The sequence below is a fragment of the Mastigoproctus giganteus genome, chromosome 3 (genome assembly GCF_048544385.1).
Source record: "Mastigoproctus giganteus isolate SK-2022 chromosome 3, ASM4854438v1, whole genome shotgun sequence".
Taxonomy (NCBI): Eukaryota; Metazoa; Arthropoda; class Arachnida; order Uropygi; family Thelyphonidae; genus Mastigoproctus; species Mastigoproctus giganteus.
This window is the reverse complement of record NC_143577.1, coordinates 35,070,915-35,215,093: the sequence shown is the minus strand read 5'-3', so window position 1 is coordinate 35,215,093 and position 144,179 is coordinate 35,070,915. Positions and strand designations below refer to the sequence as shown.

Sequence of the window (144,179 nt, the reverse complement as noted above, 5' to 3'; positions counted from 1 at the left end):
CTTCTATATGATATGTGGAATTATATGGCAATCAAAGCTCTAGGGAGATTCTGCGCGTACCCCTTTTATGCTTTTTTGCCTGGGTGAGCAAAATATTTTGAGATTATCTTAGGATTTTATACACTAGTAGAAGAAAATAAAGGGCAGTTCTTGGCAAGTAAAATAGAAGTAAGAAACAACATTTCTTGGAAAGCCATCTTAGTAAACAAATTACATTTTTAAAACCCGTATAAATTGATATAAATCCCAAACTATGCGAAATTCAAAGATACCAAAGAATTCAAATTCATTTTCACGAGAACTGATATGAAAACCAAACCATCAATTAACATTTTATTGTTTAAATATTATTAATTTGTAATCTAAAGTTCGCGGAATAAAATTTTATAACAAATGCCTTAATTTAATCAGGCCTCTGTCACTAGATGATAACCAGCTCTCAGTGGGATGCTGGTGGTTGTTATTCACGTCAAAAGTAGATGGCAGATGACAAAAATGGTGGAGCCAGCTGAGAGGTGTCATACGCAGAACCTTTATTATGAACGCTCTTAACAACTTCACCCAAAATTTAACCACACCACAGCATATTTCTCATATCAGAGAAAGTAATTACTGCGAGACACGTCTGTCACTCACTGCAAGGTAGTTTCGAATAACCTTTGAGTTAGAAGAACGAATATGATGTTTAATGTCATCCTTTCTTGCTTAGCTAATAATAAAAAATCAATCTTTTGTTCTGCAGTTACTGAGAAAATATAATTCTTCTTATTAACATTAACTAAGTACACGAAATATCAAAAAAAAATTATATGAAGAATTCGAAGAATTTTGCATATAAACAAACAAACGAAGAAATTCATAAACAAGCAAGTAGAATTCCAATTATTTTTAATAATAAAGTTATCCTGAGAAGGAAGAATTCGATAACATTATATTACATCAAGTATCATAAAGATTTATCGCAGGATCCTCTTTGGATGAGATGATACCCAAGAGAAGCAAAGAATGTCATTTGTTAAAGGCGGAGTCAGGTATGAGTGATACTGCTTCGGTATCACCTTGTTTGGGCAAGCAATAAGTCCTTATTTAAGCTTTCTCAAGATGCTTGTTGGGAGGCGAAGACGGTAGACAGCATCTCTTTAAGTGTTCCTCCTACTAACTTGATGCACTTCGAAGTTGGCAACCAAAACTGACGCCATAATACTTAGGAAGTTCTGAAGTGGTCTTTGAAGAGATACTACGCGGTCCTTAAATCCTGACATTATTCGTCTCCACTGGAAAGAAGTCTTCCTCATATCCCTGTCGCAAATTTTGAAAGCCGATTCGCAGAGACATCTATCGTAAACATCGGTGACGTTGCTATGGTGACAGCGCCTTCGTTTACAGTACACCTTCCTTTTAAATGTATCATTAGTGGGTATCTTTATAACAATCTTCAAACTATGGACAAAACTCTCTCCTTTTTTAAATATTTTTTTCTGCTTTTTTTTTTTTAAACTTTCATCTGCTATTTCTTGGGCAGATTATCTTAACTTTATTTATACAAAAAGCGATATTAAAAAAGGTATTATATTTAAAATTATTAAAGAAATATCTTTTCATTCTTTATGATGCTCAAAGAGTCTTCACCGTGGTGAAAATGTCTTCTTTGTCAGTCCGTCTTCAACACGACTTCCAGATTTTCACGCAATTTTATATTATTCTTTTAAAATAACTTGTCCAGTCAAATTCGGAATTTTTTTTCCATATAATTTCGAGTTATCTCTATTGACACTACATTGACAAAAGTATTCGGACACCTCTGCGATTTCTGAAAAATGATCGTATCAGCAATCCACTAGAAGTAAGCAGATCTACGAAATACAGTACATAGGTTAAAGTACTTCCAAGGGAGATTCATCATAGGATGCCATATTAACAATCAATCTCCTCGTGCTATTGCAGAAAAACTACATATCCAAGATCGAATTGGCTGTCATTTTAGTCTCCGCCTGTGTGGATCTCGTTCTACCAGCATCCTGATGCCTCTCCTTGATAGTTTCTTGGAACTAATCGTCTTTAACAATAAAGATATTACTGCTGCAGACTGTTTGACTAACGACAAAAGAAAAACTTTCCCAAAAGACTTTAATTTTAGGACCATGGCTATGATTGTTGTTAGTTCATCAATCTTCTTTTCCTTCCTACAATCCCTAATCAAACAATGGATACAAACAATTAATGTAATCAAATTTTTCTTACCAATTGAAAAATACTGGATTTATCGATCATCTTATTTATCGTTCCCCATTAATCTTTTGTCATCTTAGTCTCTAGCAATCTTTACGCAGTTCTACCAACCTCCTGGTACCTTTCCTACTGTTTTTATGGCTTCATATACTCTTCCAATAAAAATAGATAACAGAAGACTTATCTTCGCTAAAGACAATTTCTCCCATTCTGAAAACGCGCCTCCTAGTGCCATGGACAGGTACTGGGAAGCAGCCTTCACAGTGATCGCTGCTTCCTAGTAGCAAAGTGGCTCGAAACAGCTAAACAACGAAACACACACTGCATAAACTTAACACTACACTCACACCTGACCTTTTATGTTCTGTTTCATCACAAAATACCATGGTGGAGTTGAACTAACATTCAGAAGCTGCCCTATGTAAGCTACAATCGATGTCCATACACTCAAGATCAAGTGGATAATATAATCGACAAATTCCTGGAATAACATGTGAGAATATCGATGGTGTGGACAATTCCATTCTTCTTACACCCTGGAAAAAAGTGTGAGGAGGACCTTTTCTATTTGAGCATAACAATTCACCATGGTCGGCAGCCACGGCCAGTAGTCAAGAGTGAAGGTTCAGTAGTACATGCGTTTGATCTGATCGAGCTTCAAGTCTACGTGACTGATAAATACAGCGATGTCCTTTCTTTATATCTTGTGCCCCATCTGACCTAATGTAGTAGTTCCGAAGTGTATAAACAGAAAGTTTATTTATTATGTCACACTGTACCTGCAGTGACTCTATACAGCATGTGAAGACATGTAGTGACTTCATTTGAAGACATAAAAGCTTGATTGGCCTGCCCAGAACTCCGACTTTAACTTCAATCTGACCCTTTGGGACAACTGAAACTTTGGCTACTCATTATGACCAACAGGTACACAATGAGTAGCTGAATTGGGAGCTCTGTTGAGGAATGAACCAAAATACCGCCTTCCTCTTATCAAAAATTAGCTCGCAGTCCACCAACGAGAAACCAGTTATGTAATTAAGAAACGAAGATGGACCGGCATGTTGTTAAATTTTATATCAGGAAAAGATTCTTTGAAATAGGCAGATGTCCGGTTAATTTGGCAATATAGTGTATACTGTAAATGAAGTACCTTTCAGATTTTTGTTCTATAAGGAAAAGTCAAATAGCCAAACTTTCAGCAAATGTTCTGTCAATCTGTGGAATGATTTTAGGATAAATTTCGATTCGATATCTCCCCAATTCTCCCCTCCTTTCCCCCCTATAGAAATTTATATTAGTTTCCGATGTTCGAGCATTATTTGAGAAGGAAAAGTAGAATAAACACCAAATTTCCAGCGTGAATCTGATAGTTGCCAACTACCGGTGTATTAAATAAATAATTAGGTTAATTGCATATGGAATTTCATAGGCAAAACGAAACCCAATGTCCCCTAAAACTTGATTCAATCCCATGAAACTGTTTTAATTTTAAAAACTTCCAGTTAATATTTTTTATTGACTGGAAGGTTTATCTTATGTTAAGTTTCATTAACTGTTCTAAATACTGATGTAATTCAACCTCTAAATATAATGTCATTTAGAAAAGTAATCGATTGTTTACTTGTTAGCTGTCGGAAATCCGAATAAGAGGGTTCCGAACCTTCAGCGAATGAAATACGATGGTAATGCATCGCTAAACTAGATGAATGAGTAGATGGAGTTCGAAGTCAATTATTTCCCATTTTTTAAAGAATTCTCCAAGTACTATCGAAAAGTCTAAACAAAAAAAAATCCTTCTTCCACTTTAGCTGCTTTTATTTGAAATATATTATAAATTACTTCTTCTCAAAAAGAAAAAAAAAGTCCATTTATTGCTTTATTTTTTTTTAACCATTCTTTTTTCGCCATCTCATGAATACATTTACTCATCTGGTGCACACCTTCCAGTGACATTAACAATTCTTTACAATGATAAAAGGTAGGCGCTTTCCTTCCTTATTTTAAAATGGCCATACTGTCCAGATTTGTAATTAATTGGCTCCAGTAAATCTCTCCTCGGTGCCGAGCAAGCCATTGAAACGAACTCTGCGAAACCTTAATGGAAAATGCGTTCTTTGGTGTTTTAATATTAAATTTATTCCTCTCTGTCTTCATTATAAGTTACCATCTTCAGCCAATGGGGATTAAATATTTTATAATCAGCTTATATGCTGGAAGAGACAGTTGTCCTTGTAATTAGCATGGTAAATGAGAAACCCCATTGGATATGGGAATTAAAAAAGGAAAAAAAAAGATCGTTACCGGGATGGTTCATTCCTGAGACTTAAAGGTTGAGATGAGCTACGAAGTCTTTAAAAAAGGATGTATTAAAGTTATAAAAGTTAGAGTGAATTAAAAGTGAGTCTGGACAAGTCGTTTGGAAGATTAAGGTAGGATGATTGTAGAAGCTTTATTTTTTTGTCATTTAATACTTTTAGAATTAAAAGATTGAGAAACAGATTATATATTTGATGTTGTGGGATTAAGGACCGTGAAAAAGTTGATTGAGTGCCAATTTCAGGAAGATTTAACAAAAGCACTTCATTAATGTGATAAACTTTTAGGCAGAGTAAGTTGAACCATGTGACAAACAAAATGATTTAAAAAAAATGTATATAAGCGTTGGTAATTACTTTCGTAAGCTTTTCATGTATACTGAGTTCATAATTATCGGATTTCTGCTTAAAGAATTGTCAAACTGAAGAGAGAAGGAAAATATGGTAAATGGTTAATATACACCATATTATATTTTACACAGGTATTTTATTTATAGAAAAGGCCAAGTAATTCTGTTGTTTTGAACATGTAAAGTATCTTATATTTAAAAGATGATATGTGAATTTATTTTCCACCAGAAACCCAATTTTCGACTCTTCAATTTTTATATCCGGACACCCCCTCGATGGATGGGGAAACAGGTCCTATGCATTCAACATGTCACAGAATCTGCTATAAATATGCACACTGGGCTTCGAACAGACAATTGCAAAAGTGGGCATGCAAGATGACATGTTCAGCAGAATTACCTCAAAAGTTCAACAGAATTGATCACCTCAACAAATACTAGACGTCGATTAACTTTGTGTAAGGAGCGTGAATCCTGGACTGTAGAGCAGTGGAAAACAGTCCTATGGACAGACGAGTCAAGGTTCGCACTCTACTAGTCTTGTGGCCGTTCCTGGGTGTGGCGAATGGCAGTGGAATAGTTCCTTCCTGATTGTATCCTCCCAACAATGAAGTTTGGTGGAGGCAGTGTCATGGTATGGGGCTCCTTTCATGGTTTGGCTTCGGCCCATTAGTCGTTATCAACAAAACCATGAATGCTGTGCAATACCAGGACAGCCTGGACAGTTAGGCAATATTTCAGGGAAGGCCCATACCTGTATCAGCAAGACAACGCGCCATGCCATACTGCTCGGGTCGTAACAGAGTGGTTTGAGGACTTCGGTGTGGAAGAATTCTGATCTGAACCCTGTCGAGCATCTTTGGATCGTTGGGTACGTACACGTCGAGATGGCCCAAAGAACAAGGCCGAACTGGTGGTTGCGTTAAAGACCGAGTGGAGGAATATATCACCTGACATTTATAAAAAGCTGGTTGAGAGTATGCCGCGAAGATTGAAGCCATCATAAAAGCACACCATATTAAATGACACAATAAAAGCTTTTTTTTGTGTCTAAAGGCAGGTGTTCGGATATTAATGGTAGGGCAGTGTAGGGCAGAGATACAATCAGGAAGGAACTGTTCCCCATTCGTGTGCATACATTTACTAATAAAGGGAGCCACGGAAAGAATCTCCAGCTGCACAAAGTAAGCTAGTCGATTTCTGTCAAGGGTGAGGGAAGGAACAAGTGAAAAGTGTCCTGTTTCGGCTGGACAGTAAACAGCATTGTTGTCACGTTTGGTTCTGTCAGAAATCACGGAATACACGAGTGCCATGATTTCATATATTGCAAATTATCCATCCAAATCATTCTGTCCATGAAGCCTTTCTGAGGTTATGATTGGCTTCGAGGTAGCTATGGCCATGAGGTTTTAATGTAAAAGTTTTTTTATTGGTAAATCATAATTTTATTTATAAATAATATTCCAGGTCATGGTTTTAACAAATGAAAACCAATAAGAAATGAAATATTATTATTATTATTATTATTATTATTGTTGTTGTAAATTGTATATTTTATGCTTCGATATGATCTTTCAGATTAATAATATTAATCTAAATTAATTTTAGTTTAATGATAATTTTAATAAGAAGAACTGAAATAGAATGAACTGTCTGTGGTAAGCCTCAGCTACCAGATGGATCGCAGGTGGCGGATATTGAATGGCCATAACAGGTGGGTTAGCTACGAATAACCAATAAGCAGTCCCGGACCGAGGCGGCAGAGATAACAAAGTGTGGAGGGATGAACTATGGCAGGTTCATTTTTTTTTAAATGCCACAATAACTCAATGACATCTCTGTGACAAGGCGAGGAAACGCAGCCCTATAAGCGTTGCCAACTTGCTGCCTTGCAAGAAGAGCTATTGGATCAGCAAAGGCTAGGGGAAGGTAATCTTGACTCATATCCCTGGTCCCTCAGGATGAGGGTTGAGGCATCGCGCCAGCACCCCGGCACTTGACAAAACACTTCATTGCTAAAAATACCATTGTTACAAAGAAGTCGGATGGACTTAAAGGAAAACAACCTATGCGTGGAAAACGGAAGATTCGTATTGGTACATGGAATGTTAGTGGAAGCTGACATAAGACACAAGAGATAGTTGCAGAAGCTAAAGAGATGCATCTTGATATATTTGTCATGACCGAGACAAAGAAAAAAGGAAAGGTAAATGAACAGATTGGAGATTATGCTCATTACTGGAGTGGGGTTGAAAAATCAGAAAAAGCCAAAACAGGTGTTGGTGTTTTTGTGGGTAAGAGACCAGAAAGATTTGTTAAGAGCTATGATCAAATTAATGAAAGATGCATCAAAATCATTATCAACATACATGGCCAGGAAATGGTTTTGTTTGGCGTATATGCACCCGTAGATGATGTGCCCGATGCTGAAAAGAACAAGTTCTACCATATGCTTTATGAACAAGTGAATTTGGTTAGGAAGAATTAACAAATAGTTCTGACCGGAGATCTAAATGGACATGTAGGATCAAAAAGGAATGACGATGTAGTGGGACGCTTTGGTGAGGAGACTGTGAATGAAAATGGTGAGAGGCTTATCGATCTCTACAAACAGAAAATTCTTAACCACCTGAAAATTCTTAATACCTTTTTTCAAAACAAAAATATCCATAGATATACATGGGAGCGACCATCCATCCAGCAGAAATCGATCATAGACCACATCATTTTTCGCCAGAAATCAGAATGGACAACAAAAGATAGCAGGATAATGAGAGGTGCCAGCTGTGTTCGGATCATTACCTGGCGATTGAGGATATATTTTTCAAATACCAGAAGCGTCAAATGAGACCTAATACTACCATTCAAGACAATAGGGTAATGTAGGAAAATATTACTTATAAACTGGAACTGCTATCTCAACAGTATTAAAGATCTTTACCAGAGAAGACTTCGGAACCATCTGTCTTACATTAAAGAAATAGAAGAGGTGAAAATCTTATATGACAGCGTTTAAACCGCCATACACAAGGCAGCTAACGAAGCACTAGGCCAAATGGCTGACAAATATAAAGAACAGTATTGGTGGAACAAGGAGGTAGGTGGGTTGGTGAAAAAAAAAAAAAAGAAAAGAGCCTATTACAAATGGTTAATGAATATAAATCAAGAAAATAGAGAAGAATACAAAAGGTGTAATAGAGCAGTTAAACGGAAAATTGTTGAATCCAAGAATGCGGCATGGGAGAAAAGATGCCAGGAAATTGACAGCTCGTTAGGAGTAACATCTTCCGGAGCTTGATGGAGCTTGAGAAAACTGAAAATAAATGAATCTCGATCAAATAAAAACTTTATTGATATGCCAACATAGGAAAGTCATTATAATAACTTCCTTAACGAAAGACGACCTCAATATCAGAACATAATTACTCCTCCACCAGTGGAGAAAGGGAAGATATAAATTACAAAACATCAAGTACTAGACTGCACAAAGTTAATGAAGAACAAAAAATCTCCTGGGAACTTAGCGATTGAACTTATTACATATAGACCACCAAGTTTAATCGATCTGATTGCGCAGCTGTTCAACATATATGTACAGTTAAGAAAAATACCGAAGGAATGGAAAATTAGTTATATATCATCCATTTATACAAAAGGAAATAGGCAGTATCCTGGAAACTAGAGGCCTAAGCGTGAATTACACTATGTCCAGATTGTACTCTAAGGTGCTTCAGTTAAAAGATAAGATTAGCGAAGAACAAAGTGGATTTTTTTTTTTTTTTTTAAAGAAGTATGTTTACGTGTTAAAATTAAAACAGACCAGTGGGTTTGTGTAATATCACTTAACCTTCCACGTAAAAAAATTTCTCTTGAGACTTACAGTGCCATCTAGTACAGATATTTTGAACTACTTTCTTAAAAAATTGTATGTCGATGATCACAAATCGAATAATTATTACAATTGCAGTCAATAATTATTCACTGCAAGTCAATAATTATTATTGTTATAATTAGCATTGACTTAAAGTCAATAAGCAAATGAAATAATTATTATTTCATCTGCTTATTGACTTGCCGTTCATTTAGAGCGAAAATGAGAACTATTTTAATTACTTATCTCGGAAATGTTTCATAAATGCGCATGCGCATTATTATGAATTTCAAGCAATAGTTGGAAGTTTATAAATGCACTTCCACGATTGATATTCTTATTTGTTATTATTATATTATTTGCTGTATCGAGAAAATTATAAAAAATCGAAAGACAATAAAAAAAAAAAAAAACGAGGGAAGAAAAACGAGATTTCCACGTGTGTATGATTACAATTCTGCTCCTTGACACAAGCTTCTGTCCTTTGATATAACTTACTGCCATCTTCAGAACTTCTTCGATGGAAGTTTATTCGTATAACCATGATTCACTTCATTTCATATACAACGACAAAGTCATCTGTGTCAACACAAAATTCTGACGATCCCAAGAGAGTGGAATAGAATCATACCTCATGACATTTTCCCTTCCTGTAACACCAAAACAAAAAGTTTTGTCTTTCCACTATAAGAACAGACGGTTTGGAAGGAAAATATCAATAACAAAAGAAGAGAGTATATCGATGCAATTCAAATATCCCGTTCGGTATTTGAATTTCACACTTTTTTTTTTGTGATATTTTTCTTTGAACAAGGAAATGCAAAAGTGATTTTGTTGTCAAGTCCAAAATATATGATCATAACCAACAAGAATAATGTACATATTTTGGTGAGCAAAGTGCATTATTAAAATACTGTTATTACCGTTTATTGTCAGAAACAGAGTACAATTCCTAAAAGGGCAATATATTATAAAAATATACAATATCACAAAACAGTATATATGGCAGCACATTGTAATAATGGTACATTAAAGAGAAACCTTAATCTATTTTTAAAAAAATGTTTATCTGATAACAAAACAGTTATTTTGTCGTTTTATTGTCTTTTATAACTGTCCATTGGTGTCTCCCGTACAAGATTCCAACAGTATGCCAACATATTTGGTCTCCATTTTCCCTAGTGTCTTTTATCTATTTGAGAAATATTCTTGGTGGAACATTTTACCGTGTTCATTGGAGACCGCTCACAAGTTTTCAGAAAAAAAAGTCTAAATGGGAATGTACGAAATGAAGCTTTAACGACAGGTCTTGGTTTTCGGTAGTTAACCTATAATATTTGAAAACTGAGGGTGATGAGAACTTTTTAAACACGCATCTGAGTTTTTTTACCATATTTCCTTTAAAAAACTGTCGAAATTATTTCAGGGAGGAATTTGATGCCGACCAGTGTAATTTTATTCCAAAGGCTGAAGTCCAGTCCATCGATGTTTGGAAGGCAGTAAATTAAAATGGGCGACCAATCATGTTATGATTTAGTAAAATAGTTTAATCGAGACTTATAGCAGATAAATCTGAACAAATTGGATTGCAGACTTTCCAAAAACCTGTTCATCAGTCCTAAACTTAATCCGTTCATCAGTCCCAATGAAAATTTCTTAGGACCAGTATTTTATCCAGAGGGTTGACCGGGGATAAGCTTCACCCCCGGTGGAATAAACTGTCTCTCAATTAGAAAAAAATGTATATAATTTTTATTTTAATGTTAATATAAATTTCCAGCCGTTATTTTTACATGTAAGTTCTCTAAACGTTTGATTATAATTTGAATGATTGTTTTTTGCGAATTTTAACCTGTGAGTTTGATATTATTAAAATGTGATTATAATTATTGATTTGCGACTTTCTCAAAAATTTCCGGTTCATGGTGTTTTCTTACTTTAGGCGGTCACGCTAATAAACCCTTATTCTCATGGAGTTAAGCGAATTCCATTTTTTTCCCCTATATCTTATTTACTAGAATTACAGTAAATTTATAGAATAATCATCCTACAAACACGTTTCATTTATTATTATTATTATTATTTTAATAATGATTTTTAATTCACTTTCAGTCCAATTTCTGTTTTGTGACTTTGGCTGCCATTTCCGGTTTATTAAATCCTTGTCAGGCGTAATTAATCTTGAAAATAAGTCTTGCTGTGATAATTGTCTCAGTGGGGAAACAGGAAAGCCATTTGACTTTACACCTGAGACAGCTTCATTCCTTGCAAAAGCCTCATCGTCGTGTGAATCAGTCACTACCCATTGCTCACTGAAAGAATAGACACTTGTATACTGCTAAAGAGTGTTAGTAAATCCCTAATACTTGATCTCCTAAAATAAGTTTCCCTCAGTGTGCTATTCAGGAAAATCGCCTTCCTAAGAAGTCTATAAAAGATTGCACTCCCAGCATTCGGAGAACGTCCTTGTCAGAATAATAAATCAGAAGCAAACACAATTTCTGAATTTCTCTCGCAACTTAATGTCTTATCATCAGTTCCATATTCCATGGGGAAACATTTGTGTTCCTGAAACATTGGTGACAACCTTACAGTGTTGAGTGTTCAGGAAATGAACTTAAAAATAAATTTATTCAAAATGATTGCCTCACAAAAACATCACATAACATATGAATGTAATTTCCCAAATAAACAACAGAGGGAGCTACGAAAACAAATTTCTGCCATTTCGGTGTGATAAAAAGAGAAAATAGAAAGGCGGAAATTTGATTTCTCTCTCTCTCTTTCTTGCTCTTGCACGCACAATAATAGAGGTAAAAAGATAGAGAGAATCAAAACTAATATTTAATTCTTATCATCATTACTTAGAATTTATATTATCTTTTTATGGATAATTGTTCACGCAATTATGGATTACAGTAAATTCGCAACTGTAAAATTAAACATATTGAAGTTATTTTCTGCAAACAAAATATGCCATAAAATGTTTTAAAACTCCCAAGGCAAAAGGGAAGAATGTAAAACGCGAAAACACTGTTGCCATGGTATTACTAACAAAGAATTGATTAGATAAGACTCCATAGTCAGATCACGTTTGTTTTTAAATTACTACGTCATAAGATTGGCACGTGAATTAGGCACAGGGTAGCATTACGATATGAACAGTGCATTAATAAATATATCCTAACTATATATATTTATTAAAAAGATAGCATTATTACCTGCACTTATGTTTTTATACTTGCTCGTATGTTACTGTCAAAAAATGGTCAATTACCTTTATTTCGTTGTTGTTTTGTTTTAAAAGACTGGGGACGCTGGTAGATCCTCCTTATCAAGATGCCCCATGAAAATTGTGTCAAAGGTCGCCACTTATGAATATATTTTTCTTAAGTCCTAGATCCGGGTTTGGCAACATTCCAAAATTCAATAGTACATAAGTTAAAATGAACTGAAGAGTACAAAATACAGAGTCAGGTCAGAGTACACCTTTATTTTAAATTCTGTGGAAAAATATAGAAACCTTATAACAGAAAACTAAAATTTTATTATTTAACAACCACACAAAATTATGGCCACATGGAAGAAAACGAAACATCAAAATGGTGTCCTTTTTGCAAACAACTCCGATCATAAACACACACACACACACACACACACACACAAGATCAAGATCAATAAAAATTACCATTTTTCATTTCGGAATATCCTTCCCGCCTTATTCCCCCGGAAGTTGTAATGGGAATAACGTGCGAATGCACTACGATGCATAGAAAAAAGCCCTCGCGGTAGCACAGTTGGTATAATTGCCTTTCTCTTCCATCGGGTGGAAAAGACCTGAGTTCGAATCCCATCAATGACGTGAGGAATTTTTATGGGCCTTTGTTACAATATGGCTGAGTTTCTTGGTCTCAAGTGATGGTAGCATGGTTTTCTTCTCCCGGAAACTCGGGTTTTTCATCCAGCAAATGGACCAAAGAACATGCAATTTATGAACGGCGTAATATGACCTAAGTTGCTGATGCTCCTAAAATCCTACAACAAAACAAACCAAACCAAAAAGAATGAAAAAAGATATTTTCCTTCAGGTGATGGAAGAAATTTTATATTTGGCTAAAAATCGATTTTTCAAGCCTTCCGAATTTTTTATTAAAAATGGGAAAATAGAAATCCAGCAATTATTATTCCGTTCTTGTTTTCATACATGTTACATAGGCTCTTCGCATATTGTAGCTGAAGCACTCGATATTATGTTTGTTGCTGCACGCTGATTGGAGGAATAAATAGGCAACAGGGGATATGCGCAGAAACGAAATGCTCTCGGTTTACGCATAATGGTCTTTGCTTTCATGAATTATTGCAATTTGCTAATGCGCCTGAAATGTAACGCTATGTGCATATTAACTAACTTGCATTATTTTAAATACGACATAGTGTAAAATATTATGCAACTGCAAGCATCCTGACAGTAAAATAATTAATCAAATATTTTAGAAAAATAGGCACCATCTGTGTTCGTAAACTATTTTAAATATAAAATTCTGTGAATTCAAAAAAATTATATAGGGAAATTACATTTTAATAATTCTTTTTCATGTAAACAATTCCCTATAATAGTTTAATGTTTATACTTTTATTGTTTTTGTTATAGCGATAAGCTGTTTTAATTTTATCTCTAAATATGTTTTAATTTTTTAAGAATAACTGAACTAAAACCGATTATATGTGTGATTCTTCGCAAATTATCGATAATAAAGGGAAAGTTTTTGATTTTAATGATGACAGAAGAAGATTATTTTAAAAATTATTTACCTACATCTACTCTGTGTAGAATAAAACTATAGTCACAGTGAACACCAGTAAAAAAAAAAACATTTATTATTTTATTTCGTCTGGTTTGGGGTACGGTTCGATAAACTTTAGCCAAAGGAAACAGGAAATTGTAAACAGGAAGCGATAGCATTGTATTTGTGTGTGCGTGTGTTAATTATGTTTCTAAACACATGAGTAGTTCATGCTATTCTTTTTCTTATATTAGAAAGAATTATTTTCCATTTTAATTCACGATTCTTGCCATGCTGCGTTGAAACTCCAGAGGAAAATTTCTCAGAGGTGAGGGGACGAAAGGTGTAGTTAAAAAACCAGAATAAAAAAGTTCAGTTTGCGAGAATTTGAAGTACTGTATACATATATTAAAACGGAACAACACAACCAAATAAATGAATAAAATTGTCATAAAAACAAAATAAAGATTTACTAACTCAGATGTACTTTATAAAATTATATTTGTCAGGACTTTGTGTGTCTTCCACTAACCGTTTTTCTAGATAAAACTAATTTTTTCACTCTCACATTGTAATCATAAAAATAAAAACAGTGCAGTTTTCGGGATAAGGTACCTGAAAGGTGTCTAGGTGTCTACCCTGAAAGGTAGACACCTAGTTGGTACCACTACTCTTCACTCTGCAAAATCAATTATTTTAATTTTGGAGCTCCAAATATACATACCGTATATGCTTGTAAAGCTATTATACTGTAGATGACTATGGAAAGAAATACTAATGATAAGAGGGCTTGCAGTAAAATAATATTTTAACGATGGTGAAGCGATACTGCACAGTGATTGCTTATCTCTTTCGTGCAGTCAAGCAACCATTGCATATGGTCACTATGGGAACGAACAGAACCTTTATATAGGCAAACGGAACAGTTTTTCAGCTAGATTCTCTATTTTTCAGAGAGAATTACTAAATTAGCTAATGAAAATTTAAAAAACCGTACATTTTCAATAAATAAAAAAAAAAATAAAATACTCTATTTATCAAAATATTTACCATTCCAAATTCATTCTTTCTGGTTCCCCATAGGTGTCGCACTTCACACTTTGAAAAGGTTCACTACGAAACTTTTATTTTAATTTACACATTTATTTCATTATATTAATTATTATATGTTATGATATTAACAGAGAATAGAAAGTAAAAGACTTAATCTCTTTAGATATTAGCTACATTTAAAAAATTAATTAATTCTTTTTTTCCTTGTGTAGTTTATACAACAAACTATGCTGAGTTAATAATGACTCAGTTAATATCCTTTGCATCTTTTAATCAGCTGAGAATACTTTATTTGGAATATCAATATTACCAGATATTTTGACGGATAAACCAGAACAGAAAAATTTTTATTTCAATATCAATTGATGCGTAATAAGTCTACATATATATCCATATAAAATCCGTACGTAATCATTTGTATCAAAACAAAATGGACATCATCAGCACAAAAAAAATTAACGTTTTCTTTCAAACAAACAAAATAAAGAACAATTTTTAAACAATAATTAAAAAGAAACAAGAGCAAGGAATAGCCTCTACTTTTCTTGGGAAAACAGGACATCAAATTCTCTAATTTCACGAAATTATTATCATTATGGCCATAAATTATTACTTATTATTATCACCATTAATTATTACTTTATTATTATCATAATAATTTTTATTAATCAGATTATTTCTGTTCTACAATATAATTCCAATTTCCTTGAAGTCACAACTTACAAGAAATCCAAGATAAGTACAATATAAAGAATTTTCTTCTGGGGGTCTCAAATGTCATCACCCAGACTGTTTTAGGTTTCGACGACCTTTGGTGTTGTAAAACAACACAAGACAAGTAAAAGAAAGAAAAGAAATGTTTTTTCATTTCAAATTTAGAAAGCAATTTTAATTAATCAGTGCCATATTAGCCTTTTCTAAGCCATCAATCATTGTCATAATGTACCTGTTTGCAGACTCTAACTCAAAAGGAAAGTTGACTTCATGGAAACAGATTCAGGAACGAACAGCTGTGCATGACATTTCAGAATTTAGTTGATATAATATAATCGTAACGAGAGAAGGTTAGTGTAAAGACAGGGAAACTCTGAATTCTGAATGGGATTTAATCATCAGCAATACCTCATCTCTCATCTATATATTAAACTTATGAAATCACACTGTAAAATAAAGATTACATAAAGATATTAATGTTATAGCGCTGGTAGAATCATGCACCATAGTAAGAAATAAAAGTATAAATCAAACAAACATAATAACATTGTTTTATTTAATATAGTTGGAGAAGGATTCTTCCATAGAATTATACTTTTAGTAATGACCACTCTTACGATCCCTACTGTGCATTATGCACAGTAGTGATCTAGACATTCGGCAAACTGGGGGCGCTACCAACAGCCAATATATGGTCAGATGATGGGTACTGACAAGTTTCCCGAAACGTCACCTTAATGTATAGGAATTTAGTTAATTGAATAAACTATCTTAATATTCATGTGGTATAAGAGTGGTCATTACTAAAAGTATAATAAAATGTTTTATTTGCCCTTCAAATACATTAGCCATTAACGACTGATGTAATTTTTGCATAATCTATTTTCCTATTCACAGATAATCATATTCTTTGCAAAAAAAAAAATATTTTGTTAATTTTTTTCCAGATATATTTGATCAACATAAGGTCTGAAAATAATGCTCTATAAAAACAATACAGACTTGCGTAGATGGTGCAAGACGTACTTGAAATGTGTTTCTTGAACTTTATAGCATTTTTGTAGTAGTGTATTAAATTTTAATTTGAAAAATGCTTTTAGCACCATCTGTAGTATAGTTTGTATAGTTGAAAAAGCAAATTCTGAAAGGTTCTCAAGAAAAATTTAAAATTTTAAAATTTTGTTTTTTCCGTCTTATTGGCATTTAAAGTCCTTATCAATTTTGTTTCACTGGTATCAGTAGTGGATTATGACGCAAGAAAGCTAGCTGATACAGCAACAGCCAAAAAAAAAGCACTTCCCATTTCATCTATCCATTCCATCCTCCAATAGTTTGTCTAGCAGTTTTTTGTTTTTGTTAAAGTGATAAGGTATTTTAATTTTACCTCTAAATGTGTTTTCATTTTAGTTCTAAGTATAACCGAACTAAAACCGATTATATGTGTGATTCTTCTCAAATTGAATATGATTAATGCTATCCTCCCAGGTGTAAGTAGAAGAACCACCCATCTTGAGTGTCGTGTCGAGTACCTCTCCTCGCGGCAGCCTGTTTGTTACGATTCTGAAAACGATGTCCCAGGGGTACTTATTCCCGGAAGTGGATACCAGAGTTTTTTGTTTTTTTTTTTTATTATTAGCCGTATGGTACAAGGAAGCGTCAGGCTTATGCTGTACCAGACAAAAAAAATTTTTCTGAGTTACCCTGAGAGAAAGAGAGAGAGAGAGGAATCACCAAGAAAGAGAAGAATGATGATATCCAGCTCAGGACCCTGGGTGTGTCAAGCCCATACCCAGAGTCCTGAGCTGGATATCATCATTCTTCTCTCTCTCTCTCAGGGTAACTCAGAAATTTTTTTTGTCTTGTACAGCATAAGCCTGACTCTTTTGCCACGTTTGCTTTTTCTTTTACGTATTACTTTTGTGTATTCATTTCTGACAATGCGATATGCCTCCCTGGCGGCATCTACATCATGGGGAGGTAGCCTTGATCGTGCCTGCTGGAACATTGTTCTTGCATGGTGGACTCTTCTTCTGAGATCCTGTAGTTGGGGATTCCACCTTCACTCCGTGGCTGAGTTAGTCGGTCTCAGGCGTAGATAGCAAGGTTTTTCCCCCACAAACTGGAGTTTTTCGTCCCTCAAATAGACAAATCGACCATAGAACACACGCAATTAACAGACATAAGACACAGCACGGTAGATGAATTTAATTATTCGGGTGGCCTAAATATAATAGTTTGGTAGTTGGAGATTCCACCAGGGAACTACAAACCGGTAGGGCCTTCTGCGCGGGATGGAGAGATCACATGCAGATCTTATGACAGTGGTAATAATCCGTACGCAGTTATTTGAAGGGAGTGGAGTGTCTTCAGGGAGTCTTCTTGTTAGCTCAGTCCGAAAGCGTTGCCAGTCCGCCTTTTTTGAATTGTATCGTATCATCTCGTAGGATCGGAGGGGTCGTTCCACAGAGCGAACCAGAGAAAATGATATCGCTCTGTAGCTCGACATGGTGCAGGCTTCTTGAACGATCCATTTGGCTAGTTTGTTGGCAATAATCTGGGATGGCTGCTGTAACATCTATGGTGCTCTCCCAAAGGGGGCCGCTGTAGGTTGGAAGTTGATCTGGGCGGTTTATTACTTGCAGGCCTGTGGCTAGGAATAATTCTAGTTTTGCACCGTTTTTTTTTGGGTAGATCTGTCTTTTCTTTTTTTTCTTTTTTTTTTTTTTTTGTTAGTTGTTAGCGCTTCGGCTTCTGTGGCCATAATGCACCTCCTAAAGTTTTTGCATTTACTCTGATCCTAGCCCGAGGCGGGATTCGAAACCGCGATCTTTGAGTTGCCAGGCAGGCACATTACACACCCGACTAGCCCGGTCGGCCGGCAGATCTGTCAGGAGTGCGACTGTCCCAGAGAAGAGATCTGCAATTTGCATCCATGGCTATTAGCAGTCTCCCCCCCCCCCGGGAGAGTCTGAAGAGCCGTCTGAATGGTTGAAATCGCTGGGGTGATATTCTCACCAGGATGAGTATATATTGTTAACATGAACAAGGACCCAAACTGAGTTATGATTTGTGCACAGGCATTTTTGCAGTGCAGACTGGCGTAATCTTTGTTGTACTGATTTCTGGGTTCCTGATGATTATTCCTGCCCATGGATTGTCCGTTTTACATTTTATAGGATGCAGGATAACCTGTAACCACACCTGAGCGAATATACGGTTCCTGTAATAAGGACACATCAATTTGGTTTTCCTCTATTTTCACGTTTAGTTGGTCAGCTACCAGCCTCGCTCTTTGCGCGTTCAGTTGAATTATTTTTATTTCATGGTGGCAGTTTGTAGAGGGGCCTCTATCTATAGCTGATTCTCATTTGGTATTGGATTTCGACTTTTAGGTATACCGGACAGTTCCCATCCCTGATTGAGTGTTGATGAGGAGCTTTCACCTCTTTGCAGTTTGCACAGACTGCGGCTGGTCTTTTATTGGGAAGTCTCTGTATTTGTGCTCTTTTTGAGGAAGAACATGAGTGTGTTTCGACAGGTCTGTCTTTTACGTAGAAAAGAATTTACTTACTCCGTCATACCTCTACATTTTACGTAGAAAAGCGTGCGCAGGGGTTGGCGAGCAAAGAGAGCAGGAGGCAAAGCCCCTAGTCTTATTTAAAAAAACTTTATGACCTGCTAAAGAAAGTTCTCTGTAAAAAAATATTATTACTGAAACAATTCGCTGCTAAAACTGTTATTATTCAAGGGGATTCTCAAAAGATAAACGGTTGGGAAACACAAATAATCAAACACACCTTATTCAGGTTTATTATAATTTTTTTTAAAATAAAAATCTGTAATGCAGGACAAGGGGACAGATTTAGAATTTTCAAGATTATGGACTAATTAGTACAATCCTCTCCCTCTCCATAAAAAAAAATAAGCGGATTTCACACTTTTTACATGATGCGAGGCATTTAGAAAGCGCAAGGCCACAGACTTGCTTGAATTTTGCTGTCTGATAAAATAATATTATGTGATAAGAGATGGCTTAAATGCAATAGTATGCGTGCGTCAGAAAGCAGCGACCACTCGTATATTAAACATGCAGACTGTAGGTATATTTATATCACTGGCACGACCTCTCCCCTGTAATTCCGTTATCTGGAGAGAAGACGATTATCACTTCTGTTAAAATAAGGCGAATCCCAAAATAAGTCTTATGTCATCTGAGCTCTAAATGAAGGATTTATTCTCTACACCCAACACATTCAATGAACTAATCAATTTTCTTAAATGACGTTTCTGAACCCACTTTGGCCTCATGGGTTGCACAGTTGGTAGGCTCGCCGTCATACCCCCACACCTGGTAGAAAAGACCTGGTAGTTCGAGTCCCGTCGATGACTGGACGAATTTTTATGGGCCTCTTTCATAAAGTGGCTGAGTTAGTAATTCTCATGCGAAGGCAACATGGTTTTTTCTCCCGGAAACTAGGGATTTTCGTCCAGTAAACAGAAAATTCACCTTAGAACATGAAATTTACAGACAATATACACGGAGCAATATGGTCTTAGTCGCTGATGCTCCTAATACCCTACAACAACAACTGAATCCACTTTGGGATTCTACTAATAACATTAATAATAATGTCCCAAAATAGCTTACCTTATTTGTAGCTCAGTGAACTTCATCATACGTAAAGTTAAATGATACTGATTTCTCTTTAGGTCTCTGTTCCTATGAAGGTAATCCAACAAAGGGCCAAACAAGTGAATGTCCGATGGCACAGGGTCGAGTTGAAAGGGAGAATGTGGCAGAATTCCACAAATGGTATTTCTTATCAGTATGCTGGTATGGAGTCCGGAATTGTTATATGCTTAATCTGACCATACGTCCCGTTTTCAACGGGACAGTCTCGTTTTTTGCTATGCGCCGGCCGTCCCGTCGTTTTAGTAAAAATATCATGTTTGCCCCGTTTTTTAAAAAAAAAAAAACTTTAAAAAACGCTTAAAAACTGGTCAATCAGTAGTCTGCAGCGCATTTGTTCTGTGTGCATGTCTCTTATCGCATACACACACTTGAAAGTTTTTATTTTATAATTTTATTTTATAGTTTTAAGCCTCAAAATTTAAATTGTCAAAAAAGAGAAATTGCGCATTTAACGAACACCTTGAAAAAAGAATTCAAATTTATTAAACTGGACAATTGGTATAATGGGAAAACAAAAGTGGTTTGTCAACATTGTAATGTTCATTTTTCTCTTGCTCATGGAGGTAGGAGTGACATTGCCAGAAACATAAGGATGCTGAGAAAACTTTGAATTCGGTTCAAAGCATCAGCTCGTTCATCGTAAGACGTGATTATGGAAAAAGTGATAAAATCAGCATGCAAAGCTCTTGTTGCCTATCATACCGTGTATCATAATCAGAGTTTTCGTACAAATGACTGCTTTTCAAAATTGATAAAAAAGATTTATTAACCAAAATTTTCTTCCACACGTACAAAATCAGAAGCAATAATTACTAACGTTTTATCGCCATATATACTGGATGAAGTAATAATGGATTTGAATGAAACTAAAAGCATTACAATAAGTTTAGCCACGTCAAACAAAAAAGACATGAAACTGTATTCGATTGCTGTGTGGTACTTTTTGCCAAACTGTGGTGTTAAAGTTAAAATTATAGATTTTACTTCTTCACCTGGTCAAACATCCAAACTACAAAGTGTTCTGTTGAAGAAAATAATAGATAAAATTTTCCTTACAAAACAAAATCGTTGCTCTGTTTGCAGATAATACCAACACAAATTTTGAAGATTTTAAAAGATTTGATAAAAATAACGTATGGAAAAAAATTGAAAATCATTTGGAATGAGATCATTGGTTGTGGTGCACATATTATTCACAATTGTCTCCAGTGTGCTGTCGACTGTCTACTAATAGATTTTGATTATTTTGCAGTTAAAATATACAAATACTTTTTTATATACACAATCAGAGTCGAAGAACTTAAAAACTTTTGGGAATTTGCAGACAACAATTATGCAAAATTATTGGAACATGGAAATATAAGATTTTTGCCCATAGGCCCATCAATTGACAGAATTTTAAGCATGACTGACGGACTTCGTTCATATTATCTTTCTCAAGAGAAATGTCCTGTTATATTGAAATTGAAATTATGATTGTCATTCGCGTGAGAACCAAGTTTCAACATTCCGAACATACATTAGTTTTATTGAAAAAGATAATATTTCAGCTACAGAAGCATTTATGAATATTGAAAATCTTACAGACATATTAGAAGCCAGATGTTAACAACAGATGCTAAAATAAACTAAAAATGTTAATAGACGGAGCTGAAATTAGTGAGGTCAAGTTTTTTGAAGTGTTAAGAACTTTTATGAAACCAACTAAGAATATGTAAACAAGTGGAAATACAGCTTGGGAAATACTGAAAAATTTAAATGGGTATTACTGAGAAAGGTACCTGAATGGAAAGAAATACAGGACAGTTTCAACGAGGAGCTTATTACACGAACAAGAACAGACGAAACTCGCATATTTGATCAGTGGGCAATTATAAAAGCAATAGTTGTCAGGCAATTGGACACATGGAATGAAGAAAACATTTCTGTATCTGATAGATGGGTTCAAATATTTTCTGAAATGGGTGAAAAATATCTAGCTTTCCAGGATTTTAGTAATGTTGTGGAATTTGTTCTTTGCCTACCTGGAAGTACAGCTTTGGTGGAGAGAATATTTTCCATAGTGAATAGCATGTGGTCGAAGGAGAAGTCCAGATGAAGTGTTGAAACCTTGAAAGCAATGTTAATTATAAAGCAAAATTGTAATATGGAGTGTGATAAGTTTATAACAAGATCTTAAAAGACCAAAAATGTGTTAGGCAAAATAGGTTTAACCGAAAAATATTCTTGGTGTGAACTTGTTGATGTGCAGTCCCCTCCAAGTCGACCTAAAAACATTTTGTTGAATATTTTTTTTCTGCTCTTTCCGAACAACATTTCTTCTCCACATCCCGTTTTGGCCTCAAGGAATTATGGTCATCAGTGAGTCATGGAGGTAGGAGTGACATTAACCAACATTTACGTAGCCAGAAATATAAGGATGCTGAAAAAAAAAACAACAAAAAACTTGAAATTCGGTTCAAAGAATCAGCTCGTTCATCGTCCCGTTTTCATCGTTTCCTGTCCCGTTTTGGCCTGAAGGAATTATGGCTGACCATAATTCCTTGAGGCCAAACTGAACTTGAAATTTTCATTTCTTTCATTTCTCTCTTGCAATTTGTGTCTTTAACTTCGGCAGTGCTTTCTTATGAGCAGAATTGTATGATTTTTCCAAGGGTTCGATGAACTTTGAATGCCTTCTTCATCGGCAATTCAAATTCGATGACAAACTGTCGTTAAAAAAATGATTCTTTCAAAAAAATCGTAGCTCATGGTCTCATATCTCTCCAAAAGATCGGCCAAGCTTCCTCTATACGCTCCTTATAATCTGACGTTAGCATCCATGGAAATCAGCTGGCACACGTTCTACAGAATTGTTTTTTTAAAGCATATTCTACTCTCATGGACATTTCGCTGATATTAATACCCAGGACCTCATGAATCAGTTTATCCACTCTCTTTTCATTTATCTGCTATCGCTGCAGTGCAAGGATGGCCTGACCTTAGCACATATGAGTGGTCATCCTTTATTTATAGATTAATGAGCGATTCATTGTAAACTTCTGAAGAAAATATTAGATGCAACTTTGTAAAATAACAAAAAAATCAAAATTTTCATTTGGCAGTCGGAAATTTGTTTGAAAACCTAAAGTTTTTACAATTACAATGAGTTCTATGCTCTAAAGTAAAAATGAGAAAATAAATATCAAACCTTTTGAGATAGATATTGCTTTTGAAATAACACTCATACTAAGTAAGTGGGCTTACCTGTGAATGACTACTATAAATTAATGCTAATAGACGCTAGTATAATTTATGACTAAAAATTTTCACTTACTTATTTCCCGGGTGGTATGACAGCAAGAATCACATCTGGGTGGTCTCCCTCCCCAGCTTCACCACTCTCTGCATATGAAACGAAGTGCATTTTTTAAGATAGAGAACGAAGATAGCCTAATGTTAATGGGGAAGGGGGGACTATTGTTAATTTCGTGATGAAACCTTGATAATGAAAAGAGTTTCTGTATTCTGGTTTTTAAATTTTGGTATAATAACTGCAAATAATGTTTACATACTTGTTTGCTTCTAAAATTACATATTATAACTAATTTATTGTGACCACAATGTGAAAAAAATATCCAGTTTTGCATGCTAAGCTTTGGGTTACAACTTTATCATGTAGCATATTTGTTTAACCTAGATAAATTTTAAAGTTTAGAGAGAGCTTCAATCGTATTTTGTCAGAATGTCATGGAAGGAGTGAATTATATTATTGATGTGTTTGATTGCAGTATTGAATTATATTCTATATTTTATAAACTAAGGCGATTATTTTGCATGAAGCATGAGACTACGCTTAAGATTCACCATTGAACGGGTAAGTGCCTTTGCACCGTGTTTTGAATCTTAGGTGTAGTCCAATGCTTCATGCAAAATAATTGCCTTAATTTATACTACACTGAAAGGACAGAATTCAGGAAATATCTGGTTCCTGAGCAACGCGACACTGTCACCCCCCTCACTAACGGACGAACCCACCACTTAGCAGGTATATAGGTACACTGCGTCACTGCATTCACGTAGATGGTAATTCGATGTCAGTATGGATAAACATCATGAGTTAACCGACTTTGAAAGAGGGATGATAGTGGGTGCCGAAGCATGGGTCACTCTATCGCGGAGGTGTACAGAAATTGCACTGTACCACGCAACGAGGGAGGTGCCAGAAACGCCTCCACCAAGATCAATTCAGTGTTCAGTGTGTTGAGGGTCAAAAGGTACCAGGGGTTTCTCCCATTACCGCGAGTTTGCATTGTCGTGTGATACAGTATATTGTAAATGCCAAAGATTTAAAAGTGTGTGGATATTATACAGTGTAGTGTTGCGTGCCAGTGTTCATCTGGTCCCTTAGCCACTGAACCCCTAATGGGACCCAACGTTGCCCACACTCCACCCTGTGGCGATCATTAGCTGCAATAAGTTATGGGAGTCGCTGACCCACCAGAGTCCTATTGTTAACGCCATGACACAGGACTCTACGCAGCCTCAACTGGGTGAAAGAACATTGGCACTGGACCTTGGATGATTGGAGACCGGTCTCCTGGTCCGATGAGTTCCATTTCCAGTTATTTCAAGCGGATGGGAGGGTGCTATCTGGCGGAAATCGCACGAAGCTATGCACCCGTCATGATAAGGAACTGCTCAGGAAAGTGGGCGATCGGCAATGGTCTGGGGCGTGTTCAACTTTCATCGTGGTGACTAGAACATGGCTCGAAGAGCATTCCACAGATTTTACCACCATGGAATGACCTCCTCGTTCACCAGACATGAACCCTGTGGAGCATCTTTGACTGTGGAAAGGTCCATCGAGCTTTGGATCTTCCACCCAGGAATGCGATGGAATTATGGACAGCAGTGCAGCAAGCATGGATGGAAATACATGTATCATGCTTTCATGAACTAGTGGACTCACTGCTTCGCTATGTGACTGCCCTTATCCGGGCGAAAGGTGGGTCTACCCGTTACTAGGTAGGTATTGCATGATTTCTGTCTGCTCAGTGTATTACATACTATCAGGCATCTTTCATATTGTGGACTTTTACTTCATTACTGGGTTGTCATGATTGACAACATACCAGGGTACCTGTCCATCCACCAATCAGCTTCGAAACGGTGCCGTATGGGTGGTGGTATCCGCTGAGAATAAGTAACATTAGTTTTCTCCACTGGTGAAGCGTTACTTATTCAAAGCAGTGCATTACCTCGGCCTCTCGTTGTGATGGTATTCACAATATGATATACAATTTAAACTATGCTCATTATCGACTATGCTACTTCACTACGAACAAAACATGGTGTGAAGGCACTAACCCGTTCAATAGTAATTTTATATTTTAGAATGAATGCTAAGCAATTAAGGCCATTAGAAGTCAGCGCATGTATCTTATATAAACTGCTCTAGCAACTTTGGAGGTGAATTGGGTATAAGGAGTTTTTTTTTTTTTTTTGCCTGTTGCGTGTATTCTGTGAGTACTTTGTCTCTGTTAAGTGGGATGAAAAATAGTTCTTCCAGTAAAATAAAACTATTCAAGTCGACCGAGGCGTGAAATTTTCCATGCAGTATAAATCGACGGCTGTGAAGACACAGTCCTGTCTATAATTTAGAGTCTCTCCTAATAGAGAGAAGGATGTCATTATCTCTTTCTATAAGGTGATCATTAGACCGCTTTTGGAACATTGCATTTGGATCAGGATGCTGCACCTAAAAAACACAGAACTTATAAAGAGGTTTCAAAGAAGGGTGAACCAAAATGGTGAAGAGTGCAAAGCGATGCACTTGTGAAGAACAACTTAAAAGGTGGGACTGCAAAGTTTGGCGACTAAACATCCAAGGAAGATCTGGTTGCAGTGTATAAGCCACTGAAAAGCTTGAATGAAATGAATGAAGAAGGTTTGTTCTCCTTTGTGGGAGAGAGACGAACAAGGGAATATAAATATAGAATCTCAGAAGATTGGATCTCATGAAGTTCACCTAGGGGCAGTGGGTTATCGAAAATTGTAAAAAGTTGTCTCCCAATAAGATGAAGCTACGGTCTAGCTAAGTTTAAAGCAGAGTTAGATGATCATCCTTTGGGATTGTAAATGGTATGTGGATTCTGTTTTATTTTAACAATTATTATTTTATTTATTTATTTATTTTGGCTGATGCAAAAACGGTTTGTTTCCTTGCATTATTTGGCCTCACTAATACTAATATAATTTATTATTCCATGCAAATTTTCAGATATCCATATATACTTTCTTTTTTAATTCCAATTTTCTCATACATTTTAATCTCTGCAGGATAGACGTAAATTTTCGTTTGTATTCTGCAACTATCCTTTTCCAGTTTAAAACTTTCTCCACTTGTGCGTATCGTCCGAGAAAGTTTAAAGATTGCCATTAGCATTTAAACCCTTAAATATGCAAACGCTGAAGATATATAAAACTTTAAACACTTCAATCCACCTCCCTCACAAATGACTGGTCTCCAGTCGGTGTAATTCACAAAACTGATATTTTTCTTGGTAAAAATCCCCTTTTGTGCCCCTGAGCAATGTTATTGTTCTTCACTGTACCAATTCCAACAAATTCACATCCTTCCTAAAATGAGGAATTCAGACCTGTATGCAGTACTTCAATTTGTATAAGTCACTAGCCTAACTATTGATTTATACAACTTCATAATCATTTTCTTGTTCCTACTGTCAAAATTTCTGTACGTCATTGACAGAACCTTCATGAGCTGTCCTAGTGGCCTGTCTGTACTGCTCAGAGAACCACATGTCGGATTATACAATTACTACAGGTCTTTTTCATTCCCCATTATATTGAGTATAATCCACTGAATTGGTATGTTATTCTGGGATTACTGATACTGATAAAGTCCAATTTTCACTTTTCAGGAGAGCAGTAGCCCTTAATTATCACTCACTATCTCTTGCCACCCATCCAGTTGGTTGGTTGTTGCAGAGTTTTAGTCACATCAACAACTTAGGCTATTTTCGCCGTATATAACTAATATGTCTGTACGCGAGAGACACCAAAATGGATGATAAAAGACTCAACTAAAAGGCTTAATTGAAGAAAATGAACAAAAAAAAAAAAAAAAACATGAAACATACACTGTCTCAAGACAGCATTCTACATTACACCGAATGTGACCATAAGAAAGAAAAGAGTAAATCAAACAGATTTACAGATAATTCAGATAATGTCAGATTAGTTGAATAGGCATGTGGAACAATTTTTTCAATTGAAAATGAATTTTAGCCAAGTCAGCTTGCTGTTAAATCATGACATAACTACCTCCGAGTAGTTATGTCATGGGCGAGTATAGAAAAAGTTATTGAAGCTGAGGGACAGTAATGCCCAGTTATGAAAACAAAAATTCTGTTCCCTACCTCCCTGACAAAATTGCGATCAGGTCCACCATGTTTATAACAACTGTAAAAAAATTACAAACAAAATTCAACGTTGCCTCATGGCCTTACTGCTTTGGCAAAAAGTAAGCAAACAATAGGAACCAAGACTCATGGTTCTGTTACTGCTCAAATTCCCTTGACTATGAAATATATTTTGCACATCTGGAGTTATGTTGGTTCTGTAAAAATCTGGAGCTCTGTTCAAAAGACAGAAATGAAGATAATTATTTGTTCAATATTCCCAATGTTCTATGACCCAGATGCTGATTTCTGTTGTAATTAAAAAAGTCCATCTGTCTCTACACCGCTGCTCCTTTTCCATTTACAATAGGAGCTCACGACTTCACCATAAATACACAGCAATTAATGATGGGTCGTGTGTTTTTTGTGGCAGAATACGGACTCGATCTCGCAATATGCTTAACAGGGACATGTAGATTAACTTTCCACTATCTATGTGCAGTAACAATCAAAGAGAAGCCACTGTTGTGTCAAATTCAGATCAAGAATGTTGGGAGATAATCAAGGTCGTCTCGAAGCTTATAACGCTCTGAATGAGAACAAAAAATACTTCCAATCCTCTACAATATATAGGTGTTGTTTTTCCTTTTATTGTCCCTTTTTGCCAAACACGAAAGGTTTGTGTTCATTTTGTCATTCTTACAGGGGTCACTGGATGAAAATTCACCCAGGCTTCCGTCGTACAGAACACTGACGCACAAAAAAAAATCAAAAAAAAAATCCTGTCATCTGTCCATGTGTAATATGTCCATAAATTGCGTTTGTTTTCTAGTCGATTTCCATGTTTTTCTGGACTAAAAAACCCGAGTTTCCGGGTGAGAACCTTACTATCTATGTCTGAGACTAACTCAGCTAATGAATGAAAACTGCCCCTAAAATTTCCTATCTTCATTAACTAGATTTCATACTTGATTTTTATCACCGAAGTGGGGAGAACAATGATAATATTCACTGTGCTACTCGCATGGACACTGGATGCACTTCTCTCCCTGCATATTTTACACAACATTACGCTGTTGTCTTATTGATTATTTAACTGAACAAAAACACCTTTAAAGGAGGCTGCAAAGGAACAAAGCAAACCCTTAGGCATAATTATGAGAGCATCCTTGGACTCAGGGGAGTTCCCCACGGACTGAAGATGTGCAAAGATGTGTATGCCCAATTCACAAAGGGGATCGAAGGATGACACAAGTAACAAGAGAAAGTTAGTTATTTTACTCGGAACAGAAGTTAGTTTAACTTCTGTTCCGAGTAAAATAGAGTCACTGGTTAAAGATACATTGCAGGATCATCTAGACAAGACTGCAGCAATAATTCAGACACAGTATGGGTTTCTTAAGGGAAATTCTTGTCTGACAAATTTGATTGGATGTGGTTACGAAGGAACTGGATGCAAAACATAATTTTGATATCATATACTTGGATTTCAGGAAAGCTTTTGACACTGTTGCGCATGGAAGACTACTGTAAAAATTGGAGCAGAATGATATTAACGGTAAGTTGCTACAATGGATAAAAGGATGGTTGAGTGGGAGAAGACAGAGGGTGGTAATCAATGGGTGGTGCTCTTCGTGGACTAATGTTATTAGTGGAGTCCTACAGGGTTCGATGTTGAGTCCACTGTTGTTTTGTATATTTATCAATGATATTGATGAATGTACATCAGGCTTAGTGCCGAAATTTGCAAATGATACAAAGTTGGCATTGTTGTTAATGACAGTAATGGCAGTGTGCTACTGCAACAGGGTCTAGAAAATTCGGGCAGATGTGCTGAGAAGTGGCAATTGAAGTATAACATTGACAAATGCAAAGTACTGCATATGGGTAGAAGTAACCACAGAGGAACGTACCAACAGTGGGGTTCTACACTTAGGCTGGTAGAAAATGAAAAAGACCTGGGAACAATTATGCAGCCAGATATGAAGTTTTGTGAGCATTGCAAACAGACATCCAGAGCAGGTCATGGGGTTTTGTTAATGATATACAGGAATTTTGCTAGCAAGGAAAAGAAGGTGATTATCTCTTTGTATAAGGGAATGATCAGGCCACGCCTAGAATACTGCGTACAGGTCTGGAGGCCTCATTTTAGGAAGGATGTGGATTTGCTTGAGCGTTTTCAGAGAAGGGCAACAAGATTGGTGAAGGGAGTGAAGGGATCCTCTTACCAAGAGAGGCTTAAGTTCTGAAAATTGCAGCGGCTGGAGACTAGGCACTGGCGAGGTGATCTGATTGACGTGTATAAGGCCTTGTATGGTTGAGCACAGTGAATTCTGTTGGGATTCTTCCACTTGTTCAGATTACGAACCTAAGAGGTGGCATAAATTCAAATTTAGAAAAGTCAGTTGTCGAATAGATATGTGGAAATTTGCCTTTAGCCACCAGGTGGTTAATTGCTGGAACAAACTTCCATCTGTCTTTGTGGAAGTCGATAAGTTAAATAAATTTAAGGAGGAACTGGATAGGCATTTGGAGGGAATGGTGTGGTTTTTTTTTTTTTTTTTTTGGCTGATGCTGCATAAGCTCATACACTTGCTTTTTTTTTATCACATGCCACTACTACTACTACGGCGATTCTGCAAACTGTACTACCCATTAGGGAAAATGTACTCTGGCAGAAAAATTATTAGTGATATATCTAACGTTTAGAATATGGCAGTGATTCCCCCCTTCCCTCTTCGGAATATTTTTGATCCTTTCGGTACACATTACAATTTATATACAGTATGTTAAAAATGAAGCCAGTTATCGTCAAGTTATTACCTACACACGCATCAAGTAAAGGAAACCAGGCTTCAATGCTTTTTTATACAGTAGTTTGCAATGTGGAACATCGCAGAGCAAGTCCGAAACCCTGCGGCACCTACAGCAGCATACTGGTTGCGTGGCCAACCGCCTCCCCCAGCTGCCGGCTAAGGACCAAGAAGAAGAGAAGTTTGCAATGTTTGAACAGCTCTTGTTGGCATGTTCTAAAAGATATTAGGAATATTATCTGTAATTTGGTATGTTCGTTTACTCTGTGGTATTAGTATTAATAACAGAATGAAATGACGCAAAGGTTATACAAGATGCATGCAGAAGAAAAATTTATATATATTTATTAATTTTAATTAAAAAGTATTAGCAACAGAAAGCTGAATTTCAAAAAAAAATGAAAAAATAAAATAAAATCTTTACGTAGCAATCCTACATAGACTTTTACAGAGGGTGCTGTGATCGTTGTTTGAGATTGCACTGCTAGGGCAGAATTAGTCAAGGGTTTGTTGTGTGTCGCTATGGATTTCAGTGTGAAAACAATTAAAGGATTAGCAGCTGAAGCTGCAACAGTGTTTTCTCGAGCAGTCCAAGTAAGCAACAGAAGTTTAGATTAAATTTAATCATTAGTCGTAAATCTGTAGAGGAAAATGAATCATATCAGTTGATTTGAAATGTAAATAAATAATGATCATGCCAACTGTTGCTACTGCTAGCTGCACTTCTGTAGATGGTGGCATTTTGCCTTAGCTTTAATTATAAATTTTATCGGAGGCGTAACTTGTCTAAATGTGGAGCGTTTGAACCGTCAGGTGATACGCGATCGTACGATCGTAAGATAATCGGATGGAGAGTCGGAAAGTTGCGCTTCCTTTAATGAGATGGTTTCTCTTGTAATTTAATAGTTGCTTTATACAGATCGTGCGTATGAGTTACATGTATTGTTACGCTTACCTGATTGTCAATTGTAGATTAAGAAAATCTGAATAATTAAAAAAAAAAAAAAAAAAGATTTGAAGCCTATGGTATCAGTAATTTTTTTTATGCATGTGTAACTAGTAGTGTCCAGGACATAATTGAAATACTTTATGCTGTGGGAAGAGGATGCTAGTACTGTACTTGCAAATGATTCATTGTAGCATTTTGTAGGTTTATGCAGTTTATGAAAAATAGGAGCTGACTTAGCTGAAAACGGCAGAAAGTAATGTAATAAAATTAAATGATATATATACACCTACTGAAATAAAATATATATAACAGATAAGAAGTAAAATGCATGGAATGTTGATAGAAATGTGCTGTCTCCTTTTACCATATCACTTATTTAGACATTGCCGTAAAATGGACTAACTATGTATATTTTGATGTTCCTTAGGCCTCTCTCACAGTCTTATTGTTTTATCTTTATAATCCACAGTATTTCGGAGTGAAACGTTCTGTTTTTATTTTTAACTCATTTGGTTGTGCAGTTCGTACTGTAAAATAATCATGAACAGTCATATCAGTTTATTGCCCAAAGTTAGAGTACAGAGTAGCAAAGCCAAAGCAAATACAGTAATTCCTAGCGCATGTTCAAATGAGATTGCTTATAAGTGTTGATAGAGACTCATACTAGGGCATTAGCAATGTGATACTGGCAGTAATGTGATTCCAATATGTACCAGGACAAAACTGGTACAGCCACTGAGTGGTAAGATATGCTTACAAAAATAATAATAAAATTGAAAGAACAAGTTAAAATAACTAAAACAAATAATAATCAAATACAATTAGATAATGGCAACTGGTTTGCAGAAGGGGTAATAATATGTGAATGTGTTAAATAATTGTGCTACATTTAAAATTAGTAATGTAGGCATTGCAAATTATCTTGAATTATTAATTAATTAAAATTAAGAAATATGCTAACACAGATTTTGGTAATACAGAAAAATGAAAATAGCATATTGTACAATTGCAAAAAAAAAAAAAAAAAATTCAAAGACGTGTATGCACCTGTAATTGTGGCAGGGGGGTAATAAATATAATGTTAAACTCAAAAAAAAAAAAAAAAAAAAAAAACTGAATTTTTATTTAAAATGTAAAATTTACAGATCATTACACAAAATTTTTCAAAATAGCTTTAGCTGTTTACACATTTTTTCCATCAGTTATGTGATTGCAAGAGAGCTTTGTCAAGATTCCTTTTTTGATAGCACCTTGTTTGTATGTCTTAGTTTCCATAACTTCTTCACTAGAAAACTGGCATTTCTTTATTGAGTTCTTTGATTTTGGAAAAAATTAAAATTGCATGGTGCAGGGTCAGATGAATAAGGAGCATATTATTATTATTATTATAATATACTCCTTATTCATCTGACCTTGCACCATGTGATTTTAATTTTTTTCCGAATATTGTAAGATATTTACAGGATGTGTGCGAAGGTATTCAGAAATCATTGTCATGTAGTAATTTCCAATTTGTCCTTGCCCACAGGTCAAGTCTTGTTCTTTGAGATTTCATCTCTTAAGTACATGTAATGATTTTGAAGTACATGGTCTTATTAATAGTATGACCACCTGGTATAAATCATCTTGAATTATGCCTTTATATTCAAAAAATAATTTTCAATTCCAGTTTTTTTCCCAAGAAGACTTCCATAAAGGGGATTTGACATTTTTTCTACAAATAAAGATAACATATGTTTCTACTTGTGCCACTCTTGTGTTTAGAAACCCTGAATAATGCATGAATTTTGACTTGTTCATTTGCAAGTTTCTATCCGATTTTCTTAGGAACAGAGAAGTTCTATACATTTTTTTCGTGTTTGACATATCAGATAAAGTTGGCTTTACAACTGTTGTATGATATTCCATCTTAAAAACTGCATATCAACAAATGATGAATAAAATATCATCATTTGTTGATATGTAATCTCTCTCTCTCTTGCACCTTACATCATCTGTGATTCTAAATTCATTAATGAAATGGTTCTACCATTCAAATCTCTTGATAAAGCTTTTTCACCGGATTATTCAGCAATCAGTTCTACAATCTTTAAGGCAGATTTATTTAACAAAAACAAAATTTTATATATTTTTTTCAAAAAAGGTGACATTCTAAAAACAAAAGCATGAAATTGCTTACTGTCAATAATAGATAATAGATGAAATGAAATAGATGAAAATAACTCTGCACATGGGCAACTAAAATGGCACCTAATAAAAAAAAAATTCTGGATGATCTGTGCTACTTATTATTTACTCTTTCACACTATTGGGCTATGGGGGGGGACACTTGATCACCTTGACAGTTGATCTCCATCTTACCTTGTCTTGAGCCAGCTGAATCCACTCCTGTCCATCTGCTCTTTCTCATGTGTCTGCTTCTTTCTGTTAGCCAATAGGAACTCCTCTAAGTAGTTGACTCAGATGTCTTTCTCCACTCTTGCAACTTGTACATGCATCTATCCTCCTGATTATCTCTCTAATGTTTTCCTTTCCATATTTTCCTTTTATGTTCTGGATGAAGTGTTCATCCAGAACATTTCCTGAATTTATATTCTCTAAATATGTATGAGACAAGGATGCTTTATCCATATCATGGCTACTAGATAGTGGCATAAAAAACATTATTGTAATGTGACCTGAATCTCTAGGGGAAAGAATTTTTTTGTTCTTTGTGATTAATCCGTTGGTGCCCATGCCATTGTTGTAGTTTGATATTAAAGCTGAAGAGTGCCTTAAAGATTAAACTTTTTTGTTTTTTAAATCAACAGTTTCCCATAACATTTAAATCAACAGTTTCATAACTAAATAAAGAATTAGTTATGAAAGTGAAACTTGCAAAGGATAAAAAAATATTTAAAAAAGAAACTTCCAACTTGTTAAAATGTTTTTGGACATTCCACATTGGTTGTAATATAACCATATTATTTAGCCACACTAATTATTTTTCCTGACAGGAATCAAACCCACACCTCTCCAAGTGAGTGTCAATGTACCGTAACAACTGAATTGTCATGGAGGACAGAGATTCTCACAGTAGAAATTACATGAATTAGTAATAGGAGTAATAGTACAGTAGTAATAGTAATAATAGAGGCATGTGATGCAAGTAAGCAAGTGTATGAGCTTATGTAGCTTCAGCCAAAAAAAAAAAAAAAAAACAATTTCACACAACCATTCCCTCTAAAAGTTGGAGGGCGCTGACTCTCTTTAAAAATTACAGCTGCATTTGATCATCATCAGCTTCTAATTTGAATACCATAAACAGTTTCAGAAGTTACATTGCAAGCAACAAAGCTTTAAGAAATTCACAAGAAAATTGTCAGAAAACTTTCAGTATAACTTCGTTTCCATATAAACTCTTAACTTGTGCAGATCTTGAAACCTGCAGAAACAGAACCTACTGTCAAACCATATGAAACATCTCTGAAGACATCCCAAATACCATTAACACCACTTCGTGACAGTATGACTCATTTCAATTTTAATGTCCAATAAACATTTACAGTAGAATTCCTGTTATCTGAATGCAGTAAGAATTGCATTAAGCACCATATCATTAAACCAGAAAAAATATTGTGCTTAATAGAGGATGCACAGGGCCTATCTTAGGCCAAGGTAAACTAGGGTCCATAAATGGCAGTGGCCACAGCTAAAATTGGTGATATCCAGTAGTGTAATGATGAGCATGAGTGCTTATGTTCCTTATAAAATTTGCAAATAAAATATACTTTCAAATTATAACGTAGGTTCTAGTCAAAATGCATGTGCTGCTGATATGTTCAAATTTGTATATATTTCCTTAGAAATATATGCAGATTAATTTTTCAAGGGCCCTATGCCCTATTTTTTTACTGTAAGTAGGGCTTTTTATAATAAACATTTTTACAGGGGCCCCAAAAAAAACTTTTGTCTAGGGCCTGCATATCCTCAAGTTAGGCCCTGAAGATTCTTGCCACATTTTGATAACATTAACTTTTTTTTGTTGAATTCAGAAAAGGTCTGCTTCATTGTATTATTTAGCCATTTTAATATTGACTCGGGTGTTTTCTTAAACTAAAAAACAAACTGATCTAGTGTAAAATAAAATTTAATTGATAATATTAAAATAATATTTTGCACAAATATTTGATTTTAATTTGGATTTTTTTTTTTTTTTTAATATTTAACAATGATTCTTCAGAATTTGGCAGTTTAAACATTTTGCCATAACCATTAAGAGCAATAAAATTTGTAATTTTTTGATACAATATAAAGCCAATTTAGTGTTGGCAATATGACTGCAAGGAAGCAAAGCTCTTATAGCACCAGCCAGAAAAAGAAAAATGAAATAAATAAATAAACTTCATTTGCCTATTCCTTCCAACAATATGGCAAAAGCTTCCTCAAATTTATTCAAACTGCCCACCACAACAGTAAATATTAGTTTATGCTAACAATTGATTGCTCTTTAACTGAATACAAATTTCTGCATATATTCTACAGCCATCCTTTTTCAATTTAAATATGTCTCCTTGTGTGTTCATCTGAAAAAGATTAACGATACCATCAGTATTTAGATTACTTAACCTTTTTAAATCTTTATACATTTCAAGTGGGTGACTATGCAGATGCCTAGTTTTCAGAAACTGCACTTTATAAAAATACCAGTCATTCTTGGTAAAAATCCTTTTATGCCCTCCCCCAACTAATTTTCTTGTTTGTCTCTGTACCATTTCCAACAGATCTATATTCTTCATAAATTAAAGTTTCTAAACCTGCATGGTTTCCAGATATGTCCTAGCCATTGCCTTATACAAGAGGATAATTACTCTTTATACTACCAGCAAAGTACCTGTATATATCTCTGACAGAATCCCACAAAGTGATCTAGCAGTTTGTTTGCACTCCTAAGAGAATTTCTTGTCAGACTGAACAATTATGCCTGGATCGTTTTCATAATCCAGTATTTTGATTTTGATAACAAATGGTATGTTATTTTGGGATTACTGCAACCGAAATGCAGTACGCTGCATTTATCACTGTTAAACTTCAATTGTCATGTTACAGCCCATCTGCTTAGTTTATGAGTGGGGTTCAAAAAAGATTTGTATTCACCCAGAAGTAGTTGTGACACAAGGTTGAAACAAACTGGAACCGACTTCCATCACTTGTTGTTGAAGTTGATAGCCTAAACAAATTTAAGGCTCAACTGGTCAGGTATTTCGAACGAACGGAGGGGTGAAATGGGAGTGGTGTGTTTTTTTTTTTTTTTTTTGGCTGATGCTGAATAAGCTTGCTTTCTTGCATCATATGCCTCTACTAATGCTAATACCATGTATTACACTTAGTCACCAGACAAAATGATGCATTTTTGCTACCTCTCAGTACACTTTTGCAGGCCAGTTTTGTAGAAGTCCTCTGGCCTGTCCTTCAAACCATAACCCGGCAGCAGAAATCACCTCATCATCATCATCAGCAGCAAAGTGCTTTCCTGAAGGACTTCAGGGCAGGAAAGAGGAAGAAATTCGAGGGCGCAAGGTCAGAGGAATAAGCAGGATGCAGCAATATTTCAAACTCGCTTTTGTGGGGCACACCTCACTGCAACATGCAAGGAATATGCAGAGACACTATCATAGAACAAGTGCACACCTTTTGACAGCTTTCCCCATCTTTTTTTTTTTATAGCAGCAGATTTCTTTATAAGGAGGTTGGAATAATACTTCGCTGTTATGTACAGCCCTTTTGAAACTAATACACCATGGGAACCTATAAAACTGACAGCGTCACCTTGCCAGCACTTAGTTGCACCTTTGCCTTTGGGGGTGGGGGTGATTCTGCTTGCGTCCATTGTAGTAGTAGTAATGGCAAATGACTCAAGAAAGCAAGTTTATATAGTATCAGCCAAAAAAAACCTACACAGTTCACCCATCCGTACTCTCCAAGAATTCGTCTAGTTCTTCCTTGAATTTATTCGACCCATCCACTTCCACAACAACAGATGAAACCTGTTCCGACAAAAATGAAAATCAGCCACACACTGGCTGAAAGCAAACTTCCGCACATCCTGCAACCATCCCTCCTCAACCATCCCTCCCCCTCCTCATGTGTAGTCTCAGCAAGTGGAAGATTGCTATTAACATTCAGCTTACTCAATCCATTCAAGACTTTAAACACCTCAGTCAGATCTCCCCACAGGTGCCTAGTCTCATAAAGAGGAAGAATGCCATTCATATTCAGCTTACTCAATCCATTCGAGGCTTGAAAGATCTCAATCAGATCACCCTGTGGTGCCTAGTCTCCAGGTACTGTAATTTGCAGAATTAATGCCTTTCTAGGTAAGAACACCTTTTGTTGCATTCACCAATAAGTATGATTAATAAATATTAAGGTATTGACATCTCTGGAACCCCACTCATCTCATTAGTCCAATGAGAAGATCAATGTCTATTTATAGGCAATCTTTGTTACCTACCACTTAACCATCCTTTTATCCATAGTAGTAACTTTCTCCAATTATTGGCACATTAATTTATACAACAGTCATACATGTGGTACAGTATGAAAGACTTTACTGAAATCTAAGTATATGATGCCAGAATTATTGTTTGCATTCAATTCCTTTGTGAGGACCTCGTAGTAGCTACTCAGATTTCTGAGGCATGATCTCTCTTTAACAAATCCATGCTGTGATTATCTTATGGCTGCACTCCTGTCAAGATGATTTTGAATTACAACTTTGACTATTGATTCCATTGCTTACCCTGGCAAAGTGGTTACAGGTTTATAGTTAAAAAGGGTGGTTCAAAGGGTGAAGTATAACTTCACCCTTTGAACTACCCTTTTGAATAGGAGATACATTTGCACACCTCCAGTTTGCAGGTATATCTCTTGAAGGATGGTCTCCATTATGTTAGGTAAAGTCTTAATTTTACAGCATCTTCTAATATAATTATGTAGATTGCATTAGATCCAGAGTACTTTGTTCACTTTTAGCTGTAGAAATTTCTGTCACACCTTACTTTCTGTTATTATAAAATCATTTAACTCCCAGTCAATATTAGATAGCCTTCTGCTAACCTCATCTCCAAAAACTTAGTAAAGTAAATTTGGTGAATTTGAAGTATTGATTAAATCATCAAATGCAGACATCACCTGGAAAGCAACCTCCCAGTATCCATCCCAGGGATGTGTACCCATGCCTCTACCATACACAATCAAGTCACAGAGGATATTAGGAAAGCTAAGGAAGATTACAAGAAGTCTTTGGAAGAGAATGTAAAGAAAATTATCAAAGACTTCTTTGTTTATATTAACAGTAGGAATGGATTGAATCATTTTTGCCCACTAGATATGAATGGATTAATTGTCACTGATCCTGCTCAGGTTGCAGTCAAACTGAATGGGTATTTTGTAGCTACATTCACACATGAGGAATTTTTTAGGGATGGGAGTGCCAGAAGTAAGTCAAATTCTGGTGGCAAGCTGAATGACTTTGTGATCACTGAGAGAAATGTGGAGGAGAAATTGTTGAAGCCAAACATAAAAAAAGGCACCTCAGGTGGATGGGATCTATCTATTTATATTAAAGGAGGAAGCAAAAGAAGTAACCAAACTTTTAGTCAGATTATGAGAGCATCATTAGATTTATGGGAGATCCCTGTGGACTGGAGATGTGCAAATTTATCCCCAATTCCCAAAGGTGAGATTGCAGGGAGACATGAGAAATTATATACTTGTTAGTTTCGCTTCTGTTCTAGTGAAAATAATGGAGTCACTGGCTAAAGAATTAATGCTGGATCATCTGGACAGGAATACAGTTATATTAGAGTCACAGTATGGATTTCTTAACAGACAGTATTTTGGATACTATTACATAATAAGAAAGGAAATAGATGCAAAAAATAATTTTGACATCACATACTTAAATTTCAGAAATGCTTTTGATACTGTTGCACACACAAGCCTTATACAGAGTGGAGTTGTGTGGTTCTAAGGGCAAGTTGCTGCTATGGATAAAGAGATAGTTCAGTGGAAGAAGACAGAGAGTGGTTATCAGTGGGCACTGCCCTTCTTCAGTGTTGGACCCGTTGTTGTTTTCTAAATTTATTAATGATATTGATGAAGGTATATCAGGCTTAATGTGTAAGTTTGCCAATTATACAAAAAGTTGTATCATTACTTAATCAGAGTATGCTACAGCAACAAGATCAAGACAAATTAGGTAGATGGACTGAGAATTGGCAATTGAAGTTTATCATTGATAAATGCAAGGTATTGTATATGGGTATGTTTTCAATAATATTGAAAACAACAATGGGCCTGGCACCGAACCCTGGGGTTCTCCACTGATAACATTAGTCCACATAGAGCAGTGCCCATTGATAACCACTCTGTCTTCTTCCACTTAACTATCCCTTTATCCATAACAGTAATTTGCCCTTAATGCGACATTGCTCCAGTTTATACAGCAGTCTTTCATGTGCAACAGTATCAAAAGTCTTCCTGAAATTTGAGTATATGATATCAAAATTATTCTTTGAATCCAGTGTCTTGGTCACTGCATCATAGTAACCTATCAAATTGATTAAACAAGATTGTCCCTTAACATAACAGTATATATAAGTAATGTACCAACTGTGTGGTACACAATGGCAGTGCCGACCGGGCTAGCCGAGTGGGTAAAGTACCTGCCCGGCAACCCAAAGGTCGCGGGTTCGATTCCCGCCTCGGGCTTGGATCAAAGTACTGCAAAAACCTTGGGAGGTGCAATATGGCCACAGAAGCCGATGCGCCAAGAACTACCAAATCAAAAAAAAAAAAAAAAAAAAAAACAATGGCAGTGGAAAATGAAAAAGACTTGGGGTAATTTTGCAGTCAGATACGAAGTTCTTTGAGTAATGCACACAGGTTGCCAGCACAGCTCATGAGGTTTTGTCAATGTTATACAAGAATTTTGTTAGCAAGGATAAGGGAATGATTATCCCATTGCCTTATACAATGGGATAATCACCTCCTTATCCTTATATTCAGTACTCAAGTACATTGTGAGTACTGAATACCATTCTGGTGGTCTCATTTTGGGAAGGATGTAGAGCTGCTGTAACAAGTACAGAGAAGGGGAACAAAGGGGATAATCTCACCAAGAGAGGTTTAAGTTCTGAAAATTGCAGCATCTGGAGAATAGGCATCTGTGTAGTAATCTGATTGAGGTGTATAAGGCCTTGAATGGTTAAAGAAAATTCAGTGCTGATGGGAATTTTCCTCTTGCTCAGACTATACATGAGGGAGCATACATTCAAACTGAGGTAGGACAATTGCAGAATAATGTGCCGAAGTAACTCTAGCCTATGGGTGGTTGATTGGTGGAGCAAACTTCCATTTGTGGTTGTGGAAGTTGGTAGCTTAATTAATTTAAAGGAAGAACTCAACAAACTATTGGAGGGAATGGATAGGTGAAATAGGAATGTTTGTTTTTTTTGTTTATTGGCTGATGCTATATAAGCCTACTTTCTTGCATCATTTGCCACTGCTAATGCTAAAAATAATAATAACATTATCGTGTGAGAATGTAGATGTAAAATATTTATTGTTTATCAAAACCTGGATAGGATCATGAACTATGATACCATTTATATCCAATTAAATTATGTAGATAATTGTTTCTGTGCTATAATGTAGTAGTAGTAGTGGCATATGACACAAGAAAGCAAGTGATGCAAGAAAAAAAAAAAAAAAAATTCACGCAACCATTCCCTCTAAATGTTTGTCCAGTTCCTCCTTAAATTTATTTAACCTATCAACTTCCACAATGACAGATGGAAGTTTGTTCCTGTAATTAACCACCTGCTGGCTAAAGGCAAATTTCCGCACATTTATTCTACATCTGTCTTTCCTTAATTTGAATTTATGATAGCATGTCTGTACCCTTACTCTTGACCACTTAGCTACTGCAGTCATTAATATGAGTAAATAATAAATAATAAAGCACTTTAAGTGTACCACTTTTAACAAGACATTGCAAATGTTTGCGGATGTGTGGTGCCTTATGTAGGGTAGCTTCTGAACAAGAGTTTAACTCTGCCATGGTACACCCTACTTATACAGAATTTTGTGAAATGGCCAGAAATTAGTATAATTTTAAGTTTGTGCAGTTTAGTTGTTTCTGGCCAGTCTGCTACCTTGAAGCAGCTGCCCCATACTCAACTAAGCCACAAGGAGATGGGCAGCAGGGAACAAACTTCCCCAAAATCAGGGGGGGGGGAATCCATACCCATATTTACAGGGATGGGAACATGTTCAGGAACATTATTATTATTACTAGGTACAGAATTTCCTGTTTAACTGAGTCATCATTTACATAGAAAGATCTTGCAGGCAAAATCCATAAATGAGAGAACTCTGTTTTGTTTTAGTTTGGCTTCATGTCCTGGAGCATAAATATTGGTGAGGAATGAGAAAGGCTGTCACAGGTAGCAGGAATCTTTTTTTTTTTTCACATTGTTTGTAGTAGCAAACCTTACCTTGGAAATAAAAGACTTGGTGACTTTTCCTTTGGGATTAGTTGTCCAGCACTCTTGCCAGAATAGTAGTAGTAGTAGTAGTGGCATGTGATGCAAGAAAGCAAATGTATGAGCTTATGCAGCATCAGCCAAAAAAAAAAAAAAAATCACAGCATTCCCTCCAAATGCCTGTCCAGTTCCTCCTTAAATTTATTCAACCTGTCAACTTCCACAACGATAGATGGAAGTTTGTTCCAGCAATTAACCACCCGCTGGCTAAAGGAAAATTTCCGCACATCTATTCTACATCTGTCGTTTCTTAATTTGAATTTATGCCCCCTTAGATTCGTAATCTGAACAAGTGGAAGGATCCCATCAGAATTCAGCATGCTCAACCCATTCAAGGCCTTATATACCTCAATCAGATCACCGCGCAGGTGCCTAGTCTCCAGCCACTGCAATTTGCAGAACTTAAGCCTCTCTTGGTAAGAGGATCCCTTCATTCCCCTCACCAATCTAGTTGCCCTTCTCTGTACACGCTCAAGTAAATCTACATCCTTCCTAAAATGAGGCCTCCAGACCTGTACGCAGTACTCAAGGCGTGGCCTGACCATTGCCTTATACAGAGGGATAATCACCTCCTTTTCCCTGCTAGCAAAATTCCTATATATCATTGACAAAACCCCATGACCTGCCCTGGCAGCCTGTCTGCATTGCTCAGAAAACTTCATATCTGCCTGCACAATTACTCCCAGGTCTTTTTCATTTTCTACCACCTTAAGTGTAGTACCACACAGTTGGTACATTTCTCTGGGGTTACTTCTACCCATATGTAGTACTTTGCATTTGTCAAGGTTAAACTTCAGTTGCCACTTCTTAGCCCATCTGCCCAAATTATCTAGATCCTGTTGCAGTAGCACACTGCCATTACTGTCATTAACAACCCTGCCAACCTTTCTATCATCTGCAAACTTCGACATTAAGCCTGATATACCTTCATCAATATCATTGATAAATATACAAAACAACAGTGGACCTAACACCGAACCCTGTGGGACTCCACTAATAACATTAGTCCAAGAAGAGCAGCACCCATTGATTACCACCCTCTGTCTTCTAGCACTTAACCATCCTTTTATCCATTGTAGCAACTTACCCTTAATACCATTCTGCTCCAATTTGTACAATAGTCTTCCATGCGCAACAGTGTCAAAAGCTTTCCTGAAATCCAAATATATGATATCAAAATTATTTTTTGCATCCAGTTCCTTTGTAACCACATCATAATATCCTATCAAATTTACTTTCCCTTAACAAACCCATGCTGTGTCTGAATTATTGTTGCAGTCTTGTCTAGATGATCCTGCAATGCATCTTTAACCAGCGACTCCATTATTTTACCCGGAACAGAAGTTAAACTAATTGGTCTGTAATTACTCGTGTCACCCTTCGATCCCCCTTTGTGAATTGGGGATACATTTGCACATCTCCAGTCCGTGGGAACCTCCCCTGAGTCCAAGGATGCTCTCATAATTATGGCTAAGGGTTTGCTTAGTTGCTTTGCCGTCTCCTTTAATATAACTGGATAGATCCCATCCACCCCAGGTGCTTTTCTTACGTTTAACTTCAACAATTTCTCTTCCACTTTGCTCTCGGTTATTACAAAATCGTTAAGTATCTTGCTACAATTTGATAACCTTCTGCCATTTTCAAACCTTAATACTTCCTCACGTGTGAATGTAGATGCAAAAAACTCATTCAGTTTGTTTGCTATCTGAGCAGGATCATCCACAGTCGAACCATCGATGTCAAGTGGACCGATCAGATTCATCCCCTTCCTTTTAGAGTTTATATAAGTAAAGAAATCCTTGCTGTTTTTCTTAGCATCTTTTGCCAAGGATTTCTCGTAATCTGCCTTCGCCTGCCAAACCTCCTTTGTGACCTGATTACAGATTAACTTATATCTGCCATATGCTTCTGAATCTCTGTCAGCTCATTCCAGCATCTATTCTAGTTTTTCTACCTGGGTGTAATATTTAGAATTTTTAATAATGGCCTATTCCTGATGCAGTAGCAAAGGCTTCTGTGAATAAGGTGTAGCCCTAAGGGCATACTTCCAGAGATGGCTTGCATGTTGGGAGTGGATTGTCTGGCATGCACTGTTGGAGAACTGTATGATTATACTTAGCACAATCATGTAGTACAATCTATGCTATGACTTCTCACTGATTGTTGTCATTTAGTTGAATTTATCTGGTGTCATAGCATTCAATTGTGTGTGCAAGTGGGGGAGAAGGTTGAAGTTATAAAAGACAAAAGTACTGTGTTTGATAATAATTGATTGATAATGCAACACCTTGGTCATCCCATATAATGCTACAATTTCAGCAAAATGTCACATGCAGATATTTAGTTGAAAATGTTTATTTTTTTTAAATACCTTATTCTTATTCCACTTTACTATTGGCAGGTTAGTCAGCTTGACCCTTACTAATTAAACAAAAAGCTGAAAAGTACATAAAGCTTATAGCAATGAGTGATTTCAGTCAGTCAGACACTGCTAACAGTACAGGACAATCTGCAGTCCTCAACGTTTTCTGTAATGACAAATTGTAATTCATTATTGATTTATTTAACCAACCACATTTATTCACAACTAGATGCTTATAAGTTTAAAACCCATAATTTTTTTTTTTTCACAGTATACAGAAGAAAAACTTGGTACTTCAGAAAAAACAGAGCTCGATGCACACTTTGAAGGTTTATCGCAACGATCAGATAAAACGAAAAACTGGACAGAAAAACTTGTTTATAGGACAGATGCTGTCCTTCAACCAAATCCAAGTAAGCATCTTATTAAGAACTGTAATTTATTATTAATGTTGTTATCAGAAGTAAAACTATATATTTGAAACAGATTTAACTGTACTTGTGAATTTTATCTTTTGTGCTTGTCTTCCCCCATCATGCAAGAAAGAAAATATTATTATTATTATTAGATATATGGTGCAAGTAAGCCTGAGGCTTATGCTGCACCAGCCAAAAAAAAAATTCCCCGAGTTATTCTGAGAGTCAAAAGTAGTTATATGTGAACAACATATATATATGTACTATTTTAATAGCTATAGGTGCTTTAAAATAAAAAAAATAAAAAAAAACCCTAAACACTACCCTACTTGGCTTAAGCCATTATCCGATTCTGCACTGAATGGAGCAGCTACCAAAGTCAGTACAAAAACTACGAATACGTTAAAGACAAAAAATGACCGAGACAAATTCGTGATGAGAATTACAGGAATTAGTATTCTTCCAATGTAAATCATCATCCTGCAATTTTGTACTACTTATATTCACCAACTAAAAGACAGTGCTTAGTGATTTAATTTCAAATCCATTTTCTTACTTCTGTGCCGCCCTAAATCCTTGATCCTGAATTTATACTGGCAGGATGATAACAGTAAAAAAGGTTTCATACATCGATTAAAATGCACATTAATAAACGGGACCATTCATTAATTAAACCTTGGTAAGGTTTAATTAATGAATGGTCCTGTTTCAGATAATCTTTTGTGTTCCATTAGACAGTTAAAGTAAAATAAATACAGAATGCTGTTAAAATGTAATTCATAATCCGCCATTTCGTACTACTCATCGTTAATAGCATAATTACACTAAAATATCATTACTGTCAAGGAACAAATACTTAAAGCTACTTCAAGTAATTTGCAATCATCTATTACACAGACAGTGTTAGCGCCACATCCCATAGCAGCGTGTATTCACCATTTTCTCCATTTCTTGATGACAGTGCAACGAAAACTGAAATTTTCTATATAATAACGCTTTTTTTTTTTTTTTTTTTGTTATTTTAGCCATCCCAGCAATTAAGGCCCGTTTTAGGCACATCAGTGACCAAGGCCATATTCTGCCGTGTATACTGTCTGTAAATTGCATGTTTTAATGTCATATTTTCTGTTTGCTGGACGAAAAACCCATGGTTCCAAGAGAAAAAAAACCATTCTACCTCTGCCTGAGACCGACTAACTCACCATGTCATGAAAAAAAGCCTATAAAAATTTCTCGCCTCATCAACAGGATTAGAACTAAGGATTAAGGAACTAAGGTGGTGGAGGTTGATAGCCTAAATAAGTTTAAGGCTCAGCTGGACAGGTATTTTGAACGAACAGAGGGGTGAAGTGGAAGTGGGCTTTTTTTTTTTTTTTTTTTTTGGCTGATGCTGCATAAGCTTGCTTTCTTGCATCAAATGCCTCTACTAATGCTAATGCTAATGCTTTTCTACCTGGTGTAGGTTGGAGGGCGAGTCCATCAACAGGCACATCACATGCTACCCACAAGCATATATAATAATAACATAAAAAATAATATTATTTTAAATGTGTAATTATTTTAAATTTAATACCTTACGTACATGGAAAGGACAGAATTCATGAGATATCTGGTTCCCGGACAACGCGATGCTGTCATCCCTCTCGCTAATGGATGAACCCACCGCTTGGCAGGTATATAGATACACTGCATCACTGCATTCATTTGGATGGTAATTTGATATCAGCATGGATAACTGTCGTGAGTTAACCGACTTTGAAAGAAGGATGATAATTGTTGCCTGATGCATTGGTCACTCTATCGCGGAGGTGGTACAGAAATTGCAGTATCCCCGTTCAACAGCATCAAGAGTGTATCGGGATTGCACCTTTCTGGAATAACATATCTCATATCTCATCTTATCTCATCTCTTCTCTTCTCTTCTCTTCTCTTCTCTTCTCTTCTCTTCTCTTCTCTTCTCTTCTCTTCTCATCTCATCTCATCTCATCTCATCTCATCTCATCTCATCTCATCTCATCTCATCTCTTCTCTTCTCTTCTCTTCTCTTCTCTTCTCTTCTCATCTCATCTCATCTCATCTCATCTCATCTCATCTCATCTCATCTCATCTCATCTCATCTCATCTCATCTCATCTCATCTCATCTCATCTCATCTCATCTCATCTCATCTCATCTCATCTCATCTCATCTCATCTCATCTCATCTCATCTCATCTCATCTCATCTCATCTCATCTCATCTCATCTCATCTCATCTCATCTCATCTCATCTCATCTCATCTCATCTCATCTCATCTCATCTCATCTCATCTCATCTCATCTCATCTCATCTCATCTCATCTCATCTCATCTCATCTCATCTCATCTCATCTCATCTCATCTCATCTCATCTCATCTCATCTCATCTCATCTCTGCTGTTGCAGCAGAAACCTCAGGCTTCCTTGCGCCATAGAAATAATAAACCAGACAAAATATAGGCTAATCACCCCTGCCTCCCAACAATGTACAAGATCCTGACTAGCTGCATAACCAGGAAGATATCATACCACTTGGACAGCCAGAACATAATGGCCAAACAGCAGAAAGGATGCAAGGAGCAATTAACCATATATGGAGCAAGCCTACAAGAAACGGCGCAACATGTACCCAGCCTACATCGATTACCGCAAGGCCTTCGACTCTGTGCCTCATAGCTGGATAATAGAGGCGCTGAAGATCTACAAAGTCAATCTGATAGTGACAAACTTCCTAGGAGCAACAATGGCAAAATGGAGTAACTTGATGTCATTAGGTGGGTGACCATTAAGGTCACCCACCTAATGACATCAAGCTCCACCCGGGAACTGAGAAACACCTCCAGCAACTACTCCAGATCACCGAAGAATTCAGCAATGATATTAGGATGGAATTTGGTCTAGACAAATGCAAGACCCATGGATGGTGTCAGGGAAAATTAGTCAACCAAAACTACCAGCTGCAGACTGGTAAAGAGATCGAAGCCATGGTAGAAGGAGGGGCCTACAAATACTTGGGATGATGCAGGCTCAGCAGTTACAGCACAAGGAAATTAAGGCCTGCCTGACCAAAAATTACCATCGGAGTCTCAGAAACCTGCTGAATGGAGGGAACACAGTTAAAGCTATAAACACCTATGCAGTCCCAGTGTGAACATACTCCTTGAGGGTCATAGATTGGACTAACACCGAGTTGGAGGATATCATGAGAAAGACAAGGACAGTGATGACCAAGAGCCGCAGCCACCACCACCCGAGATCTGCTGTGGAGAAACTGACAATTGCCCTGGAAGAAAGGAGGAAGGGGCCTGATAGACCTCATTGAGCAACAGAAGACAGCGATACTGAACCTGAAGGATAACTTCCAGAAACACACAGCAGCACTCCACCAGGCCATAAGGAAGATAGACAAGCGGTATACCCCACTCAACCTAAGCGAGGAGTCTCCCCCAACCAGGAGGTACAAACAAAGCTAGAAAGATGGGTCCAGAAGCCCTCCATGGCAGACACTACAATGATCTCCATCAAGATCACATACATAGATAAAATTGCTTCGAATGCATGGCTCACGAGAGGGACGGTCTTCCCCGAGACTGAAGGATTCATGCTCGCCATCCAAGACCAGGTAATCATCACCAGAAATTATAAAAAATACATCGCCAAAGAGCCCGGAGTGTCCAATGATACGTGTCCACGATGCCACCTGGCCTCAGAAACGATCAAACACATCACCGCGGGGTGCAAGATGATCACTCAGACTGAGTACACTCGTAGTCACGACCAGTTAGCCAGGATAATACATCAGAAGCTAGCAAGGAAATACCAGTTGACCAAAGAAAGTGTGCCTTACTACAAGTATGAAACCCAGGCAGTACTAGATACCCCAACACACAAGCTGTACTGGGACCGCGCCATAATAACAGATAGGACAATCCCACACAACAGACCGCATATAACCCTTGTGTACAAGAAGGAAAAGGCTACCTATCAGATTGACATAGCAGTACCCAACACTGGCAATCTGCAAAAAACCCATGGAGAAAAAATCAGGAAGTACACGAACGTAAGACAGGAGATCAAAGAGATGTTGCATATGGAACAAGGAACAACCATTCCTATCATCGTGTCGACTACAGGTATGGTGCCAAAGACCCTACATAGCAGCCTAGTAGCAATAGGTCTCCCAGCGAACACTTACAAGGAACTCCAGAAAGTCGGAATCCTGAACACCTGTAAGATAGTCAGAGAGTTCCTTGACCAACAGTAACACCAGACATAACAACCACCCGGTGTACTTGGTAGCAATACCTGTCACGAGGTGGAACCCTCAATCAGGGAGAAATAATATAAGAGCAATAATAATAATAATAATACCAAAAATAATAGTAAAGCAGTCGATCAGGAACACCCACAACTAGCGAACCCCGGGAATTGATAACATCCACAACTACTGCTACAAGAAGCTCACCTGCACACACAAGCACCTAGCAGAGAAGTTGACTCAAATGATAAGCAACCCAGAGACAATCCCGAAGTTTCGCACCGAAGGAGTCACATATCTGAATCCTAAAGATGAAGATACAAGAAACCTGGCGAAATACTGGCCAATCACATGCCTCCCATCGATGTACAAGATTCTGACCAGCTGCATAACTAAAAAGATATCAGACCACTTAGAGAGTCAGAGCATAATGGCCGAACAGCAGAAAGGATGCAAGTGGAGGAGCAAAGGGTATTGTTTGGTTATTTTGATAACCATTGAATTACGCAGTTTGTTTATTTCAGATCTTGGCTGAAATCTCCCAAAAATTTCACATGCATGTACAGTAGGTCCCACTTTTATGAACTTTGTTTCTAAATAAAAACAAAGTATTGTATTTAAATAAAAAATAAAAACATTCCTGTGATCAGTAATCTCCAATGTAAAATTACTTTCATAGATCTGACAAGACTTCCCTTCAAAACAATACAAAAAGTAACTGGCCACTTTTGGCTTCTGTTCCAACATTTCTTCGAAGTATGCTTGCTTGTTTTAAACTTATTTATCCTTGATTAATTAATGTGATAGAAAGACTATATAATTTCTCTTAGATCCATGTTCTTTAGTATGTCACCTAAGAAGAGTAAAGTAAAGTTCCATGCTAATTTTCTCATACATTAAAAGCTTTAATCAGGTTATATTTAGGCATTTTGTTTGCAGACTTTGCAGCAAATCGTTAAATATGTATCAAATAAATGATTCATTCCAGTAAATTAGAATTTTTGAATTTTTTATTGTCTTGGTAGACTTTTTTGAATTACAGAGAATCCTCGTTATCTGAGGATAATTGGTTCCAGAAAATTCCACTTAAAATGAGTACCAAATTTTCATAATGTTTATTATTTAAATAAATGAAGCAGGCGTAATATTTTAAGAGTTTAAGATTCTCTATCTATACAATATCGGTGTAATTACACCATAGACAATTCTTAAAGAAAAAGTACGGTAGTAGTGTGAAAGGCATCATTTCATCTATATCTCATATTGTGCTCATCCTTCACAATGAGTTGCCTATGTATTGCACTACCTCGAATAAGTAACTTATTCGAGGTAGTGCAATACATAGTAACTTATTGTGAAGGTTGGAGAAGCGTTGCCTATTTGGGGGATTTTGTGAGTGATTTAGTTCAGTCAGTGAGTGGAAGTAACTGTCCCTTCTTTTGACGGCATTTCTTCCTCTTCCTCTCCTACTATCACTTTCCTACACCTTTTTGCTTTCCTAAGTCTAATAGGGATAGTATGTGGATAACAGAGTATGTTATCCCATACCGTTTTGCAAGCGGTGCCCATCGAGAATAAGTGACAATAGTCTTGTCTGTTAGTGAAGTGTTACTTATTCGAGGTAGTGCAATACATGGTAACTTGTTGTGAAGGATATGCATAGTATGAGGCATAGATGAAATGATGCCCTTTACACTACTATCGTAGTTTTTCTTTAAGAGTTGTCTATGGTGTATCTACACTGATATTATATAGCAGGGATGGCCTACAAGTTGATCGCGATCTATCAGTCGATTGTGAATTTAATTTCGGTTGATCAAGACAAATTTTAAATATATAGTCATCCCTCGATTTGTGCACCTTGTGCAATGAAATTTTTGAGATAGTAGATCGCGGCACATTTTGAAGGAAAAAAGTAGATCGCATCACAAATTAAGTTGCCCACTCCTGTTAAATAATAATGTTTATTATATACTTGTACATAGTAAAAAAATGGATGAAGGAACTGAAAAATGAGAAAATTATTTTATTAGACATTTTTTATTGAGTTGCCTATGTATTGCACATATAATATATTATATGTGCAATACATATAATTGCACGAGCATGAAGAAGATCATTCTTACAAAAAATATTCAAGTGCATTATTATAATATGTTGCGCAATGTAAGGTTAAGAAGTTAAGTAAAGTTTATTGAAGTTACACTGTTTCAGTTGTACGAATAAAGAATGAACCCGGAGTTCTCTGTGATTTTTTCAGATAAAATTGTGTCATAGCATTTAGTTATGTCTTTAACTTCATGCTTAACTTTTGTTGCACGAGCATGAAGAAGATCATTCTTACAAAAAATATTCAAGTGCTTGGTCAATTTTCTCAAGGGGAAAAAGTTTTAATTTTCAAATCCTCATAACTGTGGGGACTTGGGTAGTGAATACTCGTATACCGGGGACTCCCTGTATATCAAATATTGTTGTAGGGTTTCAAGCTCCCTTAGTAGGTTGTTTCACTTTGTTGAGTCAGCAGTAACTAGTAAAACAGAAGCCGTATGTTGCGATTAATTGAAAGTTTGCTTGTTTGAAAGCACTGGAAGGGCTTTTATTGGAATGTGGCATTATATGCTGCCTTAAATGGTGATATATAATTAAATTAAAAGTTTATTATTATTATTAGCCATATGGTACAAGGAAGCCTGAGGCTTATGCTGCACCAACCAAAAAAAAAAAATTCCCGAGTTATCCCCTGAGAGAGAGAGAGAGAGAGAGAGAGAAGAAAGGAATCGCCAAGAAAGAGAAGAATTATGATATCCAACTCAGGACCCTGAGTTTGCCAAGCCCATACTCACCAGATGTGAGCCCCCGGAGTTAACTTATCTTATATTTAACTTAAGTTTGGTTTTAATAAACTGAAACTAGAATTGAAGAGTTTGTATAAAAATAAAGGCTGCTATTTAATCGGACCTTTATGTAAGGGAAAGGGGATAGTAATAAATACACCAGCTGCCGTTGCAGATGAACTCAACAGTTATTTTGCATCGATATTTACAAATGAAAAGCCTTTTGTGGCAAAGGGAAATTGTGGGAGCGAAGTTAAAAAATATGTAATTAATGATATTGAAATTTCGCAAGATTATTTAATGAAAAAACTTTCGAGCCTACAGACCAGTAAGGCTCCTGGAGTTGATGGAATATACCCTATAATCTTAAGAGAGGCGGCAAGCGAGTGCATTGAACCATTGAGGCTAATTATGCGAGCATCATTAGACTCTGGGGAGATTCCCTTGGATTGGAAAAGTGCAAATGTATCTCCCATACATAAGGGTGGCTCTAAAAGTGAAGTTGGAAATTATCGACCTGTCAGTCTGACTTCAGTAGTAGGGAAAATCATGGAGGCAATGATCAAGTGTGGAATTCAGGATCATTTGGATCGAATTGAAATTCTCAAGGATACTCAGCATGGTTTCGTAAAGGGAAAATCATGTTTAACAAATCTGGTTCGCTATTTCGAAAGGGTCACTCACGAGCTGGATTTAGGGAATAATTTCGACATTGTTTATTTAGATTTCAGCAAAGCTTTTGACTCAGTCCCACATGAGCGGTTGCTTTATAAGCTGGAACAGGTTGGAATCACTGGGAAAATCCTTAGATGGATAGAAAGATGGCTTCAGGGCAGGAGGCAGAGGGTTGTGATAAATGGCTATTCCTCAGATTGGGTTGATGTAAGAAGTGGGGTTCCCCAAGGATCAGTATTAGGACCACTGTTGTTTTTAATTTTCATAAACGACATTGATGAAGGGATAGAGGGCGTGATGTCTAAATTTGCAGATGATGTTAAAATTGGGAGAGTAGTTAATGATCACCGTCAAGCTGAGCTTCTTCAGAGAGACCTAGATAGACTTCAGGAATGGTCAGAAAAATGGCAGCTGTGCTTTAATCCAACAAAGTGTAAGGTATTACACCTGGGAAACAGTAATCCCAAAAAAACTTATTCACTTGGTGGAGTTCAACTAAAGCCAGTACTGGAGGAAAGGGACTTGGGTGTTACGATACGGTCAGACATGAAATTCTCTGAGCATTGTAAACAGGTTGCAAGGAAAGCCCATGGTGTCCTATCAATGATCTATCGAACTTTTGCAAGTAGAGATAAGGACGTGATAATCCCATTATATAAGGCTTATGTTAGACCACACTTGGAATACTGTGTTCAAGTATGGAGACCGCACCTGAAGAAAGACATCGAGCTTCTTGAAAGGGTGCAAAGAAGGGTAACTCGCCTGGTGAGATCGGCAAAAGGGCGTCCTTATGAAGAAAGACTTCGAATATGTGGGTTGCAGAGTTTGGAAACTAGACACCTTAGAGGAGATTTGATTGAGGTGTTTAAGGCTCTGAGAGGCATCAGTAAAATGAATGAGGACAAAATTTTCAAGATTATAAATGATGCTAGAACTAGGGGACATAAATTCAAGTTACGGGGGGAAATGTTTAGATTGGATTGCAGGAAGTTCTATTTTAGCCAGCGAGTTATAAATTACTGGAATAAGTTGCCTTCATGGGTGGTAGAGGCCGACAGTTTGGGGAAATTCAAAGGTCATCTGGATAGTACTTTCGGGTAAGGGAAGCACAGGATGATAGGTTTAATTTCCTTTTTATTTATTTTTTATTTTATTAATTATTATTATTTAGTTATTTATTTTTATTTTTTTGTTTTTATCATTGTTTTGTTCGGATTTATTTTTTTTAATTTTTTTCTTTTTTTTTTTTTTTTTGGCTGGTGCAGCATAAGCCATAGGCTTTCTTGCACCATGCGGCCGTTACTAATACTAATACTAATACTATTTAGACATTTTGTCTATTAAGTAGGATTCAGGTGAGTTTTATTTTTTTGTAAATATAAAACTAAAGTTGTTTTATCTTAAAGAAATGTCTATGGCAAAGGTATCAATAATAGAAATCAGAAAAATTATGGTTTATCATCAGGAAAGATGAAATGAAAGTAACCACATAGAAAAGTCAAAGAACATTCAAATATGAAATAAAAAAAAAATATTACCAAAGTTTTTGTTAATTTATGGTTTCATGATAGCAACAAAAAAAAAAAAAAAAAGTTACATCTGCTGTATTTGCTTCAGCATGCCTTGTATGACTTTTTCATGTTCCCTGAACTGAAAAAAACTTCTTGAAAGAATGGAATTTTAAATCCATTGTGGATGAATGTTATGGCATTACTGAAATGGACTTCAAGGAAATTATTTTCAGCAATCTTACCAGACTTGATGGAGACACTGGAATGTTTGTATAAAATTAAAAGGCGTGTGCTTTGAAAGTGTCTCCTATAAAAGTTAGTGACAATATATAGTATGGTTACTTTAGTATCAGACCTCATACATCATAAAATATCTTTTTTTTTTTTTTAATCTTCACTGCATAATCAAATGTGTTTCAATTTGTATGCTTTAGATGGAGTATATAAACATACTTAGCATTAATTTTAAAATTTCCTCGATTGGAGATAAAGTTGTTAGATACAAAGTGAATTTGGAAAATTTTCAGTAAACTCACTGTCATATTTCATTAGAACTTTTAAATTATTAAATTTTATACTGAAAATTGTGATAATCAGTGTTGTTACTTTTATGAAATTAACTTTTTGTAAAATTTATAGAATTACATTCTTAAGTTACCCAGATTTTTTTCACTGCATACTTAAACAAGAATTTAAAATTAGCAGTACATTAAAGGTAGCATCAAAGCATAAACAATTTTGAATTGTTTCTTGCTAACTTTTAAGATTATGAAGGGGGTTACTTTTTCTGAGTATGCACGTATGGACTAAAAATGAATTATGCATCCATTAGAGAGTTAAATAATATAATTTAGTTACTGAATTGCTCAGTGTATAGAATGTTTGCTTGATATTTGTTGGTATTGGGTTTATTTCTAATGATTAATGTCTAGAAGGTTTTTTCACCCCTCTTTTTATGCCTGACTGTGGTCTGGGTAAATATACACACATTAGTATGCACATTGTGAGGGTGAGCCCTTAACATTGCTATAATATTTTTTTGGCTGATTCTCTATAAGCTTGTTTTCTGTTTTCTTGCATCATATGCCTCAACTAATGCTAATTCAAAAATGTATACAGTGTGTTGTTAGCTGTTACACTGGTTTCCCTGCTGCAGTGAAGCAGTTGTATATGCTCTTTTGGCTACAATAACCACACAGAATTATAAACAGAAATTTATTTTAAATTTAGCAATAGTGCAAATAACAGATTATAAAATAAAAATGAGTTTGCATATATCATAAATAACTAAGAGGAAAACTTGTTTCAGTTGATAGAAGCTTTAGTTTGCATGGAATAAAAAAAAAAAAAAAAAAAACAAGCTTATTTTTTCATTCTGTCCCTGACCTCCATAGCATTTAACAGTTTTACAAACCTGAAACCAGTTATGAGATGTTTGTAATAGGCTAAAAAGAGTATTATAATTACAGAAAATTGTCTGAAACAATCAATCTTTGTTTCTGATTCTACCAATACTGCTTTGCACAGGTTGACACTTCTTCAAAGTTGTCAATGCATGGAAAATGTCTGATCCCTCTATAGCCTGAGGCTCTTGCTTGCACTAACTAAAAAAAAAAATAAATGAAAATCCTGAGTTACCCAGAGAGAGAGAGAGAGAAAGTGAACAAGAGTAGAAGAGAACAAGAACAGAAGTAGAAGGGAATCACCAAGAAAGAGAAGAATGATAATGATATCCAGCTCAGGACCCTGGGTGTGTGCCAAGCTCATACTCACCAGATGTGAGCCCCTGGATTTGTTGTCATTGGTGTGGCATGAACAACTTTTGGATATCTTTTCAGTCAGTGTGTGAGTTTCTGGTAGGGTTTCACCTTCCTGTTCTCATCAGTATATTTTATTCTATTGTCGTCATACCAAACATAGAATATGCAAAATTTTGATAGTGATATCTTATTGCTTTGGTTGATTTATCTAAATCAACCAAAGCAATAAGATTTATCTAAATCAACCCAACCCTAGCCTTTCAGGAACATATCCTTCTTTAATTATACCATGCACTATAATTCATTTTAATGAGATATAGCGCTGCCAACATTTGGGCTGAAATAAATAATGCTCTGTACTAATGATTATCCATGAATGTGAACAGTTGCCTGTATCAGTGTTTCTCAACCTTGATAAAGGACAGATTGTGGGTGCTTGACAAGCTGGTGCCTCGATTTCCCAAATTGCTGAGCTGGTGGGGTGTTCGAGAGCCACCATAGTTAAAGTGTACCAGAACTGGCGTCAAAATGGTCAAACAACGACCTGACTGCAAAACTGCAAAGGTCAGCGAATGGTTGATGTTAGAGGTGAGTGCCGGGTCTGACGACTTGTACAGACAAACAGGTGCAGGCAAACTGTTGAAGAGTTGACTGCCCAATACAACATGGGCCAACCCTGAACAATATCTGCCATGACCGTGCATCGCACGCTCACATGTATGGGCTATACCAGCAGACGACCCCTATGACATCCTCTCCTAACCAAGGTTCATTGGCTTAAAAGACTCACCTGGTGCAAAGAGCATGCAAGTTGAATGTTAGAAGACTGGAAGAAGGTGTGCTGGTCGGATGAGTCACGTTATTTACTCCACACCATGGATAGTCGTGTATGGATTTGGCATCAACAACATGAGGCTCTTCATCTACCATGCATGGTATCAAAAGTGCAGGCCAGTGGAGGTGGTTGTATGGTGCGGGGCATGTTTCTCTGGTAGGAATTTGGACCCCTGGTGCACGTGGAACAACGTATCAGTGGTCTCCACTATCGACAACTGCTTGCTAACTGTGTACATCCCACTATGTTACGCTCTTCCCAAATGGCGATGGTGTCTTACAAGATGACAATGCATTGAGCCATCGGGCACTTATTGTGCAGGAATAGTTTGAGGAACGCAGTTCTGACTTCCAGCATATCGATTGGCCTCTGAACGCTGCCAATGTCAATCCCATAGAGCACTTGTGGGACACTATGGAAAGGCATATGAGGGGTCTGGATACACCAGTCACTTCCATACCTGCATTGCTGACCAAATTACACTCAACTTGGTTGGCCATACCTCCCGAATGCTTCCGACATCTTGTTGAATCATTGCCATGTCGGATAGCTCCTGTACTGAAGGCAAAAGGAGGACCTATGAAGTATTAAGTAGGTGGTCATAATTCAGTAATCACTCGGTGTATATTTATATAAGTAATACTCTTGATCTGACTATCAGCAGTGATTATTTGTGCATTAAGAATTTGTAGATAAAGGAACCACTTGGTGGCAGTGATCACAGCATACTGATGTGGATTTACTTAAAGATGTAACTACCATCAGGAGTAAAGGGAAGGGTTTTAGCTTTCATAAAGGTGACTACAGTGGTCTCAGACAGTTTTTAAATTCTATGCAGTGGGACCAACTGATGATGTTACCAACAGTAAATTCTAACTGGAAAGCATTCATTCAAGGAAATAATGTTGAAAGCTACTACGCTTTTCATACCAACTAAGAAATACTGTTTGAAGTTTAGGCCTAAATGGATGTCAGGTGAACTAATGAGACTCCTGGCAGAGAATAAAAATGTATGGAATACTTATAAATTATCTGGTGACACAGAAGCCTATGGTAGATATAAACTAGTTTATAATTAAGTTACAAAGGAGGTTAGGCAAGTGAAGGAAGATTACGAGAAATCTTTGGCAAAGGATGCAAAGAAAAACAGCAAAGACTTCTTTTCTTATGTAAACTCTAGAAGCAAGGGGATGAATCAGATTGGTCCACTTGATATCGATGGTTCGACTGTTGATAATCCTTCTCAGGTAGCTGACAAATTGAATGGGTATTTTGCATCTCTATTCACACATGAGCAATTCTTAAAAAGTAGAGGCCAGAAGTTTATCAAATTCTAAATTTTGTAATAATTAAGAGTAAATTTTTGAAGTTCAACATAAGAAAGGCACCTTGGGTGGATGGGATCTATCCAGTTGTATTAACGGAGGCAGCAAAGGAAGTAAGCAAATCCATAGACATAATTATGAGAGCACCCTTGGATTCAGGAAAGGTCCCCACAGGCTGGAGTTGTGCAAATGTATCCCCATTTCACAAAGGGGTCTAAGGATGATACGAGTAATTACAAACCTGTTAGTTTAACTTCTGTTCTGGGGAAAGTGATGGAGTCATTGGCTAAAGAAGCATTTCAGAATCATCTAGACAAGACTGCAGTTATAGTTCAGAGATGGCATGGGTTTGATAAGGGGAAGTCTTGTCTGATAAATTTGATTGGACACTATGATGCAGTCACTAAGCAGCTGGAAACAAAAAATGATTTTGATAGCATATACTCGGATTTTAGAAAAGTTTTTGATACTGTTGCAGATGGAAGACTACTGTACAAATTGAGAAGTATGGCATTAAGGGCAAGTTGCTGCTATGGATAAAGGGATGGTTGAGTGGGAGAAGACACAGAGTGGTAATCAATGGACACTGCTCTTCATGGACTGATGTTATTAGTGGACTCCCTGAGGTTTGGTGTTGCGCCCATTGTTGTTTTCTGTATTTATTAATGATATTGATGAAGGTATATCAAGCTTAATGTCCAAGTTTTCAGACGATATGAAGGTTGAAAGTGTTATTAATTACAGTACGTTACTGCAACAGGATCTAGAAAAGTTGAGCAGATGGGCTGAGAGATGGCAACTGAAGTTTAATATTGAAAAATGCAAAATACTGCATATATGGTTAGTAGTAACCCCAGGGTAATGTATCAACTGTGTGGAACTACACTCAGGGTAGTGGAGAATGAAAAAAGACCTGGAGGTAATTGTGCAGTCAGATATGAAATTTTCTGAGCAGTGCAGACAGGCTTCCAGAGTAGCTCATGGGATCTTGTCAATGATATACAGAAATTTTCTAGCAGGGAAAAGGTGGTGATTATTCCCTTGTATAAGGCAGTGGTCAGGCCACACCTTGAATACTGCATACTGGTCTGGAGGCCTCATTTTAGAAAGGATGCAGAGCTTCTGGAATGAGTACAGAGAAGGGAAACAGACTGGTGAGGAGAACAAAAAGTTGCTCTTACCAAGAAAGGCTTAAGTTCTTCAAATCAAATTGCAGCGTCTTTAGACGGCACCTGTGTGATAATCTGATTGAGGTGTATAAAGCCTTGAATGATTTGAGTAAGCTCAGTGCTGATGGGATTCTTCTTCTCTTCCAGATTATTCACCTGAGGAGGCATAAATTCAAATTGAGGAAAGACAGTTGTAGAATAGATTGCAGAAATTTGCCTTTAGCCTGTGGGTGTTTGATTGCTGGAACAAACTTCTCAGTCATCGTGGAAGCTGTTAGAGTAAATAAATTGAAAGAAGACCTGGACAAAGATTTGAACAAAATGGATGGGTGAAATGGGAAGTGGTTTTTTTTTTTTTTGGTGGTGCTGTATAAGCCTTCTTTCTTGTATCATATGCCTCTACTAATACTAATATATATTTTCAACTCTGGAGATCGTAGGCAAAAAAAAATAGAAGTTATGTCAACAATCTCAACTTGTGGACTTATTGATGGTTGTTCCCTTCCTACATAAAGATAGCTTTCCTGTTGCCTTCACTCTTGCAGACTGAGTATGACACCTGTAGATAATACAACCCATGAAACCATTCTGTTGTGATGCACATTTTTGGCCCTTTCACTGTTAGTTCCCGAAAAATGTATGGATCGGGAAGAAATGAGCATTGAATCCACACAAAGCTTGCATATTGTGAAGGGGTTTTTGATGAGTGGAATGCAATTTTGATTCTACCAAAAGGTGCAATTTCATATGTTCACACCAGCTGACAGAATAAAGTGCTCATCAGCTGTCTGATGAACCATTCCTTAACCTCTTCCAACTTCTAAAGAAATTGTAGTTTATAAGTTCAGGGCATATCCTCTAGTCATCTACTTGAAGAATTTGAACCTGGAAGATCTTATATGGAAACTTGCCAATTGTTTTTTTAGTGTGCCTTCCATACTGTGGATAAAGCCCCCCCCCCAACTGATGAGAAAAAGCATATCTACTAGTAATATCCATTGCATCTCTTTTGGTGCAGCAAATATTTCAGCAACAAGTTTCTGTACATGTTACTAGGCCATCCTCAGCATGGTGTGTTGCACATGTAGTATGTATGGTATTAGATTTCTTTATAAATTGGCTTACAGCCTTACTTTGAACATAAATCATGATGGAGTTTATTTATGCATGGGTTAATGCGCACACATCATTTATGCTACCAAGGTAGTTTTAATGCATCTTTTTAATTATATCTCATATTGTGAATACCTTCTCAATGAGTTTCCATGGTATTGCACTACCTCGAATAAGTAATGCTTCACCTGTGGAGAAGACTGTTGTTACATATTCTCGGCAGATACTACCACCCAGATGGCACTGTTTCAAGGCTTTTTGGCCTCTCTTCTGTGGGTCCTCCATAGGTCCCACCAAATGGTGCCATCTAGGTAGTGGTATCTGCCAAGAATAAGTAACAATAGTCTTCTTCTTAGGTGAAGCATTACTTATTTGAGGTAAGAGGTGCCTCCATAGCCAGGTGGGAAGGAGCAGCAGTGCGTAGCACATGCTTTTTGATTAGACCGGGGTTCGAGCCTGTCACCATCAAATACGGAGGATGCGGAAAGGTCAGGGAATGACCACCGCATATCCCAGAGCAATATGGCCTTAGTTGCTAATGCTCCTAAAAACCAAATAACTAACTAACTAACTATTTGAGGTAATGCAATACCATGGCAACTCGCGGAGGTATTCACAATATGAGATATAATTGAAATGATGCATTAAAACTACCTTGGCAGTATAAATTGTGTGTGTGCATTAACCCATGCATAAGTAAACTCCTTCATACTCTGAGGCTTTAGCCAAGAAATATCTTTTAGAATAGATCATGATGGATTTTGTGTACACATTTATATGTCTACAGTACAGTTTCAGCATTGCATATCTACACATACTAGTGCATCACTAACTCACTACATTGTATCTCTGTTAGTGCCATCTTAGATAAATGATCCTACACCTGGTAGCACAAACTTGAATTATGCAGTTATGCAAATCTAATATCAAATATCTCAAGTCTGCTCCTAATATAGACATATTCCAAAATTCCCTTTCCAAAAGAGTACTTTGGGAGATACAAGGCCTAAAACCCAGAAATTATTTCATAAACAACCTGTACAACTCCTGTATAATAGATATCTTGGGAATTATTGTCACTTCATCAGTGTGCAATTTATTTTCAAGTCATACTTTGAATTAAAACTTACCATATTTGAATTAAAACTTACCCACTATGTATTTCTTCAAACAAAGTGTGGGTCAGCAGCAGTACATTTATGAAGATCCAGACATGTGTCAACTCGCTGCTCTCTGTGATCATCGAGGATGCAAGGCACAAACTTGGCTGAAATGTGTATCATTCCCAAATCTTGCTAAAATTGATTGACATGTCCCACATGAAATACCAATTTCAATAGCTACTTTGTGAATAGTTAAACATTGATTACTCCTGACCAGATCATGAACAAGAGTGATTGAATTGTTGGTTTTCAAAGTCGAAGGACAGCCATACTGAGGATCGTCTTCAGAGAAGCAGCCTTCTTTAAACTTTCCAAACTACTGAAAAAATCTTTGAATGACACAATGCATCTTCTCTGAAAGTTTTTTTTTAACATTTCATGGGTTTCTGTTTCACTTTCCCTAATTCAGAACACAACTTGATGCAAATTCACTCGTTCAAAATATGAGTGAACACCTTCTGTTCAACATGCACTAATTCAGATTTACTGCAGGTAAACAGGTAATTTATGCATTATGTCTTGATGAGTTGCCAAAGATATTGTGACAAGTCACAACTTGCTGCAGTGCTGCCATTTGAAGATACCAATTGAGTTGTCCACCCTTTTGATCAGAGCCCAATTGAAAACATCTGTGGACCTGTAGAGAGTAAAAATTTATACATAACTCATTGTAGTACACATACCTAGCTCCATTATTAGTAATGGTCTTATGTGTATGGAAAATGAAAGGTACCATTGGGATGTTTCTGCACACTGAATGTTCAAAATAAAAACAGGATGAATGAGTGGATTATGATATAGCAATAGTTACTTTCCATCAGAAATCCACTTAAAATATGATACTGAGGTCAAATAATATTCATACTGAAAACCATCAATTTTTGCAAGTAGAAGCTGGGTTCTGTAAGTAGTATTCTAGGTTGCAATATATGTTAATATTTCTAATAAAATTGCTGTTTTAATCTTCAAAAAAATAAAATAAAATAAATAAATATATAAATATTTATATATATATATATATATATATATATATATATATGTATTTATTTTATATATATTTATATTTTATATTATTTATATATTTTTTATATATATAATATATATATATACAAAATAAAAAATATAATGGATTAAAACTTGAAGTAGTAATGGAAAGATAAAAATAAAACAAATTAGATATGACAAATGCACCGGAGCTTTCAAAGCAGCAGCAAAGGATGCAGAAGTTTATGTATGTATGTTTTAATAAATAAGACAGTTAGGTGTGAGGATGGAGGTGTAAGTTACACGTAATGCTAAAAGGAAGAGGATAGCAGAAATATGAGAAAATGTAGGTGTGAAAAGGGAAAAAGAATGTGAATATCCTATAAATTATGATGAATTAGATAAAATTCTGGGCTTAATTGAAAGCCAGTTAGAGAGGCATGACCTGTAAAGTAAAAATGATTAAGTCAAAATGATAAATTAATAAAAGTAATGGTAGCTGGCATCAGATAAGGGTGGATAAATTTAGCTATAATTCAAAAGGGGTAGAGCAGATATGCAATTAAACCTGATGTAAGCAAAAATAAATATTGATACATGATCGGGTATTTCTTCAGGGGACTGCATTTCTATACTTGTCCATAACTGTGGAAGAGAAGAAATTTAATAATAAATTAAGTGGGATCGAAAGGGAAAAGCAGTATAGCTCTCACAAAGTATGGACAAGGTAGTCCCAATGCAGTGTATGTTGCATAAAATAATTAAGGTAAATTAAAATGAAAACTAGGTGTATATAGTAAAAAAAAAAATTTAATTGAGTACAAATCCAGGTAGAAAATACAAATAGTAGTTTGGTGAATATAATTTGGTAGAATTTAGTAGCATTTGTAAAAAGAATATGTAAGTAGATTTTAGAGCATGCAAATGGTATAAGGCTAGGGAGTGAATTGAGGATAGAGAAGGGATAACGTATCTGAATAAGATAGAGGCGAGGATAGTGAGAGATTAAGGATAGTAGGAATGTTCTTATCACCCTTGTATTTGTGGAGGCACTGGTTAAAGAAGCACTGCAGAATCATCTAGACAAGACTTCAGTTATAGCTCGGACACAGCATGGTTTTGTTAAGGGAAAGTCTTGCCTGACCAATTTGATTGGATACTATGATGTGGTCACAAAGGAACTGGATGTTTTCTGTATTTAAAATGATATTGATGATGGTATATTAAGCTTAATGTCCAAGTTTGCAGATGATACGAAGGTCGGCAGGGTTGTTAAGGACACTAATGACAGTATTCTGCTGCAACAGGATCTAGAAAAGTTGAGCAGATGGGCTGAGAGGTGGCAAATGAAGTTTAACATTGACAAATGTAAAGTATGGAAAGCAGTAACTCCAGAGTGACGTATCAACTCTGTGGTACTATACTGACAGTGGCAGAGAACGAAAGGTCCTAGGGGTAATTGTGCAGGCAGATATTAAGTTTTCTGAGCAGTGCAGATGGTCTGCGAGAGTAGCTCATATTGTCTTGTCAATGATATACAGGAATTTTTCTAGCAGGGATCAGGAGGTGATTATCCCCTTGTATAAGGCAATGGTCAGGCCACACCTTCAGTACTGTATACAGGTCTGGAGGCCTCATTTTAAGAAGGATGTAGAGCTGTTGGAACGAGTACAGAAAGGGGAACAAGATTAGTGAATGGAACAAAGGGTTGCTCTTACAAAGAAAGGCTTAAATTTCAAATTACTGTGTCTGGAGACTAGGCATCTGTGAGGTGATCTGATTGAGGTGTATAAAGCTTTGAATGGTTTGAGCATGCTCAATGCTGATGGGATTCTTCCTCTTGCTCAGAATAATCACCTGAGAGGGCATAAATTCAAATTGAGGAAAGACAGATATGCAGAAGTTTGCCTTTAGCCAGTGGGTAGTTGTTTGGGGGAACAGACTTCCATCCTATGTTTTGGAAGTTGATAGCCTAAATAAATTTAAGGCTGAGCTGGACAGGTATTTGGAACGAATGGAGGGGTGAAATGGGAGTGGGTTTTTTTTTTTTTTTTTTTTTTAGCTGATGCTGCATAAGCTTGCTTTCTTGCATCATATGCCTCTACTAATGCTAGTGCTAATTTCACTAATAGCTTTACGAACGGGAAAAAGTAGAAGTAGAAAGTATAAAGATAAAAAGTTAAGAAAAAATATTAGAAGTACATGTCAGCTGGTATCGTAAAGCCCATCCTTTTAGTAAGGACCCTGACTATGTAAGTATTAGTATGAAAAAGAGAATAATACCAAATGTTTGCGTGGTGTGAAGTCGAAAAAGGTTGAGATCTAAAAACGAAGACATAAATAGTTGCTGAAAAGCATATAAAATTGATGCCTGGAATATTTAAGTAATGCGTGGTTTATTTTAAGTGCATCAAGGGTAATGGTATCCCAAGAATTTAGAATAGTTTTAAAGTTGAGTTTGATATTTTTATAAGGACTGTATTTTCGGTTTCCACACGAGTATCTACATTTAAGAGTTTGAAAAATATGACTAGGGTTAAATAATTTATATATACAGTGCATGGTGTTTAAGGAGCTATTACATAACAAAATTTTGTTAAAGAATTGGTTATTGAGACTATGTGGATACAGAGATCAGTGTATACACACAAACATTTTTATAGTATTCACGTGTGGAGTTGTCTTCAATTATAGTCATGACTTTTATGCCAGCATTGCTGAAATCGTCGTGGTGGAAGTGTAGTAATTCAAGATCTGTATCGTTGTTTTTACTTTTGGATCTGTGTCCATTGATTCTGATGTTAAGAGAGTTAGAGGTATATTTTACATTTACATATTCTTTTTACAAATTGAAGGAAGACCTGGAAGGAAGATCTACTAAATCCTACCAAATTATATTCACCAAACTATTTGCATTTTCTACCTGAATTGGTACTTGATTATTTTATACAACTTGATTTTAATTATTTTATACAACATACACACTGTGTTGGAACTACCTTGTTCATACTTTGTGAGAGCTATACTGCTTTCCCCTTTCGATCCCACTTAATTTATTATTAAATTTCTTTTCTTCCATAGTTATGGACAAGTATAAAAATGCAGTCCTTAATGCATGATCAAGTGTAGTCCCCTGAATAAATACCTGACCATGTATCAGTATTTAGTTTTGTTTACATCAGATTTAATTGCATATTTGCTCTACCCCTTTTGAATTATAGCCAAATTTACTCACCCTTATCTGATGCCAGCTACCATTACTTTTATTAAGTTATCATTTTGACTTAATAATTTTTACTTTACAGGTCACTCCTCTCTAATTTCAATTAAGCCTATACTTTTTCAATTAAGCCTATACTTTTACCTAATTCATCATAACTTATAGGATATTCACATTCGTTTTCCCTTTTCACACCTACATTTTCTCATATTTCTGCTATCCTCTTCCTTTTAGCATTATGTGTAACTTACACCTCCATCCTCACACCTAACTGTCTTATTTCTTAAAACATACATATATATATATATATATATATAAATATTTTTTTTTTTTTAAGATAACAGAGTGGAAGATTATTTATTTGAAAAGCTTGATAAAAAGCGGGAAAGGCCAACCAATTCTGAACTACTTGGACAAGATATGATTGATGCAGGAATAGATTTAGGATCTGGAACAGCTTATGGTAAGCATGCATGCATATAAAATATTTGTTAGTTGAGAGTATTAATGACCAAATATACATTTAGTGGTATGCATATTTTCTCTAGCTCACTTTTTATGTTATTGCCCTGTTAATTTTTGAGGGACATCACAGACGCATCAGATACAAGTAAATGGACAGTATACATTTAATAAGGAAATGTTTTAATCCTATACAGCCTATACATCTTGGCACCGACTCCACAAGATGATATACAATGTTCTGTATTAGTGCTACCCATGCATTGCACAGTGTGTCCAGTAATGCTTGCACATTGTCAGATGAGTTGGAGATGGCCATGGGGGGATGGAAAATTCATTGTCATGTTCCTGAAACCAGTTAGCAATCTGCTAGGCCTTGTGGTGTGGTGTGTTGTCTTGTTATTAGATTCTGGAGTTGTCTGGTTACATTCACATCATAAAGGGTTTCTTGGCAGCAATAGAAAGTTCCCATCGAGCCATTGATTAGCAGTGATCAGAGGATCTGGGGCATGCCACAAAAATAGTCCCCAAACCATAACACCAACGGTGCATCTAGGTTCCATGCCATTATGTTGCTTTCTCCAAATGCAGATACACCTATTAGCATGATAAAATTGGAAACTGGGTTCATCAGATCAGGCAACAGTTTTTCATATGTCAGCATTGCCACTAACTTGCCCATGCAAGGCACAGTTTTTTTTGTGTTTCACAAGGAGCATGGCTACCCGTGACAGCTGTCAACTGTCATAGCCTATACAAGCTATTGTCCGGGCATAGTCCATGTGGATATTGGTCTTGCTATTCCTACATTGTACTGGATGGTTAGCTGTGGTACTGTGCTGCATCTCTGCTATGTTGTGAGATGAGAACACAGTGCTCTCTGTGGGCAACAAACATATGTAGCTATCCCACATGTGACCTTTTTCCAAATGCAGATACACCTATTAGCATGACAGATTTGGAAACTGGATTCTCTGGATCTGAACTCAACTGAGACCAGGCAACAGTTTTTCAAATGTGGTCCAGTGTTGGTGCTAACATGTCCATGCTAGGCACAGTTTCTTGTGTCTCATAGGGAGCATGGGCCAACAATTGCCATAGCCTATACAAGCTAATGTCCAGCACAGAGTCCATGTGTATATTGCTATTTTTGCTATTATATCTTTTGTTTTTATATATTTTATTTTGCTATTATATATCTTGCTATTTTTACGTCATACTGGGTGGTTAGCTGTGCTGCATTTCTGCTGTATTATGAGATCAAAATACCATGGGCATTGATCATAGATAGCTGTCCCACGTGTGATGTTTGGCTGATTGTTCAACTGCTGTTGAGTCAGTCATAGTAGAATCGTGACATCACAAAATGAGAGAACTTAATGTGTTGGCTGTTGTCAGGATACTGGCACCTGTACAAGCTTGCCCCCACAGTCCATAAAATCAGAAAGATCTCAACTCCATTCTTCTTCACAGACCCTTAAAAACTTGTACATTCAACAGAATTGAGAAAAAAAAAAAAAAAACCTGTACAGACAGTGTAAGTTGTTTTGGCTGATGCAGCTAAATGGTCAAATGTGAAAGCACAGTAGCACTTGCATTTGAGTTGACATTAGGATGACCAGATACTGATGTCCATTATCAAGACAATATTTGTTTTAAAGTCTAAAATCTGAATGTGTAGTTAGTGTCTAAAATTATAACAGAAATGTTTATTAAAGGAGGCCTTTTTTAATATATTATAAAATAATTACATTAATATATTTGAGGAATAATTTGCACAGTATTGCAATAAAATAAATCAGAACCAAAGACTTTACCCAATCATATTTTATTGAACTTCTATCTGCCCTAATCATATTTTGATCAGCAAAAATCATCACACTTCAGATTTGTAAAATTTACATAATGTAATGATGTTAACAGTTATTGTGTGTTATTACTGTATTCCAGGAAAATGAATTTTATAAGAAAATATAAACAGATTTTAGCGTGATTGATTGTAGATTAAAAATTACAGAATCTTTTAATTAGACCACAGATTTTTCACAAAAATGTATAATTTTGAAAAATTATTCATGAATTTTCAGAGTGCTCTTTTTTATTTTCATTATGTGTCAGAATAGCAAACAAAAGCCAGGGTGTTTTTCAATTTCAATGCTCTTGAAAGACATACTTAGGAAAACAGTGACTACTGACCATAAACAAGAGGTCAATTCCTCTCCTCCAAATTTTCTAAAATTAAGTTTTTAGTCAAAGAAACCCAACTAAATAAGTTTTTGTCAATTTAAACTTCCATATCAGTAATATTTTATACATATTTTGTACTTCCTCCATTTAAAATTGGTGTACTTTTTAAAAGCACCCATTCCATATACTGTATTTGAATTTATGTAAGGATTAATGAAGTTCAGCCCAATTTTCTAGGTATTCACAAGTTGTTTTATATGTATCAAATATCACTTCTTTAAACGATATCATTTCCTCACCAGAATTTGCATACAAATTCAGGATAAGGAAATTTGTTCCCTTGAACAAATTTTTTTCAGTGCGTAATTTAAGAATTTAGATCACCTGATATATGTAATGCATGCATGCTGTTATGCACTTTTAAGAACATTCAGTTTTTAGTAATTGGTTATATTGATTAAGCCAAACACATTATGGAAATATTTCATTTAATAATGAGTCAAAAATTTTACAGTAAATTTTTCTTCTCTTCTTCCTTAAGAATAAAATTGCCTTCAATACATTGAAAATTTTTATTACTCTGTTGATCACTTGATATAAACTTAACCAGCAAGTTTTTGAATACAGTGAACCTCCTGCTATTTGCAGTTTCGCGTATTCGCGGTCACTGATTTAATATAAAATGAAACCTAAAAAAAATGTGAATTTTAAAACGCCATGAACATTTTCTGCTATAAAAAAACATGAGCATGGCTAAAATTATCTTTCCCGGTCAAAACAGCGCTCAGTGGGTGGAGGGAGAGGGGTGACAAAATCGCGAGTGTGGATGTTTCTCGCTAATCCTTGTTCAGTATGTGTTATGCGCTTGCCATGGAAGGTTTCGTCATTTGTTTTTAATTTATATGCTTATAAATTGAATACATTTATCAATTTATAAATTGATATGCTTACAAAAGTGATAAATCTACTGTTTTGCAGTGTAAAACAGACTTTTTCAAGTGTGTTAACAGAAGAAAGTGACTTTATTTGGACAAGTTCTTTCTAACCCGTACAAAAATATGGCTACGAATAACAAGGGAATGTGAAACTATCAAAGAAGGTTAGACAAAATTTCTAATGGTGAAAGTGTCTTCTCAGTGGCAAAACATTATAAAATCAATGAGTCAATGGTACGATCAATCAAAACAGAAGAAAAAATCCGTTGCAGTGTCCATGAAAACACGCTAATTGCTTCAAAAATTTGCTCTGTAACTCGTGATTTAAATTAGGAAAAATGGAAAAGGCTTTAAATCTGTAGATAGACAACCAAACTCAATATAAAATTCCATTAAGTTCACACATCATTCATGAAAAGGCAAAACTCCTTTATCAACACTTTAGCGAAACTGGTGATAGCACTGGCGGGATAAGTTTTTTAGCTAGCAAAGGTGCTAGTTTGAAAGATTTGTTTGAAATTTCTAATAAATATTACATTTAATATTAAATTGTTTCTTATTTTCATTTCGATGCCATATGCTTGCATTTCACTATGTACTGTCTGTGTTTGGTTTGGTTTTGATTTTATTGGCGCATTAGCTGCTAAGGCTATAATGCGCCACTGTCTATGTACATAGTCATATTATGAAGGTACGTATAATACATACATAGACAAAATTTTAGACTAGTTTTTCTTATATATTTCATACTTTGGAGCGGAACCCCTTTATTACTATGGGAGCCGTAACTCAGTATTCGTGGCATTTCTCAGGAACGTAACCCCCGCGAATAGCAGCGGTTTACTGTATATTCATAACTTGTACATCAAATCTAAAAGGCAAATTTTCTGTCTATTGTCCACATGGAATTCTACCTTTCAGGCTGCAGAAGGACTCTGCAGTATGGTGCAGCAGTTTCGCTGAAAATCTGCACCACTAAGACCACTTATAGATAGAAGAGGTGTGCCCATCTGTCATCCTCATTTTTGGCTGGCTGTAGGTAGCAAACCATGATTTACTGAGATGAAGTTTGGAATAAACGGTGTCTAGATCAGTGCTGGTAGTAGTAGTAGTAAGAGAGGCATGTGATGCAAGAAAGCAAGCATATGAACTTATATAGCATCAGCCAAAAAAAAATTGACACAACCATTCCCACTAAACGTTTATCCAGTTCCTCCTTGAATTTATTTAAGCTATCAATTTCCACAACAATAGATGAAAGTTTGTTCCAGAAGTTAACCACCCACTGGCTAAAGGCAAATTTCAGCACATTTGTTCTACAACTGTCTTTCCTCAATTTGAATTTATGCCACCTCTTAGGTTCATAATCTGAGAAAGAGGAAGAATCCCATCAAAATTCAGCACGCTCAACCCATTCAAGACCTTATACACCTCAATCAGATCACCTTGCAGGTGCCTAGTCTCCAGCTGCTGCAATTTGCAGGACTTAAGCTTCTCTTGGTAAGAGGATCCCTTCGTTCCCCTCACAAATCTTGTTGCCCTTCTCTATACACACTCAAGCAAATCTACATCCCTCCTAAAATGAGGCCTCCAGACCCATACACAGTACTCAAGACGTGGCCTGACCATTGCCTTATACAAAGGGATAATCACCTCCTTTTCCCTACTAGCAAAATTCCTGTATATCATTGACAATACCCCGTGACCTGCTCTTGTAGCCTGTCCGCATTGCTCAGAAAGCTTCATATCTGACTGCACAATTACTCCCAGATCTTTTTTCATTTTCTACCACCCTAAGTGTAGTACCACACAGTTGGTACATACCTCTTGACAATACCCCGTGACCTGCTCTTGTAGCCTGTCCGCATTGCTCAGAAAGCTTCATATCTGACTGCACAATTACTCCCAGATCTTTTTTCATTTTCTACCACCCTAAGTGTAGTACCACACAGTTGGTACATACCTCTGGGGTTACTTCTACCCATATGTAGTACTTTTCATTTGTCAATGTTAAACTTCAGTTGCCCCTTCTCAGCCCATCTGCCCAAATTTTCTAGATCCTGTTGCAGTAGCACACTACCATTATTGTCATTAACAACCTACCAATCTTTGTACCATCTGAAAACTTCGACATTAAGCCTGATATACCTTCATCAATATCATTGATAAATATACAAAACAACAGTGGGCCCAACACTGAACCCTGTGGGACTCCACTAATAACATTAGTCCATGAAGAGCAGTGTCCATTGATTACCACCCTCTGTCTTCTCCCACTCAACACCCTTTTATCCATTGTAGCAACTTACTGTTAATACCATTCTGCTCCAATTTGTACAGTAGTCTTCCATGTTCAACAGTGTCAAAATCTTTCCTGAAATCCAAGTATATGACATAAAAATTATTTTTTGCATCCAGTTCCTTTGTGAGCACATCATAGTATACGTTCAAATTTGTCAGACATGACTTTCCTTTAACAAACCGATGCTGTGTCTGAATTATTGCTGCAGTCTTGTCTAGATGATCCTGCAATGCATCTTTAACCAGACTCCATTATTTTACCCAGAACAGAAGTTAAACTAACTGGTCTGTAATTACTCATGTCATCCTTCGTTCCCCCTTTGTGAATTGGGGATACCTTTGCACATTTCCAGTCTGTGGGGACTTCCCCTGAGTCCAAGGATGCTCTCATAATTATAGCTAAGGGTTTGCTTAGTTGCTTTGCTGCCTCCTTTAATATAACTGGATAGATCCTGTCCACCCCAGGTGCCTTTCTTGTGTTTATCTTCAACAATTTCTCCTCCACTTTACTCTCAGTTATTACAAGATTATCTAGCATACTGCCAGAGTTGAATACACCTCTGGCATTCCCCTCGCTGAATAACTCCTCATGTGAGAATGTCGATGTAAAATATTCATTTAGTTTGTAAGCTACCTGAGCAGGATCATCAACAGTTGAACCATTGATATCAAGTGGACCAATCTGATTCATCCCCTTCCTTTTAGAGTTTATATAAGTAAAAAATACTTGTTGTTTTTCTTAGCATCCTTTGCCGAAGATTTCTTGTAATCTGCCTTCGCTTGCCTAATCTTCTTTGTGACTTTGTGACTTAAAATCCCATGCATTTTTCTTCTCTGCCACGAGTCTCATTTGACAACCATTTAGGCCTAAATCTTGAACAATATTTCTTAATTGGTATGAAAAGCCTAGTAGCTTTCACAATTAATTCCTTGAATGCTTCCCACTTAGAATTTGCTGTAGGTAACATCATTAGTTGGTCCCACTATACAGAATTTAAAAATTGTCTGAGACCGCTGCAGTCACCTTTATGGAAGCAAAACCCCTTTCCTTTACCCTTGATGGTAATTATATCTTTAAGTAAATCCCAAATCAGTACACTGTGATCACTACAACCTAGTGGTTCCTTTATCTGCAAATTCTTAATACCTGAATGATCACTGCTGATAACCAGATCAAGAGTATTACTATCTCTGTTTGCCTCTCAAACATGCTGCTGCAGAAAATAATCATCCAATAAATCCACATAAGCCTTGCTAGTGTGCGAGTGACCAACACAAAAGTTCTAGTCAATATTTGGGAAGTTAAAATCCCCCCATTATAAGAAATGATCTACTTTAAAATAAACAGGCACGATTTTTTACAACTGTATCCCTATCTTAAATAAAATTTAATGGTTTTAGAATTAATATATATTTTTTTATTTATAAGAGAACACATTAATTAGATACATGCACTAAGTTTAGTTTGAAAGAAACTCAAACTAAATTTGATAAATAACTAATAAAATTTCTAACATTGGTGTTCTCCAGAGAATAATATATTACATTTTTATTTGTATGCACCATGGTTGACTACAATATGTTTTGCAGTGGTTCACTCGATCGTGATCAATTTTTCACACCGTGATCTAGACCATGTGAAAATAAAAGGTGCAGAAAAAAATCAAACTTACCTTATCCAAATAACACCAAGGAATACTTGGTAAATACTTGACAGTAGCAAGCAAAAGTCAACTCTTTGCCAAAATGGATTATGCAGAATTATGAAGAGAAATTCAAAGAATCATGTGCTTTGTCTGTATTTCCTGGTAGATGGTGTTGCTCAGTTCTGACAGCTGTTGATAAAATAACTGTTGTTGTGGCTGATGGTGCCATACAAAATGCACACTAATCCACTAGTGCCAGAATAGTGTTGTGGCAACTAGATTTTCCTAGGCAGTACTCTACAAAGTGCTTGGATTGCTTCTATAGTGGTTCTCCCCCCCCCCCCTTTTTATCTTTTGTTATTGCATTATTGAAACACTGTCTATTCCAAATTATAACCACTATATTTCGTGCCAAACATATATTTATAATAGAAAAAAAAATTAAAATCTCTTCATGGTTGCCTATATTTTTCTGATAGGTGTCTGTTCAAAGTCACATTCAGATCATAAAATATTTTCTGTTTTCTCAATGGATTTTCCTTTAAAAAAAAAAAACAAAAAAAATATTGTCAGGTGTTTCGTATAAATTTGCATGGAAATTTCTGGCCTATGAAACACTTCTCTAATAAGGATTTTCCTGGAGATTATTTTTGGCTGTTGTGTGTGTGTTCTAATGAGACATTTAATGAGATATACTTCTCTGTGGCCGTTACTCTTTTATATCCATCAGCATTAAATTGAATTTGTGTCAAGCTGATAGATATATGGATAAGCAGTTTAAATCCTGTGTGCATTACTACTAGCCAGTCAACTTTCTTTTATTATTTTAAATGCTTACAGCATTTACCATTTTCAAGCTGGTAAAACATCTGATTATAATTCAGCACAATTGTGTAGGCTTTTTTCTTCTGTCATTGAAGTAAACAAATATAACCCATTTCTGAAAAAAAAAACAAAAAAAAACCTGAATAAAGGAATTAATGCCAAGGAAGATACTGAATCAAGGGAATTCATCAGTCACTAGATGACTGGCTCAGTTCTGGAACTTTTCCATGTATGTCTAGGTGCAGGAAAGGAGCACCTGGAGCAGAAGGCACTGGTCCAATATCAAATTGCAATTCTGGGTGACTAGTTGTCAGAGAAACAGTTAATATATATTGTGCAATAAGGGTGGGTGGAATAGACCCAGGTTATAACTACTATGGACTATGCATAATAATAGTATTGGAAAAATTACCTTTTAAGGGAACAAAATGTAACATTTTTGTATATGTTGGTAATAATAATAGCAAGTGTAGGCAGTCTGAAAGAAGTCTAATGACTGCACTCTTACCACACATTATAGTGCAGTTTCATGACTATAGGTCTGTCCTTTGGAAAGTGTATACCAACCTGTAGATGTTATGGTAAACTCATTCCTCTGACAAATTGAAAAAAATTAAATATGAAGCATAGTTATGGAGCTTGGGTCCTCAAAAATTCAGGCAAAAAGTCATTATCTTTGCCAGAACATACACAGGGTATACACAGCTCATTGGGTCTTACTCACAAAAGAGATGTTCTTTCTCAATATACTATTATACTATTTTAGGGTTGAATGTGAAAGTGTCTGCAATTCTGCCCAGACACGATAGGAGGGAGTATATGATGAGAGCCTTGTCGATCAATTCGGCACTAGAGAGATTGTACAAGGCTCAAGGGGTAGAATTTTTTTCAGCCTGGTCTGTGCTTGTTGACAGGAGAGACTGCTTCTACAGGGATGGAGTACACTTAAATAGAAAGGGTGCAAGAATATTTGCTGTGCTATGTTAGGTGTTGGGTGGGTCGGAAAACTGATAGCTTGAGTGGGGATACACAGAATAAAAGGTTAACAGTGGCCGCAGGAAAAGGCAAAAGTGATTCTTGCACTGCTTCTATTAGAATGAGCAGCAGCCTGGAAAGAAAGGTAATGGAGATTTACAGGACTGCTGGGAGTCATAGTGGAACAAGTAAATACATAGGCTGTGTTAGAGTAAATAAGAGTAGGAACAGTTGCATGTATACTTCCATGTACACTAATGCTAGGAGTATAGTTAATAAATTTGATGAGCTTGAAGTGCTAGTGAAGACATCAAAATCAGATATTGTTGGCATATCAGAGATGTGATGTCACACAGATATAAGCAGTGCAGAATTGGAATTTGGGGAGTACAATGTGTACAGAAAGGATAGACAGAACAGGAAGGGAGGAGGGGTTATGCTGTTAGTTAAGAAACACATAAAATCTAAGAAAGTGCATCCAGTTGATATTGGTGGACAATGCAGTGTTGAGTCTGTTTAGTGTGAAATAAGCAAGGGCAAAGGAAAAATGAGTTTACGTGTGCATTATAGGCCTAATGAATCTGATTAGTATAATGAGCAGTTGTGCAGAGAAATAGAGTGGGCCAGTAAATCAGAATGTCTTATAAAGTGGGATTTTAACTTTCCAGATATTGACTGGAATTTGTGGGTTGATCACTTGGACACTAGCAAGAATTTTGTGGATTTATTGGATGACTGTTTTTTACAGCAACATGTTCGAGAGGCAACCGGAGAAAGTAATACTCTTGATCTGATTATCAGCAGTGATTATTCATGCATTAAGAATTTGCAGATAATGGAGCCACTGGGTGACAGAGATCACAATGTACTGATGTGGGAATTACTTAAAGATGTAACTACTATCTCAGACAGTTTTTAAATTCCGTACAGTGGGGTCAACTGATGATGGTACATTCTAAATGGGAATCCTTCAGGGACTTAATTTTGGAGGCTACTAGGTTTTTCATTCCGGCTAAGAAATACTGTTCAAGGTTTAGGCCTAAATGGATGTCAGATGAATTAATGAGGCTTGTGGCAGAGGAGAAGAAAATGTATGGGATGCATATAAAGTATCAGGTGCACAGAAGCCTATGGCAGGTATAAACTAGTCAGTAATGAAGTCACAAAGGAGGTTAAGCAGGCAAAGCCAGATTACGATAAATCTTTGGCAAAGGATGCAAAGAAAAACAGCAAAGTGTTCTTTACTTATGTAAACTCTAGAAGGAAAGGAATAAATCAGATTGGACCACTTAACATAGATGAGTGGACTATTGATTATCATGCTCATGTAGCTGAAATACTGAATGAGTATTTTGCATCTACATTCACATATGAAGAGTCGTTCAATTAGGAGAGTGCCAGACGCTTATCATATTCTAACAGGGAGCTAAGTGATTTTGTAATAACTGAGAGCAAAGTGGAGGAGAAATTGTTGAAGTTAAACATAAGGAAGGCACCTGGGGTGGACGGGATCTATCCAGTTATATTAAAGGAGGCAGCAAAGGAAGTAAGAAATCCCTTAGCCATAATTATGACAGTTTCGTTGGACTCGGGGGGAGGTCCCCATGGACTGGAGGTGTGCAAATGTATCACCAATTCACAAAGGGGGTTCAAAAGGTGACATAAGTAACGACAGACCTATTAGTTTAACTTGTGTTGCAGGGAAAATAATGGATTCACTGGTTAAAGAAGCATTGCAGGATCATCTAGACAAGACTGCAGTAATAGTTAAGACACAGCATGGGTTTGTTAAAGGGAGGTCTTGTCTGACCAATTTGATTGGATACTATGATGTGGTTACAAAAGAACTGAATGCCAAAAATAATTTTGATATCATATACTTGGATTTCAGGAAAGCTTTTGATACTGTTGCACATGGAAGACTGCTGTACAAATTGGAGAGGTATGGCATTAATGGTAAGATGCTACAATTGATAAAGGGATGGTTGAGTGGGAGATGACAGAGAGTGGTAATCAATAGACACTGCTCTTCGTGGACAAATGTTGTTAGTGGAATTCCCCAGGGTTCGGTGTTGGGCCCATTGTTGTTTTGTATATTTATCAATGATATTGATGAAGGTATATCAGGTTTAATGTTCAAGTTTGCAGATGATACAAAGGTTGGCAGGATTGTTAATGACAATAAAGACAGTATTCTACTCCAGCTGGATCTAGATAACTTGGAAAAATGGGCTGAGAAGTGGAAACTAAAGTTTAACATTCACAAATGCAAAGTACTGCATATGGGTAGCAATAACTGAAGAGAAACGTATCAACTGTGTGGTACTACACTCAGGGAAGTTGAAAGATGAAAAAGACATGGGGGTAATTGTGCAGTCAATTATGAAGTTTGCTGAGCAGTGCAGACGGGCTGCCTGGGCAGGTCATGGAGTCTTGTCAATGATATATAGGAATTTTGCTGACAGGAATGTGATTATCCTGTTATACAAGGCAATGGTCAGACCACACCTAGAGTACTGTGTACAGGTCTGGAGGCCTCATTTTAGGAAGGATGTAGAGTTGCTAGAATGAGTACAAAGAAGGGCAGCAAGATGGTGAGGGGGAACAAATGGTTGCTCTTACTAAGAAAGGCTTAAGTTCTGCAAATTGCAGTGCCTAAAGAGTAGGCACCTGCGAGGTGATCTGATTGGGGTGTATAAGGCCTTGAATGGGTTGAGCAAGCTGAATGCTGATGGGATTCTTCCTCTTTCTTAGACTAAGAACCTGAGGAGGCACAGTTTCAAATTATGGATATATAGTTGTAGAATATATAGTTGCAGAAATTTGCCTTTAGCCAGTGGGTAGTGGATTGGTGGAACAGGCTTCCATCTTTTATTGTGGAAGCTAATAGCCTAAATAAATTTAAGGCTGAGGTGGACAGGCATTTGGAACGAATGGAGGGGTGAAATGGGAGCGTTTTTGTTTTTTTTTTTTTTTGGCTAATTCTGAACAAGCTTGCTTTCTTGCATCATATGCCTCTACTAATGCTAATGCTATACCATTCTCACAGAAAAATGTGTGTTCATGGATTGCCCATATCAGAAAAATAGGCATTTTGCCATTCCACATCATGACCACAAGAACATCTGCCATAAAAGCATATCAGAAGTTCCTGTAGTTACTGTAATAATGATTCGTAACTAGGAATTTTTACAAATAAAATTTTTATCTCATTTAAAGTATCATTTTAAATTTTACTTGCCTTTTAAATGTAATGTGTGCAAGATTGTCTTTTGGCTTTGTTTAATAACATTACAAAAGAACAACATTGGCACACCTGTGCTACATCCCCCTCTAGCTTAAACATAAAGTGTTATTCATTTGTACTTTTAAAAAAGAACAAATGAACAACATATTGCTGCATAACTTTCCCTAAAAGTGAAATTGCCAAATAAATAAAGGCTAAAGAAATTTATACACTTTTTAGAGAGGTCTTCTAAACTAATTATAAAATAATGTTCACATGAACACCTTATCTCCTTTTATATTGTAAAATTTATATAGAAAAATATATCTAGGTCTGCATCTAAGATAAGCAAGTTGTATTTTGTCTAATATTATTTTGTAATAAGCTTATCTTATAAAATAATAAGATATGATTATTATATATTTTTTATTTTATACTTAGGTAGTGCCTTGATAAAAGTAGGCCAGACACAGCAAAGATTAGGGCAATCAGAAAGAGAATATACAATGGCAGCCATTACCAATTTTGTCCAGCCTCTTCGAAGATTCTTAGATGGTGACATGAAAACAATTATGGTAATAAATATTTTTTTTTGCTAAGATAATGAATATTCCTTTGTATTAGAAACAAAGCACAGGCCCAAAAAATATATCTGAAAAATAATGAAAATATATTGGGAGGAAATCATGATGTCAATGTGGCAATGATTTTACATTTGGTGAGGCTATTGCTGTATATTTGCAGATTGACTTGGATTTACAGATTTATTACAAACACCAAGATAGGCTGTTTGTTTGTTTGTTATTTGGTTTTTAGGAGCATTAGCAACTAAGTCCATATTGCTCCGGGATATGCGGTGGTCATTCCCTGACCTTTCCGCATCCTCCATATTTGGTGGTGACGGGCTCGAACCCCGGTCTAATCAAGAAGCATGTGCTACGCACTACTGCTCCTTCCCACCTGGCTACGGAGGCGCCTCCAAGATAGGCTGGCATCACCTTTGCTTTGCTTAGCTCTTACCAGTGTTTTGGTCTTGGAGACTTGATAGCATCAGTTATTGCTTCGATATTTCAGTTGTGCTTCTTAGATATAAACTTGTGCTTTATTTGAAAAACAGGATGTCTTATGTCTGATTGTTATAAAGTTTCTTGTAGATATCAATTAAAACTGCTTTGCAGATGAAATTTATTGATTACCATGGAATGTGTGAAAAGGTTATATAGATGAACAGTGAGTATTTTGAAGGGTTATAATCAATAACTATGTGATATAATTGCAAATTAATACAAGGAAGACTGCTTATTTAGTATCAGATTTAAGAGGAAAAAAGTCTAGTATCTGTTCAACCCCTCCTTAAATTTACATATACTGTATTTTGATTTTATCTTTCTAGTTCTATAGATTTTAGTTTATTCAGATATTTATAAAAATATATTTTATTTTTAAAGGATATTATTAATTAGAAGTTTTAAGATTCCCTAAATTGAAGAGGATCAAAATAACAAGAGAGAGAAAACTATGGGTGTGGAAGTTGAAAGAAGAGGAAAAGGGGGCAATGTTCAGAGAAGAGTTCAGGCAGGTTGTACCTAAGACAGTGGTGAACAGTGTGGAATCAGAATGGAAAGCATTCAAAGACTGTATAGTAGGACTGACAGAGCAGGTTTGTGGAAGGACAAGCAATAGAAGGAGATGGAAAGAAACCCCATGGTGGAATGATAGGATGAGAGAGGCTGTGAAAATCAAGAATAATGCATTCAGGACCTACTTTCAGAACAGAAATGACGAGAATAAAGAGACATATGAAACCATGAAGACAGAGGCCAAGAGGATAGTTAACGAGGAAAGAAGACTGTGGTTGAAAGAATGGAGTGAAAGTCTACGACAAGATATCGACAGTAATAAAAAGACTTTGTATGGTATGATGAGGAAAAGGAGAAGAGATGGTGAACAGAGCAAATACTTGATGGATGTGAATGAGAACCTAATAACCAAGGATGAAGAGATAAGAGGAACATAGAAGAAGTATTTTGAAAATCTGTTGAACGCGCAGGACAGCCAGCAAAAGGGACAAAGGCAGGTTGATCATAAAAGAGGGGATGAAAGCAAAGATACGTAGAGAGAGCAGACAGACTTGACTTGGAATGATGTAGTGCAGGCATGGAAATACATCAAGACTGGTAAGTCTTGATGTATTTCTTACGATTTCTTATTTCTTAATGATTTCTTACGAAGAAAGGCTTAACTTTTACAAATTACAGAGTCTGGAGACTAGGCATCGGCGAGGTGTATAAGGCTTTGAATGGCTTGAGCATGCTCAATGCCGATGGGATTCTTCCTCTTGCTCAGAATAATCACCTGAGAGGGCATAAATTCAAATTGAGGAAGGACGGATGTCGAATAGATGTGCGGAAATTTGCCTTTAGCCAGCGGGCAGTTGGTTTGTGGAATAGACTTCCATCACTTGTTGTTGAAGTTGATAGCCTAAACAAATTTAAGGCTCAGCTGGATAGGTATTTCGAACGAACGGAGGGGTGAAATGGGAGTAGTGGTTGTGTTTGTTTTTTTTTTTTTGTTTTTTTTTGGCTGATGCTGAATAAGCTTGCTTTCTTGCATCATATGCCTCTACTAATGCTAATGCTAAAGTCTGCTGGTATGGATGAGATAAATGGAGAAATGATGAAGGCTACAAGCAAGGCAGGGATAGCGTGGACATACAGGCTGTTTCATAAGATCTGGGATGAGAGACAAGTGCCGAAGTACTGGAAAGAAGGTTTGATCATCCCATTGTTCAAGAAGGGGAATAGGAAAAAGTGTTCCAATTATAGAGGCATCACACTGACATCGCATGTGAGTAAGCTGTATGAGAGAGTGTCAGAGCGGAAGATAAGAGGAACAATTGAAAATAGGATGGCTGAGGAACAGTACGGCTTTAGGCCGATCGACGGTGGATCTAATTTTCTGCATCAGACAACTGATGGAAAAGTGTTATGAACACAATAAAGAATTATGGATGGCATTTTTGGATATAAAGAAAGAAGAAAGCATTTGATGCCGTAAAGAGAGAGAAAGTATGGGAGGTTTTGAGAAACTTGGGGATAAAGGAACATCTTGTGGAGAGAATTGAGAATATGGGCACCAATACAGTGAGCAAAGTAAGAACAGTGGTGGGGTTGATGGAGAGCTTCGAAATAACATCAGCTTTGAGGCAAGGAGGCATCCTGTCACCACTGCTGTTCATAGCTGTCATGAATGATGTGCAGTGTAGAGTGGTGGAACAACTTGGACAGGACCAGATGAAAGTCATGCTCTTCGCAGATGACCTCTGCATATGGGGAGAGAGTAGGGAACAAGTGCAATGGCAAGTTGATATATGGGCTAGTATGGCCAATGAATTTGGACTGGTTTTCAGTCAGGAGAAGAGTAAAGTAATGGTTCTAAAGAGGAGTGACAGATACATTACAATGGAAAGGAAACAGCTAAAAATGGTTAACAACTTCAAGTATCTAGGAAGCACCATTACAAAGACTGGAGTAATAGATGAAAAAATAAGTAGAAGGATACAAGCGGGTGGAAATTTCTGTAGGCAGACAAAAGATCTGATCTGGAACAGGAACATACCACTGAAGTGTAAGAAGGCTATATATCAAGCCTATTACGTACCAATTCTGACATGCATCTGAAACTTGGACTATGAGGAAAATGGATGAAAGCAGAATTCAGTGGGTAGAAATGAGATTTGTGAGGAGCATAGCTGGAAATACAAGACGTGACAAAATCAGGAATGATTTTGTCACGTCTTGTCACAAAATCAGGAATGATTTTGTCAACCTGAATTCTCAGGGAGAGAATTCAGGTTGAAAAACTCCAGAATAGGATTGAAAGGTCCCGTTTGAAATGGTTTGGACATGTCAAGAGGGTGAACGAGAGGCGTTCGCCAAGAAGAATGTTTGATTTACAATTAAGGGACATAAGACCAAGAATGAGATGGCAGGACATGATAAAGACCGATGTCATTAAGAGAGGAGGAAATTGGAGTGAAATCAACAACGGAGAGAAGTACACGGACAGGGCATGTTGGCGAGGCTTCACACGTTGACCCATGGAATAGCGGAACAATGATAGATGATGATGATTATTAATCAGAACTTTGCAAGATTCCCATATTTTCAGTGTGTACTTTTAATCAGTATTACATTTTATTTATTAGGAGGACTACTTGTATTTGTTATTTTATAAAGGGAGGCATTTTGTAGTGATGGACTTAATCAGTTATTTCAGTAATCAAAATAATCAATTATGGCATTGTGATAATTGATTATATGCAAATTAGTTGATTACACAGTGGACTAAAATGCTGTTCCCGGTAAATTATTATGTAATTGGCATTATTTTAAATTTATATCGGTCGTGTTAATTGGATTTAAAGTGCAAAATTATATAAGGGTTTCTTGGCTACTGTTTATGTCTTACCTTTACTCTCCTTTTTTCATTCGTTTGTTTTATTTTGGGTTATTTTTATGTTAATTTTCGCTCTACAGTTTTTGCCATAATACTGGCTTATGTTTTATATTTTTATTTAATTTTAAAATATTGTGTGTATATGTATAACCCCAGGGGCTCACATCTGGTGAGTATAGGCTTGGCACACTCAGGGTCCTGAGCTGGATATCATCATTATTCTTCTCTCTCTCTCTCTGTAATTGAATTTTTTTTTTTTTTTTTTTGGCTGGTGCAGTATAAGCCTGAGGCTTATACTGAGGCAAAAAAAAGAAAAAAAAAAAACACCATATAGCTAATAATAATAATATGAATTAAAATAAATACCAGTAGCATGGCAAACTAGTAGAGCGAAAGATAAACCATACATAATAAAACAAAACAAAGGGTGTTACAGAAGAACATGCCTAAAATAATTTAAAAAAGCCAAATAACAGAAGTAATTTAGAATCTACCAGTTAATTAAAATTTAACGGCACCCACTTGATAGCACCAGTTCCTAATTATGTGAAATATCACTAAGAGTGAAGATGAAACTAACAACAACACTGGACCAACAAAACTATAAATAAAAATAAAATAGACTGATCATTATTCCCCATCTTGGTGAGGACCACAAGGCCAATAATGGTCAGAGAATCACTGCATTTCAAACATTAAACAAATCCATGCATAGACAAACCAGTACACTGAACATAAAGGTATAGCATAGTGCATATAATGTAAACTTGATAGCAGTATATATTATTGATAACTTGATAAGTATGTATTATTGCTGCATAACTGGTGAATAGAATAGTGTTATTATTGCATTTAAGTATATTAGTTTAGTGTGGTAATACATTTTGTTAGGCTGTGATTTCTAATTAAATTCAATTATATTGAATTTAAATGGAAATCATGACCCAGACTGCAGCTAAGCAACACACCCAAATTAGCAGGAGTGCTGTTGCTTAGGGAGAAGGGGGCAATTCTCCTACAAATCATAGCCTAACAAAATGTGCTACTTGTGCAATGTTTGCAGATCTTCTGGAACAGGGAATGATACAGCCAAGAGGGATATATTTGTGTGTGTTTAGTGCAAATATTGTAAGAAATTAATTGCCAACTCAGCATTCTGATGAGCATTTATGAGAGCTTGAAGAGTAGAGTGGATGCCTTTGAAGGAATTAAAATGGGGAGTCCAAGCGCTCAGCTGCCCAACTCAATGCCATAGCTCATGCTTGTACATCAGGAAACACAGCGGCAATCCCCAAGATAGAATGTGCTAGTCCCATATGAGTTAGTTATTGTCAGTGACTCTACTGTCAGGGAAATGGGAAATATATTGTGCAAGATGGATGGGTGGAATAGGACTGGGGTATGTTTGACGGGAAAAAGTAATGACATTATAAAGCAGATATCATCTTTTAAGGGCACAAAAGGTGATATTTTTGTACACATTGGTGCTAATACCATTAAGAGTAGGAGCTCTGCAGACTTACTTAACTAGTACAGGGCAGTGTTCAGAAAAAATTACGAGTTAGGATTAAATTTGAAAGTGTCTACAATTCTGCCCAGACATGATAGGAGGGAGTATATGATGAGAGCAAGGCACGTGGGGTAGAATTTTTCTCAGTGTGATCTGTGCTTGTTAACAGGAGAAGCTACTTCTACAGGAATTGAATACACTTAAATATATTAGAAAGGATGCAAAAATATTTGCTGTTGCTATCAAGGCAGTGTTAGGTGAGTCAGAAAACTGCTAATACTAAATTACTCTTCCACTTTCCTCTCAGTTATCACAAAATCATTGCCAGTTATACAAATTATTAAATCAGCTTTATTAACCATTTTGGTTCACCCCTGAATAGCCTACAGGCTAAAGGGATATACAGTATCAAGAACAACAGATTAAATTACAGAAGTCTCATTGTATGGTTACATAATAACAATATATTACATGCATTAATAGCTATAGTATTGTAAATACAGACAATCATTAATGCAATGATGTATGATTCCAGTTTATAAATGTGAAGTGCAAGAATAATGCTAGAGTTATTACATTAGTGCGGTCAAGAATAATGCTAGAGTTATTACATCAGTGCGGTCAAGAATTATACAGTCTATAAACATCTATATACAATCCTAGTTCTGTGTTCATGGGGAAGACAGTCCAAACAGTTTTGTCTTTTTTTAAATTAGGGGAGCACCAGAGCAGAGGATGGAGCTTATCAGATTTTGTAGGTTGGCTTAACAATATGTTTCCTCAAGTATTTAATTCTTCAATATCTGTAAGTCTTATCATTCATAAATTTATCTGAATTTATTATTATTAGACATATGATGCAAGGAAGCTTGAGGCTTATGCTGCACCACCCAAAAAAAAAAAAAAAATTCTGAATTTCCCTCTGAGAGAGAGAGAGAGAGGGACAGAGAGAGAGAAAGAAGTAGAAGGGAATCACCAAGAAAAAAAAGAATGATGATATTCAGCTTATTCCAAGGCTGTGGGAGAATTGTAGGGTATTGTCTGGGAACATGTTCTTTAGACTTGAGAGGTTTGTCAGTGTCATCCTGAGAGAGGGTGCCATTTTAAGTGTTCAGTTTCTCTGGTTCTTTTGCCCATTATTATTCTTTCAACAGAAGGGGAAGCTATTCATTGAGACAGCAGTTTCACAAGGGTGGACATCACCTCCGTAGCTGTATGGGTAGGAGCAGCAGTGTGTAGCACACGCTTCTTGATTAGATGGGGGTTCGAGCCCGTGACCACCAAATACGGAGGATGCTGTCAGGGAATGACCACACATATCCCCAGAGCAATATGGCCTTAGTTGCTAATGCTCCTAAAAACCAAATAACAACAACAACAACAAGGGTGGACATATTCTTGGTGAAAATAATATACCTCCAGGACACCATATTTAAGTTTGTTTGTAAGGTGGGTTGAAAATGGTGGAACCACAGAGTGGATTATCCACTCTGTGGTTCTTCCAGTGTAAGATCTGGTACTCCATGGTAAGGAATTTGTTCTGGTAGAAAATCTTTGCTGAGGACCAAATCTCATAGGCATACAATGATATGGGTGAAAGGCATTTCTCCATATACTGGCTTGTTAGAGCAGCCAAGTTCTGGCATCCAGTTGGCAGGTGGCCTAGAAGGCAAAATAAGTTTTCTTCTTAGTGTGCAGGAAGTGTTCCTGGAAGATGAGGTTTTCATCCCAGATGAAACCCAGGTCAGTGGGACAAGACCCTTTGTATTCGTTTCCCATTCAGAACAACTTGGATATCATTTCTTGTTCACTGCTTTGTAATCAACATGTGAACAGATTGTACTGATTAAGTTCTAATCTTGTCATCTCTAGGTAGTCAGTTCGATGCTTGATTTGCACTGCACTCATTGGTTAATTGTTGCTGTGTGTTTACGGTCCCTTGAAGTTACAAAGAGCTTTAAAACATCAGCATATGAGCTAAAATTAGGATGTATTGCTAGTAAGGGTTTCAGCAATGCAGCAAAGAGGGTAGATGATAATATTCCACCTTGAGGCATACCTTTTCTGACATTAACAATTGTTTGATAGGATCCATGGGAAATAACCAGCTGTCTTGGGTGAAGTAGTCTTTCAAGGTAAAGATAAGAGCTGCAATTGATATATATTGTCAAATGCTGATTTCATATCAAAGAAAACAACATCTAACTGGGTTTTGTTGTTTGGGACTTGTGTCCTAAGAGAGTATCAAGGAAATTTGAAGTTGTGGTCTGCTGCTGAAGCACTGTATTGGAGGTGTCAAGGCCAGTGGGTTAAATACGTTTGACAAGTGCTGGGTATATTGGTTTTCAAATATATTCATAAGGGAACAGTCATTTGTTGTTGTTGTTTTGGTTTTTAGGAGCATTGGCAACTAAGGCCATATTGCTCCGGGATATGCGGTGGTCATTCCCTGACCTTTCCACATCCTCCGTATTTGGCGGTGACGGGCTCGAACCCCGGTCTAATCAAGAAGTGTGTGCTACGCACTGCTGCTCCTTCCCACCTGGCTACGGAGGCGCGAACAGTCAGTGGAGATGAGACAAAAATCTTTGTGTAATTTGGGGGCATCTAATTATTGGTATGGGCTTCACATAGCTTCACCACATGATGGTACCAGTTTCAAGGATACATCGAAAGATTTGTAACAGAAGATCAACTACATAAACAGAATAAATTTTCACTGCTTAGAAGAGGAAGCCATCAGGTCCTACTGTAGCTTCATTAGGAAGGCTATTTATCAAATCTTAGGAAGGCTGTTTATCAAGACTTTTATAAAATTCTCTTTTGAGATGCCAAAATCATCTATCCTTGATATGTTTCCTAAGGTTTCATTAGGGAGAACTGATGTTATATGTTATATGAGGACTGTCCTGTTGGATAAAGGACATATTGGTCCATTGCTGGAATAATTTCTTATCCATGTCAAAATGCTGGTTTTGGTGGCTGAGTATTCTTCGATTCATCTTCATCTGCAAGATGATGTGCTGGTATTGTACTTCACTGTTAAGCCTGAGAAAAGTGGCTCTTTTTCTCCAGTATGTATCGAGATCTGTAACCATTTCATATCCCAGCCACTTTCTATAAGACTTCTGCTTGAAGGCATCATTGGGTTTAGGGTTGAACCAACACTGGGTTCTGCTGGTAATCCTAACTTATATGGATGCTCCAACTATGGAAATGTGTCTTAGCTAGCCTGCAAGAGACTGCCTTTCCTCCTCAATTGTCCTTGAGAAAAGATGCCCCAAATTTGAAATGCTGGATCACAATTTCTAGCTTAAGGAACTTAATAGAGAATGTGAGCTGAGATGACGAGGGAACTTCCTGATTCTCTATTTGCATAGTACTCTTTGGAGGAAAAGATAATGAACAGGTGATTGGCAAATGGTCAGAGGAGAAAGCAGATGAGTTTGGAATAATTGATACCGCTGGCAGATTGTGGAAAATTCTGATTAATTAGCTTAATTATCTCTCATTAGTGGTGTTTGAAGTCTTTTTGAGGCCAAGTGAATTTAAAATTGAGGTCAGATTCAAAAGTACTATTGCATGTTTTTGGATGAGCATTTAAAATCTCCATCACTACTGTTGGGAAGTTTGATGCAAGACTAGTTACTAACTTCATCTGGAGTTCCAGTCACATAGCATCAGAATGATACGGAGCTAAGTATACTAAACAGAGTTGTATGCACTCATCTTGGTACCTTATAAACACAGAGATGGCTTCAAATCCATCTGACTGACATATCACTTTAGTTGTGTGCCAGCAAACAGCATCAAACAGTTGCACCCCCTCCCTCTTATAAGTAAGTGGGATGGTGGTGTGAAACTTGGATTCCCATATTCTTATAAGGAGCAGTTGGAAACAGCAGGTCAACTTGCCTCATCCACCAGCCAGGTCTCAATGAGGCAGTTGAAATCGAATTCCTTAAGAAACAAGAAAGTTTGGAGTTGGTGCAATTTATTAGATAGGCTGTGCACATTTTGCAAAAAAAAAAAGAGGACCTGGGAAGAGCTCCTATCTGGGCATGGTGTGCAGAATGATTGATTACTATGTAGTGTTGATGGGTGGGCCTCCTGATTTCTTGCTGGTGTCACCTAGCATTGAAGGGTTTTACGAGGGCTCCTGGTGGCCAGCAGTTCAAATCTAAAACGATGTACAGGTATTTCCCGACTTTACAAGTTAATTTGTTCCTAGCATGCACTCATAAAGCGGGAATTTATTACCCATAGACATAATGTAAAAAATAGGAGTTACATTCTCAACAATGAAATTAGTTAGCTAATTAGTTTATATTTAAACAATGATTGATTTATCCAAAGAAAGAAAAACATTGCCTGTAAAATCAAGCAAATTATAATAATAAAGAAATTATTTATGACTTACAAATGTTAATGAATGTTTATTCTTCATCATCATCATCGACTAAATGTATACTCGTTGATCACTCATTATTGGCTTGGCGCTCGTTGGTTTGTTGCACAAGGAGTCGTCTTCTTCAGAAGACCTTCAAGAGGCATTTGTTTCCAAGATAATCTTCTCTTTTCTGTATAAATTTCAACAGCATGCATAATCATTTTTTAAAGGAACGCACAAATAATGATTTGAATTGGTAACTAATACAATTTACACTATAAAAACTACCTTTTAGAGAGTTACATAGTGAAAATTTTAACTTCCGAAGTCATGGAATGAATTACCAAAAAACAATGTGTTATTGGGTTCACATTACGATATTTTCACGATATGGTGTCTCTGGAATGGATTAATATCGTAAAGCAGGGAACACTGTATTGTATAGCTACATGCGTGGTTTGAAATGTGGTATTTATGAATGTTTAATATTCGTTTTTTTGGAATTAATGTTCATATTTTCGATTTTGTTGATACTTGGGGGAAAAAAAAAACAAAAAAAAACGTAAACCTGGGAACTCATAAATCGGGAACTGCCTGTACCTAAAACTATTAGGATGTGACTGTGAATGATGCATAAGTCAGGTATTTTATTTTCATTGCCCTTACATCAACAGTTATCCTGTAATCATTTTCAAAAAGGGTGTTCCTCATTATTTATATACTTTGTTAAAATAATGACCCCAGGGGGGGCTCACATCTGGTGAGTATTGGCTTGGCACACCCAGGGCTCTGAGCTGGATATCATCATTCTTCTCTTTCTTAGTGATTCTCTTTCTCTCTCTCTCTCTCAGGGTAATTCAGAATTTTTTTATTTTTATTTTATTTTATTTATTTATTTATTTTTTTGGCTGGTGCAGCATAAGCCTCGGGCTTCCTTGCACCATATGACTAATAATAATAGTAATAATAATAATAATACAATAAAAAAAAGGAAGTTTCACTGAATCTGTTTAACCTTTGCCATTTAGAAAGAAAGGAAAATACTTGAAAATAAAAGACTTGACTTAGATGCTTGTAAAAGTAGACTGAGGAAAGCTAGATCAGCAGAAGGACAAGCTAATGTGAGTAATTCTATTATGATTATAATCCTTTGTATATACTTTGTCTTTTAATATCCATATAGTTTATATTGTTAAATTTGTGTCTAGAATTTCAGAAGGTAGTTCTTTATATAAAATTGCAAAGTTTTGATAGAAAAAATAGTTTTATATTTTTCTAACTTGTATCAGTTTACTAAAGATTATACATGCATTTAACAAAGCACTCTGAAAGGGTTATTTTTCCTGAGTATGTAAAATATTTTTCTTTCCACATGTTTAAAATATTATTTCACATTGCTGAAATTTTGTAAAAAAATTTATTCCTTATACTAGTTTATTTTATATTGATTCGAAGTCAAATTTATTGGTTAAGAAGTTTATTGTTTAAGTTTATTGCCTAAGAAAAATTGGTACTAGTTTTAATGAGGTGAGTCAAATGTCATTTTGCAGTTCTTAACTCTGGCCCCCTGTTATCAATAAATATGCACATGAGTTTCCTAAATTACTTATATGTTAGTCTTTCCTTATTAGATAATATATTACTATAAAGTAGAATAATGATTCTCTCTCTCTCTCTCTCTCTCTCTCTCTCATGGATACATACACACACAAGCCGATAATTCTTTATTCATTCTTCTGCTTGGTTGCTTAGTATTATTTTATTCAAATCAAAGATGAATGAAATTCAGTTTTTTATTTCAATAAAAAAATTATAAAAAAAAAGAGATCATTATTTCTTTCTGTTTTATCTGTTTATTCTATAATGAAATTATTTGAATGAAAAAAAATTTTGGAAGATCTTTCAACATGGCAAAGATATTAAGCAGCCTGCTAATCACATGCCAGACTGAAAATGATAGATGTTTGGTAACAAACTGTATAGTATCAGTTAGTATTAGCCACAGGTTAATACATACTGATAAACAATCTTATGACATTCTTATATATATACTTAATGGTTCAAGAATAAAATTGAGTAATAAAGTTATCATTACATTGTGCAATTGGAATACTTTTGTAAGTAGCTGCTCAGTTTCCTACAGAATACGTCAACTTCATATTGTGAAGGCAAGTCACCATTATTTACCTTGGTATTGCATCTTACACTTCAAATAAAAAGCACTGCTCTCCAAGGAGAAATATGTACTAGTTATTTGAAATGCAAATCATTATTCATGTGGTCATTTTTATGCTTTTTGGTACCTTATCAGTGGACAGGTAGGCGCCTCCATAGCCAGGTGGGCAGGAGCAGCAGTGCGTAGCACACACTCTTGATTAGACCGGGGTTCGAGCCCGTGCCCACCAAATACGGAGGATGCAGAAAGGTCAGGGAATGACCACCGCATATCCCCGGAGCAATATGGCCTTAGTTGCTAATGCTCCTAAAAAACAAATAACAAACAACAAACACAACAGTGGACAGGTATGCACAGTAGTCAGTGAAATTCCTGACAACTCACTGGTTAGATACATCCACAATATGTGAGATACTTGATGGTACAGTAAGCTAGGTCTTTGCATTAAATTTACTTGAGCAATAAATGTAATTAAAAATAGTTATATTAGCAGTCAAAATGAAAACAAAAATTGTTTCACTGACTGTCTTTGTTTGATGTTCATTAGTGGTCAAAAGACTTCCAAGTTTTAGAATTTGAAAGCTGACAACTCCACCACTACTCGAGGGGACTGTCCTTCCAATAAAAAGAAATATTCCTACAATGATGATGGCTGGAGCCTTAGCACACAGTGCTCAACTAGGTTACTGTTGAAACTTTAAAGCATTTATGTAATTGATATTCAGATCATATGTGAACCATATGTGCACAGAATGCTTAACAAAATTCTGTGCACAGATCATATGTGCACAGAATTTTGGCAACTTGCAGACATTCTGTACTCCAACCTGTAATCCTCCCTGCATATCTGATCGCAGGTTCCATAATTTTTCCCACCATCGAAGTCAAGCTTAGAAGTCCGTCATTGCTCATTTCCTCTTTAGTTTTCTACCATCATGGACAAGGAAGAAACACACACACACACAGAGAGAGAGAGAGAGAGAGAGAGAGAGAGAGAGAGAGAGAGAGAGAGAGAGAGAGAGAGAGAGAGAGAGAGAGAGAGTAGTTAACTAGAGAACATTGGTGAATGCAATTTCAACATTTCAATTCAAAGAACTTTAAACATGTGATAAACATATTATAATCTAAGCATGTCCAAATAACCAGTTTAGCTAATTCCAGCTTTTACTGTAAAAGAAGTAAATAAGCAAATCAATCTATGCCTTAACCATTAGATTAGGCATATGGCAGTAACCACTGAAACAGCTGTCTAAGGAATGGAGCAACACCCACCACATTAAAAATAAATAAAATCGTCAACTGTTTATATTTGTATTGTAAAACTGAAAAAAGCTCGGGGTATCAGCTCTGTAAAGTAACATTTCAGTGTTGTTGTGAAAAGACTGTGTTTTCCATAGTAAACTGTTGATTTGGTAACGGTCTATTTTAAATTAAATGGATTGCAATCAAATGTTTTCTCTCAATAAATGAAAGCCTGTTCAAACTGTGAAATGGAACATGGCAATTGTTCCATTGAAATATAATAAATTTCAGCAGAACAACCATATAGGAGCCAGAGGAGTTAGTTCTAGCTAAGCTAATATTCAAGATATAACTATCCCAGTAGAAACCATTGGGAAAACAATTGTAATATTTTGTGGACTGAAAGAAGCAGTATTTCAAAATGTTGCATATCACTTCCATAACCATAACTGGCATTACCAAAGTTTTGTCCTAGCACCAGAGGAAATGTAGAATAGTCAATAACATAAACAACAAAGAGCTTCTTTCTCAATTGCCAGACTGTGCAAAAATGATATCCATTGACACTGTGCCAAACACTGATGAGATAGTCAAACACTCATCAGAATTTCTCAACTCTCTCTTGAATATCAGTTGTGCCTCTCCACAATCTGGAGCTTGAAATTGGTGCCTCCATCATGCATCTCTGTAATTTGGATCCATCAAACTCTGTATGGGAACATGATTAGGGGATAAGAAATCCATGCCATTTGTCACTGAAGCCATTATTACAACTGGCCATGCAGTATTTCAAGATGTACTTATTCTGTGCAGTCAGTTAACACATTAACTGCATCGTGATGCACATGTGTCATGGGGTTTTTAATCCACTTGGAGAGAAACCACCTGACTTTAAGAACCATTTCTGCTGATTTAACGGAAGAAAATCCAGATATATTTGTCAAACAACCTTTTCCAGAAGTTGACTAATTCAGCCGTAGCGAGAAGAGAGCCCAAAAATGTCTATGTCCTCCCCAATGCAATCCCTGGTGAAAAAGATCATTGGTGAAGCTAACATTGAAAGTGTTATGCAGCTCGACTTCTCTGTTTGTCTAAGTTTTGACAGAGCATCAGTGAAACTCTGAAAAACATTCAAAGTTGTTGGCCTCAATTGGTAAAGGTCCTGTTTTTCTTATGACCATTTCTATATTTGATCTAGAGTAGATATTAGTAACACCTTTTAATCTTGGTAAAATTTTTTGTAAACATTGTCTACACAGAAACACTATAGAAATAAAATATTGTCCAATCACTGTAACAAAAATGGGGCATAATAAGTATAATTTGTTCTTAATTAAATTAAGTGTTTAACTTTTATGACACTTCAGTTTGATTAATAACTCAGTGTTTCAGAGATATATCACACAAGTAAAATAAGGTAATTACCATGAACTCACACACAGTTTGGATTATTACATCCTGTGCAAAGCCAGGTACTTTGGCTAGTAAGAAATAAAACATTGATCCTTAAGTCCTTTATTATTATCAGGATTGTTTTATTTCTTTCCGCTAAACCTTAAGCTGCAACATATTTTATTAATTTATTATCATGTTTTCCTGCAACTCGTGTACATTATTTAAAATACTTTAATATATATCCTTACATTTTTACTGATTATTCTTAGCATAAACTTCATTTCTTTCCTCTGCTTTGTATGGCACCTTTGGCTTAACTTAATAACTTTTGGTAAGTGTTCTTAGCACACACAGAATTTTTATCTGTGTGTAATAATCAAAATGATTAAGCTATTATTCTCTTGTATGTTCATCTTTCATCTCTTTTAACATTTACATTATAATAGTTTCGATTTACACTTGTATTAACTCTTTCTTTCTTGTTTTCAATTTTTTTTTGTGTCTGATTTGCAGTTATTGAATTATTTAAGCAATTTTATTGTATTTTTTTTTTTTTAGGAAATTCACAAAAATATATATTAACAGCACGTTATTATTTTATGATTGCCATGTTATGTGTTCTTTTGATAAATTCTTTTCTTTTCTTTTGAATTCTTTTGATAAAAGAATTCTACTATTTTCTTGTTGCATGCTTCTTAAATTTTTCATGAAACTGGATGCAAAATTTTGTTTTTCAGCATTTGTATGCTTATGCTTTGTGCACTGATTTCTGCTTCAGAGGTATTAGATTACTACTTGAATTTTAGTTGACTTCACCTACTTATTCAAAATCATTTTAGAAATTTAAAAGAATCAGATTTGTAAGTTTTTAGATTGCAATAATTTGGCTTTAAGGTATTTAATTATTCTCTGGTTTTCATTTGTTTCAGTTACCATTAATGTGCTAGTTATTTATTTCTAATAAATACTAGTTTCGAATTACACAGGAAAGACAATATGGAGAGAGAGAAAGGAAAAAAAAGCAGAGAGAGAGAAGAAAGGGATAGAACTTTTTTGTTTAAATATTACTTGTTTAGTGAAATTATTTTGATAATAATAATTCCAAATAGTACCATTAATTAATGGTAATTTAAGTAGATTATAAACCAGAGAATAATTAAATATATTGTTAACAATTTGGGTTCTTCCGAACTGCAGTCTCTGTTGCCTCCACTTCGATTCCTATCACGTGGTTTGCGTTCTTCTCAGACTGTTTCTGTTGATCGTAATGTTCCGTGCACAAGGTTAGCCTTGCATCGGCCTTCTTTTCTTCCTTTATTGACTCGAATCTGGAATTCCTTCGCGGTAAGTTTCATTGTGTTTATTCACCTTTCTAAACATTTAACCATTGGGTAATTGTGAACTTCCTAGGTAAAAACCTTCCTGGGAAATCAGTTTTAACTCTTGCTTATTACTTTATGAATAGTCATCTACCAGAAAATCTCACATAAATAGAAATGATAAAATTACTTTAATCCTTTATGAGTAGAATAAAAACCTGCTTATTTGTTCTAGTTGAAATATTTCACTTAAAACTTTATATATGTACAAGGCTTTCTGCCGCCACTGATAATTGTGTACTGTTCTCACTTTTTCAACTTGTAGTTTTCAGGGTGAAGAGAAACAGTTTCTTCTAATCTAATAAATGTCTACTTGGACATCCCTCACCACTGATGCACATTTTTTAGATGATTGGTTCTACCATGATAATGAATAAATATCAGTTTATTCATCAACAAGCTCAAAAAAGATATAAAAAATTGACAGAGCAAGAGATGACCTGCCCTCTATGGTATATGACCAGAGGGGCAAGTTATTCTTTCTTTCAGTTTATCCTTGGACTCCTGTATGTCCTATTTTTACATGTACTAAAATAATCTTATGGTAGTTATACTGGGTGGGCATTGATGGCCATACAGTGGGTCAATTTTTTCCATCTGTCAGTATTGCTTCATTCAAAAACTGGTGTACTGTTAGAATAGACAACAGTATACGGCAGTCCCATCTAATTGAAAAAGATTTCTTGTTAATTGGAAGAGGTGACCTACATGATTGTTCATCATTGTAAAAATTGTAGCATTTCGGTAATAAGTTACTTAAATCTACCACGTGATATAATAGTGTAGTCTCAATTAATTAATTATCTCACAAAGAATGCTTAACTAATTCCTCCAGTTATGGAACGGTATATAACATTACTGTTACTGGTTATAGTTTAGCTCTGTGGTGCATTTTCAGTTTCTTCAAAAAAAGACTAATTAGGGAAGGACCATACACATATCATGTTGATTATAGAGCTATTGCTTTCATAATTTCAAACAGCATGGATCCTCTTATCTTCCTATTTGACTCCTGTTTTACATAACTACCAGTATTGAAAGTGACCTCATCTGAAAAAAACAGTTTATTCAAGGCTGTTCATGTCTGGTTTATATTCTAATATGAGAATAGAAAAATCTTGTTGCATCTTGTAATTAGGCTTTAAGAGCTGTGTACATATTAAAAAAAAAAAAAAAAAACTGAGAATTGCTCTTCACTCTGGCAAAAAACTATAAGCTGATAATAAAGTAATTTTTTAAAATATGTTTTTTCTTATCCTGTATTTATTTTTATTTTCAAGTAATGTAATATATTGCATTACTTGAAATATATGTTTAGTATGATAATTCCGACAGCAAATTTCTTTAATTTTGTTTCAAAGTTAGACATATACTGTGGGTAAAAAGTCAGAATTCACTACAGACTTATGAACTGTAAAAGTACTTGAAATATTTCCATAGTCTGAATTTGGCAGTTTATATAAGTTTATAAGCATTTTTCCACATAAGGTTATTACATATAAGAAAATAGTTGTAAATAAGAAATAAAGAATTTCAGATTAAGAAATCAAATGAAAACCTTATACTCAGGCTTGAGGGTTCATTTTAGTATATATGAGATATTTTTGGCAACCCAGCCAAGTATTAAAACCCAAAAAAAAATTCAACACATTATTGGTCCAAGCACTTCCATGCTTGTGGCACCTGTATGTGCTCCAAGACAGCCCAATTTATATTGTTAAAATAGACATGGGATAATAAAAGAATGACTTCATATAGACTAGAATGTTGATTATTAATTACTTTACAACATTTCACAGCATGTTCTGAAGATGATTACCAGCTAGTGACTGCAGCTTATGTAGAATTAAGTGTCTTGGTAATAATTTTAGTTAATAGTACAACACTGATTAAGTTTTCTACTATTAACTATTTTATTATTTAAATAAAAGCTGTGTGCTTGATATCAATGCCAATTTATGAATTCCTCAATTATTGTTTCCATTCGATTTGCATCATTAATAATAATTTAGTTATTGAAGATGTTTGATCATAAAAAAAATAATAAAAACCAGGCATTTTCTTAAGCCTATTCTGGAATATAATTATCAAATGTTGAAAAACAAGAATTTAAAATTAGCAGCATCTTTCCCATCCAGTTACTAAAGTGCACTAGTGTCACATTTGATGCATGTTGTCTCTCCCATCAGAAGCACCCACTTGCTTCAAATGTTGTTTACATCTGCAGCAAGCATTTTGTTGGGTGCCCAGTCACCACAGTGTGTGGTTTTTTTAAGTTTTTGTTTCTTTTAATTTTCTGTCACCAAAAGTGATGATAATGCCCAATTTTGGCATTTTTTAATATGTGAAAAGAACATGTCTGAAGCATGGTGTGGGGTGAATCTATTTTTTAAAAAATAGTAAAAATATGCATTTAATGTAAAAATGGATTATTCATAGTTGTGTTCATAGCAGATTGAAAATAAAGGATGACATCAAAACTTGAACAACTTTAAATTATTTCATGCTGATTTTAAGGTTATAAAATGGCATACTTTATCCCAAGGTTCATCAGTCATTCAGAAGGAAGTTTGCATGTATCTCAGAGGGTGTTTGTGCATAGTTTTGATTTACTATAGGATTGCAGGGATATTTTAAATCAAATAAAACTTCATACACTTTACCTTCATTCAGTTTTGATAATGGAGAGCCTTTTTTTCTTACTGATTGATTGTGTGCTGAGTGCTTGGTACTGAGACTTGGGCTTATGTTCAACTTAGAAACAAATACCATTATGTACAGTTCTGGCTTATATCTTAGCAAATTGTGTTGCATCACCTGAATGGGTTAATCCTCCATACATTTAAATATTTCAGGTGTCCCCAGGGCTGCTGTTTTAATGCTAACTGGTTTCTCATCAGCTGGCATGTGGTCTCTATTAGCAAATGTATGCTGAAATGTGAATAATATATTTTATCGAAGTGAACAGCCAAGTGGTGTATGAAAGAGAAACTTCCATTTAAAAACATCACTGTTATTTTTACTTTTAATATGGTTGGGTTGCATTTGCCTTATCATATTTTAAGACTGCAGAGGTATTTCAACGTAGTAGTTGAAATCAAATAAAAATTCGTACACTTGTATTTTCAATCACGAAAATAAATAAATTCTCTATTGCTAATAAGTACAGGACATGTACTAGAGACAATAATACTCAACACGGCGACATGGCCAGGAGTTTTACATTATAAATGAAATTATAAATGAAATTAATTGGCAAAAAAAACCGTTACGTGGAAATTATGAGTTACAAACATGTAAATTGTAATAATGAAAAATGAGGACTAAACGTCATATGGAGGAAATTATCCTAGTTCCACAGATGGAATCCACTCGAGGAGCATGTGGTGGTATTTGTAGTCGGTAGCTAATTTCTGAAGGTCGACTCCAAGATGGAGCAGTGCCTGAATTTTGGAGAGTGCCTGGGCAGGTAGGAACCGACTACACAGTTTCAACCGGTTGTATTTGAGGATTAGTGTGGGCTCTGACCTCAAGGATGGCGTAGGATTGTGCAACTGACAGAAATCCCAGATGTTTGGGGCGTTTATTACTCCTGTGTACATTTTTACTGAAGTCATTAAACGCCTGCTGTCAATTAACCTCGGGATCCTGGGTACATTTAGCTGCTCAGCCATGTCAGTTGTTCTCAATTGAGGGGGTCGGCGATGCTTATTTGTGGCCCATTTCAGGGTCCAGTATTCACACGAGAACACTGGTTTTTGAAGTGAAGGCGACGCAGATGCCCAAATTTCAGCAGCGCATAAAATAGCCGGATAAACAGTGGCTTGAAGGTATCTGGTAGTGATTGCGGCATCGTTGGAATGAAGTAAGTGTTGTTTCGCTTTCCAGCGTAGGGTGTTAAAACGCTTCCGGAGGTATTCTGTGTGATCATTAAATTTCAGCTTCGGATCAAAATAGACCCCGAAATCTTTATGGCAGGTAACCACTGGAATTAGAGTACCTAAAACTAAAGGTTGAATTATTGTTGGTTGCTGTTTCAATGAGTAAGTCATTATTGCAGATTTTGACAGATTAAGGTTTAATCCAAACATCTTCAAGTAAGTTGAAAGAGTGGTCAAGTTCTCTGTGATGGAAGACGTAATTTCCATTGGGTTTGCAGACGGTGGGATTAAGGTAAGAAACTTTATATCGTCGGCATATATTAGAGCATCATCACGATGACTCATGAAAGGAATCAGAATCGCTGAGAAGAGAAGGCCAGACAGAACACCACTTGAGGGACTCCTGCATTAATTTTTCTTGTAAAGTGGGTTTTCTTCAAAGTGAGGTGGACACTTCTATTCTTCAATAAGGCGGTGAGGAAAGCTAGTAGGTCTCCATTAATCCTGAAGAAGAATTGCAGGAGTCTGAGAAGGGCTGTGACGTCTAGGCTGTCAAAAGCAGCTTCAATGTCAGCGTACACTATAGCTAATTCAGATTTAGTTTCGAAGGCTTGAAGAATTGATGTCTGTGTGGCCATGAGGTTTGTTATGGTGGATCTATTTTCTATTGTGAAATGGAACTGTTTCGGCTTCTGTGCCATCAGCTGTTTGTTTAATGCCGGAAGGAGTACCTTTTCTAGAAGTTTGAGGAGGGTGGAAGAAGTTGAGATTGGTCTGAAATCTTTTAGGCTTGTTGGTGCTTTGATCTTAGGCAGTGGCCTCACAGAGTATTCATTCCACTGAGCAGGCAAAACTCGTGTGGAAAGAATAGAGTTGTAGATTGAGAGTAATGCATCTAAGATATAGGGGCTAAGGCATTTAATTATGAAATGAGGTATCTTATCACGGCCTGTGGTACTAGATGGTCGCAGGGAGTTAATAGCATATATCAGTTGCTGTCTTGTGATGGAAATTATGGAAAGGTCATCAGTAGGAGCAAATTGGGAGTTTTGGAGAGGAATTTCAGCAGAGGCGGAATTGGTATTGAATCTTGAAATGTAGTCCATCCAGTTATCTAGATCAAGATTTGAATTAATGCGACTGTGTCTTGATGAGTATGGCACTTTTCCTTTAGACAAGGTAGCATCAGTGTATCTCTTTAATGCTCATGCCTTGAGTCTGTTGAACATAGCTCTTGCTCTGGAGTATAGGATTCGATCTTGGGTTGGTTGTGCCAGAGATTTTCCACTGCCTGTGAAGATACTGTTTGTTGTGGAAACTGCACGCTAGATCTTTGGTCCACCAAGCTCTAGTTCTTGGAGAAATGTGTACGGTTTTAGCTGACGCATAGAGGGTGACTGTATTTATCCATCTAGTGATTAGATCAACTGCAAGGATTGGGTCACATCCATCAAGCACATGCCATGGAATAGACTGCGCTGCCTCGAGGCACTTTTTTGGATCCAGAAAATTCGGAGAGAATATGATTTTCTTTTCAACAGTATTATGGCAATTGAAGTTGGGCATAGGCAGAACAAGAAGTAATGCAATTGGGTTGTGATCTGAATTGAAGGACGTTTCTGGTGGAATGTCGACTCTGCAAATTCCAGAACATAGAATCAAGTCAAGGCGATTGGTGCCTCTCGTTGGCTCCTCATCTGTTCTCACTGAAAACCAAGTTCTTAGTACTTAGCACTAAGGTTTGGGTTTATGTTCAACAAATAACAGTTGTTATGTTTTTAAATTAGAAAGTTTTGCTGTTCACTTAGACAAAATACATTATTTACAGTGGCACGCATTTTCAACTAGAAACCACCAGCTGATGAGAAGCCAGAAAGCTTAGAAACAGCTGTCCTGGTGTGGTTGCTAATATCATTGGTATCTCAGAATTTTTAAACATATTGCAGATTCACCTATTCTAGTGATGCTATATAATTTAAAATTATATTAGCAGCTTAGGGAAAAACATGGATAACAATATTTATCTCTAAGTTGAAGGCGCCTCCGTAGGCAGGTGGGAAGGAGCAGCAGTGAGTAGCACACGCTTCTTGATTAGACCAGGGTTCGAGCCCGTCACCACCAAATACGGATGATGCAGAAAGGTCAGGGAATGACCACCGCATATCCCAGAGCAATATGGCCTTAGTTGCTAATGCTCCTAAAAACCAAATAACAACAACTCTAAGTTGAATATAAGCCCAGGTCTTAGTGCCACATACTTGACTCTGTTTTCATTGAAAGTAGAGAGTTTCTCCATAATCAAAATTGAATGCACATAAAGCATACAAAATTTGATATGAGTTTTGAGTTACCTAAAGGTGAATTTTTATGAGTGGAACAAATCTGTAGTATTGGAAACTGTTTTGGTTAAAAGAAACCCCCCATTACAGATTTTTTTTTTTATTTTCATCATGCAGAGCTACAGTAGTTCAGTGGGAATTGCTTCACTTTTCCTTAGAGAAGCTGTAGCAGTGTTTTGCACTGCCACAATTTTCACAACAGATTTCAGTGACCATCTTTTTACTGCTTTTGTGAATTGCCTTGGCCTTGCACTAAAAAAATAGGACATTTACCAAAAAGGGGAAATATTTGACTTATTGCACTACTTTAATGTTCTTTTCTTAGTCTGCCAGCATGGTAAAGGACAATAGCATAGGAGAAGTATAAATAAAACCCAGTTCTAATATAAATAGCTTGAAATATTAAAGTCCTTTTTTTGAATCTTATGCCTATTTAGGACATATTTTGAATTAATTCTGACTACTAACTATTGTTATTTAACGAATTTTTAAATAATTATAGTTATAGGAAAAGCATAACTTTGAATTTTTTTTTTTTTTGTGTTGCACTTGCTGATTCAGTTAGACTTCAGAATCAACTTCACAATCAATTAAGCTTAAATAGCATGAATTTCAATTTATTTTATTGTTCATGTTAAATATATATTCATTAAAAGTATAACATAAATAACATAAAGCTAAATTATTTTGAAAGTTTCTCTGTTGAAAAGAGTGAAGGTCAAATTCACCTTCCTTTCAATTTTCATAAAACTATATTATTGGTGTCAGTTTCTAAATATTCTGATACAACAAATAGTTCTGTTTATTATTTCCAGTCATCTTAGAGGTATTTTAGAAGTATGGAATAACTGCTATGATTTTTTTCTGAATGATGGAGCTGAAAGCATTGCTGTAGAATATAAAATTATTAAAAAGGTGGAGGTTTCGGATTAGATGAGATTAGACCTGAAATGCTGAGAGATAGAAACCAATATCTTCTGAAATTTATCCTTTGGGAAAAGGATGAATTCCAAAAGATTGCAGCAATTACATTAATATACCAACATTCACATTAAACCAAAGTGTAATCAGTTGTTGATATAAACTTACACCTAATATTGTGGAGGTGGATAGTTTGAACAAATTTTTGGGAAATTTAGTGATTTCATTTTTTGGCTGGTACTGTATAAGCTTTGTTAACTTGAATCGTGTTGCCAATACTAATACTATTATATAAAAATAATATAGAGTACACCCAGTACACTAAGGAATTTTGTTCCTTAGTGTACTGGGTGAAAATACATGTAACTACCTTGCATTTGCTCTAAGACATTAAAAAACATCATGGAGAATGTTACAGGAACCTCTATTTAGGATTTGTTGATAAATAAAAAAGCATACTTTGGCATCTGTCCTTTCCTTTAGAAAAATTTGGCATCAGTGCAAATCTTTAAAGGGTAATAAAAAGCTTGTATAAAAGTGAAAAATCTGTAGTGAGTATTAAGAAAACATAACTTTCATGGATAGTTTAATAAAAGAATAAGTTACTGGCAAAACTTAGCATGGGTGATATAAAAATTGAATTATTATTGTATGCTGATGATATTATGCCTTTAAACAGTAACTCACAAGATCTTCAAGAATCTTTGAATAAATTAAAAGTTTGTAAAGAATCTGTGAAAAAACTAAAGTTATGAAAGTTGGAGGTGGGTTAAGGAAAACTTAAAAGTGCAGACTAAATAACAAAAAAAAAGGAGGGGGGAAGTAATTTAGCAGCTTTGTGTTTTTTTTTAGCAGTTTTCTAGGAGCAGTCCTTGAGGTTGTCACAAACATTCTCTCAGATATGCCAGACAAGCTGTACTTACTACCTGTGAGTCTAAAACGCTGATGGAACTGATATTTGGGTAACACTCAAGTCAAGTGGACCCAATTTCGGCGAAGTCCGGACGGTCTGTGACAACCAAATCCTCTGCTTGCACCTTCACGATGGTGGGACTGTTAGTAATCCTGTGTATAACCTCCATGCACAAGTACATGGTGGGTGACCATCCAGGTGTGAACCAACGTAAGCAGGGGTCGAGGTGTGGCACCCACACCACATGGAGGAACGCCACCCCTCTATGTTACCAGGCAGTACGAGGTGGAAATGACTCTCATCAACCGGTGCAATACCACCACTTTGCTTATTGGAGGCTTGAAGTGGTGGAATCCATGTTTAGTCTCTAGAGCTAAGTTCCGGTCAACCCTTCCCCATCTCTTCCATCATGAAGTATGATTGGTGACTTTTGAGGTTATGATGAACATCGTGGTGAGATCCAATATTCCTTACATTTCGAGGGTACAGCTCTAAAACGGTGTTCGCAGATCGGCTGCTAGTTAGTACACTGGACCGAACCTATTGGTAACTCTCTAGGAGGCTTCCAGATCAGCTAGTGTATAATCTTGCTACCTCTACTCTGCCAGATAGGGACTGGAGGGAGTCCGAGTAGTGTGTATGCGGGGAGCATTGTCGAGGCCACGTTATGTCAAGGATCTGGGTATATTCTTACCATGTGTACTCCATATCCAAAAATTTCATTGCTTCATACAGCATGTCCCACCCACTTTTTCTTACTATTGAATACACCATGAATTGTCAAAATAATAGAGCAAGCTTATCTGCGAAAAGATCTAAACCTCCCAAGCACTTCCAAATTCATTTCACAAATATATGTGGTCTCAATTCTAATCTCAACGATGTCCATTTCCACTTGCAGTCTGCCAAACCCCATGTACTTTTTCTGACAGAATCTCAGTTATCGATTGATTTAACTATTGCTCATCTCAGATGCCTAAATTATTCGCTGTATGATTCTTTTTGCCTCAAAGGTGGTACTTGTGCATATGTCTGTTCTGATATTCCCTGTCAGTGACTTGGCAATTTGGAATCTCCTCTCTTTGATCTTCTCTGGCTTAAAATCTCTCTACCTCATTGTGTCAAATTCATCTGTTGTCTCTACCGTTCTCCCAACTCCGCTAATCACTTGGAGCTCTTTGACTTGCTCTCTTTGCAACTTGACTTTCTCCAGTCCAACTTTCCTAACAGTGAGGTAATTTTCCTTGGTGATTTTAATGTTCACAACTCCAGCTGGCTTCCGTTTTCTAGTCACACCGACCCAGCTGGTCGAGATGCTGAGGCTTTTGCAATTACTAATGATCTTGCACAGATTGTTCATTTACCTTCAAGAATACTGGACAATCCTAATCATACAGCCAATACGCTTGATCTTTTTCTCACAAACAACCCTTCTAAATACACAGTCGAAGTGAGAGGTCCTTTAGGCACTTCAGATCACAACTTGGTGATTGTCTCTTCTCCAATGGAACCTTTATCTCATGGCTATTCCCAACCTCTTGTTGTTTGGCATTACAAGAATGTAAAATGGGATGACCAGCGAGACTTCTTTTCTACTTTTCCTTGGTCGGATTACTGTTTCAAAACTTCTGATGTCAACGTTTGCTCAGATCATGTTAGTGAAATTATTCTTGCAGGAATGGAATCCTTTATCCCACACTCCACTTTAAAATGTCGTCCTTTATGTAAACCTTGGTTTTCCAATAAATGTGCTAAGGCTGTTCAAGAGAAGAATGTTGCATATCATAATTGGCTTGTTTCTAATTCTTCAGTTTCATTTTCTGCCTACACCAACGCTCGCAACAATTGTAAAGCAGTTATTAACCAGTCCAAACTAGAGTTTGAACAGGCTATGAGTAGAAAACTTGCTTCTTGCCCTAATGGTAGCCGAGCATTCTGGTCTCTTGCCAAAGCTATTGGCCGCAACTTTTGCCCATCTCTGCTCCAGCCTCTGTCCAAACCAGATGGTTCTGTTGTCACTTCAGCCAAGGATAAAGCTGACCTTCTAGCATCCCATTTTTCTTTCAACTTGTGCATTAACGATCTTGGTAAATCACCTCCCACTATTCCCAACCCCCTCCATTCAATGCCTCCTGTGATCTTCCATCAAAAGGATGTCCGAAAGATTTTGACGAATCTTGATGCTAAGAAAGCTCCAGGTCCCGATGGTATTTCTCCACTTGTTCTCAAAACCTGTACTCCTGAACTTACTCCTATTCTTTGCCACCTTTTTTCACTTTCTTATTCCAAAGGTGTTTTTCCTTCTGCTTGGAAATTTGCTCATATCCAGCCAGTTCCTAAAAAGGGTGGCAAATCCCCCCCCCATCCATTTATCGTCCCATTGCCATTACTTCTATTCTTTCTAAAGTAATGGAGAAATCAATTAACCGCCAACTCTTAAACTACCTAGAAACCTTCCGTCTGATCAACGATCGCCAGTATGGATTCCGTCAGTGTCGATCCACTGGCGATATTCTCTCTTATGTTACCCATTTATGGACTAATTCAATGGAAAGATTCGGTGAAACACAAGTAGTTGCTCTTGACATCTCAAAGGCTTTCGATCATGTTTGGCATAAAGGTCTTCTAAACAAGCTTTCATCTTATGGTTTGCCAACTGTTTTTAGTAATTGGTTATCCAGTTTTCTCTCTGATCGCTCACTGAGGGTGATGGTAGATGGCTCTCTGTCTTCTAACTTCTCCACTAATGCCGATGTCCCCCAAGGTTCAGTTCTTTCCCCCACTGTTTTCCTCTTGTATATTAATGACCTTCTTCCATTGACTGGAAATCCTATCCATAGTTTTGCCGATGATAGCACATTGCATTCCACTTTCCATTTTGAGAAACCTTGTCCTGCTCATTCAGCTTCAACTTCTCGAAAATCTGCTACCAATTCCTTAAATGCCGATCTTCAGGTAATTTTCCAGTGGGGCAAAGACAACTTAGTTGATTTCAACCCTTCTAAAACTCAGTCTTGTCTTATATCTCGCAAAAAGGATTCTTCTGCTCCTATGCTTATCTTTAGTGACACTCCGATTTCTAGGCAAAATGATATATCTCTTTTGGGGATTACCCTGACTTCTAATCTCTCTTGGCACGAGCACATTACAAATATTGCTTCTTCAAATATTGCTGCATCTAAAAAACTTGGTTTTTTAGATGCAGGTCTTTAATGAAGATGAAAGGTTAAACATGATAACAAATAACAGAATAGTAAAGGAGCATGTGCAGGATCCCACATTTTTGAATTAAACAAATTCATTTGAAGCAGAAAAAATTTAAACAAAATTAACTGTTTATAACAGTTTTAGCCTGTTTTAATCTATGGAGCTGAAAGCTAACTAAGAAATGAAGGAATTGATTAAATATTAAAATTTTCAGAATTGAGAGTTTTAAGGTAGATAATTAATACAAGCAATGGTAAGACCATATTAAAAATGATGAAATAAAAAATATCTTAACAAATACCCAATCAAAAGTAAGTGACGCAAACTAGAGATTGTATAGACATGTCAAAAAGATGTGAGAGTAACAGAACATGTATTTGGAGCAAAAACTATATGGTAATTAGGCCCAAAGGCAGACCAAGAGAAAGATGGAACATCGGAGTCAATCAAACATTAGAAGAATGAGGGGCTCTGGCTAGGTGTAAAGATGTAACAGGAGATTGAATAACTTGGAAACAAAAGCAAATGGAAGGCGCTGATATTCCAGAGCTGATTTGTGCTATCATAGTGACCTGACAGGAGTGACTATCTCTTTTGTTTGCCAAATGATGTGTCATTTTAGTGAAAATCATAAATGGATTAATACGATCCCTCTGCCTCCAACCAATTGGCAAAGGCCAAGTCACCTATTGCTGGAGAAGTTGACAATTTTAGTCTTTGGTGCCACCTGCATTGCCTGTTTTGCTTGTTGCAGACTTTGGTTTGAGCGTTTGGATTTGAACATAACCCACCGTTTGCTTTGAATTGGTATTGATACTCCCATTCAATATAACCTCTTGTATTTTTTTAATTACTTTCCTATTCAAATCCTCCAAGAATTCAGCAGGATGGCAAATCTAGACCCTTTCATGTAAGCTTGCTTAGTCTCTTGGTTTAGATTTGCCCCTGCCAAGATTAGGAGTAATGAAGAGTCAGTGGCAGCTCTAACTGAAGCTCCAAGGCATAGACAACTGCCTCTATAGGAAACTCATGGCCTAATCTGCTAGGATGGAAGAGGACCTGATGGTACTTCATGTCTAATTCATTTGGGCATGGTTGAGTGCAAGACTGGCCTCTGTAGTAAATGACTATTAAGCTTTGCTGGTTGATACATCTGCATTGTCTGGGTAAAATAGGTTAAAAAAGCATTCCTAGATAAGAAGCACCTAGCTTTGGTGGAATTATTTTTTATCCCCCAACTTGGAGAGGGAGTATAGTGTCCTTTTTTGTGTGGTTTTCAGGTTTATTTGAGTTGGATTTGGATATTAGCAATTCCTCAAGCCCTTTCAATGTAATTTTCTTCTTAATGTTTCTTTGGTCTGGTGATGGGCCATCTTCTTGATGACCTATTGCAAGACTGCCTGGAGTCTGTTTGTTGGCCTTTGGCACGAACGGTTGGGATTTTTTCTCTGGGAGTGCTATTTAAAAAGCTTCCCTTCAGAAGCTTAATGATGCCAAATGGGAATATTTTTTAATAATTTTGTTGTTTTTTTTACTTTCAAATGAAAAGCAGCACACAGAGATAAACTTCTGTAACATAAATTTCTGCAACTTCTGTAACCATGCGCAAGTGGTCACTGTCGCTATGGAAAGTTGCCAGCATCACTGCTACAAATGATCTTCCGCACTGTGGAAAGTATGCTGGAGCTTTTGAAATGTATAGAAGCACTTCAGAAGCATTTTGACTACAAATTTTTCAAACCTCTTTTGAGAAAATACAAAAGGATATGTCACTGACATATATCCTTTTATATTTCCTCAAAAGATACTAAACAGTACAGGTGGATCAGAATTTTTTTTTTAATATAAAACATATTTTACCCGCTGAGTGTAATGTGATACCTACACCAACAGTATAGCATTTCATTATCAATTTAATATAGTATAGTACAGTACCAAAAGAGAGAAACAATAGCTAGTTTTTATGTATAGCACTGTAATAGTTTCACGTAGACATTTGATCCAGCGAGTACAGTGCCACTTCTGAAGAACGCCATTCATCAGAAAATTAAAGTAAAGCACTTGCAAGAAATTAAAAAGTGGTGGTTTAAGTGGAATAGATAGTTAGTGACAGTTAGATTAAAAATAGTTTTAGTGTATATAAGTTGGTAAAAGGTGAATTGAAACATGAAAAAATTGCTGGATTTAATTAGTTGACAAATTACTGTTCACTGCAATGGTCTGTTATCATATGATGCAGAAGTGTTATATTTAGCTGCAATATAACATAGTATTTTAACTTGATTTCTCATCAATTTCTGTATTTGTAATTCAAAATTTCATTGCAAAAGTAACCATTGTGAAATGTAATGCATCTTCCTTTGATCCTAATGTATTGCATACACTTAACTTTTCCGAAAATTAAGTAAGTGTAGTTTTGTGGCTTCATATAACTGTTTTTTTTGTTTTTGTGTGTTTTTGTTTAAAATTATAAACTTATTTTAGTAGTTTTGGATGGGGAAGCTTTGAAAATAGAATGAAATCATATCAAAGTGGGTGCATAACCACTTATGCACCCACTATAGTGACAGAGCTTGGCACACTTTCAGAGTTATGTACCAGATTCAGTCTGCTGTGAGTATTGTCAGTAATGAATTCTTGAAATGAGGAGCTCTGGTATATATGGAACCCAGGTTATGGTGATAAATGAAATTGCCTCATGTATCAATTGGCAATTCCCCTGCCATATTAGGATCAGTTTACTAATGTTGTTGTTGTTAGATATGTCGGTGCATCAGCAACTTAGGCTATAATGCACAGTTTACTAATGACCTTTCTGATTTTATATTATGCATATGAAATGTAATTCTCTTAAAGGGAAAGAAATATGTATGAATATTATGTACACAAAACAATGATATTTGTTTTTCAATTAGAAGTTAAAATTTGAAATAAAAAATTATGTATTTACTGTATTTTATAATTCTAAACTAAAACATGATATTCTAACATTTCTAGTGATTCTTGTTGGCACATTTTCTCTATTCCAAAGATTTTATTTTTTACCATCTAAGATATGTTTTTTAATAGAATTACCTTATTAAAATTCAGTTTTAGATAAAGTGAAACTTATTTATTGTAGGTGGAAGAAATCAAAACACAAAAATTTGTGAAAAAACTTAATTTCATTAAAAATCTGAATACAGGAAAATATTAAAGGGAAAGAGAAAGCCTTTTGAATATTGTACTGCCTAAATGAAATTAAGCTTAAATAAAATTTTGTTTATTGTCTTATATTAAGTGTTCATAAATATCTTAACTTAAAGTGTTTGCTGTTCTTATAATGTGACAAGAAAAATATGTATCGACTGTATTTTGATATGGAACAAAGCTGGTACTATTATGACTTAAAATATCAAAATAAGTTATGTTTGTATTCAAAATATTTGTTTTAAATGAAGAGCCAAAATCTAATATTTCAATCACTTCTTATAATGCAAGATGAAACCTGACATGATACAAAAGGAAATTCAACAGGTAACTTTTTTCTCTTTTTTTTTTTTTTTTTAATCACAATCCTCAGTTTTGTGCTTATACAGTAAGTCCTCATTATCCAGCAGTTTGTGTTCTGTGATGATTGCCACATATGACACTCCATAATTAATATAACTACAATTTTAAAGTGTATTTAAAAGTATGGTATTTTCATGGTATTTAAAAGCCACATCTCAGAAAGGAAAGTGATAGTGACATGCTTCTGATAAAAAACAAAGACACATGTAGTAGAAAGCCTCCTATTGTATAGATTATAGTTCAAAAATTTTATTTATTATTTTATTATATTTAACTAAATTTTTGTAAAAAGTGACTTTTCACTATGTTCCATACCAGAACAAACATTACCAAAAATTGTTAAATGCCTCTATCCAAAGCCTACTAATATTCAAAACTTTACCTAAAAATTAACCAGATTATTTAAAAATGTATATATTACTAGAATTGGAATTTTCAGCTAGTTGTCAGTTGGCTGACCCTGTGTTACTTAGCACATCAATCAGTAAGCTAGGCATTGGAATATGAATATTCTTTGTGAACTCAAACTTCAAAGAACTGTTATATGAAACAAATAATAATGGAATCAAACCAGTCAGAATTTCCCTAAATGCTTATGCATCACTTGCAAATTTGATTGAATTTGATTGAAGAAAAAAAGAAATGTTCAACAAACATGTAAATAGAATTATTTATTAAATTTTTTTTATCTCATGGGCAGGAAAAAATTGCAAAAGTGTACAAAATTGCAAAAATTTCAAAATTTAAAATTACAAAAAGAGAGAGGAGACAGGCATAACGTCAGCAAGTTTTACCTTTCAAGCATTGTTGCCAGAATGAACTCTCCAGCTGATAAGCACACCACTGCAGAAGTTGAGGGCTGTGGAGATTTAGAAGGGGTTTTTTTCCAACACATCACAAAATTTCTCTGCAGCTGCAGAATCGACACTGGCGACTTCACCACATACTTTAATGTTTTGGAAACCAGTATGATGCTTGAACCTATTAAACCCCACCTCACCATACTTATCATTATTAATATCTTCATAAATACTTTTGCTTTTGCTTGAATGGCCATTGGACTCAGGGGCACTTGCTTCTGAATCTGATTTTCCATCCATATTATTAATAGCTTTTCCATCTTCGATATAGCACCTGAACACTGTTTTGCAATCTTTGTTGATCTTAAATCCATTGATCCTTTAACATGTTCTTTTATATGCTCACTGTCCCTTAAAATAGTATTCACTGTTGAAGCAGTGAGACCATACAATAGACAACAAACTTCTTCCTGCTTCATACTTCTTAATTAATCATCTTCATTTCTAAATCAATTTTGTTTTGTTCCTAGCACTGCCAGCACTTGCACCTTCCGTTGGTCCCTTTCCCTTTGCCATTGTAATAAGTAAATAGCAATGAGGAGAAGATTCTGAAAATTTATTTGTTTTTTATATGATGGAGATTTCAGTGAAGGGGAACTCATTTCACCATAATACTGTAACGTAAAAACCCACACAATTCAAGTTATCGATATTATCACAAATGCAATAAGATTGAGTTTACTACCCGTTTATAATAGATTGCGCCTACAGAAAAGCACAGATTATTTTTGTTTTATGGTAGTGACCTCCATAAATGTGTTTTAGAAAAATATCACAAAGGCATTCAAAATTGATTCTTATAATGGAACATATGATAATGATGAAAGTGTAGTGCAATTTCCATTATAAAAATGACCATTTAGAGAGATAAATAGCTTAGTTATATAGGGAAAATTTCGACTTCCAAGGTCTTGGAACAAAAAAACAATGTGTTTTTGAGTTCATGTTATGGTGTTTTCATGACACCTCCATTTATTCCTGTGGGATGCAAAATACATTTCCATGATTTTTTTAAAATTTGCACCAGCCGGCAAAAATTTGCATAAAGTCGAATTTTTGTAAGTTGAGTATTACATAAGCCAGGGAGTGGCTGTATTTAAAATATTGATCATATAATTACTAACAGACATTAAAATGTGAAGATAAAAAAATAGCCAGACTACTTTCCTCACCCTTGAATAATAATCTGTTACTTCATGGTCCTGCTTTTCTGATGAGAGGTACACAATAATTAAACTACTGATGTCTAAATGAGATATTAAATACCAAAGAAAGGGTTTATGTTAGTATTGTAAGCTGGCAAAATATGGTCTGAGATGATGATATACTATTAAACACAAAAAAAGAGAGAGAGAGTTCGATTTTTGGGAGAGGTGGCATAGTAAGCACTATTTTATAATTTAAAATACCTGTTTGCTTCCTCAGCATGCATATGCTTCACCATTGAAAATTTTGCATATTAATTTTTTTAATTTTAAAAGTAGAAAACTACTAGTTTGCAAAATTATAAAGTAAAAAAAAATATAATAGATCTGATCAACTATACTAAAAATGTTGACATGCAATATGATTTGAACTGCCACATAAAATCAGTGCTACTTCTACTTTCCCCCCCCTCCCCAAATGATGCATTGCTTAATCATATGGCCAGAGGGTAGGTATTTATATCATTTAAGGCCTGTTATCTTAAGTGAATTTTTGCTGGGGCAATCAGTGCAGTTGAGAAGGAAGGAAACCCAAATTGAAGGAAAGTTAGAAATATTTCAGTTTTTAACACACATCAAGAATCTGTATGACCTGAAATGAGGTCAAAAGAATCAAATCTCAGTGGCACATAGCAGTACTTGTGTCTGACTTTGTTTCTGATCATCCCTGAAAGTATAGTGGATTTGCCATTATTCGGTTGCGTCGATGAAGAGGTGTAGATTTGAATCCTGTTGGATACTGGAAGAATTAGAGTGAGTTATTATGCACTTTTTAGCCAGTATAGTCTGTAACTAACTTAACCTGGTGTACTGTGTTATACCTGTATTTACATAGGTATAACACACAATAAAAGATCATATGAACTAACATATATGAAATGGCATACTGTGACTACAGTAGTCAAGTTCTGCTGGTCAACTTCTGATTTCCAAGGCTTCACAGAGACAGTTGAAGAAGTGACCACAGTTGAGGATCTCATTGAGTTGCTGGCATCTCATTAAGAACTTAACAATAAAAATCTTCATATGAAAGAGAAAAACATTGCTGACAAAGATGTCAAAACTGCTAATGAGACTTCTCACAGAGTCTTGACAGTAGAAGTGTTTGTTGGCTTTCCAAGAAACTTTTTTTCAAATATCCATTTTTGATTTGTATTTTTATTTGATATGATCTTTTGATACATTGTGCTGCTGAATTTTGTTTTTCATTATTGGTTTATTTAAGATATTATGTGATTTAGATAGGTTAAACTGATTATATCTTAAGATATAATCAATTTAATACAATTTTCTGGGTTATTTTGGAGAAAATCGTGTTCTGCCCTCTTAGTCAGAAGCCTATTTTTGTTTATAACATTGTTCTTATAGGAAAATGGGTATCATTAGCTGATGATTGACAAGCACATTTTGTTGGATAACTGAGGGCTGCCTGTTTGCAAAATTATGAATTCATGCATGTGGAATTTTTTGATTGTGTAGAGCAGTGGTTTTCAACCGGGGTGCCTCAGCATCTTAGGGCACCGCAACAGCATTTCAGGGGTGCCGCGTAATTTGGGTTTAAGTTACTTAAACTTATTATTTTTTAATTTATATGTTTATTTCATTATAAAAAGTTGTAACCGTATCTTTAATTTTGTGATGATTTTATAATTGATGTTTACTTAGTACCTCTATATAAAGAATAAAATTATATACTGTATATATATAATTTGTATTATGAAATGTAATTTTTATAAGTATATTATTGTAATAAATATCATATAACATATATATTTTTAATATTATATATATATATATATATATATATATATACACACACAGAGAGAGAGAGAGAGAGAGAGAGAGAGAGAGAGAGAGAGAGGGAATCGGATCAAACAGGCATAAAATTGAGTAGGGGTGCCGCAAAATAAAATAAATTACTTAGAGGTGCCGTTATTAAAAAAAGGTTGAAAACCACTGGTGTAGAGCCTAGTAACTACTCTAAATATGTAATATTTAATACCTAGCCATAGTGGAGTAAAGCTTTATTAATAAAAATAATGCATTCTATTTTTGCTAACTGAAATGTTGCAGTAAAATAGTTCTTTTTCTTTATTTGTGAAATTCAGTGAAGTTTTCATTGTTAAAATACTTCTCTAGCTTATTATGTTAAAAAAAATATATATATTATTGATGGTATTCTGCATAAGGAGACCAGTGATATTCCAAATGTTTCATATTTCAATGATTGATTTTGCAGCTTCCATTTTTCAGATGAATATTATGCAGTAATATTTTTATGTCTATGATCATTTAGTTCTTTGGTACAGTTCCCCTTCTGCAGGACCACATTTAGTTTTCCTTCTTTGAATACTTGCATTATGCATTTAAGCTCTTAGCATTTTAATTTGTTTTTTAAACAATGTGGGGTGTTTATATAATAAACTTTATTTCATGTTGTAAGATTTTTAAAATATAGTGTGCAAGAGGAATTTTCAACATGATATGCAAAGTAAAAGCAAATTTAAGGTAACAGTGAATTTCTGATCACTTTACACACCTAAAAACTGATAATATTTGGCAAAAACTTGAAACTTGAAATCATACAATGTTTCACTTGGAACATTGTAAGATTTTTAAAGACATGCTAGGTCAGTGATGGTCTGTAGATTTATAAGACGGGAAGTTGTGCTACTATTGAACTCAGTAATATGCTGAGAATTTCCTACTGATTCTTGATGTATGACAGCCACATCATCCATTATAAGAGTATCATGATATACATAGTAAAAGAGTTGCAATATTCATAAAAAGAAATCTTGTTGATAGTATAAAGGAAATCAAACCATTATCATTAGTGATAATTGTTCTTAGATTTAAAGGTAAGGTAAAAAAGAAGTACACATCAGAATTAAACATGTGTTATAGTGATGATGAAGCTAAACACTTTTTAAAATATTAAATAGAACAAACACCTAGAAAAAAATCTATTCATAAGTGATTTCAGTTCCATGCCATGTTGTCATGAAATTGAATCCACGTACAGTCGATTCCGGTTATTTGGGACCCATTGGGACTAGTGCATTTTGGCCTGATTAAGCGGCTGCCTCAATTATCCAAAGTTTCACGTAAAAAAAAGTTAAAAATACAATGGACAGCCGCTTTACAATTGGTTCACTGTACAATAAAATCACATTACGATGCAGTCACCATAGTAAAGTATCAATTCACTATACGATGTGTAGTAAGTGCCGGTCATTGTGATCACATTTGTGAATTGAATTTTAATTCTATTTAAAGCAATTCTAATTAGCGAAAATAGGAAGAATAGTATCCACAGGCTATAAAAGTAAAGATATATTAAGCACAGATTTACCCTTTATTGCCTACCAATTAAAAAATTAAATGATGTGTGAAAATCGGAAGAATATACGTGATAATCGGAATAATTAATACATACTGTAATATGTACATATTAACTAGTTGACATTTCTGTTCACTGACATTTGTGGGTTGGGGGTTAAAATTTAAAACAACAAAAAGATAAGCAATCAATAACAAAGAACACGGCACACACAAATTGCAAGTAACACAATATGTGCAAGCAAGAACGGAGTAACAAGTTACGAAGCTTTAAAAATAGGAATGAAGAGAAGATTCTGAAAATTAATTTTTTTTATATGATTGAAGATTCCATGGAATTGTAAACACATTTCACCATAATAACGTAAACACCCACAGAATTCCAGCTATCGGTATTATCGCAAATTCAATAAGATTGAGTTTACCATCCGTTTAGATTGCACTAACAGAAAAGTCCAATAAACAGGTTGCTGCTAATTGTTTTTATTGTTTTATGATTGTGACCTCCGGAAATCTGACTGAACCACGTGGTGCAGTCGGAGACAATCGTAAGGTAATCTCCAGTGCTGCGATCTCCTGCTATGATTAAACGGCACGTTGTCCCAATTAAACAAAGTAAACCCTGGCTATTTTCTCAATTGGGTTCTGTTTTTTAAGAGTTGCCCCGATTATCCGGTGGCCCAAATAACCAGAATACACTGTATTATACATTGTCAGTATATCTGTCAAAATAAGTTGTTCGCAGGCTGGCCACTAGATAGGCCACCAGACTGAACCAGTTGGTAACTCTCTAAGAGACATCTGGATCAGCTAGTATATAATCTCACTGCCTCTACTCTGTCAGATCATGACTGGAGGGGTCCGAGTAGTGTGCATGCAGGGGCATTGTTGAGGCCATGTTATGTAAAGGAGCTGAGTATATTCTTGCCATATGTATACCATATCCAAAAATTTCAATACTTTACAACATGTCTTCCCCACCCTTTGTTACTACTGAATACATCATTAATAGTCAAACTAATAGAACAAAGTTATCTGCAAAAAGATTTAAACCTCCAAAACACTTTCTTGTTCATTTCACAAATATACAAGGTCTCAGTTACAATCTCAATGATGTCCATTTCTACTTACAGTCCACCAATTATCAGCTGATTCAACCACTGTTCATCTCAGTTGTTCTAATTATTCACTATACAATTCCTTTTTTCTTCAAAGTGAGTACTTGTGCTTATGCCCACTCTGATATTCCATGTCAGAGACTTAGTAATTTGGAATCTCCTCATTTTGATCTTCTTTGATTTAAAATCTCTCTACCCCATTCTGTTAAATTCATCTGTTGCCTCTCTTATACTTCCAACTCCACTAATAACTTGTAACTCTTTGATTTCCTTTCTTTGAAACCTGACTTTCTCCAGTCCAACTTTCATAACAGTGTTCATAACAGTTTTTCATAACAGTTTTCCTTGGTGATTTTAATGTTCACAACTTCAGCTGGCTTCTGTTTTCTAGTCACACAAACCCATCTGTTGAGATGCTGAGGCTTTTGCAATTACTAATGACTTTGCTCAGATTGTTCCATTACCTACCAGAATACCAGACAATCCTGACAACACAGCCAATACTCTCAATCTGTTTCTCATAAGCAATCCTTCCAAGTACACAGTCAAGGCAAACCATTCTGAAACTCGACAAAGCAACTTGATCCCAAAATTGTAATGTGGTTGTAGAGAGTGTTTCCAAACGATGGTTATTCAAACGTTTTAATTCAGTTCGAAGATCTTGCATCTTAAGTGTGTTACAACCGCAAGCATGGTAGAATGTAAAGTCATCTTTCTGATTTCTAATGTACAGGCCGTCGATGCTTCTAACTCTCAACAATGCAATGTATACCAGTTGCTGTTCGAGACTCTTATCGTAATCGAATATGATTTCTTTGAAAGTTCCACCCTGAGATTTATGAGCCATCATGGCACAAGCTTCAACCAAAGGATATTGGATTCTTTGGCATTTAAGCATTTTGCTTTTGAAGGATACTGTGGTGGAATGTCTTGTAATCAGAGTTCAGCCAGATTTTAATACACCACAATTCGACAATATATGCAGGCGGGACTTGAGACGACTCTTAGTTCCAACATTCTTGCTTTCGAAATGTAACCACAATCTTTTGATTTCTGTTTCTTCCATCACAACGTACTGTAAAGTTCCAATCGCTCCGTTGACCAAGCCATCTTCAACATCGATGTTTTCAGTGATCACGTAGGGTTTTCTAGTTGATAGATGTAATACGTATGACAAACCTCTGGCCTCTGCTACACTCATTTGATGGAGTTTTGTTTGTCGGCTGTACAATCAATGGTGGTGTTTTCTTCCAACGCTTGAGTGTTATATTGAACAACATCGTTCATTGTTACAATGAAACAAATGAACAGAATTTGGTACCTGGTCTGTGACAAAGTAATGAAGTAGTTACTTTAACGAGTTGTTCAACTCTCAAACTAAAAACCCGATTTGAAATCTAGTTATATATCCTTGCAGAGCTCTGAAAGGGCAACAAATTTGTTGCTCAATTGTGCGCAACTTGTTGCATACAATTGAGTTTTCTTGTTGCATCATTGCACGCAACAAGTAAAACGCATGCCAAAATCTACATGAGAGAAGCATTGTGCCCACGCTTCTCATGCTTTTAAACTGACATGCTATTTGCATGTTAAAAACTGACAGGCTCCTTTCATTCCAGAACTGAGAAGTTATTTGCCTATTGTTTTATCATATTTATTTAGTATATTTCAAAATCTGTTTTTTGCAGTTCCTCATTACTTAACAAGGAACTGCATAAAAGACCCCATTCCACCCAAATGCACCTTTATATTTATAAGTGGTATATTGATTGAGAGAACAAAGTGAGGTGAGGTGTTTCTTATGTATAGAGTGAGTGTTAATAAAGATAAGAGGTGGGCAATCTTTGTTCAAATGCAGGCTGAATGAAAATTTTATGAATTGCTAGGGGCCAGTGTCCTAGTTATATGCATGTTCTTTTTTCAATTCCTACTATTAGTTCACACCCTCCCTATATATATTTATATATCTTGTTCAAATTTTCAATCGTTAATAAAATACTTTTTATTCATCCACTCAAGTTCAAATAAATTTTTTTAAACTTGTAGTGGATGACACTTGATGTTAATACAGTTTTTTCAAATATTAATTCATTAATTCAATTTAATTAATTAATTTTAGTTTTATATGGGAGAAAAAAATTTCTCTTACATAAATTTAGGAATAAAACTGAAATCAACAGGCAGTAGCTCAATCGGTAAAATGCAAGGATTTCAGTATTTTTCACGTGAAGGTGAAGAATGCGAGTTCAATTCTTGCGAAAATCAATAATTTTTTGATAAATTTTTGTTATTCATCCACTCAAGTTCAAATACATTTTTTTAAACTTGTAGTGGATGACACTTGATGTTAATACAGTTTTTTCAAATATTAATTCATTAATTAAATTTAATTAATTAATTTTAGTTTTATATGGGAGAAAAAAATTTCTCTTATATAAGATATTTAGCAGGATATAAATTTAGGAATAAATACCATCAGTGGCGAAGCGTGTAGATCGCTGGAAAAAAATTTCTTTTTCAGATTCTTTTTTCATTCTGGGTTCTAGTCTGAGTCAAGGAGGGACAAAATGGAAAATGAAACATGTGAATAAAAATAATAGTCCAACACCATATATAGAAAGGAAAATAGAAAATTGCAAGGAAATTCACTTTCTATTTTGCCACTTAATATTGTGATTCTGTCATATGTATATACATATTTATATTAATTGTAATTATTTAATAAAAAGTAACTAAAATAAAATTTTTCTTTGTTGACCTAAGTAGGAATTGACTTTAAATTTTCTTTTTTTATATTACTTGTTATATTTTTATTTATATAATCTTTTTACAAAGATTTTTAAAATAAAACCAAAATTCCTAAAACTGAAACTATTACAGTTTTGTAATATTACAAAATGACAGCTTTTCATGTTTTATAAGTATTCCTAATTAAGAGCATTTTATAGATTACAGATGGGGAAGATTACATGAGAGGATAGCCTTACTTTCAAATTCAGAGTTGACAGTAAAGTAAGCATACAAAAAGAAAATCATGAGTTTTTTCAGATGCCATATGAGTCATGGAAGATTAAAATTTTATTGCAAAATAAGAAATATGAAGGCTTCACACCAACTTTTTTTTATCATTATTATTTTTTTTTTGCAGATTGTTATGAGCCACACAAAGGATCTGTAGACTGATTTTTTCATCCTTAATATAGATAGTGTTTCCTTTGTGCTTTACAAATCATATTGTATATTCATAACATAAATATTTATTTTAAAATGTTTTGGGCATCCCTGACAATCAAACATTCTTGAATAGTGCATGCCTATTTATATTGAAAATAATTTTAAATATCAAAATACTCTATATTCAGAATTACAAAACATTTCTTTCTTGCATCACATGCCACTACTACTACTAGTATTTTTCACACATTGTTCATATTTTTTGGCAGGGTTGTTAATGACAGTGTGCTACTGCAACAGGATCTAGAGAATTTCGGCAGATGGGCTAAGAAGTGGCAACTGAAGTTTAACCCTGACAAATGCAAAGTACTGCATATGGGTAGAAGTAGCCCCAGAGAAACGTACCAACTGTGTGGTACTACACTTAAGGTGGTAGAAAATGAAAAAGACCTGGGAGTAATTGTGCAGTAAAATATGAAGTTTTCTGAGCAATGCAGACAGGCTGCCAGGGCAGGTCATGGGGTTTTTTCAATGATATATAGGAATTTTGCTAGCAGGGAGAAGGAGGTTTTTTTTTTTTTTTGATTTGGTAGTTGTTGGCGCATCGGCTTCTGTGGCCATATTGCACCTCCCAAGGTTTTTGCAGTACTTTGATCCAAGCCCGAGGCGGGAATCGAACCCGCGACCTTTGGGTTGCCGGGCAGGTACTTTACCCACTCGGCTAGCCCGGTCGGCGAGAAGGAGGTGATTGTCCCTCTGTATAAGGCAATGGTCAGGCCATGCCTTGAGTACTGCGTACAGGTCTGGAGGCCTCATTTTAAGAAGGATGTAGATTTACTTGAGCGTGTACAGAGAAGGGCAACAAGATTGGTGAGGGGAATGAAGGGATCCTCTTACCAAGAGAGGCTTAAGTTCTGCAAATTGCAGTGGCTGGATCTTAGGCACCTGCGCAGTGATCTGATTGAGGTGTATAAGGCCTTGAATGGGTTGAGCACGCTGAATTCTGATGGGATTCTTCCACTTGTTCAGATTATGAACCTAAGGGGGCATAAATTCAAATTAAGAAAGGACAGATGTAGAATAGATGTGCGGAAATTTGCCCATTAGCCAGTGGGTGGTTAATTGCTGGAACAAACTTCCATCTGTCGTTGTGGAAGTTGATAGGTTGAATAAATGTAAGGAGGAGGAACTGGACAGGCATTTGGAGGGAATGGTGTGATTTTTTTTTTTTTTTTTTTTTTGCTGATGCTGCATAAGCTCATACACTTGCTTTCTTGCATCACATGCCACTACTATTTTTCACACATTGTTCATATTTATCATTCATTGTGATAGATGTGATACCCTTTATTGAAAATAACTTCTGCTTTTTATATTAATTTGGCATTTCAGGAAGCTTAGCAAACATTTTGGCATTGTTAGTTATTCTCTTAATTGGGAAAACACCTAGTTTTTTGTTGATGACCTTTAGCATTAGCATTAGCATTAGTAGAGGCATTTGATGCAAGAAAGCAAGCTTATGCAGCATCAGCCAAAAAAAAAAAAAAAAAACCCACTTCCACTTCACCCCTCTGTTTGTTCAAAATACCTGTCCAGCTGAGCCTTAAACTTATTTAGGCTATCAACCTCCACCACAAGGGATGGAAGTCTGTTCCACCAACCAACCACCCGCTGGCTAAAGGCAAATTTCCGCACGTCTATCCTACATCTGTCTTTCCTCAATTTGAATTTATGCCCTCTCAGGTGATTTTTCTGAGCTAGAGGAAGAATCCCATCAGCATTGAGCATGCTTAAACCATTCAAGGCTTTATACACCTCTATCAGATCACCTCGCTGGTGCCTAGTCTCCAGACACTGTAATTTGCAAAACTTAAGCCTTTCTTCGTAAGAGCACCCCTTTGTTCCATTCACTAATCTTGTTGCCCTTCTCTGTACTCGTTCCAGCAGCTCTACATCCTTCTTGAAATGAGGCCTCCAGACCCGTATACAGTACTCTAGGTGTGGCCTGACCATCGCCTTATACAATGGAATAATCACCTCCTTATCCCTGCTGGAAAAATTCCTGTATATCATTGACAATACTCCATGAGCTACTCTTGCAGCCCTTCTGCACTGCTCAGAGAACTTCATATCTGCCTGCACAACCACCCCCAAGTCCCTTTCATTCTCTACCACTGTCAGTGTAGTACCACAGAGTTGATACGTTGCTCTGGGGTTGCTGTTTCCCATGTGTAGTACTTTACATTTATCAATGTTAAACTTCATTTGCCACCTCTCAGCCCATCTGCTCAACCTTTCCAGATCCTGTTGCAGCAGCATAGTGTCAGTAGTGTCCTTGACAACCCTGCCAACCTTTGTATCGTCTGCAAACTTGGACATTAAGCCCGATATACCATCATCAATATCATTTATAAATACAGAAAACAATAATGGACCCAACACTGAGCCCTGAGGGACTCCACTAATAACATCAGTCCACGATGAGCAGTGTCCATTGATTACCACTCTCTGTCTTCTCCCCCTCAACCACCCCTTTATCCATAGCAGCAATTTGCCTCCAATGTCACACTGCTCCAATTTGTGTAGCAGTCTGCCATGTGCAGACTGCTACACCTTTTAGATCATCCCTCAGAATTTGCCTTCCAGTGGTGTTGGAAGTACATTGTCTCACTCAAAAAATAAGTTGATTCTCTTGTTCACAATCCACTCACAAGAAAGAAATAACATTCTTTATTGACAACCCATAAGTTGTTGATGACACATAAGTTACCCATAAGTCGTTAACATTAATAGCCCAGTTGTTAATGTCTCACGTTTTTGTTTTTGACCGACTTCCATTTGAACGTATTAAGTCATGTTGTTATTCCTATATGCACCCCACATTTGGAAATATTTCTGAGTGCATATTCCATCAAGATGAATTTTGATATGCGGCCCCAGTGGAAAGGTGTTTTTGTTGTTAATTAACTGAAGCATTATGAATGTGCAACGAAAAAGGGTTATTTAGTTGGGAAAAAAAATTTTTTTTAGTTTAACATTTGCTGTTTGCATATTTTATTATTCAGTCACATTTTGTATGATTATAATTTCTTTTTAAAACCATATACTGACTTTTTTTTTGGTAAAACCTGTATTTGAGACATTCCTAATGTATTAATTGGTTAAAATTTTAAGTGCTGGTTGAGGAGAAGTGAAACAGAAAAATTGGTATTCTATAATTAAATTATTTTTTGTTAAAAGTAGAATTATTGTTGTTTATCTGTGTTTTATTTTAAATCTGTTTTTTAAACTGATTTTAAATCTGTTTTAAAAGTAGATTGACATTATTTACACACCCATTGATATCTCATTCTAATGATAATTATCATAGGCTGAGCAAGAGTTGAGAATATCACAGGCAGAATTTGACAGACAAGCAGAAATTACCAGGTTACTGCTGGAAGGCATAAGCAGTGCCCAAGTAAGTTAACTTTAAGCTTTATGAAAGCTGCATAATTTGAATATCTTTCATTATTGAATAATGAAAGCTTACTATAGAATATCTTTCATTATTGAATAATGAAAGCTTACTATAGAATATCTTTTCAGTGTCAAATTTTAATTCATTTTCTTCTGAATTAGGCAAATCATTTGCGGTGCCTGAATGACTTTGTTGAAGCACAGATAGCCTACTATGCACAGTGTCAGCAATACATGACAGATCTGCAAAAAGAACTGGCAAGGTCTCTCACTCATTTTTATTTTATTTATGTAGTTTTTAATCATCATACAAAACATTGTGCAGGATTTAAAATTGTATTGCATATGATTCTACTTGCTTGTTGTTTCTTATAATATGGATTAACTCTTTGTTTATAGAGGAGGAATATTGCTGAGTCAGCCAGAAAACTGTCCAGCAAAATAAGTTCACCAAAGATAATTCTATTTAAAAGTATAGCACAGTTGAAGCTGAGTGATCAATTTGAAAGTATAGAGTTGTACATGTTCAGATTCATATGATATTATAAAATGTGTTATTCTGGTGAGCACTCCTGACTCTACATGACTATTTCACTGCGCAGAAAATTTATTTTTATAGTATAGTATTAGTATAGTATTAGTGTAGTATAGTATTAATTAATTAATTAATGGACTACGGCCAGTAAAAAAAGACCCTGCAACCATAATAATGTAAATAGAATTGGGATTGTGAGGGAGCATAAATTCAAATTGAAGAAAGATAGATGTGTAGAAATTTACCTTTAGCCAGTGGGTAGTTGATTGCTGGAACAAACTTCCATCTATCATTGTGGAAGTTGGTGGCCTAAATAAATTCAAATGAAAAGTTTGCAGTGAATGGATGAATGAAATGGGAAGATTTTGGCTGATGCTGTATAAGCTTGCTTTCTTGCATCATATGATTCTGCTAATGCTAATGTGAAATAGAAAAGCTGTAAAAGAAAGTTGTATTAAAATTGTAAGGAAGAAGTGAATCTATGGTATACAAAAAAAAAAAAAAAAACTTCTATAATGTGCAGCCTCAGTGTCATTACCAAGACTCAACCACCAAAATAATAAAAAAAAGATGGCAACATGTAGGCGTACATATGATATACATTTCTGACATACATATGATACAAGTAAATAGTAATTAGACTTTAAATTTATAATTTAGAAAATAAGGAAGATTAAGGCTAAAAACACTTACAAAGGAAAAGTACTATTGAAAACAAGCACGTAGTTTATAGTTATACAGTCTTCTTCTTTTACAAATTTTCTGTTTACACATGTACACACAATCACACAATGATATTGAACTGAATTAGAAATAAATATGCAAAATGTCCAAGTCAAGTAAAAAATGCATACAAAGAAAAGTAGTACATAACTACAGAAACAAAGAAGGAGTACGATAAATTAAGAATAAGTGTGTTGTAGAGAAATACATTCCTAAATTAATTTAGAAGTTATAACTAATTAGAATAGCTTTAGTGGTACCCCCTCTTGATGGCACCCATGGCTGAATTACATTCCACGTATAGTGAAATATCACCAAATACAAAACTTGTTATTTGGTGTATTTGGTTTTTAGGAGCATTAGCAACTAAGGCCATATTGCTCCGGGATATGCGGTGGTCATTCCCTGACCTTTCCACATCCTCCGTATTTGGTGGTGATGGGCTCGAACCCCGATCTAATCAAGAAGCGTGTGCTATGCACTGCTGCTCCTTCCCACCTGGCTACGGAGGCACCTAATAATAATACAAAACTAAAAACTTACCATAAAAACTTGATCAAAATGTGAAGCAAAAATAAATCCAAACAGACCAACCATTGAGCCCCATCTTGTTAGAATGCCACCATGCCTATGATGGTTGTGGAATCATGGTGATATTATGTTAACCTAACTGCATCAGCTTGCTGAAGTTTACATAATATTGCCAGGTGATGTAATTAGGCTTACATATTGCGATGTGATGTAGTTAGGTTTAGATAATATTGTCATGCAAAAAATTAATATATAGCAGAAGAAAGCTCAAATCAAAGTGAAACTGCTAGTAAAGAGCAAAAGTAAATAGGAAATAAGCAGGATATTGTTCTCTGTATCAGTTTGGCTCATTGTTCTCCAAATTCATGTTGTTTCAGAAATCTTGAAAACCAGTGAAAAACATATGCAAGTGAGGGGTGCATTGTTAGTACATTTTTTTTACCAATTCGTAAGTTTTATTTGTCCAGCTTGAAACAAAACTGAATGTTAGTCCTTTGTTCTTTCACTTAATGCAATGAGCAAAACAGTTCTAACATGACTTCGCGAAAACAACTTACAACACACAAATGAACTTGTAGAGAGAAGCAGTGATGTAGGTTAGCTGCCATGTTTGTTTGTTTGTTATTTGGTTTTTAGGCGCATTAGCAACTAAGGCCATATTGCTCCGGGATATGCGGTGGTCATTCCCTGACCTTTCCGCATCCTCTGTATTTGATGGTGATGGGCTCGAACCCCGGTCTAATCAAGAAGCGTGTGCTACGCACTGCTGCTCCTTCCCACCTGGCTATGGAGGCGCCTGTTAGCTGCCATGGTATGTTGGCCTAAATGCTTTGATATGTTTAGAATAAATTCAGTCCAAGAACTGAACCGTCAGACATTGTATTTGAAATCATCAAATAAAGACTATTATTACAACACAAGTTCTCTACTACAATATACACTGGTGTGCAAAATTTAAGGATCAGTCAGGTTTTCATCTGTAGCTTCTCATAGGAGTGGCCTGGCTATGGAAAAGCATACCAAAGAAACCTCGTAAGGTACAGAAATGATGAAGGAAACAACACCAACACAACAACGGAAACAAAACAGTACAGAAGGACTTTATTCAAAAATGGCAACATAGCACTGGCTGACATGATACAGATGCATCACTACTAAAAATGGAACAAAGGAAGAGGTGGTCCTCAGTAGGAGATATGGCCACCCCTAATGTCGATGCAGGCTTTGCACTCCTGTCCATACTTAGAACAATGTTGTTGATAAGTTAGTGCGATAACGTTGTCCATTCCTCTGTCAGTGCCATCTTCAGCTTGCGAACATTTTCTGGTGGGTGTGGACTTGCCGCTAGGCATCTAGCAGCCAATGGCACCTCGGAACAGATGCACATGGCAAAGGATTACCTCAGTACAGTAGCATGCACCAATTACAGTACCGCCTTCCAGTATCTGGAGTTGTGTACGTCTATCCAAGATAACGCCTCCCCAGTAGAGAACACCTCGACTGCCATATCGATCTCTTTCAGTGATGTTTGCGGGGTGATACCATGTGCCAACCTCTCGCCAGATTAGCTGACTTTCAGAATCGCTGCTGCTACTGAATTTACTCTCATCAGTAAAGAGTACCTTAAGTAAAGATTTTGTGTTTGTAACCTTTAGAAATCCAAGACATACATACACACCAGTGTATGTATGTCTTGGATGGGCTTTGTGGATGGTAAGAAAAGTGGCAGCTGTGTTTAATGTAGCAAAATGCAAGTTTAAAAACAGTAGGGCAAGAAAAGGATAGATTTGGTTATTATGTTACAGGTAGATTTGAAAGCTCTCTGAGAAGTGGCGCCTCCGTAGCCAGGTGGGCAGGAGCAGCAGTGCGTGGCTCACCTGTGTTGTCCTATTATCAAATATTTTCGTGTAGAGATAGGGAGGTCATAATTCTACTGTATAAGGCAATTGTAAGATCTCGCTTATAATACTGTTTTCAAGTGCAGAGACTGCACATAAACTTGGTAATAAAGTAGCTCAGAGGGGATCTGACTGAAGTTATGAGGCTCTGAGATGGGATAGTAAAATAAATTAAGAAAAAATTTTCACTGTTATTATTGATCCTAGACTTATGGACTATAAATTCAAATTACACAGAGAGAGATTTTGACTGAATTATAGGAAGTTTTATTTTAGCTAGCAAGTTGTTAATTTTTGGAATAAGTTACCTCTGCAGGTAGCCAAGGCTGACACATCTTGGGGATATTCAAAGGTCAGCTGGACTCGGGTAGTTTTTCTTCTTAATTTTTATATTTATTTATTTTATTATTTTTATTTAGTTATTTATTTATTTTTTTCCAGTGCAGCAAAAGCCTGCTGTTAAACTCCAGAAAAGTTCACACATTGATTTGTGTCTGATAGTCAAATGACTCTTTGAATGATGGAAGAGCAAATTTGACATTAATAGAGAAAGAGCTATACAATTTTAACAGAAGTTCTTTGATTTTTTCTTTCTACGCTGTTTTATTGACAAAAAAAAAAGCTGCCTAGGCCTAAAGCATGCAAAATAACCCATTTAAGCTATTGATAATGATTATTTCTTGCTCAGTTTGATTGTAAAAGATGATGAGTTCTGGCATTGGATATACAAAGGGACAAAACTTGGAATGGTGATGCCCAAGCTCTTAAAGAGAATTTTGTTTTCAAAAATCAAGGCTGTGTTGATCACTTTCTTCAGTAGCAGGAGAATCATTCCCAAAAAATGTGTTCTGCCCAGTAAGTATGCAGTATTAGTGGTCACACGGTGCAAGGAAGCCTATGGCTTATGCTGCACCAGCCAGAAAAAAAAAATAATAAATAAAATAAAATAAAATAAAATAATAATAGGAAGAAAATTAAAAAAAAATAATAAATAAATAATAAAAGAAAAGGAAATAGACAACCTATGTGTTTCCCTCCTCCTGTAGGTAATTATCCAGCTGACCTTTGAATTTCCCCAAACTGTCAGCCTCTACCACCCATGTAGATAACTTATTCCAGTAATTTATAACTCACTGGCTAAAATACTGCTGTAAGAAGTACTATGCATCAAATTTTGGATGATTAACAAATAATGTGTTTTACGTGGGAAGACAGTAAATAAAGAGTATGTACTATGCACAGGTTTTGGATCATGATTTTAATAAAAGGAATTTAGTTCCTGCTGCACAGTAATGTAAGGCTGCATTCTGCATTGGCGCCTCCGTAGCCAGGTGGGAAGGAGCAGCAGTGCGTAGACACGCTTCTTGATTAGACCGGGGTTCGAGCCCGTCACCACCAAATACGGAGGATGCGGAAAGGTCAGGGAATGACCACCGCATATCCCGGAGCAATATGGCCTTAGTTGCTAATGCTCCTAAAAACCAAATAACAAACAAACAAGCATTCTGCATTGCTGATACACACATGCCTTATTCCTCTGATTTATCTCTACTGGACCGTTTCTCTTCCAAAATCAAATCGAGACTGAAAGGATGATACATTTTTAAAAATGTAGTAGACATTAAAAGAAATGTAACAAAGGAATTGGTAGTGGTCAGTGCAAATGCATTTAAAAAATGTTTTCACAACTCTGTGGGCAATCTCAAAAGTGTATAGCATTATGTTTTCATTCTGAAATCTGATTTTCTTTAAATTGACTCTCCTTAATTTTCAAATCTACATATGGCCCTAATAACAGGTAGCTAGTAGGATCTCGTATACAAAAGTTGAAATTTAAAGCACTTAACAGTTAAATTTTATTAAACAGGGATATAGTTGAGGCTGTCTACAAATGGGACAGTTATACCTAAAAGAGTTGTAAATTTTACACTCTGTAGGTTTATACACCTAAATGGGCTTTAGCCCAGATGGTGGAATTTTTCACATTAATTTCCAGTGTTTGTCTGTCTGTCAGTCGTTTGTTTGTTTGTTATTTTGTTTTTAGGAGCATTAGCAACTAAGGCCATATTGCTCCGGAGATATGCGGTAGTCATTCTCTGACCTTTCCACATCTTCCGTATTTGGTGGTCACGTGCTCGAACCTCGGTCTAATCAAGAAGCGTGTGCTACGCACTGCTGCTCCTGCCCACCTGGTTATGGAGGCGACATCTGTCAGTCAGCTGATTTGATAAATGCATCAACTCTTTGCAGTACCATTATTTTTAATTGCTACAAAAATTACTACTCTTAGCACAAAATTAACATAATAAAACACTTTAATTCCTACTAATAGCTCTGGAATTTATAGCAGTTGCTTTTTATATGAGGGGAACATGGTGTGAACTACACAAAGGGTATAAATAATAAAACTAAATTCTCTTATGTAATTAAAGTAATGTCTTAATTTTCTATTAGATACAAATATTTATTTTTTTATAGTATTACTGAAATTTTGTTCTACTCTCTAATATATATAAATTTTGATATTTAATTTTCAGTTAAATAAACTTTAATAAAATAAACACATAGTATAAAACTATTCTCTAGCATGATTTTATTTTGTTTTCCACAGTACATCAGTAGCACTTGCTAGTGGTGGCCGAGCCAATTCTTTCCAGAATTTATATCCTACATCTCCTGGAAGTCCATCAGCACCATCTATAGAGACTACTTTACCAAACGATAAAAAAAAAGCAAGAGTTCTTTATGATTATGAAGCATATGATAGCAACGAACTTTCACTAATGGCAGATGAAGTAATGTCATTTTAAACTTTAAAAAAATTTTAATACTTTTGAAATGTGACTGTGAATTTCATTTGAACTGTTTTCTTGCTTTTTGTTTAACTTATTAGTAGTGGTAAATCAAAGCTTTTGATACTGTTACACATAAAAGACTGGTTCGCAAATTGGAACAGTTTAGCATTAAAGCGAGTTACTGATATGAATAAAGGGATGATATTAAATGGGAGAAGACAGATTGTGGTTATCAATGGACACTACTCTTTGTGGACTAATGTTTTTAGTGAAGTTCCCCAGAATTCAGTGTTAGGCCCATTATTGTTTTCTGTATTTATCAGTGATATTGACAAAGGCATATCAGGCTTAATGTCTAAGTTTGCAGATGATACAAAGGTTGGCAAGATGAATCACAGTAATCAGAGTATGCTACTGAAACGAGATCCAGACTAATTAGGTAGATTTACTGAAAAGTGGCAGCTGAAATTTAATATTGACAAATGTAAAGTACATCATGTGGAGAACAGTAATATACAGGATGTCTCAAAAATATTGGTAAAAATGTTTAGGGGAGGTAGGTAACATCTAAAGGAATGTGAATCGCATAGGAACCCATAACTGGAAACATCACGGGAAAGTAGTAGCAGAGGCACAAGAAGCAGAAATGACACAAGACAGTAATTAGTGGCAAACATTTATTTGACATAATATTAACAATGGAGTACGAGATGGATGCATTTCATGATGTTACAACAGTTGCTCGAAGGTTCCACCATGAGATGCGATGCATGCGTGACACCGACACAGCATGGATTGGCGGACACAGTCAAAGACACTCGGAGTTTCTTTGACAGTAGCAGCAGTGCAGACGAGTCTCGCCATGAGATCCATTTCCGTCTCCACAGGCGATTCGTACATGATAGATTTGAGGCCCCCCCACAGAAAGAAATCAAGGCTCAATAAATCAGGTGAGCGTGGAGGCCAGGCAACGGGTTCACCATGGCCAATTCATCGACACCCAAAACGCCTGTTCAAATGGTCACGAACACACCTTCCATAATGGGCAGGCGGCCCGTCATGTTGAAACCAAATGTTGCATCTCACTTTTGCTGGAACATCATCAAGTAACCCTGATAGAACTTGTTCAAGAAAGATCCGATATTTAGCGGAATTCATGCGGGATGGTAACAGGTATGGGCCGACTAAACAGTCACCAACCATACCTGCCCACACATTTATTGCGAAGCAATGTTGTGCTGCATGGGGGCGCACACCGTGTGGGTTGTTGTGAGCCCACACATGAGCATTGTGCTGATTGAATAAGCCTTCCCGAGTGAAATAAGCCTCATCCGTGAACAAAACATAGGCTGGAAAATTCAAGTCTTGAACACTTTCTTGGAGAAACCACTGTGCAAAAGCCACACATGCAGGATGATCTTGAGGGAGCAGTAACTGAACCCTTTGGAGATGAAAGGGGTGTAAGGAATCGTCATGCCAGACACGCTGTACACTGCAACGAGACACTTCTAAGGCAGAGGCAATGGCACGTGTGCTAGTTGTAGGATTATTCTGGACAGCATTCAACACACTTTCTTCCATGGCAGGAGTTTGTGTCGAACGTGGTCTGCCCGCACTACTCCTATTACCTCTAAATGACCCATAATAGCACAAATTTTGATGCACACATGCAAACAAACAGTGATCCGGTACATGTCTTTCTGGGAAGCGTTCTCCATAAATTCATTGAGCGGCTTGTCCATTGCCCTCTGCTAATCTATACGCTAGGTGCATGTCTGCCAGTTCACAGTTCATATATCGATGCATGTTCTTCATGTGGCGACTACTGCTTGAATTAGTAAACCAGAAATTTTCCCTCTTGCGAACTAATGAACAGTGCCGTCTGCCGACTTACAGTGATGTTTCCGGTTATGAGTTCCTATGCGATTCACATTCCTTTAGATGTTACCTACCTCCCCTAAACGTTTGTACCAATATTTTTGAGACACCCTGTATAACCTACCAATTGTGTGGTGCCACACTCTGAGAAGTGGAGAATGAAAAGACCTGGGGATAATTGTGCAGTCAGACATGACGTTCTCTGAGCATTGCAGACAGGCTACCAGGATAGCCCATGGGGTTGTGCCAATGATATACAGGAATTTTTCCAGTAGAGATAAGGATATGATTATCCCATTGTATAAGGTAACGGTTAGGCTACATCTTGGGCACTGCATACAGGTCTTCAGGCATCATTTTAGAAAGGATGTGGAACTGTTGGAATGGGTACAGAGATGAGCAACAACAAGATTAGTAGGAGGAACAAAAGGGTGCTCTTACCAAGAAAGGCTTCATTTCTGCAAATAGCAGAAGCTCAAGACTAGGCACCTGCAAGGAGATCTGATTGAGTTGTTGTTTAAGGCTCAATGGATTGAGTAATCTCATTGCTGATTGCATTCTCCCTATTGCTCAGACTACACACACGAGGGGCATAAATTCAAATTGAAACAGGATGGTTGCAAGATAGATGTGTGGAAATTTGCCTTCATCTAGCAGGTAGTTAATTGTTGAAATAAACTTCCATCTGTACTTGTGGAAGTGGGTAGTTTGAGTAAATTGCTTTCCTGCGTTATTTGGCACTACCAATATTAAATGATAATGAGCTTAATAGCATAAGCCAAGAAAAAAAAAATACTTCCTCACATCACATGCCCATCTCTTTAATAATTTGCCTAGTTCTTCCTAAAGTGTATTCAAACTCACCACATATGGAAGTTTGTTTCAACAATCAATTACCCACTGGTCACAAGCAAATTTCCACACATCTATTCTAAAACCATCCTCCCTCAATATTAATTTATGTCCTCTCATGTGAGTTGTCTCAGCAAGAGTAAGGATGCCATCAGCATTTAACTTACTCAATCCATTCAAAGCCTTAAACACCTCAGTAATATGGCCGCTGCCTGCAACCCTTACACCATTAAATCTTAATAACAAAACAGATATCCTCAGAATTGCCTAGTTTATATTTGCATATTTAAAGGGTACTCTTACCAAGAAAGACTTGTGTTCTGCAGTTTGCGAAACTCAAGTCTTTCTTGGTAAGAGTACCCTTTTGTTATGCTCATTCATTGCTCTTCTCTGTACACATTCCAACAAATCCATATCCTTCCTAAAATGAGACTTCCAGACATCTGTGCAGTACATTGTACATCACTGGAAGCCTCATTGTATGCATTTATTCAATGTGATAATTGCCTCCTTATCCCTGCTCGGAAAATTCCTGTACATTATTTGACAAAATTCCATGAGTTGTCCTAGCAGCCCATCTTCATTGCTCAGATAACTCCATGTCTGACTCCACAATTCCCATCTCTTTTTGTTCTCCACTACTCTGAGTTGGCATGTTAATTTGTAATTGCCACTCCAATGTCAGATTTGTCACTCCAAATCTGACATTGGAAAAATCACACCTCTTCCTGTGGCTGCTCTTAATGTATTAATCTATGTATCTCTTCAGGCTATCAGTTTTACAACCCCTAACACTGCTTCTGTAGTATCAGCAATTATTCTTACCCCTTCTATTTAAAGTATATCCCATTATCCAATCCCTGCATAAACACTCTCCTGTTAACGAACGCAGACCACACTGAGAAAATTTCTATACCATGAGCCTTGCAGAGAGTCTCTTCAGGGCTGAATTGATTAAAAAGACTCATTATGTACTCCCCCCGTCATCTCCAGCTAGAATTGCAGATGCTTTCAATTTTAATCCTAACTTGCAACTTTTAACTCTCCTTTTATATGTTATTGGTGTTCTGATATGGGCAAGTCCATTCGTACCCTCAATTACTAGTCCATATCTCCCTTTTTGCAGTCTCCCTCTGGGCCACTTTCCCTCAACTTTTCCCTCCCTCACATCCTTCATAAAATCCTCACCTTGTAACAACTGTCCAATCCAATTTCTGTTCTGCCCTCTGATTATTTCAGTCAAACATCTCCTCACCTGCCTTTTCCCAAAACCTCCTTATTTCTCTCTTTATCAACCCATCTTATCTTTTCTTTCAGGTCTCCTAATATCTTCCTTTCTCAGTGTCCTTTTCTCTGTTTCATAAAGTACGACACTCCATATCACACATTCTACCAATCTTTTCTTAAACCAGTTCCTGATCTCCCACATGATATTCTTATTCACTTCTCAAAAGCTTTTTTTACCCATTACTATTCTTATTGAATATGTTGAATCTAATGAAGTATCACAATTCAGTTTTGTAGAGACTAGGTATTGTTTGAAAGATTGTAAGGGATATAATTATTTTTGATAATAAATTTTTTAGCCTGTCTGTAAATAATGCGCTTTATCTATAATGAACTTATATCCATATTTTATAGGTGCAATTGTAGTGAATGACATCAAGCTCTGACACTTTACTAATAAGTGACAGAGATCAACATCATTTGCTTCTCTCTTTAAAGGGGGTGTTACTCTTGGGTGTAATATTTATCTAGATTACTCTCGAAATCTTCATAATGATAGTGACCTAAGGTGAACATTTTGGTAAACCTTTTATTTAAAAAAAGAAAAGAAAATTACTTGTAATTTTTCCACTGTATAATAAAATTGTACTTTTCTATAAATTAAATTTTGGTCAGTATCCTTCCTCATTTTTTTCTTATTGCAACAGATAGTTATGTGATGTATGGTCATGTCTAGATAGAATTGCCCCTCTATTCGATAAGTTTGCACAAATTGTTCTACTGTCAGAGCTCTTCTTCCTATCATCTGAATTTGCAGATGCCATGTACATTCCTGTTTAAATGCTTTTCGTGTCATTCATTGACAAGTATTTCACTTTGCAGCACAAAATTAAGAAATCATGCTCATTGATTTTTAGCAGTGGCTTTCAGCCACTTCTAGAGACACCCTGTTTTTTTTTTTCTGTGCAGCATCCTTGGACATCAGAGCTGCAGCAGCTTAGTAATATCACCCACCAGTAAGTATTTTTTTTGAGCTGCACATTGCTGTCATCCTGAGCAAGAACCATATCAACACTACAGCTTAAATTGAGAAACTATATTTACTGAATTTAATGTACTTCACATAAGGCTTAATGAAATTGTTTTAATTATACTTCTATTTGGAGAGAATTATAAGATGAGTGGTGATAAGGTGCAGCCCTGACTCACTCCAAATCTGACATTAAACCATTTTCTGATGCTTCCTTTACTCCTCACTGTAGATTTCCTATTTTTATATAAACTTTTTATTCCCCTTTAAAGACTATCCTTTATACCATACTGTATTTTTAAAAATTGAAAGAGCAGATTTTTAGGTACTTGGTTATATACTTTTTTTCAAGATTAGTGAATCCTAAGTACAGATTCCTGTTATGATCCCATGACTTTTCTGTAATTTGTCTTAGTGTAAATATTTTGAATAATTATATATCAGAATTTTTCATCTTTCAATTGGCTCTGAATGGAAGTTATATGTATCCTAAGCAGATATATTTTGGAAAGTATACTTTTATGTAATTTTTATTAGATGTGTTCATTACATTTTAAGTAATTTCCAAATTCTTTTAAGAAATTATAGTGTTCTTTACTTTGTATAGGTGATTATAGTAAGTTCGGCACCAGGCTTGGATCCTGATTGGCTGATGGGAGAACGAGGTACACAGAAGGGCAAAGTTCCTGTTGCCTATTTGGAGACTCTAAACTAGAGGCACTGCCAGTGATAGAAGTTTAACCTAGTGATAAGAGTGTTTTTTTTTTTTTCCCCTCTTCATCTGATATCTGTGTGTGTATGTGTGAACAGTGAGGCATTGGAAGTCTTTCTGTTACACGTAGCCTTAACACGAAGGTGATATTCAGTCATCATATTTGAATTACAAAAACTTTCTGTATCATGTCAGCTTTGTTACAGAGTGATGTTTATAAATTGAATCCTCAGTTCCATTTTAGTGCAGTCCACTTAAATATTTTTCTTATGGTAGGCAGCATTTTGACACAGGCGACTATTACATTTCCACATTTGAGCTATTGTACATACCTTAAATATATTCCATTTTGATTGATTTTTATTCCTTCATAATGTATAGTACTAAATGAGTAATTCAGTTTTGACTGCCAAATATCTGCTATTTTAAAGATGAAAATTGTTAATAATGTAAAATATAGGCATTGTCGTGTTGATTTCATTCTTTAGAAATTTCGGTCATTTAATATTTATCTGTATGTTTACACTTGATAATGAAAATTTAATGCTACGTAACCATTTTATCTTTGCTTAGAAAGTAAGAAAAAGTCCACATTTATTGTATGATTGGCAATAATTTATGCTTAATTTTCAGTAACTTCTGTGTTATGTACAGAAAAGGAAATATATATATATATAGCACACCTGAACAATCAGTACAAAAAATTCTTAAGAGTATTCTAATCTGAATAATTATGTTATCTTAAAAATATTTGATTTAGGATGTTGTTTATTTTTATAGTTTCTGGAAATTATTTGATATTGAATATACAATGTGGTATTTTCTGTACTTAAAGAGAGGTCTACTTTCCCATATATGAAATAGTGCATAACTTCTAATTTCCCATATTTGAAATAGTGCATAACTTCCTAATTCATTTAGAACAGACCATTGATTCTCTGCAGAATTTAAATTTGGAAACACATATTGTTTAAGAGAAAGGTATTCATTTACATGGTTAAAGATGTAGCTCTGTGTAAAAAATTCATAAACATTTAATCTGATAATCTAAAACAAAAACAAATTGCAAAACTAAATATAATATTTACAGTATTTTATTAGAGTATTTTATGTATTCCTATAATCATACTGCACATGATTGTGATCATTTTTGAAATAGTGTATAACTTCCTAATTCATTTAGAACAGACTATTGATTTGGAGGCGCCTCCGTAGCCAGGTGGGAAGGAGCGGCAGTGCGTAGAACACGCTTCTTGATTAGACCGGGGTTCGAGCCCGTCACCACCAAATACGGAGGATGCGGAGAGGTCAGGGAATGACCACCGCATATCCCGGAGCAATATGGCCTTAGTTGCTAATGCTCCTAAAAACCAAATAACAAACAACAAACAACAACATTGATTTGGAAGTGAAGTATATATTATCACTATACATTATTTAACAATAGTTATTCATAGTTTTGTCTTGTAGATGAATAAAGAATTGGTCTGTTGAAAGCTTTATCTAATTGTTAATCTTAGTTATATTAAAGTTGAAAAAAAAGTACTTTTTTAATCATATTTTTTGTAGCAGAAGGGGAATTATAAATGCTTTGGTAAGTGGGTGGCTTGGACACTTGTTTGCCAAAAAAAAAAAAGAAAGATGGGGGAGGTTTGCTTAAGCTGAATAGATTTCTATCCCCCATCCCCATGACCACCACCTCAGTTCTCTGTTTTGGTTCTTCACTAAAAAGTGGACAGAGAAATTGCATTGATATTTAAAGCAATGTGACATACCACTGCCAGATAACCTTAGTTGATGGAATCTTATTACTAATGAAAAGATAGAATTATAGAAAGTTTCATGCTGGTTGCTGAGCTAAGTTATGAAGTTGGACAAAAGGTCTTACCTTGCCAAAAGGGTGTGATGAGACCATAAAGTCATCACTTGACATAATTATATACCTTTAGCCAAGCTACTTATACTTGATATTTAAAGTATGTTCGGTAATGGCCTTTTGCTTTGGTCACTGCATTTCAACATTCATCTTTTAATGCAACGATATTAGCAAGTTAAAAATCTAGACATTTATCCAATTTTAATATAACTTAGGTTAGGCTTTCAATAGTAGTATTATTCTCTGTTAATTTAGTTTTCCATGCATTAATGTTTTAAATCATCTAAGGCATGTGATGAGGATGGCCTACTTATCGATTTCCTGATTTTTGCTCAAAACAGTCAAAATGTGTGTTTATGTGCATGTTGGGTGGTGGGGGGGGGGGACATCTTTTTGAAACAAACTCTACTTGGTGAAGGTCTTACAGTGCAGTTGTTACATTCATCCCTTGATGTAATAAAGAATATAGTTGGCTAAAAAGTTAAGACTTTTGTCCAACTTCAGTATAACTTATTCATATTTTGTACAGTATTTTTGGGTTTTAGTTGCTGATTTATTTAGTTTCTTTATAAATGCAAAGTTGTAAGAGATGGAAGTGTTTGCTTTTTTTTTTTTTCACAAGTAGTCCATTGTCAGAAAATCATGCAAATAAGTGAGGCAGAATTCATTTATGCTTTTCTTTCTTTTCTTTTTTGTTGTTTTCTAAGTAAGCAGGGAATGGGACTTGTACTTTCTAGATTTAAGTTATATAGTGTTAGAACAGTTGGATTCAAATTTTAACATCTTGATGGAATTTGGCAAATATTTTATAGATCTGTTGGAATATAGGCATTAATTAGATTTAATTCATTGAAATAAATGAATAAATAAATCAATTTCAGTTAAATATTTGTTTTTCTTATGTTGTGTGAAAACTAATTCCGCTAGTTAGTTTTCTAACTCATAAAAATGTTTAAACTGCTATTACTTAATCCATTATAACAGAGCTAATATAAAGGCCTCTGTCAGAATGGTTTAAATCATTATCAATAATTATATTTATCTCTACCTTAGGAGGTAGGGTTTGTTATTGTTATTAATGCAGCAAGAGAGAGAGCACCTCCTTCTCTCCCTCTCGGCACTATACTTTTCATTTATCGTATTATTCCAAAATAATTGTAAGGTCACTTTTTATTTTACAAAACATAAAATTCCACTATCTAATGTTTTTTTTTTGTATATCATAAAATTCATTAGTTTTTATTTTATATAATTAAGTGGTAGAAAACAGTAGCAAATCATGAAAGGGAAGAAGCAATAGGAATTTAAAACTGAATCATCACACAAACAAAATATAGTAATTCTAATTCATATTTATAGTTAATTTGCATAATTTTTCCCTTGTAGTTGTTTCATTAAATATCTGGTAACACAGTTTAATCTTTTGAGAATTAAATGTGATTTGCAGCAAATTCTGTAGGTGAAGTGGTTTAGATTAAGCTATTTCATCTATAAGTGTTTTAAAGGAAGGACCTTACTTATAGATAAGGATCTTAAAGAGAAGTTATGTGAATCTGTAAATTAAATTTTAAAAAAAAGTTCAGTTACAAAATTAAAGTAGCTCTGTGTATAAGGAGCTAATTAAATTGAAGATTTAGAATAATTCCGCAATAGAGTAACCAGTCATTTTTCAGTACCAATATACACATAATTTGAGGACTGAAATAATATTTGAGAAATGAAGCATACTACTATTTGGATAGATCTCCATCAACGTCATTTCTTGACACTGTATATCCAACACTTCTGCAGCTTCTGGAAGTATCCCTGGAATTGCTGACAGTTCCTGCATCACATTCTGAATAATTTCCTCAGTCATTGCAAATCTTTGACCTTTCGTGGGAGCTTTAAGTTGGGAAATGACTAAAAAAAAAAAAAATCAAAGGAGCTAAATCCAATGAGAATGTCAGATTGATGATCACAGTGACAGTGCTTCACAAGAAATTCTTGAATGAAAAGTGCTGAGTGTGCAGGAGCAGTGTCAATGTCACAGTACAATTGCCAATTCCCTGAAGCCCACTTTTCTCTGAACAGCACTGTGCAATCACTGTAGAACTGTTTTGTAGTATTCTTGGTTCACTGTTTAACCATTTAGTCTGGGTAACACAGGCTGGTAACACAGTTTAATATTTTCAGAATTAAATGTGAATTCAGCGCATTGATAAAGATCTTGACACAAGAAACCATCCGTGATCAACAAGGATGTGAAGTGTGAACTTGGCTGAAATGTGCCACATTCCCGAATCTTGTGTTAAAATTGATTTAACCCATCCCATATAGGAATTCCAATTTCAATAGCAATTTTCCAGATAGTTAAATGTCAATCTTTCCTGATCAGGTCACAAAACATAAGCAGATAAATCATTGAGTTTTTGAGTTGAAGGGTGGCCAGAGCAATGATCATTTTTGATATACAAGCTTTGCTCTTTAAACTTTGGGAACCACTGAAAAGTCTTTGAACGGCACATAGCATCTTCTCTGAATGTACCTTTAACATTTTATGGGTTTTTGTTACTTTTCTCTAATATGAAAAAATATTTTATGCAAATTTGTTATTCAATAAAATTACTCATTTTAAAATGTGGTGAAACAGAAAACACCCACTCAGCGCATGTCAATTCAGGCTGACTACAGATAGATGATAGATTCGTGTGTTATTGTACTTAGATAAGTTACTGACATGGTGCAGCACCTTAATTTCAAAATACAAAAAATCATTCCCTGAACTTTTTTTAATCACACCTTGTATGTAAAAAAAGATTTGTTTTAGTGAATAGTTTTGATTTTCATTAAATTAGCGGTTTGTTACATTACTGTTGATATTTTTACAGGAAAAATTTGTGAGAATGTGAAATTTTTCACCCCCAAAATATATCTAAATACATCCATTTTTGAACTGACACTTTTTCATTTTATACCTTGAGTCAACTTCATAATCATTTTTTGATTGATGCAGACACTTAGTATAATAAACACATGCACGAAATTTTTTATGGAAAGTTGGTTTCTATATTCTGTAATGTCTAGATAATTCTGTTTGATTTACCACCTGCACCCATAAAAAGAATTTTAAGGCTGATTTTTACCTCCTCAGATCAAAAGTATTACTAAAACACAAACAGACATATCCAGTTGTGCATAAGCTAAAAATTAAAAACATACTTAAATTTAATAAGTATAAGGGTAATGAGTTTCTTAACCAGCAGTCTGCAAATTAATGCAGAAATATCAGATTATTTTATAGTGCATGAAAACTAAAACTTTAAATTGAAAAATTTAAAATTGATAAAAATTTAAACAGTTTCAATTTTTAATTCAGGAGTAAATTTCAAGCTTTATCAATTAATTTTGAGTACCTAATTGACAGTCCTAATGGAATACTTATCTCCAGATATTCATAATCATAATAGGCAAACTTGCAGATGATGTAGTGTAGTGATGATCAGACTTTTTTGGTTTATAGCCACCTTGAAAAAAGTTTTTTAGACAAACAGTTTCTTAGAATAGAGTTAATTAATGCATCACAAAATTATAATGGGGCATAATGCAAACAACTACAGCTTAAAGTCTTGAAAAAAAACACAGTGTTGTTTTATTAAGGAACTTCTTAAGTCGATTAAATTGGTTATTTTTAAATTTTAGAATATTTGTTTAGGTATCATTACTTTTAACTTTAGAATATAAAAAAAAAACAAATGTGTTCTTGCTATTTTATGGTAGAAAAGCACAAATATTTCTGAATACATGGGAAGTACTGGATATGCCATCTAAAAAATTAAAATTCTATCCTTTTCCTAAAATTTAATTTTAAACATGATAAAAAGATAGAGAAAATTCAGAATTGGTTAGAAAAAAATTAAATCATCTTGTATCTTATTTTAGTTCAAAAATGTATATAGTCCTATACATTTTTGTATAGTGTATATACAAGATTTCTTTTTTCTCTCTCTCTCTCACTTCATAATTATTTCACATGAAGTATTTATAGATCTACTGTAGTAATTATTTAAAGTAGCTTGTTTTTCTCATTTCAAAATGTTAAAAGAAATTAGTAATCCAGTATACTATTAAATAAAATAAGTATGAACATTTTCCACTTTCAGTGATACAGCTAATGGAAAATAGCACTCAATAGAAGACTCCATTTCAAAATAATATTCACTTAAGTAGGGTAATTTGTATATGCCACATAAAAAAATTGAATGACTTTTAATATTTCTAGAGTTTACCCATACATTTTATTAAGGAAAGAAAAATTAATGGAATTTACAGATTAACAAATTCTAGTCACCTAGTTGGTGGGGGTGGGGTTCTGTTCAAAAGAATTAAAAATTTAAATGGAGCAAATAGGATTTTGATGTATGCTTTTTATTTTACTCCACAGAAATCAGCTTTTGTTTTACAAAAGTCAGCTAAATTTATTGTGTAAGCTAGGTTTTACTTTGAGTTTGGGTACAACAAGAGCAGGACAAAAATGATCCAGAGGATCTTGTATTAGTTTTATATTTGTTTTGCTTTGTTTTTTGCTGCTTAGCGTCTGAGAGCTTGCAGATCTCTTCATAAGGTGGGTATTTAATATATACCCATCATACGCCCATCCTGTTGCTGAGTTTTTAGTATCCACTTGCAGAGATAGAACATGAATGGCTATTTTCTGTTTCTTATTATCTTAAATAATCTTTCTGATATAGAAATTGTAAGTAACTTCTCTATGGTATTATAATGTGAATCATAACAAAAACAATCAGATGGCACCTGACAGGTGCCAAACTTTCTTTTTGTTTCTGGAAAACATTTTGATTTTTTTTAAGAATTCTGCTTGTGGTATATAAGTACTTGACTAATAACATGCAATAATCACACTAATGGATTTCATTAATTATTATGTATAATTATTTTTAATGAAAAGTTTAAAAATATGTTTTGTACATTTCATTTTCAAATAAAAAAATTTTAATTCTGCTTTAAAAAAAGAACATTATAAACAAAATATAAACATGAAAGTATTAGTCCCATTTTCTACTTTAGAAAATTAAGGGTGCAAAGTTTCAAAATTACATGTTAGAATGTCTTTCTGCTTATATATCAAAATATTAAAACCACAAACACACAGGTATTATATATAGGTATTATATATATATATATATATATATATATATATTACAAATAAAGCGGAATAAATAGAATTTGGAAATAGATATTCTGTGATATACTGAACTCTTCCTTTTTCATTTATCTCCACTTTTGCCATTCCTTGTTTTTATGTGATGTTTATATATATATAACTACAACAGTATGTAAGATAAGGATATTGAATAAGAGTGTATAAAGTAATTAAATAAAAAGTTGTAATTATTTTACAGACTGATGTAATGTTTAATCAATAATTTGATGGCATTAATCTGATCTGGTTCACTTTTCCTACCTTTCCATTGACACATTTTATTTTTAATTAATTATTATATGATTAAAGGTAAATGAAATGCGAATAGATAAGATGATGTAATAGTCACACTATACTAGTATTCATCTTTTTCCATCCTTACAATCAATAGATATATCTTTTCTTTTATTACTTAAATGTTATATATATTATTTAATTTTTATTTTGCGAAAAGGAAGCACCAGAAAACTGCAGCATGACTACTAAACAAAAATAGTTACAAGAATGGTCTTGCAGCACCTCAGAGGTGCTTTCATGTAACTATAGAACCTATAAAATTTCACTGCAAAAGCTAATCCAATAAAACTATATCTATAATCAGGAAAAGAAACTTTCAGTCATTAACCTTGAATCAACAGTTTTTATGTGTGAAGATTCTTGTGCAGTACCTGTTGCCCTTGTATGTAGCACAGTGGTTATAATCACTGTCCCCTGCAGTGTTACTTCGAAAAGGCCTGAGTTTGAATATCAATAAAATGGGGAGAATTTTTATGAGTTTTCTTTCCACAATGTGACTGGGTTGGTGTCAGGTGAGAGTTGCATGGTGTTTGATCCCACAAATTGATTTTACAGCTAGCATACTGAAAACCAATGAAAGAATACACATAATTACATACATAATTATTTAAAGTAGCTTGTTTTTCTCATTTCAAAATGTTAAAAGAAATTAGTAATCCAGTATACTATTAAATAAAATAAGTATGAACATGTTCCACTTTCAGTGATACAGTTAATGGAAAATAGCCCTTGTATGTAGTTGCCTTGCCACTTAATTCACACACCTAATGCCTAGCGACACCAGCCAGATCCTGTACAACTACTGCTGGGTTTAAAACAAAAATTTCTAAATTACACCAAAAAAAATATATATGAGTTAAGAGTAGTTCTAGTTACCAGATCAAGTAAAAATGTTCATACAGACGTGAATCTGGAAATGCTGTTTTCCAAGTAATAGCCCTTTTTGTGACTTTGAAAAGTAGTGAATCAAAATGCTTTAAAAAAGTCTAAAAAATTGTATTTGAGCCCCTCCTGGAAGATTATTCCAGCATGATGATGGTCGTGGCAATGCCTCAAGCCATTTTATCCTGATGGTGCACAACCATTTGACTGTTACATATCAGGAGAAATAGATTGGGAACAGTGGTATTGTGTGATAGCAGCAATGCAAAAAAGACCATCCCCCATTCAAGATGCCTGTAATTCAATTTATAACTAATAGGTGATGTTAGAATGTGTGTGCGCACACACACACACTGGTCGGCCGACCGGGCTAGCCGAGTGGGTAAAGTACCTGCCCGGCAACCCAAAGGTCGCGGGTTCGATTCCCGCCTCGGGCTTGGATCAAAGTACTTCAAAAAAAACCTTGGGAGGTGCAATATGGCCACAGAAGCCGATGCGCCAACAACTACCAAATCAAAAAAAAAAAAAAAAAAAAAAACACACTGGTCAGTGTCAATCACTACTCCTTGTATTTGGTGCACTAAAAGTGTTTTCATCCCCTCACTTTTCAAACATATAAAAAGGGCTGTAACTTGTAAAGGAAACATTTTCAGACGTGTTTGTGTGAACTATTTTTTTTAATAGAATTGATATATAGAACTACTACCATTTTATTAGTGTAATTAACTTAGGAAACATCACATATATATACCATAGGTCTTCAGTCGTGTGTGTGTGTGTGTGTGTGTGTGTGTGTGTGTGTGTGTGTGTGTGTGTGTGTGTGTGTGTGTGTGTGTGTGTGTGTGTGTGTGTGTGTGTGTGTTCCAGAAAGGGTTAATGAAGATGTAAGGTATTAAACCCTAAAATTTATATATGATTCTTTATCCTCCCCTTTATTTTTGCTTATTCATATGTTCTGCATAAATATAATGAATATTCATGATTAATATTTTATAGTCTAAAATATGTCATGAAATTACTCAACCTTGTTTTATTATGTTAGTGTTGGATACCTATTACTGCTGTTTTTCTTGCAGCTAGTGTTTTCATCCTTCATGATAATATTGCAATAAATGTGGAAAAAATTGTGAGGAATGCAAACTCTATTAAATATATATCTAAATTTATATTAGATTTCAGTTGCTTCCAGTCATACTTTTGTTAATTAATTCTTTTAGAGTAAATTAAGAGTTATTCATTAACTCCTACACAGTAGG

The 144,179-nt window shown here is 35.6% G+C and overlaps 1 protein-coding gene across 5 annotated transcripts; it reads left to right on the top strand.

Moving 5' to 3' along the window:
• Positions 1 to 30,713: 30,713 nt before the first annotated feature.
• On the top strand, positions 30,714 to 134,977 carry EndoB (SH3 domain containing GRB2 like, endophilin-B). Of its 5 annotated transcripts, none has more exons than XM_090370469.1 (11): positions 30,714 to 30,822; positions 44,400 to 44,541; positions 65,744 to 65,869; positions 78,405 to 78,538; positions 89,350 to 89,442; positions 94,332 to 94,478; positions 109,255 to 109,290; positions 122,396 to 122,485; positions 122,647 to 122,747; positions 128,783 to 128,966; positions 134,561 to 134,977. In XM_090370469.1, exons 1-11 carry the CDS (start codon positions 30,751 to 30,753, stop codon positions 134,666 to 134,668), a joined length of 1,233 nt encoding a protein of 410 aa, XP_090226595.1. In that variant the 5' UTR covers positions 30,714 to 30,750; the 3' UTR covers positions 134,669 to 134,977. The 5 variants fall into 5 exon arrangements, with proteins under 5 accessions (XP_090226595.1, XP_090226599.1, XP_090226596.1 ...); XM_090370473.1 differs by lacking the exon at positions 94,332 to 94,478 and adding an exon at positions 89,538 to 89,540; XM_090370470.1 differs by lacking the exon at positions 94,332 to 94,478.
• The last annotated feature ends 9,202 nt before the right edge of the window (positions 134,978 to 144,179 follow it).

Bases quoted from the DNA above. Each gene is read 5' to 3' on its own strand.
- EndoB (XM_090370469.1), top strand. From the start codon at position 30,751: ATGGATTTCAGTGTGAAAACAATTAAAGGATTAGCAGCTGAAGCTGCA. The intron at 30,823-44,399 runs GTAAGCAACAGA...TTTTTTTCACAG, and splicing joins TGTTTTCTCGAGCAGTCCAA to TATACAGAAGAAAAACTTGG. The intron at 44,542-65,743 runs GTAAGCATCTTA...TTTTTTTTTAAG, and splicing joins TGTCCTTCAACCAAATCCAA to ATAACAGAGTGGAAGATTAT.